Source organism: Dermacentor albipictus, chromosome 1 (assembly GCF_038994185.2).
Source record: "Dermacentor albipictus isolate Rhodes 1998 colony chromosome 1, USDA_Dalb.pri_finalv2, whole genome shotgun sequence".
Lineage (NCBI taxonomy): Eukaryota > Metazoa > Arthropoda > Arachnida > Ixodida > Ixodidae > Dermacentor > Dermacentor albipictus.
In genome coordinates this window covers 268,606,575-268,749,297 of record NC_091821.1, presented here as the reverse complement: position 1 = coordinate 268,749,297, position 142,723 = coordinate 268,606,575, and the positions used below count along the sequence as shown (strand labels likewise).

Below are 142,723 nucleotides of genomic sequence, written 5' to 3'. Positions count from 1 at the left end.
ATTGTTCATCGTTAGTTTGCTTTCCTGTATACAAGGTGATCATTTTTAAAATTTATGGAATTTAAAGAAATAGCCTGTTGCAGATAACGTAATCCTAGTTTTTGAACTGGATTATTCTGAGGCGGAAGTTACATATTCAACTAATTAAGAAAAATCGCTAATCATGTTTTGAATTACTTTATGATTTTACGGCACATATTGTAATTTACGAATTGTAACCGGTGAGTTGCAAATCGTATCCACTTGTAACGAATTTCCAGAATGGTGCCAGTTTGGAGATATGCGCCATCAGACTTGCCCTAAAGATGCACTGCTGTTCCACTTCATTGTTTAACAAAACGTTGTTATGCATTGAACCACAAACGTAACTGGAACGCCCATGTATTTCGTTCCACACTTCGGGAAATATCTCGAAACTAGTGTTATCCTCGAAATACTTTCAAGCGGATAAGTCTTGCAAGCTCACCGGCTACAATTTGTAAACTGCAATATGTGCCGTGAAGTAATTGAGAAATTAATTATTGCATTTTTGTTAATTGTTTCAATATGAGTTTCGACTTCTCGTGCTAGTAGTGCGGCCGCCTCTTCGAATAATCAAGCTCGAGAATTATGCTATATATCTGCCGCAGGCGACTTTTAAAAGTTCTGTAAAACTGATCGCCCTGTGTATAGCGGAAAGTACTTGAAGGCCACCGCAGACAAAGGAAGCAACACATGTGGGGGAAGTGCGCCGCCTCGTTTCTCGACGCGTTGCTCCTCGTGGGCTTGCGAGCGGCGCGCATATGGGACTGCGCGCAGCTGGCAGAGCGAGCCGGCGTAACTTTTGTTCGGTCCCTTTCTGCTCCCGATGTTTTACATAAGGGCGGTTATCGTCTAAAGCCCTCCTCAGCACTGTTTATTGTTTCAGTAACATGACTATATATATAAAGGCGCACAAACATCGCTGAAATGAAGCCGGACGAAGAAGACGATAGGGCGCCGCTGGCATTGTTTTTGAACCATGCACCAACAATGATAAACTAGCCTGGCCGGAAGGACAATAAAGAAAATAATTAGCGTCGTCTATACGACAATATATAGCGAGCAGACTGCACTTTAGGCAGTGACACGCGTGTCGTGTTAACAAGGCGCACATCACGAAAGAATGCGCCCAAGCAGCTGGCGGGTTCTCGTCGCTTTCTTTAAGTATACGCTCGGCTGTCTCTGCACGCAGGTAGTCCAGATAAAAAAGCGCTTTTCTTTATCCACAACGCCTGCCATCTATAGCCTGTCCAGCTGCCTCTTCCTCCATGGAGGTAGGTGTGAGCCGCGGCACACGTGCACAATATTTTCCTCCATGGGAGGCATCAGTAGTTGACCACCTGGCCCGACGCTGGCCTATCTTTTTCTCGGAATCGACCACACCGTGCGATGTCAAGCAGGCGCAAACGCCTTTTTCTTTTTCTTGAGGTTCCTGTCTTATGTCACATTCTTATCGGCTCTGGCAAGTTTTCAAACATCACTCACGACAGCAGACCGAATGGACGTCATGCATGCCGAGGCCACGGCAGGACATCGAAACATCCCTAACTGGATGGAAGATTCTGCGTTATATACGAAAATACACACTTCACACGCAGAAACCCGGGACCTATCAGTCTGTTCGCCCCACTGCCGCAAATTGCGCGGCGCGCCGAGATGTTCATCGCCACCCCTACCGATAAATTGAGAAGTGTCTTATGTTTGGCTGCATTTTTTGCTCTAGTTCAGGGAGTGCAGTTTTTTTTTTTGTATTCGTTTTACAGATGGTGCGCGCGCGTTCTACACCCTCTTATGAAAGAGTGTATACACCGAGCTCTCGACTAGTTCAGGACTGTCCTGCACTCGCCAAAGTGCAGCAAGATGTCCGCGCAGCAACCGATGTTTCGAGCAGACAACTGCGTCCAGCTTGTGGTGGTGTGCCAGCGGCGTTCAGCGAAATGTTTTTTGCTGTATACAACGCCAACTGCTTGTTTCTAAGGCAAGGAAACGGTTATATGTTTACGAAGCGACAGGCGAGTAAAATTATTTAGGCGTCGCAAAGAAATATGCATGTAGCGAGTTCTATAAAACATTTTTAATCCTGCTTCCCGCCCTTGTCAATACTGCTTAGGGCTCAATCCCCAAAAACACTTCTGGTGTAAAGAATTAATTGTTCCTTTTTCTCTCTGGGATCACTGCAGATGGTTAGACTTTCACGCTTCTCTTCGGTCATGGAGCCACAAGTAGCCGCAGACCAGCAAGCAGACGTGGCGGTGTCCAAGCAAACGCCCGTAGCAGGCGTTTATCCAGGAACTTCTTTTCTTGGGGAGGGGGCTACCGAAACCTCGGGGTACACAGGGATATTATATATATATATATATATATATATATATATATATATATATATATATATATATATATATATATATATATATATATATATATATATATATATATATATATATCATAAGAAGCCAACAAGCACTGACACCAAGGACAACACAGGGGAAATTGCTTGTGCTTAATACATGAAATAAAGAAACGATAAATTATCGGAAATTAAAGTGGATGAAAAAACAACTTGCCGCAGGTGGGAACCGAACACACAACCTTCGTGTATATATATATATATATATATATATATATATATATATATATATATATATATATATATATATATATATAGAGAGAGAGAGAGAGAGAGAGAGAGAGAGAGGAAGAAATATTATGCACTTCTTCCTTATCTGTATACTGTCATCCCGTATTGGATTGGATAAACTTTATTAAAGGTCCTGCAGGACGCGCGTCAGCGCGCAGCGGGCTTCGTAGGGTCTTCTCCCACATGTCCGAGATAGTATGTCCTTCACTCTTATTCGCGTGTGTGTGCGTCCACCATAATAGTGGGCTGCGCTATGTCTTCGCCGAGACCCTCAGTGCGAATAAAAGGCTGTATGCAATTCTGCCTGAATTTATGTAGTATATTGCGGTAGAAATGACCAAACGGGCTATATAATGGTTAATGAACGTGAAAGCATCGGCTAGTTGGTTATTCATATTCAGGCCGGAACAGCTCTAAAGACATGAACACAGGTGAGGCACGTGGAAAACGACACGTTGCGCTGTCTACCGATATCAACTGATTTATTATTTCGACGGAAAAACATTTAAATACGATAGAGCGGGTCGTCAAAGACATACGAAAAGAAATGAACATAAAAAAAAGGCAGGGGTTTGTCATCCTTACACAATGGTACATGCATGCGTGCTGTAAATGCGCCTGGTCAGAGGCTAGCAGATAAATATGCCTTTTCCTGGTCGATATCAATGGTCGATATCACTCACTCATTTCTCTTTCAATGCTGATATTATATGGGCTACGATTATTTCCCGGGCCATTTGGTTGCGGTCTTTTGCTAACGCTTCACATTTTCCGAATTTAGGTAGCCACACTTCTTACAGTCTACTATCGCGTTCCGTATGAGCTACAACGCGAAAGCGCGTGGCAAAGCGCCTTGTAGCTCATAATAAGCACGATAGTACACCAAGATGGCCACTGACTGCCTTTTTCACGTTGTAATGCCACTGGGTTTGCCTCTGGGTATGTGCCCCAGGGCCGCCGAGTACGTGCCCCTAGTGCCACTGGGTTTTAGTGCGCTTTCAATCTGATATTTTGCCACATTAGAAACATTCTTACTTTTTTATAAGCACCATATAGCATATAATCTCTACATAACCATTCGATTCCCACAAGTTACATTATCCATACTTCACATTTCGTATAGGCGTCACCTATACAATGGAGTCTGCCAAATATGTTTGTCTGTCCTTACGTTCCATCCGGAATTTAGCCATCGGCAGAAGGAATGAGGTGTGAAACAGACCTGAACAAAATGTATGGAGTCTTCAAAAGTCTGCGGTGCAGTTCATTTCACTGCTACACCCGTTTTAATCATGAAACTTCACTGCCAACTGAAGCGAAACTTAACAAATAGTTCTAGCGAAGCAAGCATGTTATTTCACTTCACTAAAGAATTGGCCATTCACCATTGCACTATAATAGGCGAGGGAAAAGTGTATAAAATTACGCGCAAATAATTTTATTTTTGTAGTCACCGCCTTATTTCGATGACAGAAAAAGTTTGAAGTACGAATTATTTGCAGCCTCGCAGAGGAACAGTGGCTGGCGGTTGTGAGGGTATGGGCGGGGCTTCATCGCAGACTTAAGTTGTATCCGACTATAGTAGCGTATGTTTTAATTAGCTCTGGAAGAATTATACAGAAATATATATTTGCGGAACAATCACAGTTCTTTTGGATCCCTTGTTTACTGCTCTAACAAGTGCCACAACGGACTCGAATTGTTATTCTGGAAGTTACGTAAATGTGCGTGGCCGTCAGTCGCATACAACCGCGTATGGCGCAGGAAGCTGCGATCCTAGACGTACTGCGCCCACCGAGGAAGGTTAGAAAAACACCTACATAAGCACAGCAGAGAAGTGGCTACGTTAGGCGGCGCTAATGATAACTGTTGAAGTGTCATTCAGAACACACGGAATTGCCCTCCACTACCGGCGGCATATCTCTGTTTCCTTTTTAAATAAAGAGATATTGATCCATAAATATCTTCATAAACAATGGCTAAATTTGTTAATTTTCGATTTTCCTTCCTGTTTGGCTGTTGTCTCGGCCCTATCCCTTAGTAGATCGCTTAATTTCTCAACTACTTGAGACTCTTGTTTCCAGTTGCCAATTTTGCACGAAAAGTGCTGTACAAGTAGGGAAAAACCAGACGAGTTAACGGGTGAGAGTCATATTTCCTAAGAGTTTAAGGGTTATTGCAGGGTTTGATGATGGACGCTGTCTTGCATTATTTAATTTTCCGCTTAAATAACCCATATGACGGGTTCCGAGGATCTGTCAGCGTCGCGGTGAGACGTCACTCGAGGAACTAATGAAACAAACAATCAAAAAAGCTAAACGCAATTGGCATTTTCTCTGGCCACAACTCGTTCCACGTGCACACAGACCAGCTGACCACGAACTGAATCCCTTTCTTGGTCCCTGGATCAGTCTAGAAGAAGAATGTTGAACTAACAAAGCAAGAACGACGCGCGTGACCGTTGGATAGACTGTGACAACTGAATGCATCTCGAATTAATCGTGCAGGAACCGAATTGATGAGGAAACCGGTCTTCACATTCCAGGAGACGCCGACAATTACCGCCATCCAAAAGGAGAAAAAAGGCAACAAAATGTTGACCGCCGAATAGCTGTCAAGCTTCAACATTGATTTGGCGGCGCTTTAGGAATGTGTGTGAGAAGTGGTGGCGTGGCCGGGGAGGGGGTATGCGTCTTAATTTCGGGGGGGGGGGGGGGGGGGGGCTCCCCTTGGGTACGTGCCCCCCCTTGTAATACCTACAGCTGACTCCGGAAATTTCGACCACCTGGGGTTTTTTAGCGTGCACCTAAATCTAAGCACGCGGGTGTTTTCGCATTTCGCCCCCATCGAAATGCGGCCGCCGTGGCCGGGATTCGATCACGCGACCTCGTGCTCAGCAGCCCAACACCATAGCCACTGAGTAACCACGGCGGGTGTACTTTTAAATAAAGTACCCCGTTTGTCACATATTTGCATTGGCTCGCTTTGATTTGACTCGCCCTCGTATATTTTGCAGAACGACTTTGTACACGTGCTCTGTTTTGGGACAATAATTTCGGTGCAATTACTCACGATACACGACCGGTGACAGCCGCTCCTCCGTAATACAACGGAATAAATGGCAGCGTCATTGAGATTTTTCACTGGCCGTTGCATATGTACAAAAATGTAAACAAGGTTCTTGAATGACAATGTTTCATTAGCATATTTATCCTCAACTTGTTCATTTCATGGCTTTTACATTTTTTCATATCAGTGGCATGCACTGCTTTGCTTGTTTTGAACTGATATAGTTCTAAAGTTCGTGTGATATTTTCTTTACTTATTAAATAGACAAAAACATGGAAGCATTGATATCAGTTATTTTGGGCACAATTTATGAAAAAAATACATATTTTTCTTGTTTTGACAGTGCGCAGCGTTCAAGAATTCGTTTCCAACATCTTTGGCAATGGCAATGCAGTCATTATTCATGTATTTGATCCCTCGACAAATTGTTTAAGAGGAAGGTTCAGCTCAGGCCCAACTCCGACGCGGCTCATTCACTTACATGGAAAACCCAGAAACGCTTTCCTGAAATAACCCCTGGATCGCTTTTAATGAAATTTGTTGCATTTGAGAGCGAAAGTGTTTCACTGTATTAGTTCTAGTATGTTGAAAGTGGAATTTCGATTTAGGGCCTGAATTTTGTTTAAAATATTTTGAAAAATTCGAAAGTGCAAAAAAAAAAACAGGAACATGACGTTTACAAACTAATAGCTCTGCATCAAGAACAGATATTGCGGTTCTGTAAAAGGAATCTATTATAAGGGTCAAAGCGGTCAAATTTAGTATGTCAATGTGCATCTTACGTGAATTGGTTACGTTGTGTACAAGGATTCTGCAAAATCTGTATTTCCATATTACAAAATTTTTTGAGATTCATTTGTAACATGTCAATTTTGTCCGCTGTAGATGCACTACTAGATGCTATTCACAGAATTGTGATATTATTTTTCATTGTTGAGTTACAGAGTTTTAAACGTGATAGTTTCGTTTTCTGGAAATTTGCGATTTTTGCCAATTTTTAATAAAGAATTGACAACCTAAATGAAAAATTCGAAACCAGAAGTCAGTAGAATTCAAGTTTTAATTTATATACAATAAACCTCATCAAATTTGGTGCAGTGGTTGCCGAGAAAAACGAATTCACCTTCTACATGTATATATAGGAGATCCCGAGCTAAAGCTTCCTCTTAAGGAAGAGGCCAAGCTGCATCGTGAGCACCCCCCCCCCATCCCCCCGGAAGAAATTTCTGGCTACGCCACTGCCAGACAAAAATCCCTGACCCCGCACAGTATCAGCAGTACAGCGCACATAAAATATGTACATTGGCTACAAACAAGTTTAATAATTAAACAAAGAATTGTATTTCGTGCTTAAAGGGACACTAAAGGTTAATATTAGGTCAACGTGGACTGTTGAAATACCATCCCAGAAACCTCGAAACGCTTGTTTCGTGCGAAGAAGAGACTTATTTTAAGAGAAAGTGCGTTCTGAAGCGTCCGCGTACCTCTAGCGCCGTTCAAATCACCCGCACTCCGATCGAGGAGTACTGACATCATGGTCTCATAGTGACGTTGCGCCGTCGGTGAGTAAGACGGCTCCCGCAGACGGCGCTACGGCTTTTCTGCACAAAACGCAAACGCGCGGCCAGAAAGAGCCAAGACAGAGCCGACAGCAGCGCGAAAGCGGAACTATATGGTGGCTAGCGGAAGGGAAGGCGCACGACGATAAGCTGGTTCTTTATTTTATGACGCCAACTTCGACGTTCGTTGCAATGGATGATCCTGACAACGACACATTAGCTCGCGATGCTGGGCTCGAGTTCAGCGATTTAAGCACTGATGAACGTGACCTGCTCCTGAGGGCTTGCGCTGCCGGCGTCGTTGCGTACTACTACGACGACGGCTTGCTTTGAAAGGCACTTCACGCTACTTCAGTAAGTCGACGTTGAACTCGTAATCCTCTGGACGAAAGTGCAGCGAGCACACTACGTGATTTTTCGGCTCTTTGCCAGCGCGCTGCGGCAGAGATACGGCACTTAACCACTTCGAACGGAGAGGTTCACTCGTTGGCACACAGTGATAAGTAACGTTCGATTCGCCGCTGCAACTGCCTTTGGCCAAGTTCCGCGGACCGTTCGCGCATCCCACGACATCACATGGACGTGGAATTCTCGCTGCTTGTTCCAAACGCAAGTCTCGCGAGCCAGCAGGACAACCGCAGCACGACGCGATAAAGAAACAACTGAAACTCCAAAGTGCGCGCGGCGCAAAATCGAGCGCGCAGAGTCGAGCGAAAACGAAACCTTTCGATCACCCATACTACTCAAAGGTAACGTCAAAATGTTATTTTTTTTAGAATCGAATAGAAGTAGACAAGTAGCATTTTCTTCCGTCTTATAATCTAATGAAATTATCTTTTTAATACGAGTAGTTGAGTATAGTGACATAAATTATGATGAGGAGTGCTTTCGTTATCGGGCTAGTACCGGAATGTCGCTGCGGTGTCTCGAATCGTGTCATGCATTTACCTCAATTTCTCGGTTACTAAAGCTCCGTTCGCGATTATATTGACGCCTTAAACGTTCTAGAGCATTGCTTTATCACTTTAACATGACCTTCTGGTAACCTTTAGTGTCCCTTTAAGTCTACAGGATAAATTTATGATCGTATTTCCGAGGGTATACACAACGAAGCACAATCTACATAGATTACTTGCAATATTCATAAAAAAAGTCAGCAGATGTGTGCGACCTTGGAGAATTACAACACAATTTCTAGCGAAGCTGTTTTTTTCAAACAGTTGCAATAAATGTTTCAGTTTCCTGTAATTATGTCTCATACTTTGTGGGGTTCTCACCCGTGCTCTTGGGACAAAGGAACGACGACACAGTAGGGAAAACAATCGCAAGGGCATTTATTGCACCTTTCATAAATCAGTGCCTGCTAGCCGAGTTGCTATCCACAAAACATGCCGATGGGCGCGCAACAAATCGCGGATGTCCGACTCACCGCGACCGGATAACGAGGGAATATGGTCGTTCGCGCGTACGGTCACGCGAACGGTGGCGCGTTCGAACGATCGTGTTCGTCCATTCCGGAGTAGGCTTCACGAGACGGTCTCGCAGAATCATGGATCGGCGCACGCGCAGAACGTCCCCGCCGCTAGCCGAACACGAGCCAAAGAGGAAGATCCTTCTCCTTTTCGCAGCCAAGTAACCCCGCTGTTATGTGGCCTTAGCAGATAAAACCCCTTAAACTTCGTAAAGCAGTGCCACGCTTTGAAGAATGCCGCTTCCTCCTCGCGCGCTCTGGCCGAGGCCGACGCCGCGTCGCTATTGGCCGAATAACATCACGTGGGCGCTCGAGCCGTGCATCAGCGTCATTTTTGCTCGAGAAGCGTGTACGGAGTGGCGAGGAGCGCATGTTGGCGCCATTGCTACGCTCGAGCAGTGTAGGCGGCGCCACGGTCGAGGAGGAAGCGTGAAAGAGAGGAGAAACGAGGAGGAGGGAAGGCGGAGAAGGAGAGTGTCACTACTTTATGAAGTTTAAGGGGCTTTATTAGCAGAGCCACACTCCCGCCATCTCTCGCAATGCGCTTCTACGTGTACAGCGCTCTACGTTCTACAGCGCTTGTCTATGTCGTCCTTTTTTGTGCTCCGTCTATGTATGCGCTGTAAGTGACGATTGATACCATGGAATACCAACTAGCCCGTACTCAAACCTTGCTTCAACCACACCGACTGCCGCGGGCACCAATCCAGGCGGCGAAGCCGGATTACAGGAGATGTGAGCTATGCGGGAAAACAACATATCAGGGGATGCGTGAGAGTCACCATCCCCACTAAGTTGTCCGTTTGAAACCTTGCCCGCATGCAATGCTTTGGAGCACGTGTTGGGAATCTTGAACAAGCCAGTAATACACCAAGACACATGTTACTTCGCCATAACATTTACCATGGTGTCCTCCCTCTCTACCACACACAACTTTCACTAGATTTGATATCGGTTGAGTTCACCGCTCTCACTGGACAGCGGGATAAATTATACTTGGTTCGGAAAACACATTCATAAAACTCCGGTTCATTTGCATGCGTAATTTACTGCAAATGTCATCATCAGTCCCCAGTCCTTGAAGTTTACCGACATATTGCCTATAACGCGCCCTTTATTTTCCTCAAATATGAACAAAGTGTCTTGTTTAGTTCACCGGGACATCGCTGAAACCAACTAGGAACGTTTTAAGACGTATGAAAATAGAGGGGATGGGGGGCACAGTAATTATTCGCAACGCTTCTAACTATACCAGAAAAATACAAATTTTGTCACACATTGCACTTACCATGACCCATCTCCCTTTCCACGAAATATAAACTTGTTGTAACCTTCAGTTACGTAGGGACACTGGGAAGCATAGCTGTGATAGCTGCTATATCACACGCTCCGACACTTGAATAAGAATGTTTTTTTTTATATATATACAAAGGCTGTGCTTGATCTTGCCGCATTTTTAGTTCGCACAGGGAGTTTCCAGCGTACCACAAATTTTCGATAGATTTGGTCTTGGTGGCGTTCACAGTTATGCCAGGGCAGCGGGCTCAGTTCTGCCCCGCTCGTTATAGACTCGCTCATAATGCCCTTGAGCGCTTGCATGCGTGATTTAGTGCCAAAGCCCGGCCGACTTTATTTCTTTTTTTTTGCTTGGGTTTGCCACGCGGCATAACATCAGTATGAAACTAAATGAAAGCCCGAATTATCTGTCTATTTTTAATTTTACCTGCACATCAACCATTACCTGGTCCTTATAGTCAACAAACATGAAGAAGCTGCCTCCTTTAGTTCAGTGAGGACACCAGGCGAACCTATAGTATATCGCGCATAAAAAAGTAAAGAGAGTTTAATAACTATTCATAACGCTTTTAATTGAGCCAGAAACATTAAAAGCTTTGCGACACATTGCACCTAAAACGTGGCCTATTCCTTAAAAGTATGAAATATCTGAGACGCAATGTTCTTTTGAGATATTGGGAAACCTAGCTAATAAAAGCAGCGTGATACCTTGGAATACTTGCTATTTTTTAAAGCTGTATTTGATCAATACACATTTACCATAGCACATAAACTTGGCGTATTAATTGTTCCCCCTACGTTCGCAAAATGACCTCAGTTGTAGTTTTAATTATGCCAGCGCAGCCGTCGAAGTTTTACAACGCTCGTAAAACAGACTAATAACGCTACGGGCCACTTGCATACGTATTCTACTAGAGAAGGCGCATTTAACCCACCCGTTCGGAACATTACCTACATATTAGCCATACAGTGCCCTTAAATTTCCCCAGATATAAGCAAGATACTTTGTTTGGCTCACCGAGGACACTGGAGAAACAAACTACGATGACGCACTGTGATGCGCTTGACAAATACACGAAAACAGATGGGGAAACGAGGTTATAGCAATTATCTGCAACACTTGCATTTAGAGAAAGAAAGTGAAAGTTTTTCATCTCCTTGCGCTTAAAATTGCCCATCTTTTCACGGAATTGCAAGTCCGTATCTTGTGCACTTGTTTCAGGAATTTAGGAAACATTTCGATTAGCGTCAGTATGACACCCTGGAACGCTTCAGTGACTGGCATTCTACAGAGGCTGTAATGAACCTACGCAGAATAAACATATATCGCTTGTCACTCAGAACGTCGCTTCACACATCAAATTTGTTTTCAGAGCACATGAGCAACCTACGTCGTTCAAGTTTTCGGTACACGTCACCAAAAAGTGGCCCTCATTTCTTCAAGATATGAAATATCTGCTGTTCTTGTTCCTGCCGGAAAACAAGTAATCGTGTAGCTCTTATTTAGAAACAGCCTGAAAATGAAATCGATGAAATGAGAAGTCACACATGCCTTTAGAAAAAAGTCGTCAGTGTTCTATAGGTATTGAAATGGCTCTATACGTTCGACCAAGGTCAATTTCACGAACATATCTACGATAAGTCGTGATTACACAATGAAATTCGACAGTTAGACCTGTAAGAGGTTTGATTAGATTTTTTGATGGTGATAAGATATTGAGACTGCAGCGTATGGAGACTATCTCTGGACGGAGATTCAATACCAGCATTTGAGAATCCTACGATTTCATGCCGTAAGGCACACCAATCGGTGGGCGCGGCTGATTAATATCCGGACCTCCCCCTTCGCCGGCAGGTTAAATATAGCAAGCTGATTGTGTTTTCAAATTCGGTTATAACGGCCCCCATAAAACTGACCATGATGTAAGTAGCGCAAGCTGAAATTTGTTAGGGTGGGAACTGCCCAGCGCCAGGCCTTTTCCGCAAGCGAGCGTGTATGGTGAATCCCGCGCGTCGACCGCTATAGAGCGTCCAAGTATATGCAAAAGACAGTCCTTTCTGGCCAAGCAGGGGCACCTAGTAAAGCACTACTTAAGCGGCCACTCTATTAAGAAAGAAAATTTAGCTTCAGCTGTAGTTGAAAAAAAAAACGTTTAAGAAATGTTTAAAGGGACACTAAAGTGAAAAGTGATTTCTTCTGCATCAGTAAATCACCGTTCTATAACACCAAAAACACCACTCTTACAACGATAAGACGTTTGGTAAGCCAGAAAAAGCGCAAGAACGAAATACGGGTGGCGACGCCTACTTAAGTTCCCGCACCTGGGGGCTGTGACGTCATGGATTTTGATGGCATCTTCTAGGGCCTACTAATTATATATAGCGGTACAGATTGACTACATTATGTTCTAAAGCAACCAAATGTTAAACATGCCTAGTTTCGGGAACCTTTATTCAGCCAACGCGGCCCAAATGCGAAAACAAACTTTGGAATCCCTGACGTCACGCTGACGTACCGGCGCTGGCGTTTAGGCGCGAAATTCAAATACTGATACTCGGACCTTCATTTTCTCATCTAATATTCAAACTATTTTCTTGAAATGACTGCCTGCAGGGTTCTCAAACAATGCTTTATTAGTCTAAACTGATTTATTGTTTCCCTTTAGTGTCCCTTTAAACATTTTTTGACAAACCTATTTTGGTTGGCGTTCTGTATTTTATTCCTATTATGCCGTTACTTACCGACCAGACGAGATTTTGTCAAACTCTTAATTTATTTTCAGCTGTAGTTTTGTTGGACTTTCCAGCGTGCAGCCGAAAGTGCCCGCTTACAAAAGTGTCTGCGCGGGGGTGGGGGATGGAATGGCAAACTTCGCCCCCACACTTGTAACAGTGGGAGGGGGGCAGCGCCCCCCTCCTCCCCCCGCCCCCGTAAATAGACCCATGAAGACGTGCCTGTTGTGTTGTCGCGCTGTTATACTTTTCTTGTTTACGCAGCTTCTAGATGCATAAAGGGTGTCCTAAATCTCATGCACCAAGCAAATGTCACGTAGCTGGACAGAACCAAGGTAATGTTTGCCGCCGCTTGGAGATACTCAGACTATTTCTTGCATTCCGCCTAATTACATAATTAGTCTAAATAATTCATCACCTTATCAAATATTATAATTAGATAAAAGGCGTCGATGAGAAAATTGTAGAGTAACACGAAAAACTCCCGATACACCTTTCTCTTGCTCCATATGAGTCCTACATAAAAGTGTTTTTCCGAGCATGAAAAAAATCTGCGAATACATGTAAAGTGCCTCAAGCGGCCAGTCGCGCAGAAATTTTGCATGCATTCGCGGGCATGTGCAGCGTGGCTGCTGGCGCTAGCGCGCCAAGTAGACCGGCAGCGTTTGACAGTGCTTTTGGTTGCTTGGAACAGACGCTGAATCGACGCAGCTTCCACGTGTGCCGCGTTTTCGCAGACGCGGAAGGGAAAAGCCGCAAAATAAGTGAACCTTTACACTCAGTGGTGTCTTCCGTCTTATTTAACAGTTGCTAATAAGGTGTTTGTGTTTTCTCTCTCTCTCTCTGTGTGTGTGTGTGTTTGTGTGTGTAGTAGTAGTAGTAGTAGTAGTAGTAGTAGTAGTAGTAGTAGTAGTAGTTCTTTGGATTCAGTGTTTAGAAATCCAAAGAAGTGCAGCCGCATGCAGAAAAGCAAAAACAATCATTTAATTTCGAATGAAATAATGGAATGACCGGCGAAAGTAATACTCTGGTTGCACGCACTACAAACTACGCCAAAATATTTGTTGATATTTGTTGTTGATATATTTGTTGATGTTGACGTACGTAGTCTACAGGATACCCCTGACATGCGGGGCTGATTACGTGGGCCAAACAGGCAGGTGCGTAAATGATCGAAAAGCAACCGGGCACCTCGCCACACATTGCGCTTCATGCAAGTGCAAGCCTATATATTCCCTGGGACGGTGATCCTACTGAAAAGTAGAAACAAAAAGAGAAGTCGTGGAAGCCTACAACATCAAAGTGGCCCCACACCGCTCAAGTACGTGTCAGCGCGCCGTCTATATCACTCAGCAATAAAGAGATTAGCTTAATCACTGACAATAGAGGGAGCAGCTGGTAGACTAGGAAGAGGGGCTTTAGGGGAAGAGAATCTATGCGCAAGGCTATATGTATGTCTCGTTCTCTAAAAAATAAAACAGTTGATAGCTTGCGCTCAGGTGTCGTGTGGGGTGGGGGTGGGGGGCAAAGTATGTCATTTGCCCCCCCCCCCCCACTTTTGAAAGCGGGCACTTTCGGCTGCACGCGGGAAAGTCAAAGCTACATCTGAAGCTAAATTTTCTTTCCTAGTAGAAGTGACCACATAAATAATGCTTTTCTTTATTACGCATCCCCTGCTTTGATAGCGAGGATGGCCTTTTGCACCTTCTCGGGACACCCTGTAGCAGAGGGCGCGTGGTACTCGCCATACATAAAGCCCCTTTTTAGCCATACACGGCGAGTACCACGGCGAATCTATTAGGATGGGCACGGCGAATCTATTAGGATGAAGCCAACTGAACTGTGTGTCCTGTATTTGCAGGTTAGTAAGTTTGGAAAGTGCTTCAAAAGTGACAATAGGTTTATTGTTGTTGTGCCGTGCCCCAAAGCTTGTGTTGATATTGCCATGGCATGCTTGTCGATGTTGCTGATTTACCCACCTTGAAACAAACTTGAAGGATATGGCAATCGCCATGGAAGCGCAACAAGAGAAAATGGCTGACCTGGAAGACCGCAGCCGTACAGATAATCTTATAGTGTTTGGAATTCCGGAAAGCGAAAATGAGACTGCTGAACAGACTGAAAAGAAAGTGTTAACTGATCTTTTCCTAAAGCGACTGATCGTTAACATAACCACAGTGGAAAGAATACATAGATTGGGTAGAAAGCAGGAAGAAGTACGCCCAGTTATCATGAGGGTTTTCGACTACAAAGAAAAGGCTGCGGTGTTCAAGAACTGCAGAAAGTTAAAAGGGACCGGTATTTCTGTCTCGGATGATTATTCTATAAACACGCTACGAAAGCGGAAACATCTATGGGAAAGCGCTAAAGCAGAAAGGGAACGGGGCCTAAAGGTTCGACTCGTACATGCCAAGATTGTTATCGACGAGTTGTATGCATGGAACGATGCGCAGTCTTGTCGAATAAAAACAAGCAAGAAAAACACAACTGCACGTGAGTCTGAATGACACTGTAGAAACCAAACTCGAGATTTCACGCTAATAAATATTAATGCTCGCAGCCTAGTGAACAAAACCACTAAATTTGAACACCTTCTTTTTCTCTATAACCCCGATATTGTCATTGTGACTGAAACCTTGTTGCGCTCGGACATAGGCCACAGCAAAATAATACCCCCCTCTTATCAAATTATCCGCAAGGATCGTGAAACTCGTGGTGTTGGCGTATTGTTCATAAAAAAGATATTGAGCTTGTGATGATACGCGAATGTCCCGATAACGAAAGTATTTGGTGTAGATCAATGCTGTGTGGCTCTCCTTGCGTAATTGACACTGTTTATAGACCTCCTAATGCCCCCCTTGCCTTTCTAAAATCAATTCACGACTTTTTGAGTGACAATGTATCTGAAAACACGCGTCTCATTAAAGCAGGTGATTTTAACCTGCCATATATTCGTTGGGATGTGCGGCAGACTGGCTCGACAGACTTGAAACACTGTGATGCTTTATTGGACATGGTATTTGGCAGAGACCTTACGCAGGTTGTTAATGAAGCAACTAGAATTGGACCAACCACCCAGTCAGTGCTTGACCTTGTATTTATAGATAGCAGGATTACTGATTGTGCCGTTTCTGTTCACGACGGACTTTCAGACCACAAACTTGTCCTTCTGTGCATAAAAAAAGTGTTGCCAGTCAAGCATCACAGAGAAGCAATACACGTAAGAAATTTTGCTGCAGCAGATGATGTCAGCATCCTAGATTACCTGGAGATGGCATTGGAGACGTTTGATGAAGCAGCTGAGGTCAACACGTTGCGGCATAAGTTTAAAGGTATTTTCAATTACTGTTTGCATAACTATGTTCTAATGAAGATAAAAAAATTGAAAAAGCGAAATCCATTGGGTGAACCGAGAAATCATTCAGTTAAAGCGGAAATTTAAACGTAGAAGGAAAATTAAAAATAAAGATCATAATGAGATTCGAGATCTTTCGATAATACTAAAGGAAAAATTATCTACTGTGAAAGAACATTACTATTCCCACACTTTTCACGGTTTACGAAAGATTCGCCACAGCGTTTTTGGCGTCACTTTGCTCCATCACGTGAGGATGTGAGGTATGTTACCAGGAATGAATGTATAATTACAGACTTCGCGCAAATTGTTGATACATACAACGAATTTTTCCATTCCGTGTTTGACCCTCCCCTACCATTGCCTGCAGAAATAAGAGAGAAAATGACTAATGCTCGTTCAGACATGCCAGACATTACCTTAACTGTAGAAGGTATACTTTCACTTCTTTTAGGTCTAGACAGGAAAAAGTCTCCTTATGGCAGATGGCATCCCTAATGAATTATTGAGACGATATGCTGAATGGATCGCGAAGTATTTGCTGATAATTTTCCGTGCGTCACTTGAACAGCACAATTTACCAAATGATTGGTTAATGGCGCGAGTCGTGCCAGTTCATAAAACTGGGGACAAACATAGAGTTCAAAATTACAGACCCATTTCAATTTCGTGTGCTTGCTGCAAGATGTTCGAGCATATCCTATCAAAAAGCGTGTTTAACTATATCGAAAGCTCGAACATATTTATTTCTAACCAGCACGGATTTAGGAGCCGATTGTCCACTATCACCCAGCATGCAGAAATAGTACACGATTTTGCTCAGGTAATTAATGAAACAGGTCAGGTGGACGGAATCTGCCTAGATTTATCAAAAGCCTTCGACCGCGTTTCACACTCGGATTTGATTGGTAAACTACTTGATATCGGAGTTAATTTAAATATAGTTAAGTGGATTCTTTCATACCTTACTAACAGATCGCAGTACGTGGAAGTGAAAGGAAACAAATCGAAAATTCTAAAAGTAACATCAGGTGTCCCTCAAGGGTCTGTGTTAGGACCTGTATTGTTTCTATGTTATATTAATGACATGACAAATGGCCTTAATGATAAGATAATGGTTCGTTTATTTGCAGATGATTGCTTAATATACTCTAAAATCTCGTGTCATGAGGACCAATTAAAATTAGATTCAGCACTAGAATCAATCACCAATTTGTGCAAGCGATGGAAAATGAAAATAAATTACGAAAAAACTGTATGCGCAAATAACTAGAAAAACAAGAAATAACTAGAAAAACAAGAAATGTGTTACATTACAATTACAAGTTAGAAGGTAAACCAATAAAACAAGTGAGCCACTTCAAGTATTTAGGCATTACGATATCAGATGACTTATCTTTGAAAAAACACATCACTAATTTATGTAATGCCGCAGAGGTTAAACTTTGTGGTCACTAAGACGGAGGCTTAAACTTGCTCCCCGAGATGTTAAACTAACTGCATATCTGGAATTGGTACGTCCCGCGATAGAATATGCTAGCATAATATGGGACCCGTATAATAAGAATGAAGTAAATAAAATTGAAAAAATACAGAGGCGTGCAGCAAGGTTTATTATGTCAAAATATAGGTACACGGTTTCTGTGACTGAGATGCTCACTCAACTAAACTTGCCCGAGCTTTCATTGCGGCGTAAAGTGGCTAGACTAAAATTTATTTATTTAATGAAACATAACCACTTCAATTTCGACACTCAAAGGTACTTACAAAAGAGAACGTCACGGATATCACGGTCCATTAGGTCTAGCCACGAGGGCCAATATATGCCCATACCCGCAAAGGTTGACTCATTTAAGTACTCGCTCTTTCCTAAAAAGATTGAAGATTGGAATGCGCTACCGCATAGCATAACGGAAATTGATTCTCTAGAACAGTTTGAAACATCTGTACTGGCCTATTATTCTTCTATGTAACCATCCTCCCACATTATTAGCTTTTTTTTGTGAAATGTGATAAGCAGCATGTGCAACATGACATGACTGGAATGATCCTACCGGATATTGAAGTTTGTGATGTTGAAAATATTATTTTGTATGCTTGTAATGTTCGGTGCCTGCTGTACAATGCTTATATTCTTGTGTAAAATTGGCACACCTAAGCAGTTGTATTTTCTGGATTGATTCGTGTAGCGATCTTTGAAGCTTATTTTATCATTACTCCACCCTGTATCGGCCTTTCGGCTAAAAGTATCAATAAATAAATAAATAAATAAATAAAAATACACGCTAGCGTTGCAGATAGTGCCTGGCGCTGGGCAGTTCCCACCCTAACAAATATCAGCTTGCGCAAATTGCATCATACCCAGCTTTTTTTGGGACCGCCGTATCCGTATTCGAAAACACAATCAGCTTGCTACCTTTAACCTTCGGGCGAGGTGGAAGTTCGGATAAAGTATTATAATCAGCCGAGCCTAACGACAGGTGTGCCCTATGGCATGAAATCGTTGGTTTATCAAATGCTAGAACTGTTTAATATCTGCATCAAGATAGCCGACGTAGCGTTGCCGTCTGAGTATCTTATCACCATAAAAATATAATCGAACTTCTTAAAGGTGGCTAGCAAATTGTGTGCTCGCTGCACTTTCGTACAGAGGATTACGAGTTCAACGCCGACTTACTGAAGTCGTGTGGAGTGCCTTTCAAAGCAATGCTTTCCCGTAGCGTTGTTCCGTCGGTCTTGCCTACATTCTCCGAAGCGCAAGAACTGCAGGTTGAATACGGGGCGGTGAGTGCGGCATTTGGTTTTCACGAAGGAAAAGCTACAAATGTGCGAATATGTACAGCCATGACATACAGATGCCGTCGTCGTAGTACGCAACGACGCTGGCAGCGCGAGCCCTAAGCAGCAGGTCACGTTCATCAGTGCTTAAATCGCTGAAGTCGAGTCCTGCATCGCGAGCCAATATGTCGTTATCAGGGTCGTCCATTGCAACTAGCGCCGAAGTTGGCGTCACAAAAATTGGAGGACGCTTAAGCTTCGCCTTCAAGAGTGGAACGCGACAGCGTTCCCATCGACCCGCCAAGGGGTGTAAGACAATGCGCTAAGGCGCAGGGATCACTCACGAGGCGCACCGCATCGAACTTTGCGGCCACCTATCACACGGAGAGCGTCGAGCAACGCAGCGTTCGGCGCGGCAACGAAACGTGCGCCTGAGCAAACGGAACGAACCAAAGAACTCGGTGTCTCGGAGGGGGAAACGATCTACGCCAGCCAAACGTCGTGATCGGCACGGGCAGAGAGATAGATAGATAGTAATCTAAAGGAAGGAACGGCGCTTGATTCTGCAACCCGCGTGGGAGCACGGCGAAGCGTCGTCAGGGGAGAGGGAGTCAAGGCAACGACGCGCCTGGCACCGGTCCGCGCACAGCGCGCCACCTGTCGGGGCAGCGCCGTACATTGAGAGGAGGGGTCTTCTGTGTTTGCCGCAAGATGGCTCTGCGTGTGCGGTAAGCGCAGAAATGTAGCGGAAACGTACTTCGCTACTCGTGTAAATGCGACTTCTGCAAGTTACATGCTCGTAATTACCAATATACACCGCAGTATAACTTTCTACGGCACGTTTTTAAGGCAACACCGCGTTCTCTAGAAGCGCGTTTGTACCGCTTTCAAGCATCGAACTCGTGGCTGAGTGGTAGCGTCTCCGTCTCACACTCCGGAGACCCTGGTTCGATTCCCACCCAGCCCATCTTCGAAGTTGCTTTTTATTTATGAAGTGCCTGCCGTGATTTATCGCTCACTGTCAACGCCGCGGACGCCGACGACACCGGCTTTTCTGCGACACGAGCTCCTTAACGCTATCGCGTTAAAATAAAGAACCAGCTTATCGTTGCGCGCTTTCACTTTCGCTAGCCACCATAGTTCCGCTTTCGCACTGTTGTCGGCTTTGTCTTCGCCGTTTCTGGCCGCGCTTTCGCATTTTGCGCAGAGAAGCCGTAGCGCCGTCTGCGGGCGCCGTTTTACCGACGGCGCAATGTCACTATGGGTGCGATCTTGTACTCGTTCCAAACTCGAACGGAGGCGGTCCGTTCTTTCCGTCGCGAAATTGGCGGTCCGTTCCGTTTGTCCGATAGCAGACAACACGGAATGATTGACAGCAGATATCACTTCACAATTGACGTCATGGCGTTCTTCACCGTTCAAACTGACCAACCGTGTGCGGCTTGGTGGAACGGACCGCCTCCGTTCTATTTTGGAACGCGTACAAGATCGCACCCTATGAGACCATGACGCCCCACTCCTCAATCGGAGGGCGGGCGATTTGAACTGCGCTAGACGTACGCAGACGCTTCAGAACGCATTTTCTCTTAAAACAAGTCTCTTTTTGCATGAAACAAGCGTTTCGAGGTTTCTGGGATGGTATTGCAACAGTCCACGTTGACTTAATATTAACCTTTAGTGTCCCTTTAAGTGCAAACCACACAAAATAATTTGCCAACATATATTTCTGGCATGACATTGCCAATTGTAATAGCATATATATCACTCCGCATGATGACCACACTAAATGCTAGCTGAAACGTGTTTCATCTGGTTTATAGGGTAAACCAGAAATTCCACGGTACCAATTTTGGCTATATAACTGTCGTGGCCATTGCACTTTATGAAATGCATGCTATTTGCTTCACAACACCACGTCAAATAGTGCATATCAATTTATTTTTTTGTTGCTGAAATTGCACGTCTTTGGGAAGACATGCTAAAATGATGTATGCAGAATTCATTTAGTGCAAATCACTTATTTAGAGAACAAAAAGGAAGTGTCATACACTACATACAATTTCATGTTCTCTATCTCGAGAAATGACTGATATCGATGCAACACAAAACAACCAATGAAGACAACACTTTTGATATGGCTGAACCATCTTTAGTGAATTTTTAGAAAGAATGCCAATGACAAACGGTTCAAGGGTAACGGTGCCCCACTCAATACTTAGCATGACCACAGGAATGTTTCTTCTCTTCATCATCTGAGTCGTTCTCAGATTTCTGGAAGCAAGAAAGATTACCAACACTGTACTGCTGACCTAGAACTCTGACAACTTTTATTGAGCCACAAAAATACACCCACAAACGCAGAGCACAACCCACTAATGCAAAGTATGATTGTCAGCTCTTACTTTTCATGTGAATTCAAGCTGTCGAAACGTGCATGTTGTACTGTGAATCCCAATGCATCACTAATCCCCAATGCACAAACATTTTGGGACAGGCATTGCAAATGTACATTGGTTAGATGCATGAACAAGATGTACACAATACTTGTATACAAAAAGCAAAATACTCTAGCACTCCACATCACAGTGAAAATAAAAATAAAATGTCTATTACCTACTACAGATTTACACAGAATGTTAGCTTTACACTTTCAGCAATTAAAACCATAGCCCTGAATGAAAAATTAAACATCTGAAACATACATAAGATGCCAGTTAAACATTCACATTCAACACAAAACAGGAGTTATGCCGAATTATCAAGGTCCTGGTCACAAGAATATGCAGCACAACAGCTCACGTTGCCATCCTCCATCAGAGCTGTGTGCACGTGCTGCAGGTTTCTCTTTTTTTTAAGGACAAATATTCTAGTGGAGTGGACTTTGACAAGTGCTTGGCAAACTTGGACTGACTGGCTACAGGAAACTGAATGGGGGGTGTAGGTTTGTCAACCAAGGGACCACCACATCTCTGCAAGCGGCGAGACATCAGTTCCGCTTTTCACGCCTGCTACTCTCCTGGAACGGACAAAGGGGGCCATCGTTAAGGAAAAGGGAATGTGGAAGCAGCAGTGCAAGTGCTCTTTCAATACCGTGAGCCAACAATGGGAAGGGGTGAGCAGGGCATGGAAGTGTAGCAAATCAAGCAGGAAACAAGGTGCACATGAAATTGGAAAGCACAGCTATGGCAGAATGCTGAGCAGTCTTTTTTTTTGCAAGCTGCACTGCCTCACCTTAGTTCCATTCCTCTGAGACTGCACAAGGTACAACAAACAAAAACCAACTCACGACATCGAATTGACAACCTCAATAAAGATAACTGCCTGGCTAAATATGTGCCAGAAAACTACTGATGAAATAGACTCACTGTAATTGATGAAATTCATGCGATCTTACCTTCTGAGTCAAAATGATGAGCAGGCGTCTAAAGATGCTAATGAAGTCCAGGAACAAGTCAACAGAGTGTCTGCAACAGAGAAGGTGGCTTTAGTTGCTACATAGTACACACTAGCACTAGCAAATGTTTAGAAGGTCAAGCAGAGACCTACTGAACACTTAATAAATAATAGTTTTCTTGTTTACTCAGTGATTGATGCATCGCACTTGGCAACAAAAGTTGGTGGAAGGGTGCTTTTAGATCATCTCTATGAGCACGCTCGAAAAACGGACACACCGGCCAGTTTCAAAGCAAGAGTGGTGGGCCACTAGGAAACACTTCAATGCAATTTAGTCGACTTGCGTAGTCCAGAATCTTATCCTCGACAGTACACCCAGCACATTTTCATCAATTAAATGAACAAGCCTCTGAGAAACTACTATGTGTCACATTATGATTATGTTATTCTATTTGGCATCTTGAGCCAAACGAGAACAAGGTAAAAGCGGGAGCCGACGTTTAGACAAGTGGACTCCTTTTTTGATCTTGAAAAAGACAAGTCCACTTGTCAAAACGTTGGCTCCCGCTCTTATCTTGTTCTCGTTTGGCCCATCATCTTGAATTGCGCCTTTCCCGTGTCTATTTGGCATCTTGCATTTTTAGTGAACTACTATTACGTTAACAGATCTTTCTGTGCACTTTCTTCAGCATAAAAACTCTTGTAAGAAAAAAAAAGTGCTCAACTGACTGCAACCAACTGGCAATCATTCTAGCTTTTGCGATCTGCAAAATAATTAAGGGCAAATACATTTAAAAAACAGAAGGTACACTTACAATTAACGCATTTGTAAAAAAAAAAATTGATAAGGACTAAAAGTGCTCACTGACTAAAAGCCCCAAGGCAGATATCACAGTACACTTTCCCTCTTCCCGATTACCAGCCTAGCTTGCCAACCTCCTTTTGCCAAAGTGCAGCTCTGTCTCTATGATAGAGTCAACACTGGTCGGTCCACTCATCCACTTCTATGTACAGCAATATGGGTGCTCCTAGAACATTCACTCAGGCAATGTTGCTTGCATTAAAGGGACCCTGAAACAATTGACGATTCTGTACAAACATAGAGTCGTAGTGATAACACCAGTTAGAGTAGGTCCTTATGATCATTAATTGATGCATCTAAGTGCTCCTGCGTAAAGCGTGTAATTTATTATAAGGTTTGAAATATGTACATCGCTGCCGATCGCAGCACACTGCTCGGCTGAATTTTCAGCCGCCCCTGCCCATTTGATGTAAATTGCCCTAATGAGGTCAACAGGGCGAGCTATCCGATTGGCTGCCCAGGGCGCGTCATTGATAATTTTTCCAACTTTATGATGAACAAATTATGTTCGTAATAGTTGTAATGTTAGTTCATTTGTTTTTATAAAGAGAAAGTACCATAGAGAATGCACAAGAACAATTTCTCAGTACAGTAAAAGCTCGTTAATTCGAACCGCAAGGGGAAGCCGCTTCAGTTCGAATTAACAAAAGTTCGAACTACCGAAAGTGAAGGAGAGTGCCGCGGGCACACGCCATCTTCAAGTCGAAGCTCTGGGTCCGACTGTGCCACACCACCGATGTCCACCGAAACGAATGTTAGCCGAGGCTTAACACCGTCACAATGAATCGCGACGGCCGATACCTCCTAAGCTGAAAACAGAGGTGCACAACCGATGAAGACTGCCGAGACAAAGACGGTGAACATGTGAAGGTGGCGAAGGCCCTGATTCATTGGTTCTTGATTGCAAACGCAGCCGCGACGTACTTGATTCACTGTGTTTTGGCGCTTGCCGTGCCATCTCCGCACAACATTAGCAGCGGTACAAGATTTTCAAAGCCTCCGAGATTCGCAACGGGCAAGAAGTCTCGGAGGTTACGTAGAACGGAGAGGCGGCAGCCACCGCTGCCTTCTGGCTGACCCCGCGTCGGTTAGATTTTTTTTCCGATTTTGCCTTCTCTCGCCGTTCTCTCCGTTTCGGAGGCAATACAGCCTTGTGTGTAGGCAGTAGGCCGTGTGCCAGGCGAGCGTAGTTTGAATTATCCGTGAGGAAACCTTCTCGCGTTCGAATTAACGAACTTTTTTATACATAGACTTCTGTGGAGCTTGGCCGGACCAAATCGTACAGTTCGAATTATCCATAAATTCGAATTATTGAAGTTCGAATTAACGAGCTTTCACTGTACACTTAAGCACTTCCGGCACACAGCAAGTGTCGTCTGCTTGTGTTACAACATGCTCAGTCTTGACGAGAGCGGTCAGTGTCGGTCTGTCTTTTCGTGATCACCATGAATCGCCTTTGTTGCATTGTGGGCTGGAAACGTAGCGACTGGCAATATGTCAAGCTGCGACACCGTGTCCCTGTGCAAGGCAGCGTCTGAGCAGAGTGGCTGCAGCGCATTGGACTATCGGTATCTGATTGGCGCCAGGATTTGTGCGTTTGCGGCTGCCACTTTACACAGGAGGATTACTACCACAATAGCGTTTCGCGAGTCCAGTATTCGGGTAAGCGCAAGCGAGAGGACAGGGCCTGGCCACTTGACCGTGCCATTTCACAAGAAGCGCAAACGCGAATGATCTGAGTGAGCACAGTGCAGCCACCTGGTGGCACAGAGCTCAAACAAATACAGTAGCAGTAATGAAGTGTATTCTTCGCAGGAGCATAATTTTTTCGAGTCATTCTGCTAAATTGCTAGCTGCTAAATTGTAAAGGCTGCATTTACAATTTGCTGCAAGTTCAGCACAACCAGCATTTGTTCATTTAGATCTTAAATATCGACACCGTCCTGGGCAACTTCAAGGAGTTCCAAGTGGCAACAACTCCGCCCTCAATATCTGTGCCGACAAAGACGGCGAGGGAAATTCAGTACAATGACTGTTGTGAAGAAAACTGCTACCATTTAGCTATCACAGTGCAGTTGACCTGTGTTAAGTCACTAGGGGATGAAGATTCCATGCATATATGGACTGTACTTTCATCTATCCATAACCACAGCATGACAGTGGTCAAGATATTACTGTTTAGGTCAAAGGCACGCAGCGACGTGTTCACAAACTTCGCCCGCATTCTCAAATGATCACTTACATGGATACTTTCACTTTCACGATATGATGACTAGCACTAAACACATCAATGGCCACAGCACTTCTAGCACTGCGATAAGGCAGTGTGCTGGGCAATGTGCCAAGAATGCTGTCACTCAGATGCCAATGCACCTTGCACACTAGTCCCACAATGCCTTGTGAAATTGAAGTATACACAAAAGTGTCCGTTCACGGCACACTTCTGGCAACTTGTGGAATATAGTCCCTTATATTATGGCGACTTCGGTATTGTAGATTCCAGATTAGTCTGACTTGTTGGTGGTTCCCGTTGAGCCTGAATGATCAGTCAGAGACTATATTCGAATAGATTCGAATCATTACCGTATTTACTTGTATGCAATGTGACCGCGATTGTAACGAGAGGGCCTACTTTCTAAGCTTGTGAGTAACGCGAGATGAATGGAAGAAGAAATGGTACCATTACTCAAGAAATCACAATTCCGAAAAAAGTGCTCTTTTTGTCGTCTAAGATGGAGGCAGCTACCCTTGGGCAATCCCTTTCGGAGAGTTTTACTTTAGTGAAATTTCAAGTGGCTCGGTACCGAAGTGTCCCCTCCCTGACAAGTGTTTTTGTTGCTGTGCCAAGCTCGCTATCAGTGCCAAGAGCACTTTGGCCATATACATTGAGGGGATCGGTCCCGGGAAGAGCCGACTCTCGCGAAAGTGATCACCTGAGAATCGCATCATCTTCGAGCTTGTTTAAGATTGAATACTTCTCAAAAGGCCACAAAACCATTTCACACTGGGATGGTACCAGGCCACTACGAGGGCCATAGAGCCCTCCCAACTGGCCTCGCACTTAAAGAGGGCCTCCCGCTGGTCCTGCTATTCATGAATCATTGACTCGTGGACGTCGAGCCACTGGGTTATGGCAGAGTTTCATCGCGGAGTTGGGCATCAAAATTGTTCACCTCTTGAAGCGGGTGTCATACCCCCAATATGCTATGTCGCCATAACATCACAAATGAACAGAGTCGAAGTGCGAAAAGCCACAGGATACTGCAGCACCGTAAACATAAAAGTCACAAGCACAGCGAAAATGGCATTGATTCCTACAAAAAAACAAGTTCTGACTTCGGTCAACATGTCTGGATCGGATAAAGGCAAAGGGGAGAAGGTTGCTAATGTAACAATAAGAATCATGGCATTCAGGATTTTTAAAATGGTCAATGCTACCATTATTCGAATGTAATGAGAGATCAGAAATCTGGCAACAAAAATAATGAAAAAAAAGTCATTACAATGAAGTAAATATGGCAATATTCTACTAATTGATAAATTAAGCAAGAACTATCTTTTCTTGAAATTTAGCATGGCTCGTTACCATACAGTAGTACCACTTCACATGCAAGGTAGAGACTGGTGTACTTACCTAATGTAGTCACGCTCACCCCGCTTCCTCTTTTCGATGATTAGCTGGGTGTCATAGAGCACAAAGCCACAGAAGAGGGCCACACCAAGGTAAAGGTTGGTCTGAAAGGAGTTCACAGCCATTAGCATACAATGAGTCTGCACAGAGGGCAATCATATTATGGCACAACAGTTACTACAGAACCGTTTTGCTTTGGTTTGCCTTCCTTACAACAGGCATGGCACAAAGGGGCAATGTATAAAGACAGTGCCACAGTGAGAGTAAAGCAAATCCTGTCAATATTCGAAATGAATCAATGAACAATAGAAAAACGCAGCTGCATACCTGAAACAAGAAGAATGAGCCCATGAACAGGTTCACCAGGGAGAACAGTGACATGATTGAAAGGACTGACATCAATGTTCCTGAAACAAGAAACAGCCAAACAAACAAGAAAATGATTTCCACCTTTACTCATTGTACAAAGGTATAGCTTCTGATTTATTGTTTGATTGATTAATGGAGTTTAATGTCCCAAAGCAATACCAGGGCTATGGGAGACACTTTAGCCGATGACTCTGAATTTTGACCAACAAGGTTTCTTTCATGTGCACCTAAATCAAAATACACGAGCACTCTTGCATTTCAACTCTATCAAAATGTGGCTGCCACAGCCAGGAATCAAAACCATGACCTTGAGCTCCACAGCTGAATGGAACGCTATAGCTAATTAGCCACCACAATCAATGCTACACAATGAGACAAAGGTATGTTGGCACTGCCAAGACCTACGATGGTACACAGTGTCTCCTGCCACTATCTTGGAGGCCATGGCAAACTTAAGCTGCTGCTTGCACACAGCTGTGAGAAAGAACTGTCTATTCAATGCATATTAGCATACGCAATGCAGGAATTTTGAACTGCCACACCAAAGCGTTAAACCCTATGGAAAGCAATATACTTTATGCATATTTTGGTTTGGGAGGTGAATCTAGCCGATTATATCCACTGGCAGGAGAATTTTACTACGTAAAAACAATACTTTAAATACATGGATCTCTATGGCAATTTTATGGGAAACTGCATTTACTTCCATTACATTCATTATTTTGTTACATCCTGTTTCGTTATCGTGAGGCTTCACTGTACCTATACAAACTGAACCGCAAACCAAGCAAGACCTTCCTTGTTTAGCAAGTCGCTAGCACAAAAACTGGTAGTGGCAGCCTCATTATCAGAAAAAGCACGCCATCATAACGTGTAATAGGCAGAGCACTGGGGGCCATGACTTGCCCCTTCATAGCCCCAAGAATGGGACTGAAATGTAATATCTGATGGCCAATAACTCTGCTAGTACACAACACATTCATATAGTTCTTGCTGGACGATAATTCATACGGTGATTCCTTTTGTTGCCAAATACATTCCACAACTTTGTCAAAGAAGTGTTGCAGAAAAATTGCCGTGAAACATGTGACTCCTAATATGTGCCTTCACAAAGAGATTGTACATGTTGAAGTGTACCAGGCATTTAGCCCACCATCTCCAATAGTTTTTAAATCATGGTATTTCACCTGAATTTTCGAAGTGCTATCTTGAGATTTTATTTTGACTTTTTACTGTCTGACAGTGCTTTGAACTTTTACAAAGAAGTGAAACTACATTGTGCAGAAAAATTTCTACGAAGATATCGTTCTTGCCCACTTCTGTGCAAGTTATTCTCTGTAATGTGAAGATGCTAATTTCTCATGACTACTACAATTAGTAGTATTGCGATATTCATTGTTTATGAAAAAAAAAGACTAATGCACCAAATCGTAACTCTTATAGAAGCAAAGTTAATTGTTTTGCAAGAAATTATGTTGCATTGCAAGCTTTTTAGTTGAGCATACTAGCTTGAAAGCTACTTTGAAAATAAAACCTAAGCATTGTGAAAACAATTTTGACAAAGATAGAAAAATAGCATTTTTTACTCACACTGCGATATTAATTATACAATGTGGTGGTCAAAGTAAAGATGCGACATATAGAGCACCGTACAGTATTTCTGTTGTCAATTCAAATCGCAAATGTGGGCAAACCTTTCTCCTTTGCCTTCACTACACAGTACACCAATAAGCATATTGACACATACTTGTTCATCGGGTGACCAGGTTTCACTGTCTAACAAATGTCGCTCAGTGCAGGACACGTCTGCATGTATCTGAAGATTGTGGAATGTTATCGACGGTTCTATCTGCTTTCTGTTATCAACGAACCTTCTGTAATCTGATTGCCCCTATGTGCAACGCGAATTGTGCAGTACTTTCTCGAAAACACGTGGGCACCAGCAATTACTCTGGAACCTCCGATGACTCGTGTACAAAAGCCGACGCGCTTGACCCCCTGATCAGATTTCTATGATCACCGACTGCGTTTGCCGTTATCGTTCTTTGGGTGTAGCCCATATTTAAAGGGAAGCTGAAAGGTTTTCCAGAAAAAATGAGTGAACATGTGTACATAATGGTTTTCAACCCTCCGAATTCGAATATCGTATCGAAATTGAGCGAAAGAAAGCGCAAATATATTTTATTTCGACGAAAAGTGCAGCAGCGGACACGCCCAGCTCGCGCGTCTCGTTTCCGCCTGTGATTGGTCGGGCGACCCGTGACGTCAACTTTAGCGACCGACCGCTGCCGCTCCACATGAAGCGCGGTGCCAGGTAGTTTGGTGCCGTAATGGAAAATTAGGAGGTAATAGAAAATTTAGAGAGACTGCGTTTTTCTGAAGAGTTCGGCGTTGCTCCCTACATGTACGAGCCGATTGCAAAGAGCCGGCCTCTCGAAGAAGCAAACGATGCTGGTGCGAGCAGTGCTTTCGACGAGAACGAAAGCGAAGTCTTGGGATCTCCTCGTGTTGGAAATGCTCTTTGGTGAGTATGTTTTTTGCAAAGCGATCTAGTGACCTCGCCGATCTTTCGCCGATCTAGTGAGCTCGTTTCTGGTCAAACAACTGCAGTGTTGTGTTCCTGCATGCCTCCTCGTGGAACGTACGCGGGGATGCGATCGTCGGCATTTGTGCGCTGTCCAAAGCTGTCGGCAATCTACAAAGACTGTTCAAACGCGTGAAAAGCTTCCCGGTTCATGCAGTACGTGTAGTGACCTTCATCTGTGCGCCATCCGCTCACTACTCGTAACCGAAGTCGTAAAGGCGGCGAATTCCGTCGGCTACGTGAGACGGTCGGTTTCTCGCTGTGCGCGAGAGACGGGGGGAGCGTAGCGTCCTGGCGTGCGCCGGCTTTCCAGCACATGCAAACTCTACATTTGCACTGCGTTATGGTAGCTGCGTGCAGGCTGTTTTACAACACACGTGCAAATAGAAAATTCGCGGCGCTTTGCGACGAAACCTGCGTCGAGGGCGGGAAATAAACATGCACCTTCCGTTCAGCGTGCTAACATGAAGGAGCTCGCAGTAAATCAAAATCCAGGTTTGGGCGAGTTCGTGTATTCATAAGGCCTTCCAACACCAGTTATCATCAGTCAGTCCGCACTCGTGCCGTCTTTGTTTTCGTTGCTCCGATCTTTTCGCGCTGCGTTTAGAAAGCCTGCTAGTGAAAATTCTGGTGATAATCGTCGTCACGGAAGTGGTTGGAGCACACCAGTGTTGTTCTTGAGGGCTTGAAATTCTTTCGCTTTACGGCAGCCTCCCACTTCCTGAAAAGCTTCTTGTCTTGTGGGAAGCAATGGAAGACAACATCGTCGCGGCCGCTGGTGTTCGTGCAACCGTAGGCTGCACAGAAAGACGGCATGATCGGCCCACCACATCAGTTGATGCTGCGCACGTTGACCACCACTCTACATACACACAGACGCACCAACAAAGAAATGCAGGGTCGATCGAAGCAGATTACGACGGCACGCACGCAGAAACAAGCACGGTCAGGCACGGTCGCGCAGGCTGCGAAGGAGCAAAACACTAAAGTTGACGTCACAACACCGCGGTTTCCGGTCTCCGCTCGCATCGTCAGCGTGAGCAGCAGCGCGCGGCATTCGACGGGGGGCGAAGCTACAGCGCAATTTCAGCCGACGATTACGTCGCTCCTATTTGGGAGAAAAAAAAAAAAAAAAAAAAAAAAAAAAAAAAAAAAACTAAATTTGACCTACATGGTTTATAAGGTTCCCGCATCCGTATATGAGCGTCTTATTGAATTCGACAGACTCTTCAGCTTCCCTTTAAGGGCACAGGTTTGCCTACCAAAACGCTAGTTTCATCATTCAGTTTTGCTGTGACTACTATGTGACATCTGGTGGAGGTGCTGGGTACGTTCATGCACCGAACGCCCCCAAAAAAAATTGTGATTCAATCCCGAACCTGGAAGACAGCACCAACATCGCCCCGGACCATTGAGCGAGCCACAGAATACAACTTGCCCCCGGAGCACGGTCTTATACCCAAGCAGGGCAGAAGGATCGACACCAAGTCAGCAGCAATGATGACAACAGCATCGCCATCAACGGTAGTGCTTCAGCAACCCAGAGAGCCACTTACCTTCCGCTGAGCTTCATCAGAAGACACGGAGACCTGGCTCGAGACATTCCCGAGGGTGTCAGCCTACAAGTGGAATCTTGAAGACAAGTTGCGTCACGTTTATTTCTCATTGGAAGACTTCATGAGGATTTGGTTTGAAAATCAAGAGCCCTCGTCAACGACATGGCGCCTGTTCTGCAGCATGTTCCTGAAGACTTTCACAAGCAGCGTCAGAGGAGAAAGGGCCGAACTTCTACTACAAGCCCAAGCGCAGCTCTCGTAACGAGAACGTCGCGGTATTTACGGAAGAGGTGATTCGTCTTTTCAGTCACGCCTACCCACAACTGTCCGAGGAGAACAATATACATCTGATCATGCGCAGAGTAAAACAAGAACTCTTTGTCAGACTGATGCGCAACCCACCCACGACCGTAGCAGAATTTCTGTCAGGATCAACGATGATAGAGAAGATGTTAGAATTGCGCACCAGGCAATTCAATTGCCGCTCAATGCCAGACTACAGAAGTTCAAGCCCTCTGCTCCGACAAGTGGTGAGAGACAGACAAGTTGTGCGCGATGAAATCTGGAAGATGTTCCCAGTGTTGCAGTTTCAAGTTAATTCGATTGTCGACATAGTTCAGGATGAAATCCAGCGGTCATTGGGTGTTCCTGAAGTATAGCCGGAATCTCCAAAGCCTCTGTCTGACGCTATGACTTACGCCGCCATCATATTCCCCCTCCAAGCCCGCGGCAGGGCCTGGTAATGCTGCAGTTCCGTCATCCACCACTGCCAGCTAGCCAACCCATCACCCCACAAAGCATGCCAAGCAAGACAGACATTTGGTGCACTCCCAACCACTGTCTGCCCTGCTATTACTGCGGAGAAGCAGGTCACGTCTACTGCCGGCGCCCATACCATGAAATGAGACTGAGGGTTTGCCATCAATGCCCCATGCCCTCAGCAAGGTGAATGCCATCGATAACGACCTGTTCCACGTCAACAGGCCGCTACCTGTCGTCGCAGCGCCAGGCATACACTGGCTCAGCCCAGGGCCAGTTCTTCAGCCCATATCCGGAAAGCTAAAAACAGCAACCAATGGAGGTGCGGCTGCTGTCTGTCGAACTGACGAAGATCCTCAAGCGCCGCCGAAGACTAGCTCGACAAAATAACACGCCGTCATGCCCACGAAGTCTGGAAGCAAAGAATGCACCGACCAAAGACCTGACGACGCAACGTATCAGCCACACGTCAACGCAATGCAGCCATGATCCGATGCCAAGATCTAACTGCAATGCAAGACAAAGAAGCACCGACCTCAACGTGCTTCTTGACGGCCATGCAGTCACCACCTTAGTGGACACAAGAGCTGACTGCTCAGTGATCAGTGGATTGTTTGCCACCAAGTTGAAGAAAGTCATGACTGCCTGGCACGGCTCTCAAATTCGGACAGCTGGAGACATCTCAAAGCTGGCGGGAATCAGCACGGCAAGAATTACAATTCATGACCGGACCTACTTTGCGACGTTCGTTATCCTCCAACAGTGCTCATGAGACAATGCTCGGCATGGACTTCCTGAACCAACACGGCGCAATCATCGACCTGAAGTCCAAGTTGATAATGCTGTCAGAAGATACTGCTGGAGAGCTGTTGTAGTCACCACACTAAGTGTCCTCGAAGATGAAGTGAGCATCCCGGCTCGCTCCAGCATAGTTATTTTCATTGGCACCGAAACACCCGCAGATGCAGAAGGTGTCATCAAGGGCGACCAATGTCTTCTGCTCAACCGTGAAATTTGCATCGCAAAAGGGATCGCTCGACTGCACGGAGGGAAAGCGAAAGTGATGCTGACAAACTTCAGGCAGGAGTTCAAGCACATCAACGAAGGCACTATGATCGCGCACATCGAGGAAATTGTGGAAATCGGCAATGCGTTTGTCATCTAGGATTTTGCCGAATCTACCCCGATGACCATAGTTCTAGAACCAGACTTCGACATAAATCCAAGTCTCCCCATGAGTAAGCAGCAACAGATTAGAGGTCTTCTCCAGCGATACAAAGACAGCTTTTCGAAGTCATCGAGGATTCAACAAACACCAGTTGCAAAGCGCTGCATAATAACTGAAGAGTGCGCTCGACCACACCGCCAGAGCCCTTACCGAGTTTCGACGTGAAAACATGAAGCTATAAGGCAACAAATCGACGAAATGCTGTACAACGACATCATCCAGTCGTGGAAAAGGACGTGGGCATCTCATGTTGTCTTGGTGAGGAAAAAGGATGGAACCCTACATTTCTTCGTCGATTATCGTTGGCTGAACAAGGACGTATACCCCCTCCCACGGATAGACGAAGCATTGGATTGGCTCTGCGACGCTAAGTGCTTCTCATCAATGGATCTCAAGTCCAAGGTCATGCCATTCGGACTGTGCTCAGAGCCTACAATGTTCCAGCGTGTGATGGACACGGTGTTAACAGGACTGAAGTGTCAGACTCGTCTTGTTTACTTGGATGACGTCACCGTCTTCACCGGAAATTTCGACGATCACATTAGACAGCTTGCAACAGTACTACAGGCCATGAAGCCATCAGGGCTCACTCTCAAGCCCGAAAAGTGCTGCTCTGCTTATGATGAGCTTCTGTTCCTGCGCCACGCCATCAGCCAATCTGGAGTCTGACCCGCAGAAGACAGCTGCCATCACAAAGTTCCAGCCGCCTATCAACAAGAAGGCAGTGAGCGCATAGATTCCTTGGCATGTTTGCCCGTCACAAAGTGCATGTGCCAGTCCCTCTTGACATGGCCGCCATTGCCGCCACACTGTTGCTTATGGCGGTGGGGAGGGAAGCTCTCCATTGTCCCCGAGCTCACCGGACCGGTTGGTCATGTGGGACACCAGAGCATGACAAAAGACGAGGTTGCCACGGATAAGCCCCATGTTCCAACCTGATCTCAAAACTTTCCGCCGGACTCTTATTAATCGAGTGTTCATTTTTCTATGGAGGTTTAAACTGCGCAAAAAGATGAGGGCAAGCAAAAGAAACACGCAACACACCACGAGCGCAGTTTTTCGTTTCATTTCTGTCGGGTATTAATATTTCGGGAGTTGTAAATTTCCATGTGGTGGGCTTTGCGTCGTGTGTTGAGTCAGACTTTTTGTTGTGTGTGACCTGCACGCCTTCCGCGAAGCTTTGCACTGTCTGCTATTAGTTTGCCTATTCTTGTTTTATCACGTCACTGGCATGATTAAATGAAACCGAGTTTGTTTTTACATGGCCTCCCGTCTCATGCCTCTGATCTACGGTCGATAAGGCATGGACCTTATCGCCAGTGAGCAGCCGAACCTTCCCTGTTATCCCCTCAGTTTCAGGTTGATGGTAAAGTAACCACCAATTTTTAACCCTTTCAGGGTAGATTTTTTTCGCCATATGCGACAGCCCAGTGTCAATCTCTTTTATTGCAGATGCCAATTCTTCTGAGGGACCTATTTCAAAAAAAATTTACTGTAATTTTTTAGGGTGACAGTAAAGTGAGAAAAAAAATATATTGCGTTGGATATGTACTTTTTATTCATAAAGAACAACAATAAAAAAAGGGGGTCAGTTCTTAAATTAGTAGGACTAATTTTTTGTTAAATTTTATTCATGAGAATAGCACAAACAATTTTTTAATGTAGCACCCTTCCGCATGTACACACTGCTGCCAACGAGTCTTCCAGTTTTCGTACGCCTCCACGAACACCTGGACCGGAATGCTGTTTAGCTCCCTTGTCACGGCCTGTTGAACCGCCTCTACCGATCCGTGATGCTTCCCCTTGAACATCGATTTTATTCTCAGGGAGAAAAAAGTCTGGCGAGGCCAAGTCAGGGCTGTAGGGAGGCTGAGGCAGTGTTGCCACCTTGTGCTGGGCAAGATACTCCACTACGCGGAACGCTGCGTGGCTCGGCACATTGTCATGGTGTAGCTGCCGTTCGTTGGCGATTGCTGGGCGGACGTAAAAACTGCCACTTAAAACCACGTAAAAAACTGCATTAACTGTATGTCCGGGTGGTACGAACTCTTTGTGGATGACTCCATGTCGATCAAAAAAGCAAATGAGCATGGACTTTTGCTTGGATTTGCTCATTCGTGCTTTCTTGGGGAAGAAGGGGTGTGCCGTTCCGAGCTCTGCCGCTTGCTCTCCGGGTCGTAATCAAACACCCATGTCTCGTCACCGGTCACACTACATTGTCCAAAAAGTCGGGGTCCTCATTCATACGATGAAGATCCTGGCAGATCGCTTTCCGGTTGGCCTTTTGCTCTGACAACACTCGCGGCACGAACTTCGCGCACACTTTCCTCATGGCGAAGTTTTCAGTCAAAATCTCAAAAACTTGGGTTTGAGGAATGCTCAAGTCATCAGCAATCATTCAGATACTCCTCCTACGATCACTGTTCAGTAACTTTTTCACTCGCCACACATTTTTGTTGCTGTTGCTGGTCGAAGGGCGTCCGGAGCAGTCGTCTTCCACTCTTTCCCTACCTTCTTGGAACAGCTTGTGCCACTCAAAAACACCTAATCTACCCATGGCGTCATCACCATAGGCCTCCTTAATCATGTCGTGAGTCTCTTTGCCCATTTCACCAAGCTTTACACAAAATTTGATCGCGTATCGCTGATCTAGTAAACGCTCCATGATTCTCAGTGACGAGGAGTTTCGACAGGGGCTCACAGTACAAGCGACCTGCTCTCTTCAACGGCCGAGAGCCGACTGCAGATTTTTGCCAGCGTTCCCAATATCCCCCTTCACCGATCCTGCGCGCGCAGACTGCCTCTCATCCGCCCGTTCGCCCAGGAAAAAACCAGTCCTACTACTTTCAGAACAGACCCTGTAGTTCCAAGCCTTAGAATATGCACACACGAGAATATTTCGCAAGCCTCAAATGTTCCTGCTCCGACACTAATATTGACGTCCATAGCCTAATCGAACTGCGTAAGCAAGCGCACCCAAGAAAACTATGTGGTTGTGTGCCCGTCAAAAAAGCAAAACGTGTGAAACATCTGCTAATCTCCATCTTATTGCCAATCAGAGGCAATCACATATTGCGAAACCCCCCCCCCCTAAAGGAGAAGAGGAAACGCATGCACGGCGGCATCCTTCCTATGCTCACCCATGTGAGCGCTAAACGAGCGAGAATCAGGCAGCCGCCCTTTGAGCGATTAGTAACGAGATAGCTATCAGTTTTGCTAGCGCAAGAAGCCAAAATCGTCTGCGGAACAAAACCCAAGCCGCCGCCCACCCGCGCCCCCATGTGCGAGCGATAGTATGTAGACACGCCGCAGCAAACTGGCTCTAAAACAAACCATGCAGCGAAAACCGAGAGAGGGAGGCGCGAGAAAAAAGTCCCCTGTATTCCCACATAACGGCAGCACATACCAGGAAAGAAAAAAAATTTGGAAATTGGCGCGCTTTTTAAACATGCAGATGGCACCGTAAATATACGGCATCAACCATTTTGGACTTGCTCGCGGCGCCGTACATTTACGTCATTAACCCTGAAAGGGTTAACAGTGCCTACTGCAGCGACTGTCAAGGACTTTTCAGACATCACTGAGCCACTGACACATCTAACTAAATGTGATGTCGAGTTCAAGTGGGAAATGCCAAAGGCTGATGCATTTCAAGAACTCAAATGATGCATGCAGTCGCCACCGCTACTTGCGCACTTCGACGAGAACGCCAGTACAGAAATCCACACAGACACTAGTAGCCTAGGCGCCATCCTAGCCCAGAGGAAAGACTGACTTGAACAGGTGATAGCTTATGCTAGCTGGTCACTATCAAAAGTGGAAGGCAATTCTACGACCGAAAAGGAATGCCTCGCCATCACTTGTGCTACAGCAAAATTACGCCCTTACCAATAAGGCAGGCCGTTCAAAGTCGTCAGTGACCATCATGCATTGTGTTGGCTAGTGAAATTAAAGGACCCTTCAGGACACCTGGCACAGTGGAGCCTTAGACTGCAAGTATATGACATCACTTCAATCTACAAGTCCGTACGAAAACACGGATGCCGACTGCCTGTCTCACGCTCCCGTGGACCCGCCGACCCAAGACGAGCACGCCTTTTTAGGTACAATAAGTGCAGACGACTTTGCCGAGCAGCAGCGAGCGGACCCGAAGCTCAGAAGCCTTGCCGAGTACCGTATTTACACGATTGTAAGTCGACCCCTTTTTTAAATTTGAAAGTCTGAAGTTGGGGGGGTCGACTTACAATCGAAACCAAAACATGGCCCCGCCAAAAAAAGTGATACAGTGAAACCTCGTTAAACCGTAGTCGGCCGGAGCTCGGAAAAAGTACGTACTAAACGGTAGTACTGTTTAAGCGAAATAGCATGAGATCGCCCACTTATCTGTCGAAAACGGAACTCAGAGAGAGTGCGAGGAAAGGGGAAAAACATGCAGTATTTATTCACTTCGCGGGACGTAATTGTTATTTTCGTTTGATATCGCGGCGGCCTAGCACGACGACAGCGGCCTCAAACTTACTGAAGCTGCGTGCCAGCTTCTCAGCCAGCCCTCCTCCTCTCGGCAAACACTCGCACGGCAGATTCCTCGTTGGCGTTGCGTATTCTCCGTGCACGCGCGCAGTAGTGCTGCATAAGTCCCGGGGCGCCTTTATCATTGCCGGGTGCCGGAGTTCGGAGAACTTTCCGTTTGGAATAGTTACGTTATCGCGCCCCTGTTCTCCTTGCGACGATCGCATTCATGAGGCTGACGTAACGCGCAGCTTCTGCCACTGTCGGGCCTGAATAGCCAGTGCTGTCGCTTTCCGTGTCGTCCTCATCACTGTCGCTAGTTGACACTTCGGCAACAACGGCGGCAACGATGGTGAAAAGTCGAACCTCGTAGCCGACATCTCTTCGCGGTCGCAGCAGCGCTGCCGAGCAACTTCGCATTCCAAATGCCACACACTGTAGTCAACAGCAGATCCATATCGCGGGCCAGCGCCGACTTCTTCGTGTCACGTTCGGTAGCACGGACGATGTCTACCTTTTCTTCTATGCTGAGCACCCGGCGTCTTTTTTATCCTAGCTTCGGCATGACGCGAGTCCTCGCTTGCACGACGCCACAACGCTCTCCGGCACGGCGTCCATGCGGCGTCGAAATGATGTTGATGTTGATGCGGCTTCACGTGCAAACGCACAGGGCGCTTGGAGGCCGTTGTACCGATCTCTGAGGCTTGTTGTTCTGCCGGGCCGCCCGATGGAGACGACGCACCGCCGTGTTTGCGCGACGAAAAGTGGAAACGCTACGTTTTAACCGATGCGTACGCAATAAGCTGGTACGGTTTATGCGGACACAAAATACATTATGTTCAATGGCCGCCGAGTCGGGGAATTGACTTTACTACTTTTAAACCGAAACTACTGTTTAAGCGGGTACGGTTTAACGAGGTTTTACTGTACCAACGGGAGCTACAACGTAGTTACAATTTTATGTTTGGACAGACAGTCCAAACATTAACATTATGTATGGACAGACAGCCAACACTACAGTATTCGATGACGGGACATTGCGTTTGGGTCTGGATTCCAATACACTGATGAGGACTTGGCGAGAAACTGTTACGCCACTATTTTGGACTATACAAGATAATCCGATGCATTGGCGCACTGGACTATGATGTCATGCCAGACTGCATTTTGCAATTACAGTGGTGCTGCACATGACCTAAAGCCGTCCACGCGGTGTGCCTTAAGCCTTTCTGCACCTGCTGACGAACTTAGGGACTTAGTTTCTTTGTTATTGTTATTTTCTTTATTATGTGTGGTTTTGTTTTTGCTTTAGTGTTTGTAGCATCGAGACGATGCTTTTTAAGAGGGGGGTATTTATTGACACATGACACATGTACTTGCTTATCGGGTGATCTCGTTTCACCGTCTAACAAATGTTATCGCACAACGCAGGAGGTGCCCACATGTATCAGACGTTTCTCGAATGTTATCAATGGTTTTATCTGCTGTCTGTTGTCACTGAACCTTGTGTAATCTAATTGCACGTATGCGCGATGCAAATTGTATAGTACTTTCTGGAGGACATGCGGGCACCAGCGATTACTCTGGAACCTTTGATGGCCCATGTATTTTTATACATGGGCCACCAAAGGTTCCAGAGTAATCAAAGGTTCCAGAGCTGATGCGCTTGACCCACTGACCAGATTTCGACAATTGCCGACTGTGTTCACTACTATCGTTTGAGTGTAGCCCGTTTTAGAGGGAACAGGTCTGCCCAATAAGACTAGTTTCGTCATTCACAGTTTTGCTGCCGTTTTCACTGTCACTACTATATGACAGTATTAATGCAGCTTGTTTCACACGTCCATTTACTGGGCATTTCACCTAAGTATTATTGATCAAACTGCATTGTAAGTGAATGGTTCTTGCGCTTTAGGTGTCTTGCATGCAACATAATATACAATATACAAGGCGGTTTAGAAAATGTGTTTTAGAAAAGGCATGAACAAATTTTTAGAAACAAACCTCTCGAGGTTTAACTTCCCACAGTGAGGTGAAAATACCACAATCAGAGATGGCTGACAAAACACCAGGTACATGTGATATGGAATGACCAAGGTATAGTCAGAGGTGGTCTCAGTAAAATTTTTGTAGTCAGTGGGTGATAACCTGCCATTCAATACCTTACTATAAATGAAGTGGTACTAGTATATCATTGGAGAAAATCTAAAAAATTGCCTGTTCACAAGAAAAACCTCTTGTGAAAAGGGTCAAATAGCAGCTGGAGGAAATGCAGAAAGTGCGACACAATGACTACTACTTGTGCAAAATTCAGGAGCCACCACAAAGAATACATATTTTAAATGTTGTACAAACGCTACCACACACATCTTGCAAGTCAAAGGATGACACTTGGCACGCATTACATTAAGGTTGGTGGGAAACACTTGAAGGTCAATTCGATACCGAAGTCCGTCTCGAAATGCCAAAGCTGGCTTCATCATCATTACCATGACATGACAGCTAAATTTGCCAACGTCGTGTAGCATATCATGTCATGATGTATGGACCTCCAAAACTGGTTTGTAAAAACTATTAGTAAGGCATTTATGGCACTCTGATGCTTGCCACATTTTTTTTTTGGGGGGGGGGAGGGGGTAAGAAAGCCTGTAGCTTCACTCAATAAAAAACAAATGAGAAGTCGAAAATATCATGTCACTACTTTTTTAACACCAATACAAGATCCAATGATCACTTACCGCCAATGTAGATCCAACGGCAATGGTCAGTGTACAAAGCACTCAGAGAGAAGCAAGTGAAGACTGCACATGTAGCCAGAAATGCAGTGGAGATGATAGATGGGTCGACAGACACCACGATATCCAGAAGGGGGCCCATGCCCAAACCTTTAAAAAGGAGGTGAAAAAAGCCTCCGTGTGAGAGATGTTCTTCTGGCTGTGCATACAGAAAGTGTTCAGGAATACAAAAGCTTATATTACAACAAGAAATATATTTTCATTAAGCCATTAATGAAATTTCTATGCATCAGCTTCGCTTTACTGGTTATCTTTTAACCCAATAGTCAACATAACATTCTAATTGCGCTAACATTGAGAAACAATTATAGCGGGTTATACTGATGCTCATCTCAACATGTTCCTGAAGTCCCAAGTGAAGAGAATGTAGGAGTGTTCATGTACTGTGCACTCAAAGCTTTGCATGCAATGATTCTTCCATTATGCCCCCAGCAGAATGTGGCCACTGTGGCTGGGACTCAAATCCACTACATCATGCTCGGCAGCAGAACATACCCGCTCTCTGCCAGCACGGCGTGCTCTAAGCAAGTGATTTTTTTTTTCTCGCAATGTATGTTTGGAATTTTTACAAATCTTGTGAAATCCACAAGTAATTGGTCTCGAGAACCACTTTCACTGTAAGCAACACTTCATACCATGGCATCCCATGTCCTTTCACTTGGCAAATTTAATGCCTGCAAACTTATTCTTTGACAGTGGTATGAGAGCAGATATCAAAGAGGCTGCAAATACAATTTCATTTACACTAACGAAAAGCTGCGCATGCTTAAGCCTACTTAAGCAGTGTGAGAGCATTGGCCACCTCTTGCTCTGCAATACATGTCCTCTTCTGCTTCACCTGAGTTTCTTTGCATTCCATATGTTACAAGAGCCATGTAAAGAGGACACAAGGGGAGACAATGCACAGAAAAGCATGATCCGATAATGAGGCACACCTTAGTGGGAGGCTCCAGATTAATTTTGACCACCGGGGATTCTTTGAAGTGCAATTAAACCTAATTGCATGAGAATTCTTACATCTCACCCACATTGAAATGCAGACGCTGCGGCCGAGATAGAACCCGCGACTGTGTCCCCAGCTGCGCACATAGGCACTGAACTAATGAAGTGGGTGCCCAAAGAAGAGGCAGCAAAAGAAACAAAACTAGTTCTAAGGCAGGCCTCAGATTAGCGTGCTGCCTCCTGCTTCTGTGCACACCTGCACCCTGGTATGTGCTGGTAGCAGTTCTCAAGGCACACAACACAGACTTGCTATCTTCAAAGTGCATTTTTAGTCAACACTCATAGGTATGTTACGAGGTGTGACATTTGTGTTAGCCAGCTGCACAGGCTTTTAAGCCAAGTTAATACCACATTTCTATGCCTATAAGCAGCTATCACAGATGACTCCTTTGTTACCTTCGGCTATTCACACTAGTCTTCTGCTTTAGAACAGCCGGATCCTCAGACACTCAGTTTCCTCAGTCAAACATGCTTCAGACATGACAGCGTCAGGAACAAAGATTTGCACAATTTACGCGATTAGTGTGACTACAGTACCATCATTTATATTTCAAATTTCACAAAAAGGCCAACGCTCAGCACACAGAGAAGTGCAACACAATTAGATTGTCTTAACGTTGTCATACACAACACCATAATAAGCACATGCTGCCTCTCCGCGAAACTGTAATAGACACGCTATAATAACAACCTTTAAGCATACCATCATTGCACACTACCCTGGAGCATAGAAGTGAACTTGCACAAAATTACGCTTTTAAGGCGCTCTACATTGCCAATGCATGGCCAATGCTAAGTGCTGTGGTGCCACCTAATAGGTAGAAACCAAATCACTTTCGCAGATCTTGTAGGCCTAATAAGTTCAAAACCAACAGCTGATCTCACTAATGACAATATGTTCCCGATATTTTGTCCACTGCATAAAATAAGACTAAGTGAAGCTTTATTTGAACATTCATTTATTTCCGTCCCAACAGAGAGTAAGCAGAAGGGCAAATTCTGATGAAAGCAGGCAATCTGGACACTACTACCATGTTACACTATCACAATGGCCACTGTGTAAGCTGTTGGCAGATGTCACAGCACGGCCAGATCTTGCAGCTGACCATATTCTCAAACTGAAATGATTGCTTGGACGGAACCAGCTGACCATATTGAGAGTGCTTTATTTCAACCAGACAAACATGGGAAATTTCAGAGCACTCAAGAGTAGTTGAAAATGATTAGCTGAAGATGCTGCTTCAATTTCTAACATGTAGCCCTTCATACCTGTGGTGAAGGCAAAGCCAACGAGGATGGCCAGACGCACATGCTGGTTCTTGCCATTGTCTGGGACTGCAAAGAGAGCCACCAGGAGGCCAAGGGACAGCAAGGTCGTCAGGAAGTTGCCCTGGAAATAGAAGTAGACCTTGGTTCTCACTGAATGCAGTTAGTCTTCCCCGACTTCCTTGAACAGTGCGCACTGGGGGAATGTGCCCCCTCCCAGAAAATTCAAAGGGAAAGGAGGAGGAGGGAGGGCTCTGGCCCTGCTGATTCATATGAATCAACTCACTTGAACAACACTCACGATATTCACAGTGAGTGAAATACATTAAGTGCTTGGCCAGCACACTTGTCATGCACACTTCTGGCTACCTGCTAATGACGTCCTACTTTAACGTTTTCACCATATAAGATACTTCCTTGGCAAGAAACATGGTATTAAGAGGAAGCATTAGCTAAGGGTCAACTGCGATTTCCCAATTCAAATACGCGTAAAATTGAGAAATACTCCCAAAAAACAACAGCTGGATCGATTCAAATTAAATTTGTTTTATTTGAGAGAAGGTTTAATCCCAGCAACTCTCGGAAGCAACACTGATTTAGAACCTCATAAAAATTGCCACAAATCAGCAAGTGCTAAAGAAATTGCAGCATCTTAACAAATGCATAAATGCACCAAAAGCATATCACGGTTAACTGCATCTGTTGGAGCACTTAAAGTGGTAAAACGCGAGTTTTTGTGTAATTGTTAACACTGAAAATGGTTTTGCAAAGTTCCTACGCGCATATCAGTGGTATGCTTGAGAATGGTGCACAACACACCAATTCTGTCCGCTTCATATCTCTTGATGGGTAAAATTTATGGAATTGTGATATCAATATTTATTACTGGGTTAACATTCAAAACTTGTTACTTTAGTTCTTTTGTGCAATTTTGCAATGTTCAATTTCTTTTAATCGACAGCCTAAATAAAAAATCTAATTCCTACTGTTGCCAGATTTGAACTTTTGCTTTTAAATACAACAAGCCTTATCAGATACGGTGCAGCGGATGCCGAGAAAAACAGGTTTCTCCATCCCCATGCTTTCTGTTAAACATCTCTATATGCTTTGAAGCGCTATAGTAATAATGTGCTTAAATAGAACAAGGATTTTTGTCTACACAGGAACACAAATTAGCAAGTTCCTTGCCTGCAGGAATTCCGTGAACAGGTGAACATATCCACCGGCTGCAGCTGCCAGGGTAGAAATAGCCAGGCAGCTGTACACGTTCTTGAGGTGGTCACGTACTGGCTTCTCCCTATATATGGCAACAAGGTTGCACACAATTACCCAAAAGCTTTGAAAATGACTATTTACAGCAGCTGCATCATACATGATTAACGCAGTAGATGATTCAGGAAGCACAACTGTAGCACAGCGTAAATAACTCGCTGCCATTTCAAATACCTCAGTGGCTATTGTTCCAATAGAGATGACACCTTTTCCACAAAATAATAATTGAAAAAAAAAAAAAGCTGGCACCAAAAAAGGAGGAGAATGAGAGGAGGCGGTTTCTTCTTTTTGTGATAACTATTGTTTGCAAAAATGCAAACAAAATAATAATGAAGTGATGAAACGTCGAGTACAACTTTGCACGACTAATTTATCAACAAGCTTCATATAAAATTTCATGCACTTCAATAATCCTTATGCTACTGTTGTTGCAAGTTATTTCCTTCACAATGTACATTAATTACTAGACTGCAAACAATCCTTTATCAAACAATAAGCCTTGGCAGCGACATGTGTATATGCTTAAAGGAATTCTGGAAAGCTTGAGAAATTAGGAATGCATTAGCTTGGCAACAATTCATTTGTCTGCTGTGTATGAATGCCTGACAGAACGCTTGGAATGCAGCTCATGTCTATTTTCAGTGAACCAGAAAATGGCTCGTCAGTGTGGGGACCAACGCAGCAGCCAGCACTGTGAGGAAAAAAAAAAAAGTTTTGTTGTAGGGGAAAACCAGCCAGGTGGTAATCCTGGTGCAGGATGCAGTCCATACAAGCAGTCTGAGAAAATTGCCAAGATGGAACAATGTAATAATCAAGATTATGTGCTGTGCTAAAAAGGCCAGCTGCAGCAGGTGTGTGTCAACAAGAACCTAGATACAGATCAAGCAGTACATTAAATAAATAAATAAAAAAGAAGCAAGCTCACATTGCATATAACTTTTCGCATGGAGCACATGCGAATGAGACTTGGCTACACAACACAATACGCTTCTTATGCAGGCTAATAAAAGCTGGCGCTGATCCTGAATGCCCTGCATTGTATGGACAATAAAACGAGCTGCAACAGAGATTGATGGACCAACAATAATTCTGGCAAGTTAGGCTAGGAAGATACTTGCAGCATCAAATTATGCAGATAATGAAGCTGCATTTCCTAGACGTAGATGGCAAACAATAACGATCTGACTGATTCGAACAATGCAATACAGTGAGCACATTGTCTGTGTGAGATGAAAAAATAAAATTTAAATACATACCGATAAATTTTCAAAATCTGTCACACAATTCCATCACATGTTCAAACCAAATAAAGGCTGCTGATTTACAAGATATATGTTCACTTTGCCATGAGCATGATTGCTGCATTAGTCTCACGTATCTCCCTTCATGTAAATTCGACAGCCTTAATATTGTGAATGGAACTTCTTATATTGTAAATGTATGTGTGCGCTTTAAAATGTGCTACCGGGGTTTTGTGACCGTTTATCTTCTGTAGGAGCTACCATGTGCCCTATTTTTTCGATAGTATGTAGAGCAAAATCTGACCCTTATCAGCACGGAAAAATACCCTATATCCTCATGCAGCGTGCAAATCTTAAAACCAGAACAAGCACTGTAGTGTAATACTACAACCATCCAAAATTCTGCGGCACTACGAAATAAAATAAACAGACGCTCTGGCACATGATCCAACTTTACACAACTTAGGTACTGATAGCAAGATGCACTATGGTATGTCCTTGCCCCCCAATAGAACCTCAATGTTTTTCTTCTCTCTCAACTACTGGAAAATACAGACGGATATCCTGTATAGCATTGACTTATTAATCAGAATCGTCATCTGTGGGTTGGCTGCAATCCCAGAAGCAGTCCATGCCTGGTTAGCATCTGGATGGCTTTTGCATCACAGAAAGAAGAAAGGACAAATACATGCATACACTTATCTACATGTTTATGGCACACTAGGAAAAATTATATACGGGCATTACGCATGCCCACAAGTTAAATCCAGATCGGGTGTTGTCTACCCAATACTGAATGTGTGGTATTAAAATTTTGGATTCTTGCAGAGAAGTTTTCAAGCTCGGCATTGTAGCAAACACTTGATAGCAGTTGTCATGATATTCGTATGAGGCAAGACTTGTAAATGGCTGACCCAATCTGCTTGGGTTGGTTGTCAGGATTGCTTGGGCTTATGCAAATGTGCACAGAGCAAATGATAGTGACTGCTGGGTTCACCAATTGACCTCATGGCCAAATATACTCTGCAGTCAGGATAAAACTCAATAGGGTTTGGCACTTTTAAGGCCACTACAGTGAACAGATTACAGTCATCCCCCTAAATTTGAAGTAGCATATTAGTCACAATGTTCATGTCTTCATGCCTAAACTCGCACCTTGACTCTTTGGCTGAGCAGGGATAAAAAGAAGTCATTGTGTTCAATATCTATGCTTCAACGATTCGTGGCATTCTTGTTGAGTCCTCATGTGGGACAATTAGCTATATCAATTAGCCGATGTTCAAAGTCAGTGTCTGTCACAAGTTTTCAAGATAAACAACTCTTCACTTTGCTAGTGGTCCTACAACACGGCAGCAATGACATCAAGATTAGCTGTTATTAGTGAAGGCCACATGCCCCCACTCCCACCCAGTACTGGACAATCAATAGACTGCTTGCACATGAAATCAAGGACACGATCTAATCACTTAACCATTCAAAATCTTCACTGTGCTGCAGTAGATAGGTCGAAAGAAGCAGACTGGATCAATGTGCAGCCTTTCACTGTGCTAGTGGCTTGTCTCCATGACTGCCACAATGACGTCAGTGCAAGCCATCCCTATCCCACAGCATTCATTTATATATTACTGCAAGCTTGTCCAGTGGATTCAGGTGCACAGCTTGCAAGAACATAACTTCTGAGGTACTTATTTTTTAATTACAACAGCTATCTAAAAAGCAAAACAAGGTCTAATGTCACCTTCAACAATGGGACTAATAAATTCTCCCCTCCCCCCTCTGTTTTAACAAGTAATGCACTAATAGTACAGCATTAGGGCATATTTAAAATAACCATAAATACATAGAACAACTTATGTAAGATTTATTTTATGCATCCTGCATGAAAGCTTGCAGTGTACGGGAAATAAGTAATAGCAGCTCACTAGCTCAGGGTGGAACACATGACTTTAATGGCTACAGCACTAAGTAGCAGCAGCACTGGCGCCGTTAGTATTGCCTTAACCTAAAGAAAAAAAATTAAGAGAAAACCACAGAACTGACGCGCAGAAACTATCTGGGCTGTGACGATAACAGTTAACGTACCAGAATTAGAAAGGCTATCTACGTCAGCCCATTTCTGATGTTTCTGCTGCACGACCTCGTCCCAATTCAATGAGAAACAAGGCCATGTCGGTTTTTGCAGCTGCCAACCTACACTAAAAAAGTCAAAAGCAGCGGTTTGACGACGCTTGCAGACTACACTAAATATGGACACCGTCTTACCGTGATAATCAAGTTTAAGATTATTAATCACGCATGTAACAGCAACAGACAAGAAAATTAATAATGGCCCACAAACGTTATTTTTCCCTGCGTTTTCGAACAACCGATCCATTACAGACAAGGCATGTTGTAAGCTCCAATACAGTTAGGCGCTTTAGTCATGGCTACCCTCTTTGCAAAAATTCGAGAACAAGCCTTTCCTTCAAACGTAAGTACATTTCCCGGAAAGTCTGGGGCCTTGCAGGCAGCAACCTTGCAGCTCGTGTTTTCCGCCGCCATTAGAGGAAATACCAGTTTTTAACTCCTGAATCTATTCGTTTGCCCACTAGGCTGGCGTGTACAGTTTATCTACGCCGTTTTAAGGCGATCAAAATGTCAGTTACAGTGGAAGAAGAGCCGAGCACATTTCAGAAGACCAACGTAGGATGCTTGCGAATTCGCTCGCGAACTACCTACTTGATGATCAGAACTATCCACAGGCAAATTAAACAAAAGAAAACGCCCTAAGATAAGAGGTACAATGAGCTGCAAGGCCGGAACAGCTAGATACAGATGTGATCTTTAGAACTGCTGACAAGGGCTATAATTGCGGTTAGGTGGTGTAACCCAACGTTTATGAGGGGTGAAAATGGCCGCTCGAATCCCAAGCACGACCTACTCTCAAGTAGAGAGTCGAAATGGCGCACAACCTACCATCGCGCGACAAACATCACTACAATAAACGGACAAACGCCCAGCGGAAAAACAATGTCGCTGATAAACAAGCCGCTACGGGAAAAAAGTACTGGACTTCATAACCGACACCTCATACGTCTGCGGTGCTCGCAACATATCGTAAGCGTGGCCCTTACATATTCGCGAAATCAGAGCTTGCACACTTACAGTCTGTTGTTGAAAGAGTTGACGAATGCGTTCATGTTGAAAGTCGCCTCCATTTTCTCCAGTCGCAGCACGGCTCGCACGACTCAAAGACAGAAAACTAAACAACACGTCAGCCCAGTCGGCCCTCAGCCTATTCGCAGCGGTCGAGGATGTTGAGCGACGGTGCTGCCACCGCAGTGCGGCTTTTTTGGTTACGTTTTTTATGCGCCCGGTTGCTGGCGTCATCGCCTCGTGCGCCGCCAGAGCACCGCGACATCCTCGATGGATGTCATTGGATTGCAAGTGATACTTGCGTGTACGATTGGGAGCTCCGTTTTACCCGTTCTTTAACTCGTTCTGTGCAGTTTGGTCAGATGTGCTGGGTATTTTCCGACATGTCAATGCAACGGCTCAGGCCATTTAGACTTGTATTTAGCACCACACTCGGTGTGCTGAGTCAACACATTTTCTGACGCAACTACTCGCATATGTTTCCTCTGGCGAACCACTGTTGTCTCAAAACACAAATTGCATGTTTACAGTTTACTCCGCGTTTCTTTCCTTCCTCGGTAATGTTCCGCTGAACAGCACTACACCTCCAATTCTCCGAGTTCACCAAAAACATTAAATTGGGTCAAAAATGCAAAATATATTATTTATATGCTGGCATATCCTTGCTCTAAACTCGATCTGCGTTGTCCCGCGCATGTGCGTCTATTTTGCATAGACTCCGAGATTCCGGCATGGTGCGCCGTTATCTCATAGGTCGTAACTGTGGCGTACTGCGCAGTCTCCGCTTCGGACAAGTACGGTTAATTGCACGGAAAAATACTACTGCGTTAGCCAAAGCAATTGGCCAAAGGTATGGATGGCCGAAAACACCCATATAAAAGCAACTTCTATTACAACGGTGTATCAGAAAACATTATCTGATTGGCAATGTAAATTTGCAGCAAGATAAACATTTATAATTTTTTTTTTATACCGGTGTCACATGGCCACTTTCGATCGCGATCACGTGCGATTTCATGGAAATTCTCGGCCGCGTTTCGCTCCCTCGTGTTGCTTGCGCAAATGAACCAATCGCGGCCGAGAATCCGATCCGGATTGGGCTTGATCGCGATGTGCCGTGCGACAGCCTTATAATATTGGCGACATGCGAGATTGCCTATATTGTTGCTGCATTCTAATCTTACCTTGAATATGGTAAACCATACTGAAGGTAAGATAACACGGTAGATGGACTACGGAATCCACATATGTAGATGCCAACAAAACTCGAGCTCGTTTGTATGCGTTCTTGCCGTTTTCAGTGATGCTGAAGATACTGGCAAGCATTAAAAATTTTGAAACTGGCACATAAGGGGCTATGTAGACGTTAATTCATTACCTATTACGTTGGACAAAGCATTACAGAACATAGCGGTTTTGTCTCCACTCATAGTGACTCTTTGCAAGTGCTTTAATATTGCAAGCAACACAAGTATGAAGTAAACGTACATCATACAAAAAAGGGCAGACCTTCCCCTCCAACTGCTTTTTTTCCTTTTTAAGACTGCACCGGGGTGTAGTTGTGGTATAGAGGATTAGATGACATCAATGTTATAATGGAGAACTCAAATTTGACTGCAACTTTCAGCAAAGTGGCATCCATGTGCTACTGACAGTACCTTTGTAAAGGGAAAGTGACTATACCTGTGCATTCCTGAGGAACTTCACTTATTGCTTGCTCTTGGCAATGTGAGCAAAGGATGAGAGAACCTGCTTCAAGAAAAGTACTCACACGAAATGAATCACGAGGACGTTCCAGAAGCTGTTTATTCAGTGTACACATCCAAGCCAATATTGTAGGAACATTAAATTAACAGGTGTGCTCTAAGCACAACACAATGTTTTCCCTACCCACTTGCTTCTAAAGCAGTTTCTATCTGAATGACTGTTACCAAGACAGTTATGGCTCACATTGTGCTGTGACCTATGAAAGCTCTGCAAAGAGGGAACATGGTGTAGACCATGCATCATTTAAACATATGAACAAAGAACAGCTGTGCTAGCTGGTCAACACACATTCTTCAAGTGGCATTTATAAGTGCCCCCAAGAAGAAAATGCAAAACAAGCACATCAATTGTTTTGGTCCAAGGCCAACAAATTATGTACATTAAAATAATAGCCATGGTCAATAAAATGCAACAAGAATAGGGTCATGCCTTGTTTTCACCATCTCATTACCATGCTTTAATGTAGAAGGAAAAAAAAGAAACGAACAGAAGGGGAAACACACTGGCCCATTAAAGGTTTGCTTTCACCACATTGAACCCATGACCCCAATAGCTTAAATTAAGTGAGATTCTTGAAGACACACATTCTTTCTGCCACACATGCAAATCATAGAAATGCAGCAACATTGTCAGTCTGAAATCTGACTCATGAGCCACAATCCATTTCTAGTTTGCACAAAAATCACAGTGTATGCACACTTAAAGCTTAGTACTAAGTTTCTGTGGAACGTAACACAATACACAAGCTACAGAAACCACCATTAGGGGACTACAGAGTCAAGCCGGTTATAATATGTAATTAAATGTCACCAATCCGAATAGGAATTGTCCAAGGCAGAAAGTAACAAGAACTTGTTTGGCAGAAAACAAAGCTTGTCCACGTAGCAGGTGCAGCACTTGTTCTGCAGCAACACTCTGCACATGAACACTGGCAGCAGGATCAAGAAACAGATACGACCGAGCTCATGCTTGTCCCCCGCACCTACACAACTACAACATACAGTCAGTGTACAGACACATGGTCAAGATTCTACTCAAGCCTTGTCAACAGTATCACAAATGCAGTGTGCACGTACGAGTGTCTCACAACATTAGACTCATGAATGACTCTTAAATAAAATGGGGGAAAAATGAATTATGAAAATAGGAATAAAAAGGGAGGAAACAAGAACCATACATTCTGTCATCAGTGGTGTCTTACGCAGCAGCCCACCCAGATAGCATTAAGATCAGTACCAATGCTATACAGAAAAAAACATGGTTTCCCATGTGAAGTGTGGCATTTGCGTCGCAGCAAAAATGAATCCACAATAAGTTACAGGCAACAGGAATATGATGCGTGATGGTGTGCTGAGTCCACAGATGGCATGTGCGACTAGATCTTTGGCTTCTTCTGAAGCTCCTCCACTTCCTGGATAATAGAGAAACCCACACTGTACTCCTATGCAAAAAAAAAAAAAAAGTTCTGTTTCAATCAAGGTGCTCCAAGACATGCAAGTGCAAATACTGGTAAAAGAAGTTGCAGTCACTGAGCAAATCAAAATTATTAAGCACTGACAAGAGTTGGCTCAGGGACCCCAACTAATTCCAAAATTCCACAACATCAGACAAGCATAAAACTTAAGGCACTCAGCCACCATAGATTATATATTGCCTCAGCATTAGGCATGCTGCACAACAATGACATGCATTAGATAATCCCATGTCATCTGCAGTTGTGGTTCCAGCAGTTCATAGCAGGAAACAAGGATAAAGATGTAATTTGCAAGGCACAGATAACATGCACCCACAGATATCACACAAACACAGCCACAGCTAAAAGCTACTGTATCAGTAACGAGATTTTATATTGAACCTAACAATTAAGTGCAGAACACAGAAGATTAAAAAAGAAAACACGTAAAAGCTATAAACATGACCATACCTATACTGCCTAGTATAGATTTTGTGCTGTGTGTGCACTGTTACAAAATTGAAATTTTATTGTAATCGTCATTACTACAACAAAACACACTCGCAGCACTGAAACACATTTGTCTACAGATTATGTTCCAGATTTTCTTTCATGGTTTCTAAATACAATGCACATCACCATAACCCAAGTTACTGAAGTTAACAAAATCATCTAGTATTCACTAAGCATATGTACGGATTGCATAATGCCAGGGCCGCCTGCTCCCGTCAGCTTATTTCAGTACAACCAGCCGATGCCTGCTGTTGCCTTGTTCCGAGCAAGGCCATGCCCAGTGAGCTTTTTCTTGAATTGTGTATACAAACAAGAACGAGCCCAAGCAACCACACATATTCAACCATTATCACGTTTAAAGGGTATGTGCGCTAGTCATGAGGATAACTGCCACTGTGGGCGGAAGGGATGTTAATGTATAGCAAGGATCTCCTGCCTAGTACATTAAATAAGGGATTATTTGTATGCACATACCACTATATATGAGGACAACTTCCTGTGGCAAGGAAGGTAAAGCTACAAACGCAAAGCACATGCAAGAACACTCCTGAAAATAGTCCCACATTCTCATCCACATTAGTTTGAGCTGGGGAAGAGAAAACATAAGCACCTTATCAGGCCTGTTGCATGTCTCATATCCTAGCCTTGGGGTGTCGCCACCATCAAAATGACGACAGCGCACCACCGGCAGTGGTAATTGGAAGTCCCAGCTAAGCCTTTGTATCATAAGCTTTCTAGTGCTTCAAACCAATATTTACACAATAACATTTCTCTCTTAAATTTAAAGCTATTTGAAGCAAATTCAGCTTAAACCCTGAAAAGGTTTAGGTCGTAACAAGCTTTTGAATGGGTAACGGCAAGAGAGAGAGTAGGCAGTCTGGACCAGAAGACGAACAGTCACGACGGAATTCGCCCTTGTGAAAGCTATGTGTTTATGCTCAATTTGATCTGCAGTTTGTTGAATATTGTGAATAAAGTGGTGCAACATCTTCAGCTACAAAAATGGAGGAACTTTAGCAACATACCAGCCTGCAACAGCTTTACGTGGCTGGATGTATTTCTTCATTCAGCTGCAGACATCTTATGTTCACCAGAAATGTGTGGTGAGACGGTACGTATTATCTTTTCGCACATAAACACTTATGCATGTTACGCACCAGTATATCTTCCGAAACACTATTCAAGTGCCTTTTATTTCATGTAAACATTGATCCTGCTATAGTAAAGCTGTTTATTTGCAGCAAGTTGGTGTGATTAGCATTGTGATTTCACTTGGCCTATGCAGCAGTGCCATCCTTCAAAGGTAAATGTACAAGCTAATTCTTAGTACTAAATACACCTGGCCAAAGCAAGCGGGCAGCACAACAGCAATAGCAGATGATACCGGCATCGGTTGTTGGCTGTGCGGTACTCCTCACAAGCGTCCATTGCGCTTTCAATACACAGCAAACTTTCTAAGCAACTAGAAATTATTAAGACGTCGCCTGTCATTGTTAAACTTATAACATAAGTGCATAATATTGAAAACATCGTCTAGTATTAGTAAGTGAACATTTTTCTGGTATCAATGACACTACTGTTAGAATCCAGGTGGCACCAGCATTGCCTGCAGAAACCAGCCCCATTAGCCCTATGGGAGTGTCACAGGCTTGACCTTATTTACAACAGCACAATAAGACAAAACACACTAAGGAGTGTTAAACTGGACTTATTTTTCTGCTTTTCTCTTCCGCACTTGCACAAATGTGAAACTATCACATGTGGGATCTACTGATTTAACATCTGTTCCACGAAATTAAAAGCGCTGTGAAATGCTGCCGGGATAGTTTGTGCAGCAACACATGTGCCCCTGTAGCTCTCCCTCCATTGCCACAGAAAGGTGTCCGCGAGTATAGCTATAAGTGTACTTAAACACAATAGGAAGCAGAAGGCCTGTCTAATGATGTTTCACAACATTTCTTTTCCATTGCACAGTCCTCAAGTTTGCTTTAGCGTGCCTTGAAAGTGTATCAAAGCAGTAGTGGTATAGAAACATCCTTATCCAGTTTAAGGCGCTGCTGTAGACTGTTGTGTGGTACTACTTTGCTATGTCTTGTATTTGTGAAGAGGAGCTATATGTGGTGCCCAAAGCCCACCTAACATTTTCATGGTTTCCAGTGCCTGTCTTGTGCATATAGCTCTTGATCAGGTGCGCCCTTGCCACTGTAAATTCAATTCAGTGCCCTTAATGTTGGCAGCACTTGTTGAAGCCTTCCTGTAAAGCTTTTCATAGACATCCGAAGACACCGGCTCACAACAATGCAGCAGACATTTGGGAACTTCACTGTGCCTCTGCCTCCTCTGCAACTCTATCAGTGCTGAATCCCCCACCTACCTACCTTCCCAGGAAATGTGCTTAGAACACAACCTAAAATTTTTGCCAGACTAACAGCAGTTGCACAACAGTGCAACAGACATTTCACATAATACTGCCAGTACTGCCAGTATACTGCCAGTATTTCACATAGCAAAACTGTATTATAGGTAGTCAAAAATTTACTTATAGGTGGTAACATTACAAGTGGCCTATAGTGTACTATCTGCACTCATAAGAATCTATTTAAATGCCCATCCATATTTTGATGCTTTTGTTTGGCAAAGTAAATAACTGAATCCAATGTGCTTCAATTTTAAGCATCCTACCACTGGAAAAAGTCTGAAAATGTGGTATAAATAAATAAATAAATAAACAAACAAACAAACTTACATTCAATTTAATAGTGCATTTGAGTGACCACTGGGAGTGGACTACCTGTGCTGCCAAAAGCACTTGTGTGCTAAGGTTGTAAAAAAATTGACAGCATTGCGGCTAACTCGACATAAGAAATTCAAATTTGCACTAGTCTAAAAAATGTAAACCAAGGTCTATCTACAGTGTACAGAAAGAGCAACAGAAACAACTGCATAATGAAACAGGTGATAAACATGTGGGAATGCAAAAAGGCATCATCACAATGTTGCTGTAATAGAAAACATCACCCAGTTTCACTGACCTGAATACAGAACTGTTGCACAGATCATTCCATAGTATGGGTATTCAACTGTACAAAGGAAGCATTCACAAGCTGTCAATCTACTGAACCCTCAGTTGCCAGAACGGCTGCCCCTTTTGGCACGCTAGATGGGTTTTTGCAATGTTCAGAAAATGGGCATTTTTTAATCAATGTTGCTGCCATGCTTTCCCTATATACCTACCTATTATCACAGTCAAAGTTTTTGGGCTAACTGCAGTAAGCAGCTGCTGTAAATGCTATTTTAGAATGTTCTCTCGTAGTACTTAAGTGGGGAACACAGGTTAATCGATTTGCATGTGACAAATCAGTGCAAGCAGATGGGACACTTTTACGCAAGGTGATGAATTGATGGAACAGTGAACATCAAAGTTTTCCGAAAACTCGTCTGCTACCAAAAAAATTCTAATTTAGTATGTGTGCACTGATGATTCTATAAGTCCTTGGATCTTTAGTGGAACTGGCATTTTGCAGGCGATAGAAAGTCCAGGAATGAGATTGTACAAGCATGGCATTCGCTTGCGCTATCATGATTCACTGGCACTGCGTTTTCGTCAGCAGTCAACCCCTTGAAAAGGCGGGAACATCAATTGGACAACACTTACTCGGCGACGTAGGAGGCAAAGCAAACCTTTAGAAAACGAGCGAAACAGACTAGCAAGCGGTCCTGCCTGTATGCACCTAGCATGATATGCACCTAGCATGAAAGTGACCGGTCTGACACTGTCAAACTGGTCATATAAATTCAGCAATACTGCACATATAACTCAATATAGGGTCAGCCTTGAAAACGTTTTCACCAAGCTAATATGTAATTTATTAAAAGAGGAAAAGGAAAATCAGCAAAGCATGCATACAAAGCGTGTCAAGTTTGCCTGTTGACGTGTGAGCTGTGCACTGCAAGCCAGAAGTGCAAAGTACTTAAAAAGTCCTGTACTGCCCTTTGGGCTTGATGAAAAAACAGTCTACGCCGCTGTGAATATCTCGGCCAAGTTTTGCAGTCATACGTAACGCGTGGAGCTCGCAAGTGGAGCGCAAATTCACCTTTCTCTCAAACGCTCTTTTTTCAACAGAAGCCTGCTCCTCATTCTCTTCTGGACACATTATTTTGTAATAAAGCGGGTTTCCATTCGCGGCTATTATTGGCCAATAGCTGATGTCAATCACGAAGGATGTTTGGATCGGTGTGCTTCTTCCTACTGTTACTGTATATATTTACTGACAAAGTTCAATAAATAGGCTGAAGTAAGCAAAGATGTGCTTTTGAATTTTGATTATAATTATGTACTTCTGGAAAAAGCCGACCATCGTCTGCTCGGTCACGGCCACCCACATAGGAACTAAACTTTGGCCACCCCACTTACCAGTGGCGTAGCCAGTAGGTCTCGCTCATTTCGACTAGTTTTAAACACTCAGCTTCAAAAATGCACAAGCTGGATGTGGCTACCATCAGTCGGTTAAGCCGGTAAAGGACAAAGCGCGTCTGCACCATGTAGTATGGTCAGACTAGCATATTCACACAAACACGCACTCAAGCCCTGTCAAGCACAAAGAAAACTGTGCATATGCACTCCAGTTGCATGTACCTACGGTCTTCTACGTAACGCAGGTACTGCAGCTGCCGTGGTGTGCCACCGCAAGTCCACTGGCTAAGCGCACTGCGGCTGGCTGAGGACAACCGCGTTTTACTTGCATTTGGCACATCCTAAGCGCGAAAATCTGAAGTAGTGGCATCTTTGTTAACATCTATAAGCAAGAGTTTGACGTAATAGTTTTGCGGAAAATCGCAAGGTGGAGAGAAGTAATTAATAAAGGAAAAGTGAGACATCCACCCAAATGTAGCGAAGTGCTATAAAAGAAACCCATATGGGTTCTGCGAAAAATTCCTCACAGTTGAAAAAAGAACTGCGAGGCTTTTCTTTCAAGGAACCCACATGGGTTTCCTTTGTAGCACTTTGCCGTTTGGGTGGATGTCTCATTTTCCCTTTATTAATCTAAAAACAAATTTGAACTGCACGCCACGGTAACATTTAGAAAGCGGAGCGCTGTGGGCACGCTCCGCTCTGCCATAGCCTTCGCAGTGCAAGGCATTGAAGAAGGAACGGGAGCAAGCAAAGAGGGTGTTCGATTGCCAGTAACTCTGCTGCTGCTGAACACACTGAAGTACTTTTTTGCGGCAAATTATTTCTGAAATAGCCTATTTTAACTCCAAGGGCATTTCTCCTCTTTGATAAAAAGTATTTTAGGGCCCCTTTAAACCAATCTTGGTAGTCAAGCGTACCAAAGTGCACAATTTCCCTGTACAATATTAAAAGACTAGAGCCAAACACAAAATCAGATTGTCATGGTGGTACAGTTAAACATTTATTTCACTCATACACGTCTGAATATGCAGCAATGACACAGCAACAAAGAAGCAGCAAGTGAAATGTGAAAGCAACAAATATTACTGATGATCTGCGCATAAATAAATTATGAGAAGGCTACAATGCACTTAGTGCATGACAAAAAAGAAGGGTTCGACCAGTCTCACAATGCAGACCACAAACAAGCTTTGCTTCCATCTTACAAAGAGTATGGTCAATGGTAAAGAGAAAAACAATTTTTTGTGACAATGCCATGAAAATATGAAACTAAAACAGCGAAAAAGTGACCCATCTAGCACTTCACAATGTCGCCAATCAGAAGTGAACATAAGAAGTTTGGTAATTCAGAAGTAATGCCAACATACTGAAGTGTTACAATTGTGGCAAATCACAGTTACAATCAGACCAGCAGGTTGTTGCTCCCAAGTAGACGGTTCTTTTGGTTCTGGAGCCACAAGTGGAATAGTCCACTTTCTTTGAGAAAGTGTAAAATGTTCTGCTGCACTGGCAGCTTTGGGGGTCGTGTATTTTATTCCACATCAACTGTCCTTCAGGTGTTGGCATCCCTCATCCATCAGATCATAAGGATGGTGTTGAATCCTCACTGACGGGCACAAACTCTGGCAGCTCGGTAGCAGTGAATGCCTCCTATAGTGCAGCAAAAATGACGGCAGGGCCTTTTTCCGAAAACATATGGCAGAGAAACATGCAATGACCCAATTAACATGCCATGCTTATGTCATGCCAAATACTTAGCTCCATAGTGTTGTTGGGATGCAAAATGGTGCAGTACAAAAATCCTACCTTTATGAGGTAATCTCGGAGCTTGTTGTATGCACTTTTGAGGTTGTCATTGACTAGCAGAAGGTCAAAGTTGCCCTGGTTTTCACCTGCAAATCAGAAAAGATGCAACCTACATATACAAATTGCGCACGGCAACTGCAACACAAGTGCAACAGAGGAATACCTCTTATAGTATTACCAGATTTGTCCTAAAGCTTGTCTTGACTAGACAAGCTAAACTTTAGTCACAGGTCCAACAACTTCATATGTTGGAAGTCCTTACACTATATGCTTATTCCAGTATAAAATTACACGCATTTTTTCTAGCGTGCAATAACGTTTGGGCAGGAAGCAGTTTTCTTTCTGTTAGACATCATTCCAAGCACAAATTGCCAGCCCAGTCATATACAATAATTGTATACATAGGCAAGCCTTTGTTTCTGGGTTTTCAAATTCTCGAAATTTGGAGGCAATGCTTTGAGTTGACAATCGGGGAGAAGTATTTTCCTAGAAGCCATTCCAACAGCTATGTCGATACATCATTAAAATTTTTTTGAAGACATGCCTCAAGGGACGAGTTTTGCTGTCGCACATTTGTTAAAATAAATTATTGACATTTTGTTCCATTTTTCACCAAACTTTACCTAGTAAAGCGCCTTCATCATATGTATGCCTTCTGGATGTGATGCGGTTCCCGTCACACTCCTGAAACTAAAGACCTCTGGATGGAGAGTACGAGAGCATGGCGAGTACGAGAGTACAGGGCTTTGGACCTTAAAACATGCCACAAGAACTCGTTCAACACATTCTGCACCACATTAATACCGCAAATGCGGGCGAGAAGTGGCTAAACCCCTGTTTCTAACATGTTTGACTTTTTAAGAAGAAATACATTCACTTCCACTTGCGCTGTCCCATGGATTCTGTGCTGCAATTTACCGAAATCCCGGTTAAGCACCGAGATGGAACTCGGCTTGGAATTGACAGAAAACACAAAGTACCACTGATGAGCTCAGCTCGTCCTCCACCAATTTTACCAGAAATGCGCAGACAAACCCAGCTCATCCAAGGCATGAAAGGGGTTAAGTAACATGCAGTTGGCCTCACTGTGCAGACTCCACATACTTTTAACATAGGCTGTACATGTTCATCAGCCAGAACAAAGTAATTTCCAAGGGTGAGAAAACATTCTTAAATGTATGTTGCACATGCAAGATACAAAAACCTTTTTTAAAATGGATTTTGGATAGCCTAATTTCTGCACCTTAATGGAATTTCTGTCTAGCAAACATCTCATGTCAATATATTGCACCATTGGGAGCATGTCATTTCGTGTCTGTCTTTCAGAGGAAAGAAACGTCTAATAAAAGGGGAACTATTTTTAAATGGCTGTATTTATTTTCAAGATAAAAGTGAAAAAGTGGAAGAAAAGGCAAACAACTCTTGGAAACCACATTTACCGACTCCTACAAACTGAAAAAAAGTGGCATCTGCTCTAAGTCTGCGGCCAATTTACGCACATGTATGCACTTCAGAGTTGGAGGGTATGCACGATTAGTAGTCTAAAACTGATTACAACTCAGATTTTGCAGGATGGTCTGTAGGCTAATATTCGATCAGCAGATGCCACCCTACATGCCAATATTATTGGTTTTTTTCCCACACCAGCTGCGAGGTGTGGATCTTCCTATCACCTCTCCCTCAAAAAACACCTGAACCATATTCTGCTGGAATTCAGCACATAGATCGACCTCATCGAACTAACCTGACCTTACCATTGATGGCGCAGCCGCCTCCATAACGCCGCTGAACAACCCCTATACCCTGCCTAGGCCACAGAGCCATCCCTTCAGGAATCAAAGGTTTTATTCATTCATTCCTTTCCCAAATCCATACCTGAGCAATGAAGATATACTTCAGCAATTGTACCTTTAGCTAAACTTGCTTGTATACTAATTAAATATTCCCTGTATGTGGGATCTGCAACATGCATGCAACCTTGTGCATTAGCACCAACAAATGCAAAGCCAAACAACTTTCACAACTGATGCTGTAAATGGCACCAAAATTGCACAATTCCAGGCTTTTGTTATGTTATGTACAAAAAATATTTAGGTGTTCAATTTCTTCCCAAATGTAAAAGTACCCTCATGAAATTCAGGTATATTCAACCCTGAACTACATACCATAGGCAATCTCCTCACTAGCTCTTGCCAGGCGTTTACTCAAGCTCTCTTCACTTTCAGTTCCCCGACCTCTGAGCCGCTCTTCCTGAAAGACAAAAGGGGGGGGGGGTAGAGAGAGAGAGAGAGAAAAAAAAAGACAAAGAAAGAAAAGACAATGTCAGTAGCTTTTCGAAGACTATTAAGCAAGCAGCACTGCAAACATCACCAAACAATGCTTACTCACTAGTGACCATGGCAGGTTAAATTTATAAAAGCAGTTGCTCCAAGACTATTTATGCACAACTGCCAATTAATAAAAGATGCATACCAATTATTGAAACCCATTAGAATGTATGAATAACAAACTTTGGGTGATGCAATATATTTAGAACACGAGCAGATTCAGCAACTTGGAACAAATATTAATGCATTAGAATAAGGAGTGCCAAAGTGGAAAAAAAGTCTATGTTTGTCAAGTGTGGGAAGCCAGTCACGTGGTAGGGGTGTGTATGTGTGTATATATATATATATATATATATATATATATATATATATATATATATATATATATATATATATATATATATATATATATATATATATATATATATATATAAATAAATAAATAAAATCAGAACCATATAAATCCAGCAGGCAGTGGAGCCAAGGAAAGCATAGGGGTAATTAGCAGTAGTTGAAATTGCAATGTGGAATATTATGAAGGGGAAATTGAAGTGGACGAAAAGATAACATTTTGCCGGTGGGAACCAAACCCACAACCTTCACATTACACATGCAATAAACTACCAATTGTGCTACAGCAACAAGTTATCTTTTCATCTACTTTCAGTTTTCCTTTCCTTTATTATTCGCTACATGTAAATTTCAATTTCCCTGGCTTCACTGCCTGCTGGATTTATATAGTTATGATTAACAAACATATAGCTCTTCTGTTTCCGTTCTCCTCAATCATTTAAACACACATACATATACATACACATACATACATACACATATACATACACATATACATATACATACACATACACATATACATATACATATATATATATATATATATATATATATATATATATATATATATATATTAGCGCGACTGACAGTGGTCTGCTTCACACCACTGTCAATTGCACTTCCCTCCTGAAGAGACAGAACTCCTGAACATTTTGCAATGCGGCGATCACAGTTTAAATCATGGACCTGGGACCTCAGTGAGGTGCAACGTAATGCCAATGCAGTTCTATTGCATTTATTATAGCTAATTAACCACTGATTATCTTTGTTCACAGAATGCCAGTTATACAAGTGAATGAAGTACCATTAAATCTGTAAAAGCACTGGAACAAGCATTTTAGGCTGAATAACGTTCGACTCTACAGAATATATATCGGAGCCAACTATGAATAGCAAATCTAACTAAACAAACATGCAGTGAATTAAAATTCCTTTAGATGATGGTAATCATACTTATAACAGTGTTATCCCATGCATATGTATGGTGACAAAACACTGGAACATACCAATAGAACTAATGAATGCCAAGGCTGTGTTTACAACTTATGACAGGGATAATGCACAAGAACAGCATCAGTAAATGGGTCATCTACGGCTCATTCCTATAATTTATGTAAAGCAGGCACATTACTTGCTATACAGGTTTTGCACAAGCATTTAGGCTCAGGTCAGGACATTTTCAACACTTGAAATTGCAATGAAAACATCTCCGACTAGGCACTCAATCCAGCATACCCGTGCGACGCACGAGTAAAAAAAAAATATTCATGTGCATTTTACACAATGCACTTTCTATAGGACTGACCTGGCATTCCAAAGCACTGCCTGAAAGGCACCACTTACACACTAGGGGAAAAAATTAAGACGCTACAAGGTGTAAAATAGCAGCGATGAAACTTACTTCAAAATAGTTACGGGAGACTTACAAGGGCCTTCATGCTCGGAGGCTTGACGAAGATGTAGCGGGGATTCAGATCTGTGTTCTTTATGTTCTTCACACCCTCAATTTCAATGTCGAGGATGCAGATTCGCCCTTGCTCTTGAACATCACGCACGGACTTCTTACTGCACAAAATTAAAAGATTTTTTCCCCCTTCAGCCTGCATGTTCACGAGCGGTGACCTAAAAGACAAAAACTGGCTTACCTGGTGCCATACAAGTTCCCAGAAAACTCTGTGTACTCGATGAATTCCCCCGCCTCGATGGCCTGTTCCATTTCGTCCCGCGAAATGAAATGGTAGTCTGAAAAAGGTAGTCGGAGCAATCACGCACATGTCGAGACGCGCTTTTATAGAAGGCAACATTGTCGGTACATCGTAGAACGAAGCTCTTACCTTTGCCATTCACTTCACCGGGCCTAGGCTTTCGGGTAGTATCTGGTGTGCACAATAGACAGAAATAATAATACCGAGTTATTCTTGCGCACTGTGAACCCCGTATCGCAGAAGGAATGCGGGGTAATGTGCTGTATTAGAATGGGACAACGAAGCCGGTCGTACTCACGCGACACACTCAAGGCGAAGTAATCGCCGAAGTCTTTCAGCAGCTTCTTGAGCAACGTCGATTTTCCACTACCGGATGGCCCACATATGACAAGCGGGCGCAGGGCCGACATGTGTATCAAGGTGGAGAGGCCGCCTGCAGAAAAAGTAAAAAAAAAAAGAGGGACAGACTATAATACTTGACGGCAGGACTCCAACATCGACACTAGTAGGAAAAGAAGGCGTACGTGGCACACGCGGTAGCAAGATCCCGTATATGCACACAACAGTAGTCTAAGCAGAGCTCCACGTATGCATGCCTGCCTGACGCAAAAGACGGAGGCGAAACGCATTTAATCGATTCATTCATTCTGAGGACGCGGAGGGAAAAATCACATTACCTGTATGGTTGAGCATGCTGTACATTTCAGCTTAAGGTGGTGAAGCAGAGAAAAATGACTAGACACAATGAGGCAAGTCGCCGTAGGCAGCCAATATGCAGAGGGACGTGGAGGATGGTGGATGCTTGCCGGTGTAACAATGTCCCAAGATGCCAGCCTGCTAACGACAATGGATGCGAACTGCGAGCGCAGCGGCCAGATGGCAGCACAAGCTGCAGAGTTGGAAGTTGGGGGCGTCGGCCGCAGTACAGTGCACTAGAAGCGTAGCCGCAGCAAGGCAGCGTTTGCACAGACGCATAAGTGCTTGGGAATGCGCGATGTGGTAACGCACAAGGCGTTCAGGAAAATAAATATCTCTTCATCCACTTCATCACAACCACGCGAGCCCAAGTGCGACTTCAACTGGCATGGTGAATAAAGTTTTTAAAAAAAAAGAAATCAGGCTTGGGTAGTGCAGATTATGGCTCATACACACATATTTACGTATCCTTGAACGCTTTGAACTTGCACTAGACGTTTCGACCACAAGTTCCCAGATTCTAAACCTGTGTCCAGCAATCAATAAATACCGCGCATGACACACCACGACGCCGAAATCTGAAGCTTTGCATCTTTCCCGGAGGTTAAAAAAGAATCAGCGCATTAATTACCCTCAACCACGTGTCATCACATACGGAAGCCATGTTGAAAGGAGCAACACTGCGTATGGTCCACTTAACCACCGTCTGAATGAACAAGTTCCGTTCGCCCGTTCCACAAGCACCAACGCGAATGCACGTGCCCGCCAAACATACGAGGGCAGATAATGCATATGAAATTCGTCATTAGCGCGTCGAAGTCAAAACTAAGTTCCCTCCAGCGCCTTAATGCCAGAAACACAAGGCCACAAGTTTCCTCATAGGGCCAACCAATTAAACCGGTCCACTACTTTAACAGCAAACTTGTATACTCCAAGTATGGCAAGTCCACGCGTGGACATGCCACGATGAAACAAGATAAAATGGCCAACCTTTCATCCTCATGTTGATCTGAAAACCCAGTCCGGGGCCTTGCCGAAGAGTAGGAGGGAGAACGGGCACCGCGGATAAACCTCGGAACGAACGGACGCACGGGCAACAGTTGGAGCTGCTCTGACGGGCCGGCCAAGAGGGTCGACATAAATGGCGCCTTATGTTGCGCAAGCAAGATAGCTCGTGGGACCGTCAACGAATCCCGTAGCACCAGCGGGTAATGGGGCGCCGCCTATCGTTGCTTTCCCAACGCGTTCACGCCGATCCGCACGCGACGGTCGAGAAGGGCCACGAAGTCTCACGCAGCGTGCCAGACCAGCCCGGCACAGTCGGCGGCCACACCCGCCTCGGCGTTCCGGGCAGTCCCCTCGCTCGTGATCCGAGGGGGGCAGGCCCTCTCCACCTACGTTGGCGTAGGGGCCGCCGCACCGCTCGACACACTCTTCCCGTTCGAAAGAAAACGTTCTTCACTCAGCACGACTGCGTCCCCAAAGCAAGGACGTCAAATAATTTTACCTTTGTTTTGTCCTTTCTTCATTAGAGGAGTAGTGGCAGCCAGAAGGCCACTTCGCGTCCTCCAATCTGTCCTACAGCTGGTGAGATTCATTCTGTCTTGCACTCATCCCTTCTAAAATTGATCCATCACGTTGGTTCCCCGAACGCCCTTATTTTTTTTTTCCTTAATCGGATTATTTCGTACACTATAGACATACCTCCACTTTATTCTACTTGCCCTTGGGCATAAGCTATTTCATGTCGGCTGCAACTCGTGGATCACCTCCGAGAGCTCCACTCTATTAAGCAGCAAATGACGCATCGTATATTATACCACGTATTTAACATCTAGCTCTAAAAAGAAGCTGCAGACTCCAGTTTATATTTAGAGCCAAGTCTTACTTATGCGGTATAATATTGATGCGTCATTTGCGGTCAATCGAACGACATAATCCAACACGAACTTTCAACTCCACATTCGCAGCTGGTAATATTAAACTATACAAATAACTATTCAATCTACAGTTCTGTTACAATGTTTTATATGGTCAGGGGGCCATGACGTGTTGAAACAAAGCTCACTATAGCAGCCTAAAGTGCGATAAATAGCAGGCATAACAAGTTGCTATGTTGTGCGGGTTACACGTCCGACCTTTTTTGCATCAGCTTCCTAATATATAGCTACTCTAAATACATAATAAACAGAGAACAATATATTCGCTTTGCTGTTGTCTTCGCTAATAATAGAAAGCTTCACGGCACTGGCATAGCCAGGGGAGGGGGGGGGGGGGAGGTTAGGGGGTAGAAACCCCTTTCCCACGTAACAGAAAGTTCCAGGAGGCGGGCTAAGAAAGCGCGACTTGGATGAAAGGGAATGGTTGATTATGAAAGCAAGTCGAGGGCTAGCGGCAGCCCGGAAAGAGGTGGGGGGGGGCGGGGGGGGGGGGAGTTATGAGGTCGATCACCTCTACCATGCACACGCACAAAACGTCTTTGCCGTCGCGCCAATGCGAAAGCGGCGGCTTACTACGCGTCCGTATTAGCTCGTGTTTGATTGTGGAAAAAGCAACTAGATTTGCGCTTGTTGAAAGTAAGAAAACTTTGCCGGCCACACTAGCGATGGCTGACACCTGAACATTGGCTAGAAAAGGGGATAGTACAATGAAGAGGGGACAAAGTGGAGAAAGCACTGAGGGCCTATACACAATAACGACAGTATTAAAGCGAAGCTTTCTTTGCCTCTTCCTTCAACTTTCTCACTGCTGCTGCTGCTGTCCGGCACATCGCGTCGGGGGTGGTTCAGAGCGTGTGTATACTGTTGTGCCCGGCGGCCCTTCAGAGCGGAGAACGCCACCACCTGCGACATGCAGTTGTCTCGCTTCACACTACGATTCTTCACACCTGCCAGTAGTCCAAATTGGTCTGCCCCGCCGGAGCGAGGGTCCATGCAAGGCTACGCTTCTTGTCACCTGTCAGCCGCATAAGCTGGCATGCATGACCACGCCGGGGATTGGAGTCAGCGTGCGTTACCCCTACTTTCCCTGTTTGTGCCCAGTGATGTGCGTGCGTTTCCGACTGGGCTCAGCGATACCTTCGGCGCACCGAAAGGAGCCCCAGCTCACTGAGAACATCGGCGCACCAAAAGGGGCAACCAGCTCACCGACGTCGGGATTGGCCTCCCGACACCGGATTGGTGGAAACCACGAATAATGACGACGCAGGCATAAAAAGCGGATCCAGACGGCTGAGAAGGAGGACGCTCATAAACAGTGTGATTCGGACATGCTAAGACGCTACCATAGTGTGCTCCGATAGCTGCAGCCGTTTTGTAATCTCAACCATGTACCTTTTGAATATATTCATTTTTCTTCATTCTCTTAAACGTTTCTCGGAGACCTTTCTTCCGGCACCATCGATGGAAACTTCGTTGGTCACACGGACCCCCGACTTCGCAACAATACATGACAGGAGTGCTGCAGAGAAGAAAGATGACGCGAGAAACTCGTTTGGACATTTGCACAGCGTTGAATGTGCACAATATCCTCTGAAGCTCCCTAGACGTCGCCACATTAGCCACTTGACAGCTGTAATTACCGGTGACCCTCCATGAAAGCATTGCAGAAATTGCAGCGCTTACCTTTATACTAATGTGCAAGTCCAGAGGAAAGCTAGATAGAATGGTAGAGGAGGGGGATGAGGAGGCAGAGTATGGGTAGAACCGAAGAAGTCGCGAAGCGAGTGACTAACAGCCTTGCCACTCTTCACTCGCAGTTCTCATAGGAGGGGGGGAGGCGTGGTATGGAAAAGGTGATGTGAGAAGGCAAGGAAACGCTACTATAGACAAGACAGCGGTTGCAGAGAAACAGGATAAATTTAAATTCAAGGGATGGTATGGTACGTTTTTGCTATTTTTGAAAGATGCACCATGTACATATGTCAAGCGCACAACTTACGCAGGGCGTGCAGAGGCAGAGCCGCATTAAAGCGCATTAAAGCGCATCAAAGCCGCATTAAAGCTGCATTAAAGCGACACTACGGAAGCGGTCGCACGTCAAATCAACACTTTGCCTGCCGCGGTAGCTTTACGGCTATGGCTTTCCTTGAGGTGGCCAGTTTGATCCCGACCACGGCAGCCGCATGTCGACGGGGGCGAAATAAAAAACCCTCGTGTACATAGATTTAGGGACACGTTAAAGAACCTTAGGGGGTCAAAATTAATTCGTAGTCTGCAACTACGGCGTGCCTAATAATCCGATTGTGGTTTTGGCCCGTACAGCCGCATAATTCAATTAAAGTTTAATCCAGAACAAACACAGCGAACGAGAGCCAAACATCTGTGCAATAAAGCTAATAGAAGAGGGACGCAAATTGACATACGCAGAGAAGTACATGTAGGCAAGACGAGCGCTCATCTTGCCTCGGTATGCTTTGTCTGTACATGCCTTAATCTGAACCCCTCTTCTAATAGCTATGTTTCACCAACAAGCCCCACAACAAGTATTCAGGTGGTAGAACTCGTGGCAATGTGCGCTTGCATGGTCACAACGTGCGAGTCGAAAGAAATTCGATTGAATTTCATTGTGAAAATTAGCCAGAAAACCTCCACGGTGACCAGTAACGTAGTTCTACAAGTTACACGGCAACGTCTGCGGCAAAGAGTACATTGGACAAACAGACACATCATTCCAATAACCGCGGACATCAGCCACCACCTCACTTCTGGATACCCTACTCAAGACACCTACGCTTGCCCTACCATAGTTGGGAAGAAGGCAGCGTCACTCTGTTACAGTGCGGCTTCCGCAACACCCATGACCGGAGACAGCGCGCACCGCACATTATACGTACTTTATACAGCGTTTCTCAACTCTAACCTTGTCGCGAGTGGCTTTGATTGCGAAATAGTTGCCAACATATTCGACCATAAGGCTGCATTCTATTATGTCCCCTTGCTTGTCCTTTTACTAGACTAAACCGCGCTTTCAATTTCCCTCGTTTTCTTATACTTGACTCGCGCGAATCATGAATTTATGAAAATGAGAGACTGTTGGGCTAGTTGGTATAGTACCACGTACACTTCAGCGCAAACCACACACGTAGACAGAAAGGCCGGAACACAGTGCCGTGCCCTGTCCTTTCTGTCTTCGTCCGTGTGTGGTTTGCGCTGAAATGTACAAGACGAGTTTATTAGCGGCGCGCTAGCAGGTGGTTTAGACAGCCGCCATAGAGGTGATGTGAATGATCGACTATTTCAAAATATTGCAAAATCATGCATACAGCGCTTCATACCCTTCAAGACAACGAAGACAAATTCCAGCATTCCCTGGATTAATCGAGAAATTTTACAATTAGGTCGTCGCGTTCGCAGGCATGAGAAGTTGAAACGTTCCAGTGAAAATGAGGGTTGCCTGTTTCAGGTTACTGAAGCAAGAACTCGCCAATAAAACGACTGTGGCTAAAAACTTTTTTCTACCTATAAGTACTAAAGACCAACCCTCGTAAATTTTGGAACTCCATCTTACCTGCTGGTTCCACGAACGCTTCATTTGTTATCAGTTGCAACATTATTAACGACCCTTTAGGAATTTCGGATTCTTTCAACGAGTGCTTTCACTTTGTTTTTTCGGATGATAATGTTGTGCTTCCTTATTTCACGAACACTACTCCGGCTAATATTGATGTGGCAAGAGGTGCAGACGGAATCTGGAACTTTTTAACTTGGACACTATGCGGGCACTGACGGAATAGCTTATGCGTTTTCCGTTCGTTATACCCAGTGGACTTCTAGGTATGATTCTTTTCCTTCATAACTTCTAGGTATCCTGCAGTTATTTTTCAATGTTCTCTCACAACAGGTATTGTTCCTTCATCTTAGAAATAAGCGAAAGTCCTCCCCCTATTTAAATCATCTTATTGAGATAAAATGTTACCACACATAATTTATAACCATATATGTAAATAATTTTAAAGTGACGCTTTCTTTGCCTCTTCTCCCGACTTTCCGGGTGCCGGTGTGGTGGTCTTGCCGCGCGTGCCGCTGAGTTTCTTGCAACACCACCAGATAGCGCAAGCGTCCACGCATCCTCTGGATGCGTGGACGCGCTAGGAGTGAAAAATGAGCAAGGAGGGCAAAATGGCCAAGTAAAGAGTGGGAATACAGTGAGCTTCTAAGTGTATTAACGACAGAAATACGGAAAGAGAAACAACATGTTCTTTGGAAAGAAAAAAAGAAACCGGAAAGCTGGTGGAACACGGAGATACGACAAGCGGTCACCGAATGACAGAAAGAGTCCCGAGAGCACAGGCAGGCAAAGAAGGCGCAGTTGACGCAGGATGAGGTAGCCAGTAAATGGGAAATATACCGGAAGAAAAAGTCTATGGTTCAAATACTGGTGCAAGCAAAGATAAAAGGTGAAAGTGAACGTTACGTTAGTTGTCAGAAATACGTGAGAAAAAGAAGGCCGCACCTAGAGTATTTCGGAACCACATAAAATTATTAGGCAGGAAGTCAACAACAATACAACAACATATCCTAGACGAAGATGGAAACAAATTGGAAGGGAATGTGGCATTAAAACACATCCGAAAAATAACAGCCGAATCTTTCCAAGGCAACGACAAGGTTGTTGTTGACGAAAAAAAGAGCGTGAAAGAGGTCCAGGTGGAAAAGGAGCTGGTGCTGACAAATTTCAACCGTAAGAAAGCCGAAGAGAAAATTCCTAAGCGCACAGCCACAGGGCTAGATGACGTTCCCGTTAGGCTGATTAATGAACTATAGACCAAAAAGTAAGGAAGCTCTGTTGAAAGCAGTGGAAAAAACTTTAAAAGATAGACGAATACCAGACGGTTGGCGACAAAGTAGAATTAATTTCATTTGTAAAGGTAAGGGGCAGAAAGATAAAATTCACTCGTATAGACCATTGACCATTACATCGGTAATATACAGGCTAGCAATGCAGGCAATCAAACTAAAGCTGCAAGCGCATGGGCAGAGAATAATAACAATTTGGGAGAACTTAGAATGGCTTCAGAATAGGTAGGCGTTTAGATGATAACTTATTTGTTCTTACTCAGTGTATTGAAATATAAAGAGTGGAAAGGAGACCGTTATATGTGGCCTTTTTAAACATTACAGGGGCGTATGACAGCGTAGACCGCAACATTTTATGGGATATTCTGGAAGGGGAAAATTTAGGTGACGATTGGATACAGCTTTTGAGAGCGATTTACCTCGAAAATACCGTTTGTGTTGAATGGGAAAGGATAAGAAGCGAGGAGAAAGTTGATATCAACAAGGGACTGAGGCAGGGGTGCCCTTTATCACCACTTCTGTGTATGATGTACATGGTGAGGATGGAGAGGGCGCTAGAAAGAAGTAATATCGGGTTTAACCTCTCATACAGACAAGCGGGTACAGTAGTAGAGCAGCAGCTTCCAGCTTTATTTTATGCGGACGACATTGTGTTGCTAGCTAACAAGCAAAGTGATTTGCAACGTCTAGCTAATATCTGTGGACAGGAAGGTAATAATTTAGGTTTGAAATTTAGTGTTAGAAAATCAGGTGTTATGGTACTCAATGAAAACAGTGAACAGACAGTGGCAATACAGGGCCAGGAAATACCTCGGGTAAAAGAATATAAATACCTTGGTATATGGATAAACGAAGGCAATAGATATATGGAAACACAGGAAAAAAACAATAACAGTGAAGGGGAAGAGAAATGGCAGCCATAATGAAGCACAGAGCGCTATGGGGATACAATAGGCACGAGGTACTCCGGGGTATGTGGAAAGGTGTAATGGTTCCAGGACTTACTTTTGGAAATGCGGTTGTTTGCTTGAAATCAGGGGTACTATCAGGACTCGATGGGAACCAAAGGTCAGTGGGTCGCCTCGCATTGGGCGCTCACGGGAAGACTACAAATTAAGCTGTGCAGGGTGATCAGGGCTGGACAAGCTTTGAAGTGAGAGAAGCTCACAGTAAAATTGATTATGAAGAACGACTGAGGAATATGGAAGAAAGTAAATGGGCTGGGAGAGTGCTGAGGTATCTGTACAGGAAAAACATTTATTCACAGTGGAGGAAAATAACTAGGAAGCTTACCAGCAAGTATGCGGCCTGTAGGGTGGGCAACACAGCAACAAAGAACGTCAAGCGGAAAGTCAGAGAGGCTGAAACAATCTCATGGGTGGCGGCAATGGAAAAGAAACCTGCCATGAGTAGCTACTTAAGAGGAAAATACGAAATCAGGAAAGAAACAATTTATGATAACTCAAAGGGAAGCTCATTGCTTTTCGAAGCGAGATCGGGATGCCTTAGAACACGCGCCTATAAAGCGAGATATAAGAAGGAAAAAGAAGCATGTGCTTGTTGCGGTAAAGCTAGGGAAACGATGGAGTATGCTTTATTAGAATGTGAAGACATCTGCCCAGCGGTTGATTTAGGCACCACTGGCCTCCTAAAAGCCCTTGGGTTCAGCGAGAGCAGGGGAAAAGTAAACATGTCCGCAATAGAGATTAGTAAGAGGCGATTGGAAGATTGGTGGAAGAAAAGTAGGGAAACGACAAAAAATAAATAAATAAAGACGGAGACGCACAAAAGCAAAGTTCGCAATAGGGGGTCAGAAAATGTGGTTGTGGCAGTTCATAGTGTTTTTTTTTCTTTTTTAACTTGGGTAAGATAATAAAACAGTATAATATAGCAAGAGCTTGGTTGTACAACCCACCGCCCCGTTCCAAAAGGGACGTTCATAACATCCATCCATACATCCATCCATCCACCCCGGCATCCATTCCATACGGATGCGTAGTTTGTGCTTATGGCACGTGCTGTGCTTGCTTCCCTATGCGACATAAAAGCAGGTGCTGGGCTGTGGAGGTCGCGTGCTGGACTGTGATAGTGTAAGCATTACAATCGTTCATAGCCTAAGAGAGCGCTTGGAGCGGGCGTCTCAACAGCGTGCTGGCCATATATGCAGAAGGAGCACGTTAACACGCGCCAGCAAAATGGCTGTAAAACGTGCACTCAGCGTCGAGGGCACCCAGGCCCGAAAGAAGCGTCGCGCGCAGAACAGGAGCGTCTTCGCTACGCAGCGAAACGTGGTGCAGACCGCGAATATATTTATAGAATGTATACATACGATTTTATAACAATTAATTGAAACCCGCCGTGGTTGCTCAGTGGCTATGGTGTTGGGCTGCTGAGCACCAGGTCGCGAGATCGAATCCCGGCCACGGCGGCCGCATTTCGATGGGGGCGAAATGCGCAAACACCCGTGTACTTAGATTTAGGTGCACGTTAAAAAACCCCAGGTGGTCGAAATTTCCGAAGTCCTCAACTACGGCGTGCCTTATAATCAGAAAGTGGTTTTGGCAAACCCCATAATTTAATTTTTTAATTAATTGAATTACGAACAGCCTCATAATTCAATTAAAGTTTAAGACTTCTGCCACGATGCGATGTGCCCTGTGGGGCAATGATAAAGTTCGACTCCCTCAGAGATTACGAACAATGACGCACAACAACGCCTCAAACAAGCACATCTCCGGTGTGTTCTGTGGTCTACGCAGATAAACAGTAGTGGTGCACGCAAGGTAACGTTCAACATCAATACACCACTCTGGTACTGGACTAAACGCTGAATAAATCACACATTCGCCGCCAGCATCACAGCTAATGATCGTCGGTCAAAGCAAACATCATACAAAGCTTCGCTTACATCGATTCCCACAGTGCGCGGGATCCGCATATTTTTGTTTCTTAGTTTTATTGCGTCAAATTAATCTCGTCATTCAAGCGTCACCTCAATGACAGGACACTTAAAGCTACATCAACTTTCTCTACGCCGCAAATCTTCATGTCTCACTCTTTTTCATAAGATCTATCATTACGATCCCGTTTTGAAAACGTACCCCCTAGCTACATATCATCTCTATGTGACCACCGTTACAAAGTACGTTTGTAAACTTGCCGCACTAGCTTGTATCATGGCTCTTTTTCGCCAAGAAACAGCACCGAATGGAACCACGTGCCCGTCTCCGTCGCCGCAGTCACTGACACACAAAAATTCAAGATTGCTTTACATGCCTTTTGACACTCTTTTGCGTTCTGCATATTTTATGAATATCATACCATTTCTGTCTGTAGTGCCTTCGGGCCCTGAAAGTACGTTTAATAAATAAATACACGATAAGCTGAATCGCAGAATGTCGAATATAAATTTCAGTATGGCTTTCGGCGTGGGTTGGGTACCATTTGCCAGTTAACGGAATTCACTGACGACAACGCACATGCTTCGGAGATAAGAACCTGGTTAGATGCCATTTTCATAGGTTTTTGCCAGGCTCGTGGCACTGCTAATAATTCTAAACTAATTCAAAAGCTGAGCATTATCCTTACTAATTATAAATAAGTTCACTGTATTTCTAACTTTCTTTTGAATTGGTTGCATATTATCACTTCTGTAGTGACAAATACGGGCGCCAGCAGAAGAAGAAGAAGACGCCGGTTGTTGTTGGTGCTCGTACTCGCTCCAATCGGCCGTTGCCTGTTGCTGCGCATTCACATAAAACGCCGAGCGCATCTAACCCTAAACGTGCACTATCAATCCGTGGAGTGTGCTGGTTCCAATTTTTATCCTGGAACTCCGTACCTGGACTTTACCCCCAGCCTCGGCAATGCCTGCCGACGTGCCGCAGCAAGGTGCTACCGCACCACCGGTGGTCGCCTGCTGCGGAGTACTCAGGCAGCGAGACCCTGTCATTTTCAACGGCACCGACGAGCACGACGTCGTGGACTGGCTCACTTCGTATGAGCAAGTAAGCGCCCGCAATAAGTGCAATGAAGGCTGCAAACTCGGCAACGTCAACTTTTACCTGGTGGGTGTGCCTCTCTGTTCCGACATGGGACTAGCCTACGGCTGGGAGGGACCTACCTAGCAGGACCCCTGCCTAGCTCCTCAGGACCGAAATAAAGTCGTTTACTACTACTACTACTACCTGGTGGGTGCGGCTCAGCTGTGGTTCCAGAAACACGAAGCTGGTATTGCCATCTGGTCATCTTTTAAAACGAGCTTCGCGGAATTCTTCGGCCGACCTGCTGTTCGAAAGCTCCGCGCACAACAGCGCTTACGCGGTCGCACCCATGCGATGGTAGCGACTCATGATCTGCACGAAAAACGATGGTTCTGGAGCAGAATGAGTCAGTACCACTGCAATGAACAGATCGATGGTGGCGACTCGTGATCTGCACGAAAAACGATGCTTCTGAAGGAGAATGAGTCAGCACCACTGCAAAGAACAGTGCGATGGCGGTGACTCATGGTCTGCACGAAAAACGATGCTTCTGAAGCATAATGAGTCAGTACCACTGCAATGAACAGATCGATGGTGGCGACTCGTGATCTGCACGAAAAACGATGCTTCTGAAGGAGAATGAGTCAGCACCACTGCAAAGAACAGAGCGATGGCGGTGACTCATGGTCTGCACGAAAAACGATGGTTCTGGAGCAGAATTAGTCAGTACCACGGCAACGAACAGAGCGATGGCGGTGACTCAACGTCTGCACGAAAAATGATGATCCTGAAGCAGAATGAGTCAGCACCACTGCAATGAACAAATCGATGGCGGCGACTCATGATCTGCACTAAAAACGATGCTTCTGAAGCAGAATGAGTCAGCACCGCTGCAATGAACAGATAGATGGCGGTGACTCATGATCTGCACGAAAAACGCTGGTTCTGAAGCAGACTGAGTCAGCACCACTGTAACTAACAAAGCGAAGGCGGTGACTGATATAGTCTGTTCGAAAGACGGGAGAACCACCGAGAGAAAGAATGTAGCAGCTCGAGAGGGCAGGGTGTTGCTGTACAAGAGCGGTGCATGATATGAACCCAACCGTACGCCTACTTTTTAATAGAACTTTGCACCCTTTGGGACGTATCTTGTGCCCAAACAGTAATCAGCATCAATCTTGTGTGCCTTCCGCTTCATTAAAGGGAAGCTGAAGCGGTTTTCAATTTCCATGAATTGATGGGGTTGGGAAGAACAGACCTATTAATTTACGATTCTGAAATTTTTTCTTTGTATTGTCAATATAAAGGGCAGAAATCGCTTTCTAAATCCTCCCCCCCCCCCCCGCGGACACGCCCCCGTCGCTTCCCGGAGCGCCAGGTGAGGAGGCAGGCGGAGGAGAGAACCGGCGCGAGTGACGTCATTCCCGGGGACCGTACTGGCGGACGGGCGTGCTGGCATGCATGTTTCTTTCCGTCCTGCGCTTTACTAAACAATGCTACAAGAGATTTGCCGCCGCTAACGTTTGTTTTCTTTTGCGATTTTCGCGAACTGTGCTTCCTTTCTGTGCTGCGTGAGTGCCTACAGTCAAGGGCGCCCAACATGCCCTCGTTCTGCGCAGAATTCGGCTGTGCGAACACAGGCGGGTGAGACGATGTGGTGTTTCGCATGTTCCCGAAGGACAAGAAACTTGCAGCGCAGTCGGTCCGTGCGGTGAGGAGAGATAATTTCTTGCCGACGAAATCAAATGTGCGGTGTTCGTACCATTTCCGCTACAGTGATTATCATCGGAGCTTGACAATTCGGGCAATCGGTATTCCAATTAAATCGGCGCGACTGAAGGCCGGCGTTGTTCTGTCTATATTCTCCCACAAGAGAAACACCTCGCCACGCCAAGAGGAGAAAGGGTGAGGTAATAAATTAAGGGTTTTAATGTGCACACAGGCAATTTTTTAAACGGGTGATCACCCGAGTGTCGAACAAACGGCCTTACAGCGGCCTATGATGAAGCGAGGTGGAGTCACAGCCGGGAATATGCACATGCGTGCAAAGTGCTTGCCGTTTTCATCCTGTTTTTCCACTCCGCTTTGTCTCGGAACACTGTACTATGGCTGTTTGTTCGGCGCTGTTTTGGTACGGTGAAATAACTCGCCGGGGGTACGCTTGCGCATTCAGTGATATTTGCTATTCGTCCTACCACGCGGTGCCCGCAGGTTTAGCTCTTCAGCATTCGTGTTCAAATCACACAACATAAGGTGTTACGGTAATATTTTCATGCTCGCGTTAGAGTAGTTGAACTCGGCGTGTAAAAACTTCGTTCCGTAGATTTCGCAATCACAGCTTGCTACCAGCAGCGAAATGCCGCAAAACCGCGCGTCGGCACAGCCGCGCCCGTGGCAAGGCGAACGGGCTCAAATAATGAAGTAACGTTGTGAGGTATTGAACTTGTGAGCGTTCGACGTGGTCTAGCCCAATACAGGCATCGCTGCTGGACAAAAATTGTTTTCTTGCCTTTAACTGGCTATGCATCACGCATGGCAAAATTATTATTTGAAAGTAAATATAATACATTACTCATTACTTTCTTATTGCGCTCATTGATTTGAATTACTTTACCAATTACCGCTTTCAAAAAAGTAATGGTATTACTTTACGATTTCTTCCAAAAAGTTTTCATGCATGCAAGAAGCAAAAAGCAAAGTATAAAGGGACGCCAACCTTTCTTCAAGGTAACATACACTTGCCAACATTTCATGTCCTCCCCCCATGTTCCTCCACGACACCTCACGACACTACCAACGTTCTGGCGCCGTACACAGCTTACTGGTGCATATTTAACGCAATTAATAAATTACTTTAGCCATGAAATTACAGACGCCAAATAATTAACATTACTAAATCACTAGACAACTAATCCATCACATAAATTACTGAAAAAGTATTTCAATTACCGTAAGCAATTCAACTGTTGTCATGTTTGCTGATATGCATGATATGCTGAAATTCATGACATCCACGCCTTGCACTCTTTCAGATTCTAGCAGAGCACCTTGAGAACCGAGCCCCTGATAAACCTGTTCCACTACCATCACCAATCGAAGAGTTTGAAGCAGCCAGTGTGACAGAGGCAAATAATGTTAAAGAGTTTGAAGTGCCCAAACGCGGCACTTATGTTCGCGATCGTGTATCAACATGCAAAAAACCATGGAACTTTAGACAAACAGCGGCAAGATGCATGACATCGCGAAATTGCACCCGTGTTTACAATCTAATGAGATTTAGTGCTTCGGCATTCTTCCAGCAGCAAGTACCCAGTGACACTTTAGCGCGTTTTTTCTCCCGTCATTCGAACGTGCAGCTACATGAAAATACATATGTACCAGCTAAGATTTCCAACGCGCGAGAAGGTGCACACATCGCTCTCGCTGTTGGCACACTCAACATCGTCGTTGCCCCCGTTGCCGCCGTCGTTTTCTGTATCGGCTGTCGGTTCGAACATGTTCGGCGAAAATACAAGCTCTCCGAGGCAGCGAGAACGTTCCATAATGCTTACAACGCAGCTGTGAAGCGAGAACGGAACAGCGTGCTACGCTCTGAAATGGCGGCGCCGACCGGGGATCCCCGTGAATGACGTCAAAGTGGTCCCGACCAATCACGGGCAACAGCGGCGTTCGCGCGATGCCCTGAGGCGTTGGTGCGCGTTTTCTTGCAAAGAACAGACGCTTTCGTTTGTTTCTGCCCTTTTAAAACGAGATATTCGTGTTCAGTGGACTCAAAACTGTAGAATGCCGCAGGGAACTCATTTTTTTTTCGAAAAGTGTTTCAGCTTCCCTTTGACGGTGAGCGCCCGGTACTTTCACATCACGCACAGCACGCGTTTATCAGCGCGACATATAGCATTCTTGACCAGAAAGTAGCAAGCGCGGAGTTTTTAAGAAAGGCAACGCAAGCAAGAGAGATGACGATTATAATTTGGGGCACTCCTCTGGATCGGCCAGTCTTTGCTATGAGCTACCACTGCTGAGAAAGAAATACTTCATATCCAATTCATGAATCATCCCGCAAAAAAACACATAAAATTTTGACAGCAGCAGTATGACACATCTGTGCACGATAGCACTCCGGCAGCGAGGCAGCGATAAACGCTGTGGACCATGTGATGTACATACTACGTACAAATCCAGCGGACCACGTAGTACAGGTCATGTGACTGCCTCACTGGAAGAGAATAATATGACAGCTTTAAAATGGAAAGAGAACACTCTCTTTTATTACTTAGTAACTGGGACTTGTGCTTCTTTAATAGGTTTTTGTTTTGTTTTCAATGTTTGCCTCAATATTATAAATAAACGTTAAGTTTACGAAAGCGTCACCCCAACCTCTTAGTCGACATAATCACGGAATGCACCAAGCGGAATAGCGGGGACCTCGGAGATCGGCATCGCAGGGAGGCGTCAAAGCGAACTGGATCGCTCAAGCCCTTCTTGGTCTTAACGGCCAGCACGCCCTATATGACGTGCCCCAAATGTCAAGACAGGCAGGACGTGAAAAAGAAATCGCGGGCCCACAGTCATTGACAAACTTACTTACTCACGTTAGACATAACTGACACACAAGTATAGTCCGCTATTTATCATAAGCAGTGCTTCTACAGTATCTTGTCCTGCGTTAGATTTTCTTGGATCCGACAACCTATAAATCTGGGTACCCATTCTCGTGCTGCGAACAAAATTTTCTGTTGTCAGTGCTGCGCCCGTCCAGTCTTTCTTCTGGTCCTTTCTTGTTTCGCGCTGTTTTCATAAGTAGGTACTAACCCACATTTGAATTGTATACATGGCACCAGAGGTATGGTGGAAGTATCTAGCAAGTGCTCCGAGCTAGTGAGGTTCACGTTCGAGCATCAGCATTGTTAGAGGGCAATTCTATTTTCAGTCTTATATGTGCTCTTCTCTTTTAATAAATGTGGCCATGAGCACAGGGCATACTCGTCAAGGTATTAAATGACATTACTATCCGTCACATTCTAGTATAGTACTGCCTATAGCAAACTCTTTTAACTCTGCTGCGCTTCACATCAGATCTACGGCGATCCTCTGATTTGCACCTGCCCGGTTTCGCCAGACGTATGCTCATGGACAGGTGCTTTTCCGCACATCTCAAACAACATGCTTAGCTTAGTCATACTATAGTATCAGTCGTACGGCGTACTATAATCATCTGCCTCACAGCTACTATACGTATTGTCGGACTGAAAAATGTATAGTAGGGTACCAAGGCACGACTAAAGCTTTTAGCTCCTCCGCATATTGCCACTGTGGAGACCCAAACACTGTCAGAAGTGTGGGTTAGGAATCGGACTGTTTATAGGGCGAACTTGTGCTCAGAAAGAGAGTGAGAGAGTTAGCGATTGAGGAAAAGAAGAGACGCCGTTTTCTGGTACCGTTCAGGGAGCCCGATTCGGCGTATCGGAAAGACAAGCAACACCCGAATCACGATGGCGGCAAGCGCACACATCGGTCGTCGAATCCGAATTATCCTGATGGTTCAAGACCATCCGTTATTTATACATCTATCACCGCATGATAATTCCAGAGTAATTGCCGGTGCTCACGAGCATTCGAGAGTGTGCAACAATATTCGCGCGCACTCTGATTAGACAAGACTCCCTTGCTATAGTAATGGTGGCAACACCCAATAAATTTCCGGTACAGTAGGCGGGTCTCGAGCCAAGCGATAACTGGATAACAGTCATAATCTAGCTAAAAACGGTCGTCAATAAAAACGTCAGGCAAAATGCACGCGAAAGTATTACAACGTGACAATATACATGTATACAATACACTAGCCAACATGACATCGTGCGCGTGAATACGCGGTGGCATGCATATCAAGCATGCGCGGACTTGAAAACTCAACCGGTGATGGTTTAGATGGGCCGTGTCGAACAGGAGGAGTATCGAATAGAATCTCGGAACGGATCTGCGAATGAGAGTTGCAGCCGACTCACAGAACTTTTCGGATGACCGTTACGTGCGACGCCGACGTTGGTGGCCAACGCCAAGCTGCCGCCCCAGAGGGGCCAAGCGAGACCAGCGTTCTTACGGGCGCTCTTGGCGTCGGCGAGCGGCAGCGCCGGGACGTGCGTGATGAGTGCCCGATCGGCGTGCGGTTCCAGGCTGGGCGACTGTCCCCTGTGCACAGGGTACGGCACGGTGACGGACGCCACGGGACGACGGCGCGCGCCGTGCACGTTGTTCACTTACGCCGCAGGTGCTCCGTGCTTCCGCACCAAGAATCGGTGCTCGTCCTGCATCCTAATCCTGGTGCTGCGAGTTTCGGTGTCGGCAGCCTGCAAGGTGCGCTGCCAGTCATCCCCAAATGCGCGTCTGTGGCGTCGCGCACCGACAGAACCGGCAGGGCGCCAGCTCCTTGGCTTTTTTAAAGCGCGGTGTAAATAAGTCCATATACTCCACTATGCATAGCTAGGTATCTTCCATGCTAACGTACACATTTAAAAAAAAGATAAACAAATAACCAATATTGTATAACTTGTTGCGAAATAATAGTTGCTTAAGTTCACTGCTGTATTCATACAGTAGTGAACTTGGGCATATGTAAAGATCGCCGCTTGAACATGAACCACGCCCGTCACATCTGTGAACGAGTTGAGATTTCAACACGAGATTACTACAGCAGCGACCTTGTCGGAAATAATGAAGTTTTGAGGTGGGCATGATTACGGGAAAGACTATATATAGTTACCTTCAGCCTTTTTATTCAAGTGAGGCGCTTGTGTGTGATACACTGACTATGCGACTTTTCATACGTGACAGATAGCATGTATAGCGGTATAAGTAAGCGGTGAAAATATGGTCATCCGCTGTCACACCTGACGGGAGCGCACCTCTTCATAAGCTACGAGCTATGAAGCGAAGTTCCACTTAATATAAATCGGATATGTGGTAGCTTGTCGTTGGGTCGCATCGCGGTTTCTGGATTTGTTGTTGGAACTATTCTTATAAACAGTATTTCATATATGTTGCTGTGCTCATGAGTACCTTGGCATCATCAAATTTTAAGTGGACCCCGACGAGAGCATTTATTTGGACCCTCACCTTTCTTAAAAAGCAAGGGGAGCAACCCAAATGCCGCTATCATCGTTTAGCGCAATGTATCGTTCTAATGAATGATGACTGGTTTACGACCATTTTTTTCTCACCTTTTTCAGCGATTCCTCAACCCTCTGCCAAAACGAGCGCAATATCATCATCATCAGCCTGGTTACGCCCACTGCAGGGCAAAGGCCTCTCCCATATTTCTCCAACAACCCCGGTCATGTACTAATTGTGGCCATGCCGTCCCTGCAAACGTCTTAATGTCATCCGCCCACCTAACTTTCTGCCGCCCCCTGCTACGCTTCCCTTCCCTTGGAATCCAGTTCGTAACCCTTAGTGACCATCGGTTATCTTCCCTCCTCATTACATGTCCGGCCCATGCCCATTTCTTTTTCTTGATTTCAACTAAGATGTCGTTTACCCGCGTTTGTTGCCTCACCCAATCTGCTCTTTTCTTATCCCTTAACGTTACACCTATCATTCTTCTTTCCATAGCTCGTTGCGTCGTCCTCAATTTGAGCAGAACCCTTTTCGTAAGCCTCCAGGCTTCTGCCCCGTAGGTGAGTACTGGTAAGACACAGCTATTATACACTTTTCTCTTGAGGGATAATGGCAACCTGCTGTTCATGATCTGAGAATGCCTGCCAAACGCACCCCAGCCCATTCTTATTCTTCTGATTATTTCTGTCTCATGATCCGGACCCGCAGTCACTACCTGCCCTAAGTAGATGTATTCCCTTACGACTTCCAATGCCTCGCTGTCTATTGTAAACTGCTGTTCTCTTCCGAGACTGTTAAACATTACTTTAGTTTTCTGCAGATTAATTTTTAGACCCACTCTTCTGCTTTGCCTCTCCAGGTCAGTGAGCATGCATTGCAGTTGGTCCCCTGAGTTACTAAGCAAGGCAATATCATCAGCGAATCGCAAGTTACTAAGGTATTCTCCATTAACTTTTATCCCCATTTCTTCCCAATCCAGGTCTCTGAATACCTCCTGTAAACACGCTGTGAATAGCATTGGAGAGATCGTATCTCCCTGCCTGACGCCTTTCTTTATTGGGATTTTGTTGCTTTCTTTATGGAGGACTACGGTGGCTGTGGAGCCGCTATAGATATTTTTCAGTATATTTACATATGGCTCGTCTACACCCTGATTCCGTAATGCCTCCATGACTGCTGAGGTTTCGACAGAATCAAATGCTTTCTCGTAATCAATGAAAGCTATATATAAGGGTTGGTTATATTCTGCACATTTCTCTATCACCTGATTAATAGTGTGAATATGATCTATTGTTGAGTAGCCTTTACGGAATCCTGCCTGGTCCTTTGCTTGACAGAAGTCTAAAGTGTTCCTGATTCGATTTGCGATTACCTTAGTAAATAGTTTGTAGGCAACGGACAGTAAGCTGATCGGTCTATAATTTTTCAAGTCTTTGGCATCCCCTTTCTTATGGATTAGGATTATGTTAGCATTTTTCCAAAATTCCGGTACGCTCGACGTTATGAGGCATTGCGTATACAGGGTGGCCAGTTTCTCTAGAACAATCTGCCCACCATCTTTCAATAAATCTGATGTTACCTGATCCTCCCCAGCTGTTTTCCCCCTTTGCATATCTCCCAAGGCTTTCTTTACTTCTTCCGGCGTTACCTGTGGGATTTCGAATTCTTCTAGACTATTTTCTCTTCCATTATCGTCGTGGGTGGCACTGGTACTGTATAAATCTCTATAGAACTCCTCAGCCACTTGTACTATCTCATCCATATTAGTAATGATATTGCCGGCTTTGTCTCTTAACGCATACATCTGATTCTTGCCAATTCCTAGTTTCTTTTTCACTGTTTTTAGGCTTCCTCCGTTCCTGAGAGCATGTTCAATTCTATCCATATTATACTTCCTTATGTCAGCTGTCTTACGCTTGTTGATTAACTTCGAAAGTTCTGCCAGTTCTATTCTAGCTGTAGGGTTAGAGGCTTTCATACATTGGCGTTTCTTGATCAGATCTTTCGTCTCCTGCGATAGTTTACTGGTATCCTGCCTAACGGAGTTACCACCGACTTCCATTGCACACTCCTTAATGATGTCCACAAGATTGTCGTTCATTGCTTCAACACTAAGGTCCTCTTCCTGAGTTAAAGCCGAATACCTGTTCTGAAGCTTGATCTGGAATTCCTCTAATTTCCCTCTTACCGCTAACTCATTGATCGGCTTCTTAAGTACCAGTTTCTTCCGTTCACTACTCAGGTCTAGGCTAATTCGAGTTCTTACCATCCTGTGGTCACTGCAGCGCACCTTGCCGAGCACGTCCACATCTTTTATGATGCCAGGGTTAGCGCAGAGTATGAAGTCTATTTCATTTCTAGTCTCGCCGTTCGGGCCCCTCCACGTCCACTTTCGGCTATCCCGCTTGCGGAAGAAGGTATTCATTATCCTCATATTATTCTGTTCCGCAAACTCTACTAATAACTCCCCCCTGATATTCCTAGTGCCTATGCCATATTCCCCCACTGCCTTGTCTCCAGCCTGCTTTTTGCCTACCTTGGCATTAAAGTCACCCATTAGTATAGTGTATTTAGTTTTCACTCTACGCATCGCCGATTCCACGTCTTCATAGAAGCTTTCGACTTCCTGGTCATCATGACTGGATGTAGGGGCGTAGACCTGTACAATCTTCATTTTGTACCTCTTATTAAGTTTCACAACAAGACCTGCCGCCCTCTCGTTAATGCTATAGAATTCCTGTATGTTACCAGCTACATTCTTATTAATCAGGAATCCGACGCCTAGTTCCCTTCTCTCTGCTAAGCCCCGGTAGCACAGGACGTGCCCGCTTTTTAGCACTGTATATGCTTCTTTTGGCCTCCTAACTTCACTGAGCCCTATTATATCCCATTTACTGCCCTCTAATTCCTCCAATAGCACTGCTAGACTCGCCTCACTATAGATAACGTTCTAGCGTTAAACGTTGCCAGGTTCATATTCCAATGGCGGCCTGTCCGGAGCCAGTGATATATATGAGCGCAATATGATCGATTGATATAGCGAATATGATATATATGAGCGGAGCGCAATATATGATCTATTAAATCGAGCACGGTTTTATAAAGGCCTGCATGAAGTACTTGACTTATTTTGGGCTATCTTTGCGCAAGGCTTGCCTCTTATTCGGGCTCGTTTGAAGAGGCCCCGAATCCGTCAAGTCACCCTGGTTAGAAAGTAAAGTCCTCAACTTATTTTCAGTTATTTCCGGGGAGTAAAAGTGGGAATGTGTAGACCGGACATCTATTCCTGTTCTAGGAACTGAACATTCAACCCAGCAGCATATACCATGGATGACTCCGGGCTTATTCTGACTACCGTGTGCCACCAATGCATCTCTAGTTGGCGGGTATGTTTCAAGGAATAGTAACACTTCGGTCCGCGAGGCCACGTCGATTGAATGACAGTGACGCAAGATGTGCCAAGTTGTCCAGACGGCTCACTCACACGTGCGTGATCCGATGCGCATGCGGCGTCCTGGCCGGCGGGTGAGACGCCGCCGCTCCGTCGGAGGTTGGAGACAACGCGAAACGCTTGCGTGATCCTGAAGAACATTTTGCTGTTCGTTTCACAACCGTGGATCATACCCACTACGTGGGATTGACCAAGAAGCAGATTTTGTTGCAACGGGAACTCTTCTGCAGAGACATTTACTCTCAGTGCTGCTACACATTGTTCTGTATATATATATATATATATATATATATATATATATATATATATATATATATATATATATATATATATATATATATATATATATATATATATATATATATATATATGAAACAAGAAATGAAATTGATTGCATACTTTCTGCCGATCCCAGCATAGTGCAGGATGTAGAAGTGTTAGGTAGGGTAAAGTGCAGAGATCATAGGTTAGTGAGGGCTAGCATTCACCTCAAGTTAAAGAGAGAAAGATTAAAATTTGTCAAGAAGAAACAAGTCAACATTGAGGCAGTAAGGATAAAAGCAGACAAAATCAGGCTGGTACTTGCAAACAAATATGCAGCCTTAGAACAAAGATATGACGATGACATAAAGGTAACGAATGAAACCGTAACTAGGTTGGCTTCACAAGCAGCAACTGAAGTGGGAGGTAAGGCACCAAGGCAACCACTAGGCAAGCTCTCCCGAGTAACAAAGGACCTACTAAAGAAACGACAAAGAATGAAAGTGCCCAGCTCAAGAGATAAGATAGAATTCCCAGAACTGTCAAAACTGATCAACAAGGCGAAAATAAGCGATATTCGAAATTATAACGTGAGAGACTAAAGAAGCCGTGAAAAATGGTCGCAGCCTGAAATCAGTGAGAAGGAAACTAGGCATCGGAAAACCAAGATGTATGCACTGAAATATAGGCAGGGTATCATCAGCAACCTCTAAGATATACCAAAAGCAGCGGAAGAATTCTATACTAACCTGTAAAGTACCCAGAACAGCCACGATACCTCCATTCGAAGTTGTAATGAACCGGTTACAGAGGCTCCTTCCATAACTAGCGATTTAGAAAGGCGTTGCAAGACATGAAACGGGGAAAAGCGGCAGGAGAATATGGAATACCAGTCGATTTAATCAAAGATAGTGGAGACATTATGCTTGAAAAACTAGCGGCCCTTTATACGAACTGTTTGGCGACTTCAAGGGTCCCAGAGAACAGGAAGAATGCCAACATTATACTAAGCCACATAAAGCGAGACGTTAAAGAATTGAAAAATTATAGACCCAATACCTTACTTCTAGTATTATATAAAATATTCACCAAGATAATCTCCAATAAAATAAGAGCAGCACTGGACTTTAGTCAACCAAGGGAACAGGCTGGCTTCAGGAAGGGATACTCTACAATGAATCACATCAATGTGATCAATCACGTAATCGAGAAATACGCAGAGTACAATCAGCCTCTCTATATGGCTTTCATAGATTACGAAAAGACATTTGATTCAGTAGAGATACCAGCAGTCATAGAGACATTACGCAATCAAGGAGTACAGACCACTTACGTAAATACCCTGGAAAGTATCTACATGTAGAGATTCCACAGCTACCTTAATTCTCCGCAAGAAAAGTAAGAATATGCCTATAAAGAAAGGGGTCAGACAAGGAGACACAAGCTCTCCAATACTATTCACTGCGTGCTTGGAAGAAGTATTCAAGTTATTAAACTGGGAAGGCTTACGAGTAAGGATCAACGGCGAACATCTCCGCAACCTTCGATTTGCAGATGACATTGTCCTGTTCAGCAATACTGGGGACGAGTTACAACAAATGATTGAGGACCTTAACAGAGAAAGTATAAGAGTGGGGTTGAAGATGAATAGGCAGAAAACAAAGATAATGATCAATAGCCGGGCAAGGGAACAAGAGTACAGGATCGCCAGTCAGCGTCTAGTGTCTGTGAAGGAGTACGTTTAACTAGGTCAATTACTCACAGGGGACCCTGATCATGATAAGGAAATTTGGAGAAAAATAAACATGGATTGGAGTGCATTCAGCAGACATTGTCAGATCCTGACTGGAAGCTTACCACTATCATTGAAAAGAAAGGGGTACAATCAATGCATTCTACCGGTGCTTACATATGGGGCAGAGACTTGGAGACTGACAAAGAAGCTCGAAAACAAGTTAAGGACCGCGCAAATGGCGATGGAACGAAGAATGTTAGGCGTAACGTTAAGAGACAGAGAGCGGTGTGGATCAGAAAGCAAACAGGGATAGCCGATATTCTAATTGAGATTAAGAGAAAGAAATGGAGCTGGGCAGGTCATGTAATGCGTAGGTTAGATAACCGGTGGACCATTAGGGTTACAGAATGGGTGCCAAGAGAGGGGAAGTGCAGTCGAGGACGGCAGAAGACTAGCTGGGGCGAAGAAATGGGGAAATTCGCAGGCGCTAATTGCAATCGGTTGGCGCAGGACAGGGGCTATTGGAGATCGCATGCAGAGGCCTTCGTCCTGGCAGTAGACATAAAATAGGCTGCTGCTGATGATGATGACAAAGGTGCTACGCGGCGTTTACTCAAAGGACAACTTCAAGAGTATTTATAGTCCTAGTTTGAGGGAGCACATGTTGCACCGGTGAGCACATATGTTGATTAAATAATCAAAGCTTTTTGCACAAATTTCTAAAGCTTACTGTCTGCATATATGTGTGCTACGAAGTCGCACATAACTGTTATTCCAACAGTTTATCTCAATTTTGCATAGGACTATCACAATCACAGCATAATAGGCCACGGCCAGACGAGGTAGTAGTAGCTTAGTAGTCACTTAGTAAAAACTACTAAGAAGCCTTTCTGGCTAGTAAAGGTAGCACTTACTAGCTTTACTAGTCGCTCGCTAGTACAGAACTAGTGAGAACGTAGTAAAATACATGGGTAATCTTGTAAACACGTGGATTTACAAGCTATTTACCAACTTTATTTTGAAGAGCGTGCGAGTCACATTGTAACGTTGTAGGTGTTGTAAATAACTGGCTTGCGCCAACCTTAGATAATACCAGCCGTGGTTGCTTAGTGGCTATGGTGATGGGATGCTAAGCACGAGGTCGCGGGGTCGAATCCCGGCTTTGGTGGCTGCATTTAGACGGGGGCGAAATGCGAAAACTCCCGTGTACTTCTATTTAGGTGCACGGTGAAAAACCCCAGCTGGTCCAAATTTCCGGAGTGTCCCACTACGACGTGCCTCATAATCAGATAGTGGCTTTGGCACGTAAAACCCCCATAAAAGAAAAAAAAGAAGAAACCTGAGATAATACACATTAAAGTCATACACAGTGACTACGGCTGTTGCTAACCGCATTTAGCGAACTTATGAAAAGATCATTTGTCGAAGGGAGCTGTTGGGCGAACAATACGTCGAATATAAGCTAGTTCACAGAGATCGTTTCTGGCAGAGACCCACAGGTAAAACATTGCCAACGATGGTTCATTGAAATGTTCTGAATATAAGCAATGTGAAAAAGTGGAGAGAATGGTGAGTTCGGAGGATACTTTTCATATTGCGGCACGCTTCTTCATCCGATTGTGCGCTGTGCCACAGTGGGAATTCGAAATCTAGCGAAAGCCACTATAAAAATCCCAACCAATACCAATGAGAATTCGACGGGCTTAGCCAGTAGAGCACAACGGAATGTCGATAAAAACAATTTGAGGTCAGAAGTTCATCATACGGCGAGAAAGCAAGAAAAAAAAAAATCGGTTATTCCGGACGCGCGACCAGGTCACAGCTGTCGTGTACCTATCATTTATCAACAAGGATAACTTCAGCCCGGAGCCAACGGTTCCGCAAAAGCACTTGCCTTCGTAAAAGCAACACTCGCTCACACAGGGTGTTTCAGAAAATGCTCACAAAACTCCTTGAAAATAACGCCATAATCAAGCTATTTTCTCGGCATTGTTTTTACCGCAGCTAAACATACTTTAATATTACTCAATGTAGTAATCAGACAAGTAATATTAACAATTAGACGAAATTTGAAACGAAATAAACAGACAATCAATTCTTATGTAATGCCTTATGTAATGCCCTTATGTAATGCCCTGAAAGGGGTCCTAAGGCACAACAAATGATGATGATAATGCAAGACTTGAATAATGTCGTTCGGAGAGTTCATAACCACTTCAAGACTCGCAAAATGCTAACGCTGCTAATTCCTACGCAGGGAATAATTTCGTGTTATTTCACACAGGATACCATAACTAGAAAGTAGAAGAACATAACTGTCAAGGCCCTAACAGGTGCTCACGAGTGTTGTGACTGGTTCCGCTTCGGGCGAGCATGATGTGAAGGAGGATTTACAAAGATGCTCGCTCATGCTCGCGCGATGGTGAGGCCGATAACGGTAACAGAAGTGTTGCGACAAGCACTATTGAAATCCAAAGTTTGACGGTAACCCGTCTGGCCGGGGAATTACATATTGAATCGCGAGAAGATACACCGTCCAAAAGAACTGAAAATTTAATTACGTTTCAGCTCCCCATACGGGAGCCTTATTCACATTAAAACCCATAACAGTGACACAGCGCACTTAAGCACGTTTCAGCACGTGACTCAAGCATCGAGTAAACCCCGTCGGAAGTGTCCCGTCATTCCTATTCAGCGGATGCGCCGCGGTCTGCATGCGCAAGGATGCTAGATGCAGGCGTGACGCAAGCTTCTTTTCCTTGGTCAGAACACGTACACTAAGAAACGTTTTAGTAAACGTAAAAGACAAGTTGCCACGAAAAAAAAAAGCCCCGGTGTAATCTACGTCATAAAGTGCGATGACTCTGACTACGAGTATATCGGCGAGACAGGTGACTTCAAGAAACGTGTAAACAGCATGAGTATGACGTCAGGTAACGGCACGTGGCCTCGAGTGCCCTTGCTGAACATGTGGAATCTACAGGACACAATATTGACTGGGCAAGTGCACGTGTTCCGGCCAAGGAAGAGAAGCTTACCCGCCGTGGTTGCTCAGTGGCTATGGTGTTGGACTGCTAAGCACGAGGTCGCGGGATCGAATCCCAGCCACGGCATCCGCATTTCGATGGGGCGAAAACGCCCGTCTACTTACATCAGGTGCACTTTAAAGAACCCCAGGTGGTCCGGAGTCCCTTACTACGACGTGCCCTGTTATCAGATGGTGGTGTTGGGACGTGAAACTCCATAATCTGCTCCTTTTCAAAGAAGCTTGCGTCACGCCTGCATCTAGAATCCTTGCGCATACAGACCCCGGCGCACCCGCTGAATAGGAATGACGGCACACTTCCGAGGGTGTATACTCGCTGCTTGCGGGTTTTAATGTGGACAAGGCTCCTGTATGGGAAGCCGAAGTGTCATTAATTTTTGAGTTTTTTTGGACGGTGTGTCTTTTCGCGTTTCTTGGAAAAGTCCTATTACATACAACACACGTGCACACATCACATACAGAAAAATTGCTCAAGCGATGATTGCAATTTTCATCGAAATTTTCTTGTTAAGGTTGACGGGGATGACCTATTTCAATCGAACGATTTTATTGCAGCGTGCACGACACACAAAATCAAATAAACGTATATGCATTCATTCCCTATGAAATATGCTTTTTTTGTATATAGGAAATACTAGAAACTATGGATTGATACTTTCTTACTGAATATAATTAGGTCTGGTAACAAACCTCTCGCATTACCTATTTCAAACAAAATGTCCAGAATTTTCTTCTAAATATCAGAAACGTAAATCTAAACTGGTTGCCAATCTTGAGCGGGCACGAGTGTAAGCTATTACGAACAAAAATTGTCATAATATAAGGGACTTTAAAAACTATGGCAACAAATTAATAAACTGTCCGGCTGAATGGTCGATCTAGGCGATATCGAGGACTCGGATTCGCGTGGGCCAATGAGGAAGGACAAAAAATATAAAAAAATAGAAAGATGAAAAAATTGTTACATGGGAATCGCTTTCGTGGCGCTACAGGTTCCACCTGCAATCCGCAACTCGCTCCCAAAGTTTCTGATTCAATTTTCTTGCCCACCATTCAACTAGAAATGTTACAATTACTTCAGAAGTAAAAAAAAAAGAAAGCAACAGTGCGTGTGTTGATGATGAGATAAAGACACAACCTATCCAAAGAGTTGGCCATTTAATTATGAAAACCCAGAACTTTCTGCGGGCGGTTACCGCTACCAATGAAACATTTTAAAGCTTTTGTTATCTACAAAAATGGCAAGCCAAATGACGTGAGCAATTAGTGGCTCATTTTAAGTTCTACCAATTTTTTGTAAAGAGTTATTGAACACAGCAGAATATATTGCCGCGTATCGTCGTATGAGACTTTCGGCCGGTGCCCGTTTTCACCGCGGATTATCGCTGCTGTCAGGTTGCCGCTCGGCGCAAGAGTCCCTATCATCTGAAATGACGTTGTGCTGCCTGATCGTGTCCGGTCACATCCTTCGTGTTTCGCGAATAGAGTTGTGCTGACATCGTGGAATGTACAACGCGAGCACCGGCGATGACAGTATAGGATGCACGGTGAGGCATGTCTAAATAGCGGACGCACTTGACCCGCGGCATTCGATCCGACGACGGCGCTCGCCGTTATCGCTGTGATCTGAGTGCTGCTTGCCTTTCTGGGCACGCGCTCGTTCGATAAAAAAGTTCTCGCAATTTTGGCAGTGTTTTGGTTTTGCTTCCTCGGTGCAACGTGGCACTATTACTGGAATGATCTTGAGCTTTTGTAACTCAGACAAAGTTATCGTAGAACGGCCGTGACATTAAAAGAAAATGAAAGCGAGCGTTGCCAACTATTGAAGATAAACAACTTCCTACAAAAGCTACTAACGCTCGGGTTATTTTTAGACTTGAGGAAAGCATTTGATTTCTTTTACCCGCCGTGGTTGCTTAGCGGCTGTGGTTTTGGGCTGCTAAGGACGAGGTCGCGGGATCGAATCCCGGCTACGGCGGCCGCGCATACCGATGGGGGCGATATGCGAAAACACCCGTGCATTTAGATTTAGGTGCACGTTAAAGAATCCCAGGTGGTCCATATTATCCCGGAGTCCCCAACTACGGCGTGCCTCATAATCAGATCGTGGTTATCTAGCCTGACAATTTCCTAAACAATAAAACCAAGACTAATGCGTTATGTCGGACAAACAATAGTATTTACTCTCTCCACTTTTTGTGGTGCCTTTTTAAGCATGAAGCAGCCTCTTCAATCATTTTATTTGGCGAGGATTTTGTCGAACCCTGAACATCCTTCACTTGTGACTGTCGCAATCTTTCTGTTATAGAAATAATCAGTATTGCAGATACATTATTTTAGCATGTATGCTTCTGCTGCAGGCAATTGGCGCGCGACGCGACAAGTATTAATTCTTAAAGTTCATGTACTGGACATTTGAGACTTGAAGACTTTCCAATGGGGTTAGAAAAACAATAAAGGTTTTCATAAGGTACCTAATTACACCAAATACAAGAGAGAGAGAGAGAGAGAGAGAGAGACTATTTAATGGATCGTGGAGAGGTTTTTCTGGCGGCGGGCATGCTACTCGGTATAAATGAGATGATAAATCACTCTCATCTCCCTTTCAATCAATAAATAACCCCTTACAAAAGTGTTTTTCCGTGCATTATAACGTATTAAGCATTTGATAGGATGTACAAATTTTATACGTACACTAAAAATATTGGTTGTTTATTAGGACTGAAACAGTTCATGCGCCTACGGTCAAACAAAACGTAAAAGAACGTTCCCACTGCTTCTCTTAGACTGGCTCATAAATCCGCTTGTGGTGTAAGTACAGTGCCATAGGGCTAAGTCACAATAAACACGCTTCTTGTATATCACACATTATGTATCCCACAGGTGAAGCGTAGCAGTTAATGCAAGCTAACCATAAAATAGCAGCTAATTTTGCTGCCATACTTTTGAAATAATCGAGCCAAGCCATTCGTTCTGCAAAATTCACGCTTGAAGACACGTCGAGTGTGAACATCACGCTGCGCCAAAGACTTGCGTCGGTCTTTCGTTTTCTTTCTTCCTTTTCTTTCCTTTTTGTTTTCTTTTTTGCGCAAGATGACGCACTGGAAAAGCTCGGGAGGGGACATATTGTTGAACAGGCGTGTCGATGAACTGTTTAAAGGCTGCCGTTTACTGTTCCTGATGGCTTAACAAAGCAGCGAGACACTACTGTCACCCAGCATGACAAGTCGACGGGTGCTCGCGAATCGAATTGATCCGCAGCTGCCGGCGCGGTGGACAACGCGCAACGCGAGGAGCCCTGACCACGACTCCGAGGTTTACGTGACGTCCGGCACACTGCTCATGCCCCAATGCCGTCTCCGGAAACGCGAGACTCATTGCGAAAGCGTGAGCGCAGTAGCGCTCACGCTTTCTTGCTCTCTTACTTGATTGTCATTCCACGCGTTGTCAAAAGACGCACAAACATGTGTCGTATGACTACGCGTCTTGTAGCGAAACAGGGGCCGAAGCCTGTCGTAGAACGCCGTCCGCTGGAGCTCTGGAACATCAGGAATATCATCAGAATTTAAGCTAGCAACGCTGGGAAGCGGCGACTATAGAACGCGGTAGCTGCCCACTTGGAAAAGTCGCGTTGACCAATTGGCGCGCCAAGGAAATGAGACCGATGGGGTCGACATTATTTCCCTTGGAATCCTGAACACATGCAGGCACGGGATGGTTGAGGATGATGCGTATGTGTGTGCCAGAGACAGAACGTAATAGCATCACTGACGTTGTTGTTGCCACATCACGAACTCCGAAAGCGTTCCTAAATCCGGTACTGCTCTTTTTTCCTCACGATACTAATTTCTGCATAGCTCTAAGATACACACATTTTGCCTGACTGCTTGTAAGCTAACCGCATATTTTATTATTTTATCACAAATAAATATCTCTCTCCCGACATGCAGCGCTTTCGTTTTGTTTGCCTCTGCGTTCAGTAAGGTACAGGTGGCCCTTGCTGCGGTTTCGTTTCTCTCGGCGAGTGCGGCGAGGATGCAGGATCAGTCACTGTCGGTCATCGCGCTTCACGACACTGCATTGTAGGAAGCGCGTGCTGCGCAGCTTCTAAAACGGGCGCACGCGGCCCAGATGAAGCGCAGCGAGCGTTTCCGTCACGTGTACTCCTCGTGCAGCAACGAATTCCCGTAGTTTCCTGGACGGCACGCACACAGTCCTGCTGTTGGCCACACGGCCGCGCTCGATCGAAGCTGCTTTCAAGGCTGGGCCTGCATTACGCGGCCGGCTCAATGGACGCGCTCATCAAGGCACGACGTCAATAAAGGAAGCTCGAGCGAACCCCCTGGTCGCAATGGGTGTGCGCAGGACACGAATTATGGGCACGAATATACAATCGTTACCAAAATCGCCACTGATGGATGTTGTGTCACGGGCAGCGGAAAAATGAAACATATTTGGGACAACCAAAATGCAGTTCGACTGGCAGAAGACGCCGCCCCCACTTCGTCCTTTTCCACTCTAACGCGCTACGGTCGCTCCTTAACCATGCAACATATGCGGGAGTATGGCTTCGTAATTTCTATTAAGCACATATAACTATACTGCTGCAATGGTTTCATGTTTGCCGTTAATTTTCTATTTGTCCTCAGTAACAGTACTGTCCTCCACAGCACTCACGAAACGCAAAGCGTATGTGCCGTTTTGGGGGCTCCTGAGACCCCTGCTGAAACGTAGGGAATACAGCATCGTTTTCTCGTGCGTGCGTCCTCAACCTACGAGTGCATGTTCAACTACCGGATATATATATATATATATATATATATATATATATATATATATATATATATATATATATATATATATAGCAGCCCTGGTGCAGGGCATGTATACGGAACACAAAGTTGACAGTTTTAACGAAATCCTGGTAGAAAGATCTTCGCATTTATTTCTACGTGTTCTTTGCCTATCGATACGACACAGGAAATTGTCTTGCACCTGAAATAAATTTACCTCGCACTGTCAGTAGTGTTTCAGCGTGCTGAAAGAGTGCGACATTCATGCGTGAATATATGGCTTTCTAATGCGAACTATATATGACATCGGTATTTTGTGCTTTTATTTATACGTGACTTCGTCTGTAACGATCATAGTCTGCGTGTGATGTGACGTGTGTTGCGGGGTGTCTAACTTTATCTTTTTTTCCTTCCTGTTCCTTCCTCTCCTCTTCAACCGGTTGGACGCGTGGTTAGGAAACAACTGACAGCCTACTTCTCTTTCTCTTTTTGTGGTGTTTGCATGTGTTTATTAATAATAACGCATCAGAGCAGCACATTGGGTTATGAGGCTTCAAGTAGTGGAGGGCTCCGGATTATTTTTGATCATCTGAGGGTCGCGAGTTTATGCGCTAAACAAACGGGAACAAAGAACAGTTACACAAGAACGAGCGCGTTCTTACAACTGGGACCAGTTGTTAGAACGCGCTCGTTCTTGTGTAACCGTTCTTTGTTCCCGTTTCTGTAGCGCGAAAATTCACGATGCATCAATTACGACAAGGTCCGATCGCAGCGACACCTGAGGGTCACTTTAAGTGCACCTAAATCTAAGTATATGAACGTTTTTACATTTCGCCCACACTGAAATGCTGCCGCTGCGGCTAGGATCGAGCCCTCAGCTTCAGCAGAGCAACGTCATTAGCCACTAAGCTACCGCGGTGGCTTAAACGGAGCGTGTTGCTGCAGGTTGTGACTGTGTTGACGGCGAGACCTAGCAGTGTAAAGGCAAGCATTTTTGTGCCGTTCGTAGCTAAATTGTTTCCGATTCACGTTTTCTCAAAGGCGATCGCCTGTGCAACGTCTTTCACCTCGAGCCGTTGGGCGCGATCGCAGCTCCGAAAGGCAGTGCGTACGGATTTCGTACGGCAGCCACCGCCTGCCCATTATATGTCGCTCGTTAGAGAGAAGAAATCACTTTTTATTTTAAGCATTGAAGCACAAGTATGAACTGTGTAAACATACTATAGCTTCGTTTAAGTTGCCCGTGTGCTCTATTTGAGTGTACACCATTTGAGGCCGCTTGACCGCCACGTGTGCCACATTGGGTCATGCGGTCGTTGTCAACGCCGTAGCCACTGCGCCACCACGGCGGATATGTGTCGTGCTTTGACAAAACTAAATCGGACCGCAAATAATCACAGTTCAAGCGAGTCAAGTAGAAAGGCGCGGCTGAACATAAATGGGGAGCTCAGTTCGGGTTTTAGCTAATGAGCAGAACGACTGAAGGCCACGTTAGGGCCTGCACAGTTAAAATACATTGCTCGCTGATTGGTAGAGATACAGCCCGTAGCAGTTACTGTCACCCGCATAGCAACATCGCTATTTGCGACTATTACGCGTGCACCTCTTGCACATGTGCGTGAAAGCTTCTTGCAGCTCGAGGAGACGCTGGGTTGTGCGAGAACGTGAGTGAAATCGCAACCTCATTACAGAAGTTGCTGTGATCTTGCATCAGAAGAGGGAGAGCTGTGTCACTTCAAGGGCACCGGCGCCGATCCAATCTGCGCGCTGTTTCGCACGAGTGTCTGCGCGCTGCTGGAAACTATTGAGATAGGACGGAGACGCGCGCACCGAATTGGCACTGAATGAATTTACCATCGCACGTCTCTTCTGCACAAACGGATGTGGCGTCTGCTTTCCGCATTTCACGAATAACAGGTTTGCTCGTTTCCATGAACAGGGCGGAGAGACTGGGGCGGGAGAGCGCAAAATGTTCGCGCACATGTTTTATGCAAGACTGTGTATCTCCTATTCGCCTGACTGTAACAATAGACACCACGTGACAGCGTTAACCTTGTGGTGCAGAAATCGTCACATTCAATGAATATACTACACCGTGAGGTTTTCTTTGAGTATAATCTTGAACCGTTTGCTCTTCAGCCATCAGCACACATGGCCATAAATTGATCCACTGGATCGATTTGTCGACAGGCTAGGCGGATTCGACAGCGTGCACCAATGTGCTTGGGATATGGTGGCGTTGCCCTGTCGTTAGTATAGTAGTAAGCAACGATTCTTGCGCCTTTTCGGCGGAAATGATATAGCGAAATAAAGGGAGGTCGTTTGTGCACATATCCTCAGCACAGTCTTGAGAAGTCAAGACGATTAAGTTAATGCAACCATCATTGCTATTATTTCTTTCTTCTACCTCTGCACTACAGTCGAACGCCTATACAGCGAAATGACCTATATAACGAAGCATTGATTCAGTCCCGGTTGAATTTCAACAGGCTGATTTGTTGCATTACAATGAACGCCGCGTATATACATAGAGGTGCCGTCACTGCCCTCAGCAGACGTCGCCAAGATGCGCTCTGCGCTGGCGGCAAGCGTGATGATGTCACAAGTAGTCCTGCTGCACTGCTCCAGGAATTTCCAGAAAGCTTTGCCTTGCGTAACTCCCGCGTCTCGCCGCGGAGCGTGCTGCGAACCTCGGTGCAGTAAGGTTGGCTGCAGTTCGCACATTGTCAGCTCGCAGTCAGGTAAAGTGTGCACGAAAAACAAAAATGAAATAGCGACTTATTTCACTAGCTTACTCTTGAACTGATGTTGAATAAACTTTTTCTTTTCTTGAACGCGCTTAGCCTGCGTATACGTGAGCTTTACTACAAAGTGTCCTACATAACTAAGAATTTTGCAGGTGGCGAGCACTTCGTTACAAAGGCGTTTGACTGCGTGAGGAAATTTTAAATCTACAAGAAGCGGTATCGCGGCTTCCCTATTCTGGCTTAATATTCTTGATAGGAAACAACAGCGGACAGCGCTCGCGGCATCTTCCGAGCACTCCTTATAGTCATCAATTCGATTCGACATGATAGCTGATACTATGGATACGTATACTGCAAAAAATGTTTTCCCTCGTCAAACATCCTGGAAAGGCGAGCAAATAATCATTACACACGCGATTTCTTATAGAACGGCGCAAGGAATAAAAAGCGGGAGGACGCTTGTTTTGGATTGAACAGCTACAAAAAAGCTTCCGCAACTTGTCAGCGGACATGGATACACGGATCAAAGGTGCCTGTTTGACACTTACCGTTTTCCAAGTCGCAGCTGCGAGCGTTTCGAATTTCCCTTTTGTGCAAGGTGAACTGTGTATTAAACACAGCACTGTTTTGACATTCTGACGAGTTGCAAGTGTCAAAAGTCCAACTTGTCCCTCTTCCACCGTCTTTTATTGTTTTTTTCTGGTGAGAAACGAACGCTTGTCAAAGAACTCGAAGTTAACCCCTGTGCTGAAGAGAGGACGTTTCTCGATCCTGTAAGAATATATACCGTATACGTATAGGGGAAGAGAATGGTTTTGTTTGCCTACTGCACAACCAGAAGGAACGCGAGCCTGTCAACCACACTATTCCCACAGCCTCGGTCCTTAACGCATCTGCATAAGTAAATTGAAGAACTGCATTACTGTTATACTAACGCCCGAGGGCTAGCTGTTTGCCAACAATACAAGCCTACGATTGGGAACCCCAGGATAAGCGGAATCAGATGGTGGGCTCAAACTGTAGCCACGCCTGCTGAATGCCTGTCGATGTGCTTTGCCAACGAACGGCCACACAAAAAGATCACGGAAGCGACAACCGTAATAGATGCCGTTGTCCCTTTAGTGCAGATAATTCTGCGATACGAGGTTGCAAATACCGGTCATATACTACGTCAGCGGGCTATAGCAAAACGCGCATTCAGGCTGTGTAATCGGAAGCGCACAAGGCTGAACTCACTTGACCTACAGGAGCGTTCCCGTATATTCCACAGCGCAGCCGCGGCACCAACGGCACTGCGGCGGCGCTTCCGTTCGGCGGCCGTGAATTAATGCGAGGCCCGCGCGACCCGGCATAAGGCGTTCATGCTTGGGAGCTGGTACGTTTGCACAATGGACGTGCGTCAGCAAGCGCGGGCAGGTTGCGCTGTGCAGCGCGGCGACAAGACAACGCGCTTCACTGATGCGCTTGCAAAGGTCGCGCACGTGTCAGCGAACACGACGAGCGCGGCACGGCTCGTGAAAACGAAGCAAGCAAACGAATTGAGCATATACATGAGCTACATCATACATGCATCAGCTGCTATACGGCTTTCGCGAATAGTGCAGCGAGAACCCTGTTGTGTTCGAGTGTCGCGGAATGTGTGTGAGCGAAAATATTGCAAGAAAAAAAAAAGAAATAGAGCACGCGACTCGAAATCACAGGAATACGCTGCGCAGTGTTCTGCTGTAGCAATCGTCCTTGAAATTCAACGCCGTTATCGTTTCAGCGAGCCAGCAAATCAAATATACGACAACAACACAGGCCACGTTTACATGAATCCGACGCGAGCGGGTCGAGTCGGGATTCGGGCTGACCGAGCCCAACGTGACCGCGTTTACATGAACTCGCTTCTGACGAGCCTGGACAACGACGGCTCACGGAGTCGAGCCGAGACATCGACGCGTTCGAACTGGGCTCCCGGTTCCCGCTGCCGTTTGCCACGGCTATATTTAATGGCTCTTATCGCTACGGTGAGCTTTCACTGCACAGTGCATGTCTCTGCCTTGTCCTGATACTATTCCCGCTGGCGGCGCATAGATCGCGACGCCACAGTGGTCCTCGAGACTCGGCACTGGCGGGCGCGACGCGTCCACGTTTACAAGCACGCTGTACACGGTTTGGGCTGAGTCAACATACCCCATGCAGTCGGGCTGACTCAGCCGCAAAGTGCCTCGAGCGGACAGTTGCACGGCATTGCAATTTTGCGTGTATTCGCGGGCCTCTTTCACGCTTGGAAAAACACTTAAATGTAGTATGTATAGAGCAGCAGAGAGCTGAATCGGGAGTTTTTCATGCTGCTCTACAATTTTCTCGCTGACACTTTTCATCTAATCATAATAGTTCAGAAGTTGAGTTCAGAAGACGAAGTCTCTAATTAGGCGGAATACAAAAAAAAAAGAATCTGAGTATCTCCAAGCGACGGCAGTCAACATTACCTTGGTTGCGTCCAGCTACGTGGCATTTGCATATTTTTAAATTTTGGTGCATGATAGTTGGGACAACTTGTATAGCGTTGCAACTACTCGAAGCAAGACCACGCGATGAGTTGGAGAAAAGTTACGCGCAGAATCTCCCGTTGGAGTTAAATAAATGACACGTAAGCATTTGCTGCTAATCCCCTGCTGTTTCATCGTCCTATGCTGCTGTGTTTGACATAATTGCGAGAAACACCGCGAGAGGATCGTGAAACGGGGAAGCGCGGTTGCAACACCGAAATGTTGAGACCAGCTGAGACGACGATGAAGAAGCGAGTAGTAGCAATGTTCACTCATGTTATATGATGGGGTGTTTGGATGATGCCCCTGCTTCGTGGAAGATGAGATGCGTGCTGTAGTACGTCACGTAATTGAACAGTGTCACGTTTGGTAGACCTCGTACGTAGACGTGGTCGAAGACGCTGCCTCCTCTCGTGGTGAACCATTATCAACCGCGATTAACCGTGTCCCCGCGGCGGCTGTATATGGCGCGGCCGCGCGGGCCCTACCTTGAAGGCTATCTGCGATAGGGGGACACAGTGGGCGGAGTGCTGATAGCTTCATGCGCGCTTTGTTCTCGCCGCTTAGTCTGCGTTGAAGCGAGAGGCAGCACAAATGTGAATTCGCTCACTGCTGCGGGTGCTATATCTGGAAAGCGATCTCGTCTTACGTGACGGACGGACGGGTTTCCTCGTTGGGTAGGCATAGCAAAGATTTCGCATTTAAAACACCTGTCCATCGGAAAGGACGAAAACTATGCCAGCTATTGATTCTGGCCGCTACCCGCGGTGATGGTGTAGTGGCTTTGGCGTTAAGCTGCTAAGCCTGAGGGCGCGGGATCAGATCCTGGCCGCAGCGGCCGCATATCGATTAAGGCTTGGTTTATGTGGTGATCGCAACTTTTAAGTAATATGTATAATTCTGTACTGTACTTGCAATGTATTACACGTGTTGTGTGTTCTGGCTGTTCAAAACATCTGACTTTATATACGTGGACGTGGACAGAACTTTGCGACTCATGTACTGTTGGACTGTATATTTTTTATTGATGCCGTGTTCTACTGAGTGTTATATTTTGTGTCGCTATTCTCCCTTTTTACGCAAATTTGTTTCGTTTGCCAAGTGACAAGGAGTAGCCAGTGCCACCATAAAGGCGCCAACCTCTCCTAACATTCACTTCAATAAAAAAAAAAGGCGACATGCAAAAGCGCCCAGGTACCGTGCATTTGGTGCACGTTAGAGAAACCCTGGTGGTCAAAATTAATCCGGAGTCCCCCACTACGGTGTGCTTCATATTGTCACGTGGTAGTGACGGGGAAGAAAGAAGCAGTACGGTGGAATACAAAACTAGCTTTTATTGGGCGAACCTGTGCCCACAAAACAGGCTACACTTATAGCACAACGAAAGCGGCGAACACAGTCGGCGATCGTCGAAAATCTGATCAGCGGGTCAAGCGCGTCGGCTTTTATAGAGCAGTCGTCAAATGTTCCAGACTAATCGTTCGGACCCGCGTGCCTTCCACAAAGTTCTACACCATTCGCGTCAGGCGATTAAATCAGATAACATAACGTTCGGCGACAACAGCCAGCGGATAGAAGCATCGATACCTTTCCAGAAACTTCGGATACATGCAAGCGCGTCCCGCGCTGTGCGATAAGATTTGTTAGGCGGCGAAACCTGGTCGCCCGATAAATATAAATACACGTGTCAATACCCCCCTCTTAAAAAGCATCGTCCCGATGCTACAAAGAGAGCGAAACGCAAAAAGACACTTATTAAACAGAAGTAACAACACAACGAAAAGAAACAAAGTCCAAAGGTCAGTTACGCGAAGTCCGAAAGTTCGTTAACGCTGGTGGTATGGCTTTAACCGCACAACGTGGACAATTTCAGGTCGTGAGCGGCGCCGCTGTGACAGCGAAATGCCGTCTGGCACGACCTCGTAGTCCAGTGCACCAATACGTCGGATGATCTTGTACGGTCCGAAATAGCGACGCAAAAGCTTCTCGCTCAGTCCTCGTCGGCGTATAGGGGTCCAAACCCAAACACGGTCACCGGGCTGGTACTCGACAAAGCGTCGTCGGAGGTTGTAGTGTCGGCTGTCGGTCCTCTGCTGGTTCTTGATCCGCAGGCGGGCGAGCTGTCGGGCTTCTTCGGCGCGCTGGAGATAGCTAGCGACGTCAACATTTTCCTCGTCAGTGACGTGCGGCAGCATGGCGTCGAGCGTCGTCGTCGGATTCCTGCCGTAAACCAGCTTGAACGGCGTGATCTGTGTTGTTTCTTGCACCGCCGTGTTATAAGCGAATGTTACGTACGGCAGGACGGCATCCCAGGTCTTGTGTTCGACGTCGACGTACATCGCTAGCATGTCGGCGAGGGTCTTATTCAGCCGCTCCGTAAGACCATTCGTCTGCGGGTGGTAAGCCGTTGTCCTCCTGTGCATTGTCTGACTGTATTTCAGAATGGCTTGGGTGAGCTCCGCTGTAAAGGCCGTTCCTCGGTCGGTGATGAGGACTTCTGGGGCGCCATGTCGCAGCAGGATGTTTTCGACAAAGAATTTCGCCACTTCGGCTGCGCTACCTTTCGGCAGTGCTTTTGTTTCAGCGAAGCGGGTGAGGTAGTCCGTCGCCACGACGATCCACTTATTTCCGGTTATTGACGTCGGAAACGGTCCCAGCAAGTCCATCCCGATCTGCTGGAATGGTCGGCAAGGAGGCTCGATTGGCTGTAGTAATCCGGCTGGCCTTGTCGGCGGTGTCTTGCGTCGCTGACAGTCTCGGCATGTTCTGACATAACGGGCGACGTCGGCGGTCAGGCGCGGCCAATAATACTTTTCTTGTATCCTCGATAGTGTCCGGGAAAATCCGAGGTGTCCAGCGGTCGGATCGTCATGTAGGGCCTGCAATACTTCTGGACGAAGTCCTGACGGGACAACAAGAAGGTAATTGGCGCGGACTGGCGAGAAGTTCTTCTTCACGAGTAGACTGTCTTGAAGCGTGAAGGAAGATAATCCGCGCTTAAATGCCCTGGGGACAACGTCGGTGTGCCCTTCCAAATAATCGACGAGGCCTTTAAGTTCCGGGTCCGCTCGTTGTTGTTCGGCGAAGTCTTCCGCGCTTATTATTCCAAGGAAGGCGTCGTCATCCTCGGCATCTTGCGGCGGCGGGTCAATGGGGGCGCGGGATAGGCAATCGGCGTCTGAGTGTTTTCGTCCGGACTTGTATGTTACGGTGATGTCGTATTCTTGTAGTCTGAGGCTCCACCGTGCCAGCCGTCCTGAGGGATCCTTTAAATTCGCTAGCCAACACAAGGCGTGATGGTCGCTGACGACTTTGAATGGCCTGCCATATAGGTAAGGGCGAAATTTCGCTGTAGCCCAAACGATGGCGAGGCATTCCTTTTCGGTTGTAGAATAATTGCCTTCCGCTTTTGACAACGACCGGCTAGCGTAAGCTATCACGTGTTCATGTCCATCTTTTCTCTGGACCAGGACGGCGCCGAGGCCTAGGCTACTGGCGTCAGTGTGGATTTCGGTATCGGCGTGATCGTCGAAGTGCGCAAGTACGGGCGGCGACTGCATGCGTCGTTTGAGTTCTTGAAATGCCTCGGCCTGCGGCGTTTCCCACTTGAACTCGACGTCGCATTTAGTTAGCTGCGTCAGCGGCTCAGCGATGCGTGAAAAGTTCTTGACAAATCGCCTGTAGTAGGCACACATGCCAAGAAATCTACGCACTGCCTTCTTGTCGATGGGCTGTGGGAACTTTGCTATGGCAGCTGTCTTCTGCGGGTCGGGGCGGACTCCAGATTTGCTGATGACGTGGCCTAAAAATAGAAGCTCCTCGTAAGCGAAGCGGCACTTTTCCGGCTTCAGAGTAAGTCCTGATGACCTGATGGCCTCTAGTACTGTTGCCAGCCGCCTAAGGTGAACGTCGAAATTTCCGGCGAAGACGACGACGTCATCCAAGTATACGAGACAGGTCTGCCACTTCTAGAAACTGTCTGCCACTTCTAGAGACAGGTCTGCCACTTCTGCCGTTTCTGGAAAGGTATCGATGCTTCTATCCGCTGGCTGTTGTCTTTGCGGTCCGGGCTTGTATTACGGCTTGTCGGGGGCGTCCGGTACATGGACGTCCAGCACCTCCACCAGATGTCACGTGGTAGTGACGGGGAAGAAAGAAGCAGTACGGTGGAATACAAAACTAGCTTTTATTGGGCGAACCTGTGCCCACAAAACAGGCTACACTTATAGCACAACGAAAGCGGCGAACACAGTCGGCGATCGTCGAAAATCTGATCAGCGGGTCAAGCGCGTCGGCTTTTATAGAGCAGTCGTCAAATGTTCCAGACTAATCGTTCGGACCCGCGTGCCTTCCACAAAGTTCTACACCATTCGCGTCAGGCGATTAAATCAGATAACATAACGTTCGGCGACAACAGCCAGCGGATAGAAGCATCGATACCTTTCCAGAAACTTCGGATACATGCAAGCGCGTCCCGCGCTGTGCGATAAGATTTGTTAGGCGGCGAAACCTGGTCGCCCGATAAATATAAATACACGTGTCAATATCGTGGTTCTGGCACGTAAAACCGAAGAACTTCTGGGGGTTCATGCGTGGCCATACGCAGTGGAAATGTTTCTGGAGCGCCTAATTCCAGCGCCTGCTCGATATCATTCCATGTCAGGTGGAGGCACGACCGCAAAAGAGGTAACGCAGGCGCGAAAATACACCAAGGTGAGAAAACGACAATCAGGAAGAGGAACGAGCAGAATAAAAAAGCGAGAGGCGACCACCCCGAAAGATAGACGGCTGTGTTTATCTTTCGGAGCACGCCAAACCACAAAGCCCGTGTTCATAGCCGTGCCAAGAAGTACGGAACGACGCATTCTGACATTCTGTGCTCTGCGGCAGTGCGGGCAGTCTACTACGCGCCACGTGTAAACAACTCTCCGCGCACCGTGGCGCATGCAGTGACTATCTGGCAGCAGTGTACCGTGCTCTTGTCCTCGGCCGCTTTCCCTTCCCTCAGCTGGCACGTGGTAAACAGCAGCCGTCAAAACAGGCCGTGCCCCCGCTTTTGTGTTGTGGCGCCCTCCCTTTCCTAGCGTCGCCTCGCTTTATCGGTGCGCGTATATTTAGCAATCGCAACTGACCTGTTCTCGCTTCTCCGCATCCTGGAGCGAAGCGGGGGTGGGCTTTTCCATGCGAGGCTTCGCTCGCCCGCGCTCGGATTATGTTTGAGGTAGGGCAGCCATTTTCACACCGACGATATGAAACTATACATTTCTTCTACACAAGGAGATGCTACGTCGTTCCTGCCTTCGATCCGGCCTGTGAGAACTACGACAAATTGGTTATTTAATTTAAAAAATAAAATTATGGGGTTTTACGTGCCAAAATCACTTTCTGATTATGAGGCACGCCGTAGTGGAGGACTCCGGAAATCTCGACTACCTGAGGTTCTTTAACGTGCTCCTAAATCTAAGTACACAGGTGTTTTCGCATTTCGCCCCCATCGAAATGCGGCCGCCATAGCCGCGATCTGATCCCGCCACCACGTGCTCAGCAGCCGAACACCATAGCCACTGAGCAACCACGGCGGGTTCTTTATTTAATTAATCATGGCGAAGAGTCATAATAAGTTACTGATTTTATACAGTGGGGGCAATGTTGTGGCGCAAGCATCGTAGGAGGCGCAGAGTGCGCTACGCATGGCATTGCTATCGTAGAGATGAAAGCAGATGTCATTACAAGATCAACCTAGCAACAAGAAATACAAATCGACAAACGCGGAATACATGCGGCACTTTAACAAAGCGCATGCTCCTCATGCGGGTGTCAATACAAATTTGCAGACCAAACTATGGACTGCGGAGGTCGGTTCGTCTGTAACCTGATGGTATTGGTGTTTTGAGAGATAACCAGAGGGGGCGGAACTGCAGACAGTTCTTTGTCCATCGTAGTACGCTATAGCGATTGCACCTGTATACCTCTCCCCTTTTCGAAATTTTAATACACCTGTCGCACGCAAGCTTTTGTTCCTTATCAGGAACCGACTGTAGTAAAGTTACCGGCCAAACAATAATGTAATATCCGGAGCAAAAGCCCTCACCGGATTGTCTGTCTGTCTGTCTGTCTGTCTGTCTGTCTGTCTGTCTGTCTGTCTGTCTGTCCGTCCGTCCGTCCGTCCGTCCGTCCGTCCGTCCGTCTGTCTGTCTGTCTGTCTGTCCGTCCGTCCGTTTGTCCGTCCGTCCTCGGTTAACCGTTTCCCAGCCAACTTAGAACGCTGGGTAGTCCATGGTCTAAAGGGTAAATCATCGGGCTGCTGCTGCTGCTGTACTACAGGTAACCGAGTTTAAAACCAATTGTCGGACCAACTTGTGCCACAGGGTATGTGACACTGCGCATGTGCTGCTTTTCAATAAACCTCTTTGACGCCAACTTTGACGCCGATTAACGTCGTTAATCATCTCCGAAGGATGGATGCACCACCATTTTTTTTTTCGATTCGTAGTCCGTACATATTCCTTGGAGGACGCGATTTCAAACGATAAATCCCGGTTTCTACCAGATGTGAAATGCTTACGAAAAATGGTTGCGATCGGCCAACCGCTTGGCGCGGTACCATTGAATGAATGCTAGGCGGGTGAGATAACTAACAAAATTAAACGTATAACGGAAAGCAATGATGGAGAAAAGGTAAGTTATAACTTGCAGTAGGGTATTACATTAAAACATGGGAACATTCCTACATACAGATAAGAACGTGGGTGGCATAGGCAGTCAAAGGCAGCGATTTTTAACACCGCGTTATACTTATGTCAAAAGGGTTACAAGTTTAACATATGATAAATATTTCAGATCACGACTCAAGTTTTAGATGTAAAGTGAGACAGTGGCATCCCCTTCAGCTGAATATGCGGCAACTTTTGTTCTTCCTTCTTTTTGCTAAGTTAAAGAATGCATAATCGAAGTGACCACGGGCTATCACTCGTCGTTGCGAGAACTAATGTAACGGAAGAAATTGGTCAAGCATGAAGGTCACATCTAACTTGTTCGAATTTGAAAGTGCTTTCGTAAGTATAGTAGCACACGCGTACAGACGACTGCGAACAAAATGCCGCTGTTCACATAAGCCTAGGATCTACGTAATTTTTCTTTAAACTTTAGGAGTAGTGGGAAAATCTGCAGCATGCGTGCATGCGTGCTTGCTTTACAGAAAATCACGTCGCACGCCGACACTACGTTACGTCCCGTTCTAGTGAAACCGCGTAAAGCCGTATGCTATGTTCCAACTCAAATATAAGCAGATCAAGTGATCGACATCACTGCCGCCTGCAATGGAATTTCGATAAAGAAGTGAAAAAGCGAAATATGAGCCGCCCTCCTTCCATCCTACTGGCAATATTCGCAAGATGAAACAAAGAAGGTACGGACGTCGTCTGGCTTCAGTCCAAAGTAATGCAAGTGCGACGTGCAAAGAATATATATTGCAAAGTGAACCTTCATACGTATAGAAAAAGATTCATTTTTTTAACAAAACACCAACGACTTGTGCATGCACTTTCCTTACGCTGCATTTGTAGACTGGCTGTTCCAGTTTTCTTGCATGGTGCGCCTTATTTTGGATTGTTGTAAATAGAACGTGCCGGCCCCGTGTTCGCGGTGAGGCTTGCCTCGTCGCGATGGAGCACAACTACTAAAACTAAATTTTGGCTGTGTGAACGTGTGCGAACATTTATACCGACAAGGAAGTGTGACCAGTCTATCGCGTACGTCTTGCGGCTGCTGCGAGACACTTCAGCACCTGATATTGGAGTGTCCCGCTTTCAGTGCGCAGCGCATGTCGCTAGTGAGAGACTATTATCTCCTTGGCCTGCGGTGTACGACACTCGACGAATGTTTGTACCCCAGTGGTTGTGCGTCTCGAAGCGATCTGGCTCATCCCGCTCTCCTTACTTTTCTAGAAGTAACTAACTTAGGTCCACGTTTGTAGCTCGGGTGGCGGGACCTCAGACACTATTTCTGCTATTTCGATATTCTTTAGTGGCGTGGCCTGCAGTAACCGGCTCTACTGTGTGTGACCTGTACTGTGTGTGTTTTGCTTATTCCTTGGAGATTTGTCGTCTTGCGCTTTCTTTCTTCTTTCCTCCCCTTTTTCCTATCTTCCATTTCTACGTTTCTTTCTCTTCATCCTTTTTGAAGAGTAGGCAGGCGGCGTGCCCCTTCCGGTGGCAGTTGCCAGCCTGCTCCTTGCTTTCCCTTTCCTGTCATGTGTATATATGTTTTCAAATAATATATAAGGGTGCACTCGGACGTGTTCGCTCAACGTATGTTCCTCCTGAGGTGCAAACGCTTTTAATTCAGCAAGTTCTTTCTGTTGAAGGGTGATTATAGAACTACAGGTGGTCAAAATTAACCCGGAGTCTGCCACTACGGCGTGCCTCATAATCAGGACGAATAAAGAAGCGCGGACTGGACGCAAGCATAAAAAAGGCACATACAGACACCCATAAGCGATTTTGTGTGGGAACGTGCCTTTTTTTTTCTGTCTTCGTCAATCAAGAACCGAAAACAAAAGCACAAAAGAAGACCGCCAAGAATCGCGGGAGGCCATTCTCGCGGCCGCGGACTTGGAGAACCAGCGAAAGCTGGGGAACCGGGCCAGGGAAGCAGCAAGGGCCAATGGCTACCTGGACTGAGGAGGCCGCCCAGCTTGGGTGAAGAAAGAACTCTGTCTCACTCATTCGCATTATTAAACGTTTATTCTTTGTCCAGTTCGCGCTTCTTCACTCGTCCTTATGGAATACAAACGTGCCCAAACTGCCACCTTTGTGAGCTCATAATCAGATCTGAGTTTTCGGCATGTAAAATTGCAGAATTAATAAAAAAGTAAAACATAGTAAAGGAATGAGGTAGTTTTTAGTCATGACCAATCAACTGTTGCCGTTGTCAGCATGCTGAGACCATGGAACAAATGCATCATAAATTTCATGAAGTACGGTGTTACGTCGCGACATTTTGCAAAGCACAGTTACAAAGGCCATGACCATTCCGCCATACTCGATTAGTTTTCTAACTTTCAATGAACCAGGGAGACTCTTGCAGCTACTCAGTCTGGGAGAAGTTGCCTGAGGATGTTTAAAGTATAAGGGCAGTCGCCAAGGTTTGTCGGGGGTATAGCTCAGTGGTAGAGCATTCGACTGCAGATCGAGAGGTCCCCGGTTCAAACCCGGGTGCTCCCTTCGTGTTCTTTTTTTTTCTCGCGCCCTTTCCCCCCCTTTTTTTCTTTCTTTTCCAAATACATTAGTCTCGAGTTTAGTCGTCGGGATAGCTTCCACTGTTATCATAAAATTGCGAAGCGGTACTGCGGTGTCGTTGTGTTTTCGACAACGGCGGCTGCATGGCAATGAAGAGCGTGCGCACGGTCCTTGTTAATACGTGCGTGATCTTTGACGACTTGCCCTTCCAACAAAGTGCGACTCTGCCGTCGAACGATGTGACGCAGGTCACACATCTGCGTGAGTAGACTTAACGCCCGAAATGACTCATTGGCGACATCACCTAGTGCTCACCGTATTTCTCGCTCAGTCTACCAGTTCACGAGAAATCTCGTGATTCTAGCAAACTCCTGCCCATGAACTGTATTTTTGATCAGCGAACCGAAAAGCAGCGGATTATGTTCACATACATCTTTTCGAGCAACACGCGAATTCCGATAATGAGCAGCTCACCCTAAATAAATTAGTTATTTCCGGCGAAACATCATCCCTCGCTGTTCTTGACGTTCGGGTTGCACGAATGTGGTTTGTTCCGAATTAAATTATCGGTTTATTATCGCGCAGGGTTTCTATCAACTGAAAAGTCTTGCAAATGGGGTCTGAAGCAGACGAAGGCCAGTCCCAGTAAACTACTCCCCCTGGAAAAAAAAAAAAAAGAACAACATGGCGTTGATCAACGATGGCGAATCCTTCGTATCGTATACGTTATGGCGAAGGTTCCCAGGCTGGCGAATTTCTGCGCTTAGACGACATGCCAAGTTTTGTCTTCTGCCCTCAGTAGCACGAATTCGGAAGAAACAGCGCCAACTAAGACGATCACAAGTGGGGAGAACTAAACACGCCGTGCAGATAGGCGCCGTTATCTCGGCAACCACGACTGCCGCAACCCGAGCTTGGCAGCGTCAGCTGCCAAACGGGTGTGGGAAACGGGCGCTTTCGCCCACCGCGACTGAAGTCTTAAAATCTCGAGTGTTTTGGAGACTGGAGCGATCGGCCACAGTTTGCCTCGCGTCCGGGTAAGAACGAAAGGCAGCACAACTGCCAGGTCGGCCCAACAGTGGCCGCCCGATGCCGGCACATGGCAGTCACGTGGCCGCGCCGTATCCTACAACGGGTCGCGTATTTACCGTTTCTCTTCTTCGAAAGGACGCGCGTTCGCGGCTTGCCGCTATCTGCGCTGGCCGATTGTGTCCAGCTGCATCGAAAGCGTGGGTAGCGGACGACGCCGGGCGCGGTATCGCACTTACCCGTCGCTTTTTTTGCGCGCGGGAGTAGCACGCGACACCGTGCTTATCGCGCATCCTGTCAGTCAGTGGACGCGTGCTCGACCGACGACGATCGCTTTCGCTCTCGCCCCAAAACGCTTTTCCTTAGCTGCTTCGCTCCAACGGACGCCCGCGCGCGTAACAGGAAGCCACGTCGCCGGCAATGTTTATGCTCGCGGTCGCGTCTGGCGTCCGTGCTCGGCGTTTCAGCGTGCAGTGCGCATTACGCGCCGCCTCCCACCGACAGGAAACAAGGTGAGCAAGGAACGTGTGGCCGCAGTTATGTGAGCCATTGCATACAGCTCTCCTTGGTCACTGTACACACTTTATTCGCCCATAGCACTGAGGAATACTCTCCGCCTCATGTTTAATCCTTTCGATTTTGTCCATTCACTATTCGCCAATTTTTAATGAAAAATTGACGATCTAAATAAAGAATTCTGATCGAAACCAACAGTCACTAGATTTTAAGTTTTTTCTTTTAAATGCAACAAACCTCGTCAAGTTTGGTGCAGTGGTTGCCGAGAAAAACGAATTCTCCTTTTACGTGTATTAGATAGGAGAACCCGAGCCAAAGCTTCCTTCCTCTTAAGAAATTCAACGAAAAAGAGTGTGAATGCGATATGGGACCGGAGGCAGCATTTGACGCAGCGCAGGCATTCTTTTTCTTTTCGCACCAATGAAGAAACACGATGAAGGGGGCGAGGCTGAGACGAAAGACGGCGATATGCTGCCTCCGGTCGCATACCGCATTCGCACGTGACGGCCGCTGTTTCGTCGAATAACTTTTTTCGTAAAACGGCACGCCCCTTTTGTCGCTTAACGTCTATCGCAGCCACCGACAGCCTGTTCGATCGATCTCCGTGCGCGGACCAGCCTTTGCCAATTCCTTCAACTTACATTTGAGGACACTAAAAGCGCAGCGCGTTAGCCGGCAGTCACGAGGTATTTTTTAAAATTTCGCGCAGTTTGAAGAAAGCCTGGAAAAAATTAAACAGGGCAGTTAGCATATCTGAAATAACCCGGTGTTTCTGAACAAGCGCTACAACATTTGTATTGGATTTTTTGCTAGAGTTAATATTTAAAAAGTTAATTAAGCAATCTTTGTTGATTACCAAGCTTGGCGGAGTGGAAAAAAATATCATGACGTGCTTCATATGGCTACGAACAATACTGCGCCAGTTCGACACGCGAAGCGCCAATATTTTTTGTTTAAGTAGTTGGCCCAAGTTAGCTGAAACACCCTGTATATTACGAACGAACACCATAGATCTTATAATTGTATCTTGCACTATGTTTTTAAATCAATTTTTTTCTTTGAACAGCTTAGCAAGCGCTAGCTGGGACACATTGTATACATCCAGGTAGAGCTTGTACGCATGGCTAAGTAACTTATTTCGATAGACTTCCCAAACGATGCATTTTTAGGCGCTGTGAAGAAATTTCCAGAATGTCCTACATTTGTGTATCTGTCCCAATGCATCCGCCAAGGTGCAAGTGTCGACTCCGATGAGAGCAATTGGAAAGCCATGGTGTCTACTATATCAGGATGTTCTCGCGTGATCGTTTTCGGGGATGACAACTTGTGCGACATTTCGCGTGACTTGGCACTGGTCACGTCGGTCGTGTACTTCGTCCGGCGCCCGATCACGCGAAATTTCGCGAAAGCGACCGTATCCCCGAAAACGATCGCTCGAGAATAGCGCCCTGGTTTCCTGCTGGACCGTTAATGTAGTTGATGCATGTGAAGCCACCGCCTATATATACACTCTTAGAAAAATTTACACCCTTTGGGGCGTATCTTGTCCCACAACAATAATCGTCATCTGTCTTGCCCGCGTTTCCTTTCTTTAACGCTGCGAGCCCGGTACTTCCCAGTCACGAACGGCATGCGCGTTATCAGTGTGACGCAGCATTCTCGGCAGGAAAGTAGCGAGCGCCGAGTTTCAAGAAAGGAAACGCAAGCAAGGCAGATGACGATTATTGTTGTGGGACAAATATACACCCCAAAGGGTGCAACCGTTTCAAGAGTGTAACAAGACGCAGTCATTACACAGCTTTAGAATAGCGTTTGTCGCCTTACGTACGTTAAACGTAAATATCTTTGCAGAACGTTACGGTGCGCGTCCTTTCAAGCCTTTTAGTTTACCTTACGGAAACGCAAACGTAATGAAAACGTTATAAAACAGGGCGCCACCTGGTGCCTCCTGCCAAACGTATCCAAGCCAAGACGATCCACTAGCAATCATTTTGCTGTTGCTATGCAGATGCGTCTCGTTAGGCCTACGGGTGCCAGAATCACCGAACGATCTCAGAAAATAGATGCGCTATACCCTCATAACTAACGTTTCAGGTGAGTTTAGAGAAAGCGAAAGCGAAAGCTCATTACAATAGTTACTGGCGATCAACGACAGTAAGAGCGTAGCCATCACGAGAATTTACGCTGAAGCGGGAGCCATGAGGGCCGCCATGTTCGACAACGCCATTTCTCAGCGTCCGTAACATTATACGGGTGTCACACGGTGCACTTTTGATCGCGATCAAGTCCGATCCGGATCGCATTTCTCGGTCATGATTGGCTCCTTTGCACAAAATACGCGAGAGAGCCAATCGCAGTCGAGAATTTCGATACAGATCGGTCCCTTACAGAATAACCTCTAAATTGTAATTTAGAGGTTGTAATACACGCAAGTCAAAATTACTATTCCTATCATAAAATGGTATATTTTATTTAATTATTTCTAAAAGTTTTCTTTGACGCTGTAGTGGCGCTGTCAGCGCAAGACGCTATCCGCAAACGCAAAGCCCTATTCTAAAACTCTTCACTCCTGCGTGCCCCAACGCTAACACCCGCAAAGCTCTTTGGGGCCACAAACTATTGGGGCCCCTATTCTAAAACTCTCTAATAACGTTCAAAGCATGCGTAGTGAGGACGACGCTATTTCTTTTCGTACGTAATGCATTTACGTTTGGTTGCAAACGCTATTCTAAAACTGTCTAATTATGCTGACAGCGCACGCAAGTTCAGCAGCTTGCCGTGTTCCTAATCTTCATTCGGAATCTGCTCACGAGGTGCCAGACGCGGATGCGCAATAGCCACGGCGCAAGCACGTGCAGCGGACGCCTTGCAGGGGCTGATCGCGGACCGCTGTTATATGCGTGCGTGATACTGCGATATCAGTGGGAAAACGTTGCGAACGCCAGCTTTCGTTTCGGCGTGCGCCGCATCCGGGCCGTATAGAACGGGTAAACGAGAAACCCCCGTTCGGCAGTCGTGCCGATTCCTGCGCTGACACGGCATCAGCCAAGCGAAGCCTTTGACGCGGCGTCTCTGGCGCGGCCCTTGGCGTTTCACAAGATTCTCCTTCTCTAAGCCCTATGTGCTTGAAGGCACATTTCCTGGTCGATATAGCGCGGGCTCCAACCCGTGCCAGGCTAAGCTCGTACTCGCGACCCACTTCTGCGCAGCCTTACGCGCGCAGGATCGGAAGCGATGTGTTCCCGACGTCTCTCTTTGGATCGACTGTTCATTTAGCGCTACATGCGGCACGGCTGCCACGGGGTCTGTAAAATAAACTATGGGGGTTTTACGTGCCAAAACCACTTTCTGATTATGGGACACGCCGTAGTGGAGGACTCCGGAAATTCCGACCACCTGCGGTTCTTTAACGTGCACCTAAATCCAAGTACACCGGTGTTTTCGCATTTCGCCCCCATCGCAACGCGGCCGCCGTGGCGGGGATTCGATCCCGTGACACCATAGCCAGTGAGCAACCACGGTAGGTCACGGGGTCTGTAAAAAGCGCCCACGGTTCTTGGTGTTGCGAGACGAGGGTCTTGGTTCGGCAGATCTCGCGTCCTCGAAATTTACTCAGAAAACCATTAAATGTCATCGATGATTAAAACGATCAGACAGCTGCGACATCCCTTGACAACAAATGAAGCAAAATACTTGAAAGCCAGGCTGCAGCCCACGCTAACAACAACAATTAGTTCGGAAACATGGCGCTTGCACAGCGCGTGAACTTGACATGATAGGCAGCATGGCCGAGAAACTGTCAGAAACGGATATTATCCCAATGGTTCGTGCGTGAGAAAGTTTGAAATGATCAAACTGCGGTCCTGCTTTCGAGGCACTCACACCATGGCGCTGTACATAGGAAGTATGATCGAACTAATTAATGCATGCAGCACAGGGGCACACGCAGGGCAACAATAACCGTGCGAAAACGGTTCATCGGAGAAGTGAGAAAAACTGAGCCAGCGGCGTGGTCCGCGTTTGCCGATCCCCTAATGTTTTTTTTTTTTTTCGCCATGGCGAGGCTATTTTCGCCGTCGTGGCCGCAGTGTTTAGGTTTGCCGACTCGCAAGCCGGCGGCCCTCCAGGATAGCGCGCACAGGCGAGCACGACCTCGCCGGCGCCGCTCCCCTCTCCGGACGCGTCCTCTGCCAACGCCACCTTCGACGCATGTTATCCTGCCGGTGATGACGCTACCATGTCACGTGGCGCGGCGGCGGCGGCGACGGCTATAAAAGCACCGCTCCCACCTCTGCTCGGCTTAGACGGACAGGCCTCGCAGGCCTGGGTCCTGGCCGGCTGGGGCACGACCTCGCCCCCGGAAGGCTTGCCAGGACCCAGAACTCGCGGTGCAGGACGAGGCACGTGCCGTTGCCGTGCCCCGGCCTGCCCGGGCCCGGCGGTCCGGGCCTGCTCACGCAGGGTCACCTCGTCGGACGTCCCGGCGGTTGCGCTGCTGAGCCGTGCTGAGTACGCTTGGCACAAAGCAGAGTCGCTGCGCTCTGCACACACGGTGACGTGTGCCGTCTATGTACGTGAATGCCCATTGCTTTTTCGACCGCGACCACCCATTTCGATGCAGTCGAATAATAGCGACCGCCGACTCACCGATATAGGGGGGCTCACAATTGCTCGCGACCGCCCCGAGATTCATAATCATGGCGCTGTGAACGGTAGTTTGAAGCAAAGGTTTCTGGCGCTTTCTTAGGGATAATTACGGTCGTGTGTTGTCCCCGGAACACTTTACGATAAATTTACTACATATTTTCAAGACTAGATCACTCACAGCCACGGTTGCTGTCTGTAATAGGTGTCATCCCGGCGCTTTAAAGGGATACCAATGATCAATACAGTAAATCAGCTTAGACTGTTAAAATATTCTTTAAACAAATTTTTATTCGTTTGGCAGGAAAATGTTGTTTATTTCTGAAAAAAAACTGAAATCACAATAAATTTTGAGTCGAAATCTCAGCGCAGGTTCTTTAGCAGTGCGAGATCACGAATTTCAGTATAGCCTCGCTTGTTTAGGCCATTTTCGGGCACAAAAAATCCGTCTAAACTTGTTGAGTATTTCGTTGCTTTACAATACTCAATATAGGGGAGAGGCGACAAAAGCGGGACGGTTGGTGGAGCGGGACAGTTCATACATTTTTAAGTCTGCCTCAGCTACGTTGTTCAGGAAACCCATCAAAGATAGTGCTAACGTAAGAACATATAGTTTCAGTCATAATCTTTGACTGCTTCATCGTGTAGAAAGAAGTGCGGGTGAAGGGAAAATTCCATTTTTTGACTGCAAACGCTATGTAACTAGCTGTTTTTCTTGTTACCATCCCGAAGCAAGAACAGTAGGCAAATGTTCCGATGAAGGAAAATAAAGAAAAATGCAAGACGTGCATTTCTGGAGCGTTTTCTACCACTGTGCTCATAACTATAATGAAAAACTATTCCTCGTGGAAACTTGTGCACTGCACTATGCCGTACCCTTGGCCGGAATGGGACAGCACGGCGGAGGGAGGAGTGTGACGCTGTCTCATTTGTCTGTAATTTCACTGCGTGCTTTTGTCATGGTTTTAATCGCAGATTTACTCTCTGTAATCAGAAGGGCCCTGCGAGAAATGAAACGAGGAAGAGCGGCAGGAGAAGATGGAATAACAGTCGATTTAATCAAAGATGGAGGAGACACAATGCTCGGAAAACTGGCGGCTCTTTATACGAAGTGTCTATCGACTGCAAGGGTCCTAGAAAACTGGAAGAATGCAAACATTATACTAATCCACAAAAATGGAGACGTTAAAGAATTGAAAAATTATAGGCCCATTACCTTACTCCCAGTATTATATAAAATATTTACCAAAGTAATCTCCAATAGAATAAGGGCAACACTGGACCTTAGTCAACCAAGGGAGCAGGCTGGCTTCAGGAAGGGATACTCTACAATGGATCACATCCATGTCATTAATCAGGTGATCGAGAAATCCGCAGAGTATAATAGGCCTCTTTATATGGCTTTCAAAGATTACGAAAAAGCATTTGATTCAGTAGAGATACCAACAGTCATAGCGGCATTACGTAATCAAGGAGTACAGAACTCTTACGTAAATACCTTGGAAAATATCTACAGAGGTTCTACAGCTACCTTAATTCTACACAAGAAAAGCAGGAAGATAACAATAAAGAAAGGGGTCAGACAGGGAGACACAATCTCTCCAATGCTATTCACTGCGTGCTTGGAAGGAGTATTCAAGCTATTAAACTGGGAAGGCTTGGGAGTACAGATCGACTGCGAATATCTGAGGAACCTTCGGTTTGCCGATGACATTGTTCTATTCAGCAACAATGCAGACGAATTACAACAAGCGATTGACGACCGTAACAGAGAGAGAGTGTAAGAGTGGTATTGAAGATTAATATGCAGAAGACAAAGACAACGACAAATAGCCGGGCAAAGTAACAAGAGTTCAGGATCGCCAGTCGTCCTCTAGAGTCTGTGAATGAGAGTAGGTTTAACTTGGTCAATTAATCACAGGAAACCCTGATCATGAGAAGGGAATTCACAGAAGAATAAAAATGGGTTGGATCGCATACGGCAGACATTGCCAGCTCCTGCCTGGAAGCTTACCATTATCATTGAAAAGGAAGGTGTACAATCACTGCATTTTACCAGTGCTGACATATGGGGCAGAAACTTGGAGACTGACAAAAAAGCTCGAGAACAAGTTAAGGACATCGCAAATAGCGATGGAACGAAGGTTGCTAGGCATAACGTTAAGAGACAGAAAGAGAGCGGTTTGGATCAGAGAGCAAACGGGTATAGACGATATTCTAATTGACATCAAGAGAAACAAAAATTGAGCTGGGCAGGTCATATAATGCGCAGGTTATATAACCGTTGGACCATTAGGGTTGCAGAATGGGTACCAAGAGAAGGGAAACGCAAATCGAGGACGGCAGAAGACTAGGTGGAGCGATTAAATTAGGAAATTCGCGGGCGCTAGTTGGAATCGGTTGACGCAGGACAGGGTTAATAGAGATCGCAGGGAGAAACTGAATGCAGATGGTCTGAATGGTGGTTTGCAAATGTATTTATTCATGGTACCCTTAAGTTACATCAATTGCGGGTATCGCATAGAGTGGTGCGGGCAACAATAAAAAAGGCAACCAGTAGTCAAGGGGAAGAAAAACAAGAATTATACAGTGACGAACATTGGGATGAATTGGTACGCTCACAAGGCTAGCATTGTCTAGACATATGTCAGCGCCACATACTTTCCCACCCTTTACTAAAGCCATTTGTTACAGTGAAGTTAGCAGTGTCCTAGAATTCCACCCTGATGGTTGCATCTCATTACGATGGAAATGTACGCTCCTTTCCGTTATTCACTGCTACTGACATCATTTTGTGGATTGTTCGTTTATTCAAACAACGAGAAGTAAAACAAGTACAGTTGTTTTGGATATTCCGTCTCTGGTCATCTGAACAAACAAATATTCATTTCAATTAAATAAAAACAATGGAGCCTTCTCTGGTCCAGCACGTGTTTAAGACCATGGTAAGAGGGTAGTAATAACACGTACACTTCAAGTTAATTAAATTCTGCGTTTTTACGTGCCAGGTTCCCCATCTAATTGTAAGGCACCGCATAGTGGGGTACTCCGGATTAATTTCAACGTGCATCTTTAACGTGTACCCAATACGCGGTACAAACAAACGCTTTTTGCATTTCGCCCCCATAGAAATGCGGCTGCCGGTGCCGGGATTCGATCCCGCGATCTCGTGCATAGCAGCGCAACACCACAGACGCTAAGCAACCCCGGTGGATCCGTATACACTTCAACAAAATAAGAAAAAACGGTGGAGGTCACTCCTAAAGCCTTACGTTCCGCTACGCAGAAGTAGCGTGCGCTGAAAGTCACAAGACGAAATACGACAAGGAGTGACGCCTGAGGCAGAGGCACCAAAAGGTTAAACAGCTCCTACTCAACTCTGCAGCACGCCTCCAAGAAAACCTATGGCAACGTATTTATTGCATAGTTATTACAAAATACCGCATTCTATTTAAGAGAATTGTAGAGGGGAGGATGTCGTTGTATTCGTCATTTATTTAGAACAACGTGGTGCTAGATGACAGGTGAACCAAACACCGCTATTATCAACTAAAAAAAAAAGTAGAAGGGGGGAGGGGTGGAGGGTGGTTCCTGCTATATATATTACGACGTGGTAAGCATTCAAAGCACACGGTAAATTTTATGTATTTACGCTCATCCGATCATGCAATGCAAAAAAACAGGCGTGCGTTTATTCGGCACATCGCCATATACCGTTAGTGCTGTAGCAAGCTTTGACCAAGAGATCTGGAGAGAGAAAGCAAGTAGAGGAACGACAAGGAAAGGTGACGAAGAGAGGAGAGAAAGAAAGAGAGCGACTGGCCGCTCGAGGCACTTTGCGTGTATTCGCGGGCTTCTTTCACGCGCGGAACAACACTTTTACGCAGCACTTGTTGAGCAGCAGAAAGCTGCATCGGGAGTTTTTTATGTTGCTCTGCAATTTTCTCATTGACACTTTTCATCTAATTATAATATTTGAGAAGTTTATTAATTAATTAGGACTAATTATCTGATTAGGCGGATAAGAAAAAAATAATTTGGGTATCTCCAAGCGACGGCAAACAACATTACCTTGGTTCTGTGCAGCTAATTCGCATATATTTAAACTGGCTAAAGTTGGCTGGGACACCCTGTACACATGTTTCTGTTTGACACATACGTGATTCATATATACTTCTTTTTGCAATTGTAACACACGAACGGAATTACTAGGGCTGAATAGTATGCAGCTTTATATTAAATTACATTACATATATGGCGACCTTTTCAAGGAACGTGAACGTTTGCTGGCGTCCGTTACAGTTAGTCGTTAAAATCTAAATTGCCAACGAGTGAAGGGCGCCGGGTGAAGGCCCCCATATGTCAATTGCCCGACAAATTGAAACGGCACTTCTATGTGGCTATATAGCGATGGCCAATTCGGACATTGATGCCAAGGAATCACCTATGGACGATGTTTCAGTTTTTCACTGGCCTTATTGGCAACGTCTTCCCCTAGCCCCATCATCAATGAACCATTGCCTTTGATAGAAGACCCGGACCCGAGCACGGCGGAATTGGATAACCACACACAATCTTGTGAGAGAAGCGTTCGTACGGCACAACACAGCCCTTCTATCGAGCGAATTTCCAGTGTCGCTGCAGATGTCTTCACCAAGGAAACGGGGGAAGATTATAGACGAAAAATTTTGAAAAGCAAATATTATTGTTTATAGAAAATGTGTGAGGGGCTGCAGATCGAGCACGCTTTAAAAGAGCCAGGCTAGCTCGATTTACTTGCTGTGCTTCTGCAATATCAATAAAAGTAGGGGCGAAAGTAATGTTAAAGTAATCGATTACATTTTAGTAACTGCTCAATTACTTTCGTGGGGCAGTAATAGGAAACTGCAATCAATGACATTTTTTTTTCAGATAAGCGATTGCAATTGTAAATCGGTTACTTTTTCTCTGTAACACTTACAATCCTATACGGGAGCTGGTCGATTCCGCTGTATTCCACCGTTCTAACAGAACGAGGGAAGCTTCCGGCCGGAGCGAACGTTTCGACATGGGCCTTCGTCAGGACAACTCCCTTTGTCTCGGACGATTTCTTACTTGTCGAAACGCTGGCTGAGTCTCCTCTCGTTTGTACAATTTTGTTCTCGTTGAGCGTTCACTTTAATGTGAACCCTTTGCCTCGTTTAAATACTGTTCTAACGTAGTGCATCGAGCAAGTACGCCAAGTTGCTGCGCTTCGAAAGGCCTTGACAAGGGCACTCGACAAAGGCACTTGACAAAGACAGTGACAAAAAGTGCAAAAGAATCCCTATAAGCTCAGAAAGAACCTTGACAGCATGATCTTGCTCCGCGTTTCAGGAAATTCGAGGGCACGGTGTGCGCGCTTAGGATTCTTTTGCGCTGTCAAGAAAACACACAGCGCGTCACAACACACAACACACACGTTGCGCAGCTACGTTCAAATGCCTCGAAGCACGACAAAACGACTCTGAACAGATCGGCAGAGAAAGGGGCCCCTACCCCTAGGCCTGTCTCCGCAGTGCCTGTTCCCAAGCATTTGGTGCACGTAACAGGCGAGCCTATAGGCGGACTTGCTTGGAAGTATAGTGTAACAAATTTCTGGGGTGAATGCTGTGGCTGCGGCGCACCCGCGCCGCATCTTTATTTGATTCTCGTACCGAGAAAATATTGCAGCTGGATGTATACTGTACGTGCGCAATACACAAATACACAATACACAAAAGTAATCAGCTACTGATTCATCTGTGTCACTCGGAGGCTTTGCTGCACAGTTCTTGCCACAGTTTCGATCTTGATTAATTTATGCTTTTATGTTTTGCTGTGATATAAGGAGAGTAATGGAGTAGCCGAGATACTTTCTACCTCAATCTCTCCGCCACAGCAACCCACGCATAGCAGAAGAGATCTTTCCAAAGGGAGGCGAATTCTGCACGACGATAAGGAGGTTCACAGCTCACCATATGTCATGACGACTCAAAGTTCGGTCATGCATGAAAAAAGCCCGCCCAAATCCAGGTACGAAAAAAAAAAGGGGGGGGGTGAACAACAAAGCTAGCGCGGTCAAGATGTCATTTCTTTTTCGTACATCCCACAGTTCGCGGACCGCATTTTCACATTATTTTTTCCAAGTGCATTGCACCCTGCATCTTAATCGCGTGAACGACGGGGTCGAAATTGTGACGTCGTGCTTGTATCGGCAAAGAAGGCGTGCCTCACAAACTGCATGTGTACGGCCAGCAACGGGGAAAGAGCGCGAGAAGGGTTTTACCACAAGGATACTTAATGAGCCATGGGGTTTGCGCACTTCTCGTGCAGTCGGTAACATCGAGCAGTCCTTGACACCGACTTCAGATGATGCTTCTCATTTCAGGCCGTGCTATTGCCCTGTCTCGAGGCAAACATGTCGTCTACCTTCTGCTGCCAGGGCCGAGTGGTTGCTATTCACTGGCAGCGAGTGTTCGATGAAGCGCTTGCGTAACAGTAAACTGCGTGGTCAATGCTGTGCAGCCTTGTGCGTGTGCGTAAGGGCCACATGCAGGTCAACAGCGTCGTGAAGCATTTCTGCAAAAAAAAAGAAAAAAACTTCTGCAGCTTATGCCATGCTCAGATGCGTAGAAGCCCTGCTCAGCGTGCGTTTTCCGAGAGAACGCTGCAGGCGAAATAGCCTGTGCCACGAATAGGTGGCAGCAAGGACCTTATCCCATGAAATCATGCCGAGGACAATGGCCACGCTGGCACGGTTGCATCCACAAGTCATTCGGTGTTCCCAGAACTCGAGATAATTAAGGGCACGAATAAATGTGGCAGCGATAGTTTGCTCACATCCTCCGTGCTATCAGCCGTGGCCGCCTGCAGGGATCTCAGAACGCTCAAACACATTCGACAGTGGCTGAGACGTTCTTCAAAAAGACGTTGCCGCTTTTGTGTCGAGGTTGAAAGTTTCACGGGGAAAAAAGTGCCAAACACGTGCAGATCCGATATCCGCGAAATACAAAGCATACAAGCTCAAGCCCTTCGGATAAGTCTCCGGCTTCCCGATTCGAAGCTTGCAACAGTCGTCGTTGCCCAGAGCCATTAGGTGGCCGCACACACAGCGCCATTCAGCGCTATGCACAATTCACATGCAGCACTTGTACTGCGTCCTATCCGACCGCCTATCCCTTGTGCCAGCGCGGAAACCACGAGCGGCATTCTCCAGTGTTGTCACTGACTTCTGTCAACCAAAGGACCAGGCAGGATTTCGTAAAGGCTACTCAACAATGGACCATGTTCACACTACCAATCAGGGCATAGAGAAATGTGCGGAATATAACAAACCTTTATATATAGCTTTCATTGATTACGAGAAAGCGTTTGATTCAGTCGAAACCTCGGCAGTCATGCAGGCATTACGGAATCAGGGTGTACACGAGCCGAATGTAAAAATACTGAAAGATATCTATGGCGTTCCCACAGCCACCGCAGTCCTCCATAATGAAACCAACAAAATCCCACTAAGGAAGGGCGTCAAGCAGGGAGATACGATCTCTCCAATGCTATTCACAGCGTCTTTACAGGAGGTATTCAGATACCTGGATTGGGAAGAATTGAGGATAAGAGTTAATGGAGAATACCTTAGTAACTTGCGATTCGCTGATGATATTGCCTTGCTTAGTAACTCAAGGGACCAATTGTAATGCATGCTCACTGACCTGGACAGGCAAAGCAGAAAGGTGGGTCTAAAAATTAATCTGCATAAAACTAAAGTAGTGCTTAACAGTCTCGGAAGAGAACAGCAGTTTACGATAGGTAGCGAGGCACTGGAAGTGGTAAGGGAATACAGCTACTTAGGGCAGATAGTGATCGCGGATCCGGATCATGAGACTGAAATAATAAGAAGAATGAGAATGGGCTGGGGTGCTTTTGGCAGGCATTCTCAGATTATGAACAGCAGGTTGCCATTATCCCTCAAGAGAAAAGTGTGTAACAGCTGTGTCTTACCAGTTCTCACGTACGGGGCAGAAACCTGGAAGCTTACGAAAAGGGTTCTACTTAAATTGAGGACGACGCAACGAGCTATGGAAAGAAGATTGATTGGTGTAACGTTAAGGGATAAGAAAAGAGCAGATTGGGTGAGGGAACAAACGCGAGTTAATGACATCTTAGTTGAAATCAAGAAAAAGAAATGGGCATGAGTAGGGCATGTAATGAGGAGGGAAGATAACCCATGTTCATTAGGGGTTACGGACTGGATTCCTAGAGAAAGGAAGCGTAGCAAGGGGTGGCAGAAAGTTAAGTGGGCGGATGAGATTAGGAAGTTTGTAGGGACAACATGGCCACAATTAGCACATGACCGGGGTAGTTGTAGAAGTATGAGAGAGGCCTTTGCCCTGCAGTGGGCGTAGCCAGGCTGATGATGATGATGAAATTCTGCCATGAGGTCAGTGGGAGAAACAGTTTTAAATTTGGCCTGCTTCGAACCTACATGCGCGAGATGAAGTTAGTCATCATCATCATGCAGCGGTGGCGTAGAGGAAGAGCATCCGCCTCGCGTGCAAGAGGACCGTGGTTCGAATCCCGGTGCCGCGCAATTTTTCACCGGATTAAAAAAAAAACAATCCGCGTGTTGATAAAATTGCATAAACAGGCCTGGTGTGCGGCCTGATCCCGGTGACTAGAACCAGTAACGCACACCCTCACCAGAGCAAGATTGGCCACCCTGTTGCAATACTTGGCCACAACGTCCCATATGAAAACAACAATCAGAAGTTAGTCAGTTTCCCTAACAAAGGCAGGGTAGCAATTTAATGAACCTAAAGTCCTCATAAATGGAATTCTGGGTTTTCGCGCGCAAAAGCCTCGATCTGATTATGAGATATGCCGTCATGGGGGGACACCAGATTAATTTTGACCACGTGGACTTTCATAACGTGCAGGCAGCGCACGGTGCACGACTGTTTTTGCACTCTGCCCCCATCGGAATGTGACCGGGATCGATCCCGCGACCTCGTGCAACGCCACAGCCGCAGCTCTATCGCGGCGGGTAAAGTCTTAATCAACGCCAGGGCACCAACCGAGAGCTGTCATGTTACTAAGAGCGTAATCCACTTGTGTTCACACGTGTACAAGAATTCTTGAACAGCCGGTCCAACACGGAGGCAATGCCATAGTCCCACCAACTCGATGGGAGATGCAACCTGGTCTGGCATGTTATACATAAAAACATTATTAGCCTCAACAGTTACAAACATAAGCTTGGAATACCAACGTTAAGGAACGAGTTACTGCCCTCATAACAATACCAAACCAATCGCGCAAGTGTACTGTGAATAAAAAATGTTTTTTTACATATTTTGATGATAGCTATTCATCATGCGTTCGTAGTTGTCACGGTGTAAGGTAAGACCTAAACGAGTACACTGCAACAGATTGTAAGCTGTCAAACTTATCAACGTTTGCCACAAAAAACTCGTGCTCTGTGGCTTACGGATCGCGCACCTCCACAGAACCAAATATCTAATTTTGTTTATTTACATCATACTGCATCCCTTGTGGTCCAAGCAGGAGGGGCAAGGTACGCTGGTAAATATGCATACGAAATGATAGAACGCTAATATAACATTGCAAGAAAGGAAAGGAGGAGGAGGAGGAAATAAAGAGAGAAGGAAGGGATGTTAACCAGAAATGCGTCTGGTTGGTTACTCTACTATGGGGGACGGGAAAGAGGGAATACAAGAAAGGAAACAAAAAGCACAATACAGCTATATCTAGAACGAACTATTGAGAACGCGCGTTTCAAGTGATTCTGCAGAGTTAAGATAATGGAAAGGTATGGCATTCCATTTTCCTATAGTTCTGGGAAAAAAGGAATACTTAGAGGTTTGTCCTGGCAAGTTAAGTAGAGACAGTGAGAGAGTAAAAATTACGGGTCTTCCTCGATGCAGAAAGAGGGAGGCATAAGCTAGGATCCAAAGAAAGCTTACGGCTTATTAATCAGTAAATGAATTTCAGTCGTAGCACTTTTTCGCCTGGTTTGAAGGGCGTTGTAAGTGCACCACCCCGAGCGGTAGTGAAGCAAACGGAAAGCGCGCCGAGGGTCATCTGGGCTTTGGTCTCGACGAGCGCGCTGCCCACTTGAGTGATGGCCGTCGACGGCTCACACAGAGCTGGATCTTCCACGCAAGTAGAATGAACACGAGGCTGGCACTTCTGACTGCCGCAGAGCTCGGGCAAAACCACCGGCGCCACGTTACCGATCGCACTTGACGAGGGACCTCGAACCCCCTTCTGGGGTGCACTTTCCTGATACAGCCGCAGGCATTCTCCTCACGCGCATCAAGCGGATGGGTGTGAACAGATTCACAACTTGAAGTCGCACCGATTACTTTAACGGGCGACGAACAATCACATCCCGCGGCTGACTTCCGCAACAGTGTTCTGGTGTGTAACATCGGAATGTGTGTGGCTCGGGTCTCGACACGGGCAGTTTGAACCGCGTGAGGCCGGCCGGAACCGCTGCCAGCATTACTTTTTATGGGTGCGTCACCGCGCGCGGTCGGTTGGTTGGGCGATAGTTGCAATCGGTTGGCGCAGGACAGGGGTAATTGGAGATCGCAGGGAGAGGCCTTCGTCTTGCAGTGGACATAAAACATGATGATGATGATGATGATGATCGGCGTGTGAAATTTCTTCGAGCCGCTTGAGGCTCCAAGAAATTGTAAGAAGTGTATCCTCTCAAAGGACTTGGATCCGAGGCGTCTACCCAACTGCGCAGACCGTGTCTAACGGCGCATCCTGGATGCGGGAGTAGGGGAAGAACACAACGCATCAATGATGTCATCGTCATCGCATTCGTTTACTGGTGTGAAATCTATTGGTGCGCAACAACTTGGCTACAGACATTGTACGTTCGTATTTGGAAAAAAAGAATAAAACAATTGGCTCTTATCTGTATCCTCTCAAGGGCATTAGGCTTAGATTTAGTAAATGGATCCCAAATAATGCAAGTGTATTCCAGCTTGGGTCGAATAAAGGTCGTATATGCTCATAACTTCATTTCAGGGGATGCATCTTTAAGCTTATGGCGTAGTAGACATAGTTTTTTAAAAGCAGTAGAAGCAGTGTTGGTAATATGTCTATTCCAGTTTAGGTTGCTAGTAATTGTAATTCCGAGACACTTGTATACGTTAATTTCAGTCAAGTGGTCTGGGCTAATGCAGTAAGAAAACATGAGTGGTATATATATTTTTTTTTGGTTATACGTAGGAGCACAAATTTAACAGAGTTGAGTTTCCTCCACCATTTATTGCTCCACTCAGAGATACCGTTCAAGGTTAAATTAAGCGCTAGTTGATTATTAGCTTTATTAATGTCGTTAAACATAATACAGGAAAACAGGCGAATATTAATGGAGGCGTCCATTACGTCAATTATGTCGCTGAAAAAAAATAAGGAAAGGTAGTGGGCCAAGCACATTTACTTGAGGAACGCCGGAGGTCACCCGAAGAGGATCAGACTGTTGTCCATCAATTATTACGCACTGGCTTCGACCCGTTAAATAAGCAGAAACCCAGGATATGAGGAAGCTAGGAAGACCAAGGAATTCTACTTGGACAATTTATTTTTCGTGAGGAACTACACCGAAAGCCTTTCGAAAGACCAAACATATTACGTCTATACTTGGCCAGACTTGGCAAGAATAGGAGCAAAATAGTGAATGACTGTGCTCAATAATAATACTGGAAACGCGTTCAGCAAGCACGCCAACATTATCTTCAATATTATGCTGCGTTATAACTTGAAACAGGTGGTGCGCGAACCGACACGCATACAGGGCATTTGCAAATCCATTCTCGATTTGGTATTTCTTAGCCAGGATTTTCCGGAATATTTTGTTTGTATTGAAGAAGGACTTTCCGACCACCGGCTAGTGAGCATTACCTTACCAGTTGTACAGATGACGCAAAACTATTCCTCAGTGCTTAGCTACAAAGATTATTCTCATGCCGATGATGTGTCCATCATTGAGCACATGGAAAACTGTCTTGTTGATTTTATCAGCACTGATGCCTGTTCTCTGTGGAATCGATTCAAAATTATGTGCCACTTTTGCATGAACCAATTCATCCCTAGTAAAAAAAAGAAAGTTCGCAAACACACACCTTGGGTGACACGCGATGTTATTCATATTAAACGCAAGGTAAAAAGGTTAAAAAGAAAGCATGGTAATCCTATTAAAATAAAAGAGGCGCAGAACTCTCTTCAACAGAAGGTGACTGCTGCAAAGAGTTACTATTATAACAACTCTCTGCCTATCTTTATTAAAAATGATCCTACAAAATTTTGGAACCATATGAAGGAAAGAAAGAAACCGATTTCACAAATAATAATTGAGGGCACATCAATAACTAATGACAAAGACATAGCACAACATTTTAATGAGTATTTTCAAAGTGTATTTGCAGTGTCAGATGATTGCATTACTATGCTTCCTGTGAAACAGGTATTCCATGTGGATTCTATTTCTTATGCTGGAATTGTGAACATGTTGGTAAACCTAAAAACCAAAGCTTCTTGTGGCCCTGACGAAATCCCTAACATCTTTCTAAAACGTTATCCTGAACTTATTGCCAGCTTTCTTGTACGAATTTTTTCTGCGTCTGTGCTGTCGGCACAACTGCCCGATGAATGGAGAGTGGCCCGAGTTGTTCCAATATTTAAAAAAGGAGATCGACTAAGATTACAAAATTATCGTCCCATTTCTCTGACATCACAATGCTGCAAGCTCTTGGAGCACATCGTGGCAAACTATATAAAAGAATTCTTAGCTGAAAACAATGTGCTCACGGAGTTTCAGCATGGCTTCAGAAAGGGTTATTCGACTGTAACGCAATTGGTATCAGTGATTCATTCATTTGCTTTATCTCTAGACAATAATGGCCAAATAGATGTAATATTTTTAGATTTCAGAAAAGCCTTCGATAAGGTTCCGCACGACAAATTAATATACAAACTTAGAATTATTGGCATACCTGACATTTTCATAAACTGGATTATTGCTTACCTGAGCAAACGCACTCAGTACGTTACAATAGGTGAACATAGCTCGGCCACTCTCCCGGTCACATCAGGGGTGCCCCAAGGTAGTGTCTTGGGGCCTTTACTGTTTTTAATTTATATAAATGACATTGTTAAAACCATAACTCCTGGTGTGCAAATTAGACTGTTTGCCGATGATTGTATTTTGTACAGTGACATAACTTGTCAGAATGATCAGACTGTCCTCGAAAAGAATTTAAATAACATATTTAAGTGGTGTAATGAATGGGGTATGTTTATTAACGCTGATAAATCCGTATTTCTTTGTGTTACTCGTAAAAAAAGCCCACTAACTTTTTCTTATACGCTAGGTTCTTCAGCTCTGCGTGAAACTTACAATTACAAATACTTAGGTGTTACTTTGACTTCCACATTGTCATGGAACATGCACATTAATGATATTTGTTCTTCTGCTTTCCGCAAACTCTGTTTTCTAAGACACAAACTGAAAAATGCCCCTCCTAACGTGAAATTACTGTGTTATTTTACATTTATTAGACCAAAGTTAGAGTATGCATGTATATCATGGGATCCTTATACTAAATCAAATATCGTGCGTCTTGAAAAAATACAAAGAAAGGCAGTCAGGTTTATATTTAATAAATTCGCAAGACTGGACTCTCCCTCCAAAATTATGACAGAAAACTCCATACCTACTCTTGAATCGCGCCGAAAGCTGCTAAGACTTGAATTCCTTTCCCTTCTTCTCAACAACAGGCTTGAAATTAAACCATCGACTTATGTAACGCCTGCACTAACACGGCAAACAAGACAGCATCATCCGGATTCACTAACACCCTATTATGCTCGAACTAACACGTTTAAATTTTCTTTTTTTCCCAGAACAGTATCAGACTGGAACGACAATTTACAGACACAGTGTGACTAAAATTTGTATAAATCTGTATTAGTTTGTTCTTAATTTGTTCTCTTTTGTTTGTATACGTTCTATTGCCCCTCTGCTTGGACCGAAAGGTCTGCAGTATGTACTAAATAAATAAAATAAATAAATAAATAAATAAATAATTGGGTGACCATCGAGAACCCCTTTCTGAAGCCATGTTGGAAAGGTGATAAAATGATATGCTCGTTCAAGAAGCCACTAATGCAGCCAGCTACAATGTGCTCAATTAATTTAGGAGCAGCAGCTGAGTTCTGCTGCGTTTTAGATTAAAGGTGGTCTTTCTTTTTGTTCTTTCTAACGAGCAGCGCAGGAACTAGCAATAAAAGCAACGCGCGTACTGAGGCACGGAAACAGCAACCTTTTTCCGTGGCCAGATCTTGATCGATGCCAGACTAAATTCAGATTTGGTTCAACTCGCCAACAAAAACGATAGCGATTCCATTCTGATCTCCAAGTTTGGGCTATAAGCGAGGAATTACGATCCCCTAAACTGTGTTGACAGGACAGGGAGCTACATGTTATCGACATACCTAAATTAGTTCCCCTTCTTTGCGGTTTGGAGAATAGTTAATTAAGGCCTCTCTGTTTCAAGTTCGCTTTTGGTCAATTCGCTCGTCAATGTTAAATATTCATGAACTTTAAAAAAAAAAAACGTCTTAGCAGTTTCGGACAGCCATTACTCGGCCAGAGAAGCCACTCGAATAACGCGGAACGCACCATTCAATGCGTTATTCGACAGTTTCGAATATAAGCACTGAGCGCAACACGAGGCGATCGCTATTAAGAACGTGGTTGCAAACCACCAAATTTCCTTTCTGCGAACTTCAGCGATGTAACTAACTTGCTATGGAAATATGCGTAACCAAGAATAACTACGAATAATGCAAAGTGATCAACAATCGAGCAGCACGTTATCGCTACAGTTTAAACAAAACACTGTGTCCATAGCTTGTCGTGGAGCTGGAGATATTACGTGCGATTCTCTCCCACTTGGGCTGCTACAGCAGAGGCTTCGTTCGGGAGGCGTCACTCAAAGCGGCATTCACGAGCCAATTAACGAGCGCGCGATAACCCGGGTGGATCCTGGAACGCATGACAAATTCTCTGAGTCACTAGAATGATCATTATACGTAAGGGCATTCGCTGCACCGCGGGCGCGCAGTTTAAGTGCGTACGTACGTGCGTGTTACGCCTGTCGGTGCTTGGTAAACAAGTGTGCATAAGAAGATAAACACCAGCGGCAACGTGTCCGTTGCGGAGTGCACCTGCGCTACTCACGGCCGGCGTGTCGAGGCACGAGGGTACCCTTCGGCTCCATCCGGACTTTAATGGCGCGAAAAAAGACGGCGGCCATAAATGGGCTGGGAAATGGCGCCGAGTCGTGCCGCTATATAGTCGACGGCCACCGGGCAATCAGGCGGACTATACTACGACATGTGCGCGCGGCCCGAGATAAACACAGGCGGAAACGTCGGTCACGCGCGCCGGCGCCAAGCGCCGACAGTGCGAAGCGTTTGAGCCGCGCGACAAGAGTAAGCTTGGCAGCTTCGAAAAGTCGCCCAACGGCACATATACGTATGTATGCCCGCATACACGGCTTGAGCCGCTGGACAGGCTCGAATCTGGCATCGTAATTCGGACCAGCATTGAAGGTAGCCTATATTTTTTCTACTATGAACTTTATTATTTCGATAGCGCTTAATTACATGGACACTCCAGGCGCATTTCTGCCGTCGCCGTGATGTACCGTGTAAAGTCCAAGCGCAATGCACGCGTAATGCAGAGGTTGTGGCTTCGGCTCCCACCGGCGACAAGTTATCTTTTCGGCCAGTTTCATTTCCTTTTTTCTTCATTATTTTCTGCATTTCAATTTCAACTACACCTAATTACCCTATGCTTTCTTTGGCCACACACACACACACACACACACACATATATGTATATATATGTGTGTGTGTGTGTGTGGCGACATTGAGTATAGACGCTGTCAAGACGTCGCACGGAGAGGTAAATGTCGGCAAACTACGCCAACAAATTTGCGAGCTGGCGCAATAAAGCCACCTACAAAGTGTTGAAATGCATGGCCTTATGCCTAATGAGAATGAAAATTTGATGGCAAAAATAATTAAAATAGCCCACTCTCTCAGTGAACCAGGGCTTTCAGAAGCTGCTGTTGAAGGGCTGTACGGCCTTCCTTCTAAACAACTCAAACCACGTGTCATTCTCAGGTCTTCGCCTAGAACAGTAAGAAACTAAATGGTTCAAAGAAAGGAGCTCAAAATGAAACTGCCAGGTGTGCAATTCTTTGACAATTTAACGGCTCTAAAAAGCATTTGCTCTGGCTGGTGAAGCAAAAAAGCAAAAGAAAGCGCCTACCGTTTCGTTTGGAGCTCGGAAGGACGAATTCTTACACCTAAAAACAGTCACGTGCTGTCAGGATTGCTACGGAAGTCGACCTGAACAAAATCGTCTAGTAGTCGTTTGCTGAGTGCGGTTACATTATTTAGAAACGATGGCTAACTATCACACCACTGATTCCTCTAAAATTTGGTCAAAACTGGCGAACTTTCGAGCAAACGCATTTTTAACTATTTCACATGAATACGAGAGCCCTGCGGAAGAAACGTAATGAAACTGAAGCGTACGTATCTCAGTTTGATAGCTGCTTCGATTACATTCTCAGAAACGTGGTATACTTGGATTGCGCAGATGTGTGCAATCTTTCTGATTATAGACATGCTTCTGTGTATAGCTCAGGAAGACGTGGTAGCGGTGTCTCTATTTACGTACGACAGCGCTACCATTTCGAACGGCTTGAAGATTACACTTGCATGTGCGACGATTTTGAAATAGTTATTGTTTTATGTTGTGACATTATGATTGTTTCACTTTACCGTGCCCCTCAAGGTGTAATTTGTAACTTTTTAAACTTTGTCGATGACATTTTATCTTTCGCGGATAGAAAAAGATGGCACACTTCTTCGTGCCAATTCCATGATGGCGCCCGAGGCAGATGGATGTCAATGTTTCATTTTTTCTTAATAAATTACTTCTCTCCACCTTGTGGGTTTCCGCAGGACTATTACGTCAAACTCTTGCCTTTGCTTCGAGTTGTTGACAAATTCGACTTCGCTCTGCCATCTGCTAGCCACCTGGTTAGCTCACATGGTAAAGCGGCTGCCCCGAAAAGGCGGTGGTGCCGGGTTCGAGTCCCGGGTTCGAGTCCCGCACGAGGACGAATTTTTCTTCAACTGCGAGGCTTTTCTTTCGAGGAACCCGCACGGGTTTCCTTTGTAGTAATTGCTACGAATGGGTGGATGTCTCATTTTTCCTTAATAAATTACTTCTCTCCACCTTGCGGATTTCCGCAGAACTATTACGCCAAACCTTGGTGTTATTGTGGACTCAAAGCTCGATTTGTGGTTGCATGTGTCTTGGATTGTTTTGCACGCATTGAGACATATTGGTATTATTGCTAGGTTAACAAGAAAATTTCATCGATACGAGTGTCTGCACATTCTTTACTGTGCTGTCGAGTTCGCGTCAGTAGCCTGGAAAGACGCCTCTGTTAGCTATTCCAATCGAATCGAAAATGTTCAGCGTAAGTTCGTACGCATACTGGATGATTATATATACACACACACATATATATATATATATATATATATATATATATATATATATATATATATATATATATATATATATATATATATATATATTGGTCGCCGTCGGTTTTATAACTTCGATGCTATCCTAGCAGACCTTAGTATGTCTACTCTTCATGACTGGCCGATTGTGCGTGACATGCAGCTCCTTCATAAAATTGTGCGTGACTCCATTGATTGTGACCAGGTATTGACGTCACTGCGATTTCGTGTGGTGCCTCATTCAAAAGCCGCCAAATGTTGTGATGTATTGTATCCTGATATGCGTGCAATTTGTCCCATGACCCGTTTACAGATCATCTATAATTCATATTCAGATCACCACGGACATATTTGCCTAAACTGCTGTTTTCATTAGGTATTTTTAGATTATTGTTTTCTTGTCTATATTGTCTTTGTGGTTTTCTTTTTTCTGCAATGTGTCTGGTTCGTGTCATGGTGTTTGTACCTGACCTAGTTTGCGCTCGTTTAGGCGAATGGCTGTTGAGGCACACTCCAAATAAAATGTCCGTCTGTCTGTCTCTCTGTCTGTCTGTCTGTCTGTCTGTCTGCCTGTCTGTCTGTCTGTCTGTCTGTCTGTCTGTCTTTCTTTCTTTCTTTCTTTCTTTCTTTCTTTCTTTCTTTCTTTCTTTCTTTCTTTCTTTCTTTCTTTCTTTCTTTCTTTCTTTCTTTCTTTCTTTCTTTCTTTTTTTCTTAACGTTGATTTACTCTGCAACAACGAAGCAAAGTTCCAAATTTTCGAGGTTATGTTTGCTCACAGTTGCGTGAATTTATTAAGCCGCCGAGATGACTGTGTATACGGATACATCGACTTATGTTTTACTAACTTATCTATGTCTACCAGCTGTACAATACCCACGCGCGCGGTGACATAGTGTCTGTGGTGTTGCGCTGCTAAGCACAAGGTTGCGGGATCGAATCCCGGCTGCGGCGGCCGCATTTAGATGGGCGTGAAAGGCAAAAACGCCTGTTTCCCGTGCACTGTGGCACGTTAAATATCCCCCGGTGGTCAAAATGAATCCGGAGTTCCCCACTACGGCGTGCTTCATAATCAAATCGTGGTTTCGACACGTAAATCCCCACAATTCATTCTGTACTGGCGTCCTGTGCTTACACATTAGCGATCATCTCTCATTATTCGCAATATTTGTCAGCAAGGATCCTTGCCCTGATACAAAACACAGTAGGAGATGCATTAACGATAGAACCATCAGTCATTTTCAATCCTTAATCGATAGCTTAAACTGGGTAGATTTCTGTGGCAAACGCGTTCCTTCAAGGTCTTATGACAATTTTGTTCCTGCACAACAATATTTTTATAATACTGCATTCCCCTTAACGACAAGAATTAAGCACAAAAAAGCCGGGAAAGCAGGGATTACTAAAGATTTCTATAACTGCATCAAGCAGAAAGAGAGGCTGTACCACCAGTATTTAAGGACACGGGACACACAAATTCTAGGAGCATTAAAAAAATTACAAACCGATTAAATGTTGATCTGAAGAGAAATTTACATTTCTTGAGCGTAATTTTGAGAGCTGCATAAAAAACAGTGAGAAAACATCGAAATATTTTTGCGAATAGTCTAACATTCCTACGGCTGGCGTGCTGTTAGAATGAGAAACTTGTGGAACAAAATATTGTAATTATCTTAGCGAAATGGTTTAATGATTACTTTATAAACGTTGCTGCGACGGAATCCTCATATACCGCCCAAGCCGGATGAAGGTATTTGATATATCTAAACCATGATGTACAGGACACTTTGTTCCTGAATCCTACCTACGAGGATGTAATTATTTCTATCTTGAATCTGGAATAAATCTGAAGCTTTCACCAGTAAAAGCTGTTGCATCTGAAACTGCTTCATCTTTAACTCCTATTTTTAATATGTTGACATCTGGAATCTCTCCAAATCGACTGAAAGTTGCTCGCGTCACTTTAATTCATAAGGGTGGTAAATATGATAAGCTTAGTAATTACAGACCCATATCTGTGTTGTCGTTGATGTCAAAGGTTGCAGTACGCATTTACATACACGCTTCAATACAATTTTGCTATAAAGGAACTCAATTGCATATCAGCCATTTGGTTTTCAAGAAGGCGAGTCTATGGAGAAAACATTAGTTGATAATAAAGACGACACCATTAAAAACATCTAAAAGAAATATTTGGCAAATGGAATTTATCTGGGTTTGGAAAAAGCCTTGAACACCATCAAGCACGATATTCTGCTGAGAAAACTTGAAGTATATGTATTAGAGTTGTAGCGCCATTCTCTTGTACGTAACTATCTTCGCTCTAGATCTCAGTTAGTTTAGCTACATGGTATAGAGTCTGATAAAAACATTATTAAATATGGCGTAACGCAGAGTTCTGTGTCGGCCATATGTTATTTATATTGCACACTAATGACATCGTCAATATTTCCATGACTTTCATATGCAGATGACACAAGTGTTTTCTTTTCTGGGGAGAACATACAGAAGCTCGACTCTGTGTCAAATGCATGGCTGCACGAACTTAACAAGTGGGTATCAAGTAACAAACTAAGCATAAATGCAAAGACAAAGTTTGTGCTTTTTCGCCCGATAAACAAGAAAATCCATTAGGATGGCAAACTAAAATACGGTGAATCTTTCCTTCAATTTGTAGACTGTTATTAATTCTTAGGCGTTGCTTCTCAATCAAACTTACACTGGTCTCATCATGTGGATAACATTCGAGTGAAGGTGGCTAGGTGTATGGGCGTGTTGAATCGCCTTTGGAACTTTATGCTGTCTAGCTTAAAGAAACAATTATATTTTTAAACCATTCATTCTCATTTTAGCTACTGTTTGCTAGTTTGGGGAACAGGAAATAAAAATTCACCGACGATTACAATACACCCTAATGCGAAACTTGAGCGCCGCTCTATACGTGTTTTCATTTCGCGATGTATTGGCAGGCGCGGACAATTGGTCTCGTGCGGCACGCTGCAAACGGAGCGAAGTGTGGCTGGCGCGTCTGCCTCGCTAATGGGGCGATCGCGAGAGGCAGCGCGTGGGTGACGCGTGGGCGTGATTCGCAGGAGCCGCCGCAGACAGACTTCCGCTCATGCAGCGCTTTGTTTCCACACAGACGACACGCGCTACTCTGGCGCCATATCGCAGGCATCGTTTCCACACAGCCCGTCTTGCGCGGCAAGCTACGCTTCTCACGCTTTCGTTCCACCAACGACGAGAGCGGCCCTTCGTCGTGAGGAAGTCGCGTTATCAGTGTCAGTGGCGACAACAGCCAAGCTGATCTCTAAAGTGCTTTATATATAGGCGTATAGGCTTTCATACATAGAGGCTCTCAACCGCGCTTCGTGCAAAAGAACCGTGCACGCGGACCGCGGCGAAATGAGCGGCTGCGGCTCTATGTGCATCGGCTTCGCAGTACGTCGGCATCTTTGACGGTGGCACACGGCATAGAGTTTCTCACTATAACACCTAGAGGGTAATCTGGCGCCACCGTCAATGGGAGTTTCTTAAGGGGGCACCGTGCCGTCATGGGAATGACGGTATATGTGTCTGCGAGGCTCGTGTTGGCTGGTGTTGTAAGAGGCTTCGTCTAAAACGTGGATATGGCTACGCAAATAACGCGTTCTCAAAGTAAAATCTTCATAAAATGTTTCCATTCACGCATATTACATCTTTACTCACCCACGATGCATGACCAAGCGAAGAAAAGCAAGAACAGACGACCAACTGTTTCAAAGCGAGCGCGAACCTTATCGTCTGTCCTCCAACTTTAGCGGCCCGCTGATACTTTTTACGTAACATGTAGTCGTACACACAATAACAACTTCTCATAGTTAAACAAAACATGTTTTCGCGTAATGATAAAGCTAAAACAGCTTTTCACGTGCTTATCTAGTAGAAAATGAATCATTGTGACAGACGGAGCGGTGCTTGCCAAGCGCGTCTTCAAGGTGTCCTGTCTCTACGAGAACGATGCCAATCCGAATCCACAATATACCAGCATTCCCATGCATACCACAGCGCAGCAGCGCCAGATTTCCCTCTAGGTAATGTAGTGAGAAACTCTATGGCACACGGGAAGGAAGCACCGTCGTCCCTGATAAGCGATAGGCTCGACACACGGTTGAGCGCGCTGCAATAGACCTTTCCTGGGGTACGTCACACTGCATCGGTGGCGTCACAGCGTGACGTCGCCGGCGCACGTGTTGTGATCCTGGTTGGCAAGACAGCCGCCGTCGGCTTCTCTCGTGGTGCACCCGTGCAGTACTTAGTGTAGGTGGGCACCACGTGGACGAGTTTTCTTTCTTTTATACAGAGAAGCTGTGTACCTCTACCGTCCAAGGAAATACTTAGTGTAGTACTTAATACTACATAATACTTAGTGTACTTAGTGTATGTATGAGTATGTAGTGTAATGTAATACTTAGTGTACTTAGTGGACTTAGAAGTACTTAGTGTAGGTGGGCACCACGTGGACGAGTTTTCTCGCTTTTTTACAGAGAAGCTGTGTACCTCTACCGTCCAAGGAAATTTTTGTGTCGTTGCCGTGATAAGCAAAAAAACTCCCTGTACGTGGGCCGATCCCTTAGTATATAAAGAGAGAATGCAATGCCTTCATCAGTCGTTACCTAAAGAGAAACATCGCTCACAATCTGTGCAGAACTTATAGTTGTAGAAAGAATTAACACGTACAAATTATGGGCAACAGAGATTTCATTATCAAGTAATGAATACATTTAACACAGCTCAAAGCTTTAAAACTAATGTCTTATTCTTCCGTTTTATGTTTGCGATAAGTTATTATTCTGACGTGACATGGGCGCTGCTGCCTGAATGCAATGCATTTTTCTATCGCTCACTTGCTTCATTTGTATGTCATGCCGTCGAGTGTGTGTCATACTGTTCGTTCTTTTTTTTTTTTTGCCTGTGTATGCCACACACAGTTCTTGTTGCCTTATTGTTTTCTTTTGTTCTTTTTTTTTCAGCTGTTTACCGTAAACAACTTATGGCTGATACTTTGAGTGAGAGCACCAGCAATAGCACAAATCATCTTTTTTTTGCGTACCCTTACAAATTAACCTTGTTTACTTATGCGAATATAAGTTTACTATGCCTCGTATTATATACAGTGAATGATGCTGTGTTTTTCTGTACAAAAGTGATGCTACTCTACCGCCAAGCGGGCGCAGGACCTTTGTGAGGAGGCCAGTAACCTCAATTTGTCCTGACTCGCAGGCAAATCTATGTATTGTCAAAAAGAATAAATAAAAAATGCGCTTGGAGTGTCCATATAATTACTATCGCAATAAAGAAAACTGAACACTGGAGTATGAGGGGTGCCGTAGTGGAGGACTCCGCTTTAAACTTTCGCCACCTAAATCTTAAGTATATGCACGAGCATTATTGCATTTTGAGCCCGTCGATACGCGTCGGTCACGGCCGGGAATCGAACCCGTGATCAGCAGCAGAGTGCCATATCCACTGCACTATCGCGGGAGGTAAGATTCGGTTAGATATTACCGCTGAAGATATCAAACTCTATTGTTTCCATCGCGTTTGGCGTATGGTACGTAATTTGTGCACTTCAAAGGCGAGAAACTTCCCGTGTTATCTGACGCCTGTCCCCTGTGCTTGTGCAACTCGCGCCCAAGTTGCCTGTCGTTCAGATAAAAAATCACCACGTCACGTTCCCCTTGCGCGCCACGACGGGACTGCTCTCGAATACACGCCGTAAATGTCAGCCGTTCCCGGCGGCGGTATCTATGGGACAACATTACGGCATCCTGTTGCTTCCATATTCGTGTCTGTCGCTGCTCTCCGGCGTGACTCTGCAAATCGAAGTCGCCAGCGAGACAAATTCTGATATCTAAAGTGCTATATATAGGCTTTCGCGGGCTGCTTATCGGCAACTTCGGCTTGCTGCGTCCCGATAAAGCAGTCGTTGACACGGCAGCCTCCAACATAATCTGTGGCCTCGATAGGGCCAACGCGTCATACTGTCGGCCGGTTTCGTTGGAGGCCAGTTAGGCCAGTACTCTCGTGGCGCCACCTGCCCCTTGCCGGTCGTTTCAAGGGGGCTTCACATGGCATCTCTGGATAGGCAACTACCACGGTGTGGCATAGTTCTTCGGTTCGCAATGTCATAGTTCATAGTGTAAAAACTATTGAACTTGAAATCTACGGCAATAAACAACTCGCTGACTAAACCTAGCCAAATATCAATATTTGTAGTTTTCATCAGGCATAGCTATAATTGACGATACTAAAGTAGCCTACTTGCGCATCGTGAGAGCGAACAAAATAGGCGTTGTTGTTTGTCGCGTCGGTTATTGGCTATTCTACGTGGTGTACGCGCAGCTGTACAAATCCCATTCGTCATTGTGAGGATATCACTTGCAAGTGTCGACATATATTCTTTTTCTCTTTCGAGTACATTAACAAGCGAGCAGCTAAATTGTGAAAGTGCGGGTCACCCCGTCTTAAAACATTTTGTTTTCTCTTTTACAAACTGCGGAGCCTCTTTCAATAAGAGACATACCTGGTCGCGCTGTGTGCAACATTGCAGAAGTTTAGGTTCACAAGTGTTGTAATATTTCCGCTATAAGTATATCTCGGTAGTGTTGGCAAAGAACATTCGAGTTTTATTACCGAAGTGACAGTGACAGTTCAAGTGTTTTGTTCTGGGGTAGCAGGTCATATAATTTGGACTTATCTAAGTTCCATTCCCCAGTATTTTTGACCCTTTCGCTACAGCACAGCTGCCTGTTGATGTCTGCCTGGCAAGAGCAAACACTCCTCCTCAGCTGGACAGGCAGCATGTGGCACGCCCCCCGAAAGTACAGCGTAGGGCGCATCTCGTCACCTGCCTGTATATAGAGATGGCGCTCCCCCGAGACGAGCACATTCTGTGCCGCTGCCCAGCACTCGCTACACAACGACGGGCGATGACGGCCGCGTATCGTCGCTTCGGCCTTCCAGCCAGCCCTGCCGAAGACCTGCTCTTCCCCCGCCAATGCCGAGTCGCAGCAGCGCAGGCTTTCCTCGAGTTTGCTGCTGCGGCTGGACTTGCCACCCTGAAGCCGTTCCTCCGGCCACATGCTCCTTGCGGTCTCCTGCATGGCACGATGCTGCGACTGAACCCTCCTCAACCTACCTACTTCTCCCCTCGATACACAACCTCGATCAGTTGATTACTTCTGCGCAGCGCCTCATATAACCCCAACCCCCGTCGAACGCTTCATCAAAAGAAATGTCCATCTGGTCACGTAAAGACGTATACCTGGAAGCATAGTGGATGTTGAAGAAGGAGGGACTGGGTGGATATACACAGCGATTGTCTAATATACAGGCAAGCGAAATCTAGCTGAAAAGATCATTTAGTCAAATGGGAGCACAAGCTGACAAAGCCAGCTCTCCTGGTCGCCCTTCGCCACCATCTCTAAAGCTCGTCGTTAGCAAAGCCTCTCGTATCTGCCGCTGTTCATTATGCCTTGGCCATGCACGGCGAGCGCATTGGGCAAGCCACGTCTTGCAACGCAAGCGTCACAAATGCCACCTCGCACCTGTGCGTACCATTACGTGCGCGCATCGTGCAGTACTTACGAGCACAGCACGCGCTCACAGGTTTATCAGGGAGTGTAGGCCAACTGGGAAGGAAAAAAAAAACATTGGCTGAAGAGAGAGACAACAGCATATGCTTAAATCGATTATGGATGCGTTTACGTGACAGAAAACGCTGACGTAACAAGTGTGTTTTATTGACAAGCTTCCCCTTACGAGCAGATATATTCGTTTCAGGAAAGAGCGCAATCAAATCGAGTCTGCAGCGGCACATCTGTGAGAAGACGGCATTCAATGCACATTAATTAAAAGTGGAAAAAGAGAGAAAAAAGGAAGTACCATGGCCACTGGAATCAATGATAGGGAGGCCGTAACGAAGGTCTTGGAAATAATTTTCACCACTTATGCTCGTTTAACAGGCGCCGAAGCATCAGTACAGGGACAATTTTGCATTCCGGTCTTAACCGCGTCAGAAAGGACCAACACGAACACGTATATAACCTGAAAAGCAGCTATAAATACCTCTGCTGCGTATCTAGCAGCATGCAGCTGCTAGATACGCCGCGTTTTGCCCGCTGAAAGACGCAACCACAGGTCACCTCGAAACGGCCGCAGCTCGTTTTCACTGTCTTCGCTTTCCTCCCGCTACTGCAACGTTATCGTGGCTGGGCAGTCCGGATCCATTTAAGCTGAGATAAGGCCGACAAGGCAGGGACGCAAACGTCATGGTTGCATTTGTTTTTTCACGGCGCCGTAGGAGGAACGTTGCCGGCGACGATGGGACAGAGAGGGACGTGACCTATTTGGCCGGCGCCATGTAGACAGCACATGAGATATACAGGCGCGCATAGGTTCACAGACTTATTGACGGCGCGGTAGAAGTGCATCCTCTACAAAAACAGACGCGCTACTTGAAGTAGATCTTATATCGGTGTGGTCTGTTTTACCAGCGCCATCTTTTTTGGCCTGTGAGTTTGTTCTCGCTTGTCACTATACACTCTAAGAACAGTTTACACCCTTTGGCTTGCCCCTTCTGCCACACAAAAATAATCGTCATCTGCCTTGATGCGTTTCCTTTCTTTATCGCTGCGAGCCCGGAACTTTCCAGTAACGAACGGCACGTGGTTATCAGCATAGAACAGTTTACACCCTTTGGAGTGCCTCTTCTGATAACGCGCGTGCCGTTCGTCACTGGAAAGTTCCGGGCTTGCAGCGATAAACAAAGGAAACGCATCAAGGCAGATGACGGTTATTTTTGTGTGGCAGAAGGGGCAAGTCAAAGGGTGTAAACTGTTCTTGGAGTGTACAGCCATCTACAGCGGCTTTCTTTGGTGCCGCAATTTACACTGTTAAAACGGTTGCACCCTTTGGGGTGTATATTTGTCCCACAACAATAATCGTCATCTGTCTTGCTTGCGTTTCCTTTCTTGAAACTCGGCGCTCGCTACTTTCCTGTAGAGAATGCTGCGTCACACTGATAACGCGCATGCCGTTCGTGACTGGGAAGTACCGGGCTCGCAGCGTTAAAGAAAGGAAACGCGGGCAAGACAGATGACGGTTATCGTTGTGGGACAAGATACGCCCCAAAGGGTGTAAATTTTTCTGAGAGCTATAGCTCTGGTTGGCTTTTACCCGCTCATGTTTTGAGTGCGACAAAAATATAGCTCGAAACTGCGTTCGTTTTGTACTGCGGTCATCTTGAAGTCATGTCGTCAGGCCACTTCATCCTCAAATTCACCTTCATTTTTCTGTTCAAAGTACGTAAATATACCCGGTTATGTGAGCGCCGAGCGTCAAAAAATAATAATAAATAAATAAAGTGCTATTCGATCGACGACGTACCCTATATATAATAAACAAACGGAACATCGAAAGAGTAATTGGCGAGCTACTGAATTTGAAAGCGAAGCGAATGGGCGAGCACAGGAAGCTTTCAACGAGGAAAGCCAGATTTCGCACAGGCCCTCGAGAAAACCACGGAAAGCGTGCTGGCGCTGGCGTCGCCTTTCTGAAACCGGGAGCTGCAATGGCGGCCGGCCTTCGCTCC

At 45.3% G+C, this 142,723-nt stretch overlaps 2 protein-coding genes and 1 non-coding gene across 10 annotated transcripts; 1 reads left to right on the top strand and 2 right to left on the bottom strand.

The window, feature by feature from the left end:
• Positions 1–21,047: 21,047 nt before the first annotated feature.
• On the bottom strand, positions 21,048–48,715 carry BI-1 (Bax Inhibitor-1). 2 transcript variants are annotated; one of them, XM_065449231.1, is made up of 8 exons: positions 48,532–48,715; positions 44,063–44,171; positions 42,878–42,998; positions 40,550–40,696; positions 27,134–27,213; positions 26,810–26,910; positions 22,315–22,384; positions 21,048–21,191 (listed from the first exon to the last, which is right to left on the bottom strand). In XM_065449231.1, the coding sequence occupies exons 1-8, from the start codon at positions 48,582–48,584 to the stop codon at positions 21,129–21,131; spliced, it is 744 nt and encodes a 247-aa protein (XP_065305303.1). In that variant the 5' UTR covers positions 48,585–48,715; the 3' UTR covers positions 21,048–21,128. The 2 variants fall into 2 exon arrangements, with proteins under 2 accessions (XP_065305303.1, XP_065305310.1); XM_065449238.2 differs by lacking the exon at positions 21,048–21,191 and adding an exon at positions 21,223–21,936 and having other exon boundaries at positions 48,532–48,712.
• Positions 48,716–50,310: 1,595 nt separating this feature from the next.
• On the bottom strand, positions 50,311–85,063 carry LOC135915986 (guanylate kinase). 7 transcript variants are annotated; one of them, XM_065449193.1, is made up of 10 exons: positions 84,933–85,063; positions 80,597–80,682; positions 80,436–80,524; positions 63,158–63,292; positions 62,989–63,030; positions 62,800–62,896; positions 62,581–62,719; positions 60,641–60,725; positions 58,476–58,561; positions 50,311–51,730 (listed from the first exon to the last, which is right to left on the bottom strand). In XM_065449193.1, exons 1-10 carry the CDS (start codon positions 85,038–85,040, stop codon positions 51,665–51,667), a joined length of 933 nt encoding a protein of 310 aa, XP_065305265.1. In that variant the 5' UTR covers positions 85,041–85,063; the 3' UTR covers positions 50,311–51,664. The 7 variants fall into 7 exon arrangements, with proteins under 7 accessions (XP_065305265.1, XP_065305274.1, XP_065305293.1 ...); XM_065449202.1 differs by having other exon boundaries at positions 50,311–51,700; XM_065449177.1 differs by lacking the exon at positions 50,311–51,730 and adding an exon at positions 57,645–58,348.
• A 24,104-nt stretch (positions 85,064–109,167) lies between these two features.
• On the top strand, positions 109,168–109,239 carry TRNAC-GCA (transfer RNA cysteine (anticodon GCA)). Its single transcript has one exon. It is a non-coding gene; the product is annotated as a tRNA-Cys (tRNA).
• Positions 109,240–142,723: the final 33,484 nt, after the last annotated feature.

Bases quoted from the DNA above. Each gene is read 5' to 3' on its own strand.
- BI-1 (XM_065449231.1), bottom strand. From the start codon at position 48,584: ATGGAGGCGACTTTCAACATGAACGCATTCGTCAACTCTTTCAACAAC. The intron at 44,172-48,531 runs GTAAGTGTGCAA...TGCCATATATAG, and splicing joins AACTCTTTCAACAACAGACT to GGAGAAGCCAGTACGTGACC. The intron at 27,214-40,549 runs GTAAGTGATCAT...TTCTTGTTTCAG, and splicing joins CCGTTGGATCTACATTGGCG to GAACATTGATGTCAGTCCTT.
- LOC135915986 (XM_065449177.1), bottom strand. From the start codon at position 85,040: ATGTTCTTCAGGATCACGCAAGCGTTTCGCGTTGTCTCCAACCTCCGA. The intron at 63,293-80,435 runs GTAAGAACGCTG...CTTTTTCTGCAG, and splicing joins CGCCGACGCCAAGAGCGCCC to GCGGCCTCTCCACCTTGATA. The intron at 58,562-60,640 runs GTATGTAGTTCA...TCTGATTTGCAG, and splicing joins TAGTGAGGAGATTGCCTATG to GTGAAAACCAGGGCAACTTT.